This window comes from Chelonoidis abingdonii, chromosome 4, assembly GCF_003597395.2.
Source record: "Chelonoidis abingdonii isolate Lonesome George chromosome 4, CheloAbing_2.0, whole genome shotgun sequence".
In the NCBI taxonomy this organism is placed as follows: Eukaryota; Metazoa; Chordata; order Testudines; family Testudinidae; genus Chelonoidis; species Chelonoidis abingdonii.
The window spans coordinates 155,530,146-155,639,776 of NC_133772.1; the positions used below are offsets into that span (position 1 = coordinate 155,530,146).

General features: G+C 46.4%; 2 protein-coding genes and 1 long non-coding RNA gene across 4 annotated transcripts; 1 reads left to right on the forward strand and 2 right to left on the reverse strand.

Annotated features, from left to right (window-relative positions):
- The first annotated feature begins 26,631 nt into the window (after positions 1–26,631).
- PYGL (glycogen phosphorylase L) lies at positions 26,632–59,911 on the forward strand. 2 transcript variants are annotated; one of them, XM_032775546.2, is made up of 20 exons: positions 26,632–26,920; positions 29,988–30,089; positions 33,016–33,094; positions 34,401–34,504; positions 42,283–42,414; positions 44,182–44,293; positions 44,705–44,787; positions 46,200–46,343; positions 46,627–46,719; positions 49,079–49,225; positions 51,904–52,067; positions 52,599–52,713; positions 54,482–54,583; positions 54,670–54,817; positions 54,949–55,007; positions 55,425–55,566; positions 56,570–56,738; positions 57,028–57,162; positions 58,607–58,673; positions 59,524–59,911. In XM_032775546.2, the coding sequence occupies exons 1-20, from the start codon at positions 26,678–26,680 to the stop codon at positions 59,722–59,724; spliced, it is 2,541 nt and encodes an 846-aa protein (XP_032631437.1). In that variant the 5' UTR covers positions 26,632–26,677; the 3' UTR covers positions 59,725–59,911. The 2 variants fall into 2 exon arrangements, with proteins under 2 accessions (XP_032631437.1, XP_032631430.1); XM_032775539.2 differs by having other exon boundaries at positions 26,633–26,920; positions 56,531–56,738.
- Positions 59,912–60,895: 984 nt separating this feature from the next.
- On the reverse strand, positions 60,896–97,338 carry ABHD12B (abhydrolase domain containing 12B). The gene is made up of 13 exons (XM_032775556.2): positions 97,232–97,338; positions 89,332–89,453; positions 84,195–84,294; positions 83,158–83,277; positions 81,185–81,215; positions 80,774–80,819; positions 80,557–80,686; positions 78,723–78,763; positions 77,947–78,026; positions 74,912–74,994; positions 72,600–72,678; positions 63,968–64,092; positions 60,896–60,990 (listed from the first exon to the last, which is right to left on the reverse strand). The coding sequence occupies exons 1-13, from the start codon at positions 97,336–97,338 to the stop codon at positions 60,966–60,968; spliced, it is 1,089 nt and encodes a 362-aa protein (XP_032631447.1). The 3' UTR covers positions 60,896–60,965.
- Positions 97,339–108,278: 10,940 nt separating this feature from the next.
- On the reverse strand, positions 108,279–109,356 carry LOC116822143 (uncharacterized). The gene is made up of 2 exons (XR_004373081.2): positions 108,683–109,356; positions 108,279–108,491 (listed from the first exon to the last, which is right to left on the reverse strand). It is a non-coding gene; the product is annotated as an uncharacterized LOC116822143 (long non-coding RNA).
- Between the last annotated feature and the right edge of the window lie 275 nt (positions 109,357–109,631).

A 109,631-nucleotide genomic window follows, 5' to 3' on the forward strand; every position in this document is an offset into this window, starting at 1 on the left:
TTATGAGGCAAGCGGTGTTGTTTTTCCACGATTTCTGCCTGTGCACGTCGGCGGAAGCATTCAATGTATAGGTCCAGACTGTCATTTCGGCCCTCAGGAGGAGTCCATGTGGAGTTCTTCTTCTTGTGCTGTTGGTGGGTGGGTACCTGTGTATCGGTGCACTGTTCAGTGTTGTCCTGGAAGTATTCTTTGAGTCGCAGATGGCGAAAGTAGGCTTCCAGATCGCCACAGAACTGTATCATGTTGGTGGGGGTAGCAGGGCAGAAAGAGAGTCCCCGAGATAGGACAGACTTTTCTTCTGGGCTGAGCGTGTAGTTGGATAGATTGACAAAATTAGAGCTGAGTCACTTTACTATGAAGTCCAGAACATATTGGATACCGGCTTGACTGCAAAACTATGGACTGAGACTCGGATATATTCTAGAGTGGAAGTTCTCAATCGGGGGAGCATGGCCCCCAGGGGAGTCATGAATAGACACCTGTGGTGTTTAGCAACTAACAGCAGCAATTCATATATTTACACTCAGACTCTGTCCCAGTAGAGCGGTTGATTAGGGGGGGCGTCCTGTTCCACCCAAGCATTTGGGAATCCAAATGAAAACATGAAATACAAACCAGAGCTAGTGAGGCTCTAGCCTCCCTTTTCAATGCCCCCACACACTTTAAAGCCTTCACTTTAGCCAACACCATACAAGTGTGTTATAGACCCAGGGGCAAATCCTGCTCCCAGCAAACCCTATCAGTGCTGTGTCATTAACTCCAAGAGGAACAATACCTGAATGTGTAATACTGAAATGGAGGCCAATTCACAGGTTTAACAGTGGCTTAAATTGGAGGCTCCTATTTGCTACCTCACTGCTGGGTTGTCAGACTGGAATTACTGCAGAGTTAGCAAACAAAGTTCTACAGATGCTTGACTCAGAAGCAGTAATAACTGGCTAAAGAAACACCACATCTAGCTCTCCTGTCATGATGTGAAGGATCTGTGGTGTGTTGGGAGGGGGAAGAGGGCAGGAAATATAGGACAAAATTGCAGGTGTTGCTGCTGTTTTAAAAAAGGGGTTTAAGGACTCTTACACACTTATACACACACACAAATAGAAATGTTTCACACCACTACTAATTAAAATGTGTATCATGGACAGATTACTTTGCTATTAGAAAATGGTCCCCAGATCTACCTGATGGTATTTCCAGGAGCATTTGACCAAAAAACTACATACTTTATTAATGCGCATGAGAAACAGTGATTTCATGTTTTAAATAATTCATATTCTTCATATAAAGCCCTTTTTTCCCTGCACATCTGTACTCCCTGAGTACACATGAACAAAAGGAGGGAAATTAAATCACCATCTCTAAATTAACTTAAATTGCAATCAGGCAAGCGTCGTTCCATGTTTCTTATTCATTAGAAACACAGGCCCATCTCGCTGCAGCATGTTGAAAGTTCAAGTGGCAAATTACCCCACCTGCTGTTTTCAAGAGGTTTTTACTTTTCTCACACTGGCTTTTCACTGTACCCTTCCAAAACATGACGTTTGATACTAATTAAGCTAGGATTAATTAGTTGATGGATAGCACTTCAGATATGTAACACATTCTACCTGTACTAAGTATTATGTCACACAAGGGAATCGAACGTGCAGTTTTTTCAGCTGGTTCTTCCACTGCACTGACTTTTCTTGACTTCTTGGCTTTTCTATAGGAAGGAAAAAACTTGTCATTAACACAGGCAACTCAAAGGATTTGAGAAGGCAAGTAATAATTATCTAGCGTAGCGATGTATGACTGACCTCAGCAAAAGAAGACTTTACTTGGGAGCCTCACCAAACAGAAGCCATGTCCACCTGGAGAGGATTTGGTGAGCTCTAAACCCAGGAGTCAGTGTAGGCACAAGGGAGAGAGACCTGAGACCGAATCATGGAAGTGCTCACCTGCGCAGGACGTGATTCTGTTTGTGCCAACAGCTACAGCCCAGAACACTTCAGCAGGTGAGGGGATTGGTTTTGGCAGGAAACTGTGTCGGTTGCTGTGAGACTACTGGGTAGCCAGGTCTCCTGCTCAATTTGCATTACCTGTTCCTTGAGGGTCTATGAATGAATTCCGCACAAAATAAAGCCATGGGAAGAGTCTCGGTAAGAATGCAAAGCACTCAAAAGGCAAGAAATGCTGGTATGAAGAACTGTCAAAGTTGTAGATAGGGACTGTGCCAGTTCTGGAGTTAACTGTGCCCCTGCCGACTCCATGATCTTCTCCAGGACATCCTTTTGGTCACCCTAGCTGGAGTCCTGAGACCTAGAGAGCATGTCTGAAAAAATCAAGATGGGGGTGGGGGGCAATAGGGTCCTATGTACAACAAAGCCTCTAATGTCAGGACAGTCCCGATGAAGTTGGGACATCCGGTCAAGTCACCCTAAGTCCACCCATCACTTCTCTATGGGTGGAGATGGTGAGACTTTTTTCCTTAGCCAAAGAGTCTAGCATGAATCACTCCTGCCTGCTCACTGCCGGAGGGTGCCTTCTCCATGCCCACCAGCTGAAACACTCGCCCGCTGCTGACTGCTGGCGACACAGGTGCTGCCAGTGCAGGCTAGCTATTTACGTAGCCCATTTTGTTACAGTTGAGGGCCCAGTCCCTTATCTGGTCATCCACAATGCATGCCAATCTGCCTCCATGAAAGCAGTGCATCCCCAGTTCACCGGTTTCACCTCAGTTCAATACTCTCCTTAGCACAAGGCACTTGGGGCATGTCTACACTGCAATTAAAATCCTTGCTGACAGGCTCAGGTTAAGGGGCTGTTTAATTGTGGTGTAGACATTCTGGCTTGGGCTGGAGTCTGGGCTCAAGGACCCTGCAAGGTGGGAAGGTCCCAGAGCTCTGCAATTAAACAACCCCTGAGACCAAGCCCCACAAGCCCTGTTCAGCGGGCATGGGCCTGCTGCAGGTTTTCAACATACCCCAAGACAGGTTTATAGGAAAAACAAACTAAAGTTTATTTAACAGAGCTTGAGATCACTTCAGATGAAAGCAAGTTTAAGTGTGTGGCAACCTTAAGTTACAGGTAAAAGGAAACCATAAACTGTAATCTCAGCCTGTACTCATCAACGGGTTACTTTCCAGTATAACAAGTTTTTCTTATCCACTGGTTCATTCTAGCACTTGTTCAGGTCCGTGTTCTGGGATCCACCATTTATGCCTGAGGGCGAATGCCAAAAAATCCTGTGCTTAAAAATTCTCCACACAATATTTTAAAATTCTGCAAATTTTGTTTGTCAGATAAATGTGGAGGCTCCAGCATGGCACTGGGGACATGGGTCAGGGAAGGCTAAGCTTTCTCTGCTGCCTGCTCGCCACTGGACACCTGGGCCTTCATGGCCCAGTCTCTTCCCCTTCCCCGGGGCCCCCACTGTCTGCTGCTGCCTGCCTGCCACTGCTCACCTCATCCCTCCTTCTCGGGAGCTGGGAAGTGAGGTGGGAATGTGGCGAGGCAGTAGTGAGTGGGAGGGTGAGGCGGCTCCCTTGGCCATGCGCTGGGCTGGCTGGGCGCAGTGGGGAGGGTGTCTGGGCATGGCTGTCTGGGGGTGGGGGAGGGAGCGAGAGGCGTCTTGGCCTGGCACTCGGCCTGTCCCGGGGCGGTTTGGCGCAGCATGGCCAGCAGCTTGGCCTAACATCCTGGCTCTGGGGGGCCAGCAACTCGGCCTGGTGCTTGGAGGGGGGGTGGCAGGTGCTGGCAGCTCAGTCGCAGGGCAGCTCAGACTGGTGCTTGGCCTATCCGGGGAGCTGGTGGCTTGGCCTGTCATGGCTGGCTTGGGGGACCAGTGGCTCGGTGGGAACTGGCAGTTCAGTCCAGCATGGCTGGGACTGGACTGGTGCTCAAAGAGGGGGGTGGCTGGGGTGAACAGGCTGCGGGGCTCCTCCAGTCGTGGGGGGAGGAACCCCTCAGGGCTCTTCCTGTTCCGGCGGGAGGGAGGTTTGGGACTCCAGCATGCTGGGGGCAGGGCCTTGGGCAGAAGCAGGCTGGTCTCCCCAAAGTGGGGGTTCACCTGCTGCCCATGATTGGGGAGCACAGGCCACTGGCTCAGTGGTTTCCCCAGGAATTGAAATTAGGGGAGGTGTTCAAATTTACAGGGGGGGTGTCAGGATCAATGAGATAAATAAGAAAGATGAATAAAGTAAAGGTTTTGTTAGGATTATGCAAATTTAACATAAGAATAATGCAAGTTACACCAAAACACATAACAGGTCTAGATTTCTAAAAAAAAATAAATATTTAATTTAAATTGACTTTTGAAAAGTTAGCCATCCTGGGGTAGGAGGGCCGGCCTCTCACGGATCAGTAACGGGTTAAAAGATGGGAAACAAAGGGTAGGAATAAATTATCAGTTTTCAGAATGGAGAGAGATAAATAGTGGTATCCTTGAGGGGTCAGTACTGGGACCAGTTCTGTTCAACATATCCATCTGGAAAAATGGTGTATAACAGGGACGGTGGTCAAAATTTGCACTGATTACAGGAACTATTCAATGATCGTTAAGTCCAGGCAGACTGCGAAGAGCTCACACAGGGTATCTCACATAAAACTGGTGTGGACTGTGGCAACAAAATGGTCAAATGTAAAATTCAATTGTTGATAATAATGCAAAGTAATGCACTGGGAATAGCAATTCAACTATACATACAAAGTGATGCATCTGATTAGCTGTTAACTACTCATGAAAGAAGATCTTGGATGTCATTGTGTGGATAGTTCTCTGAGAACATCCACTCAATGTGCAGCAGCAGTCACAAAAGCATCCAAACACTGTTGGGAATCATTTTAAGAAAGGATAGATAATAAGACTCAGAAATTCATATTGCCTCTTATATAAATCCATGGTTACGCCCACATTCGTTGAAATAGTTGTGTGCAGATCTGGTTCACCCATCTAAAAAATTATTATGATTGGGAATTGGAAAAAGTTACAAAGATAGGAGCTAAATAATCAGGGTATGAAACAGGAGGAGAGATTTAAAATGACTGGGAATAGCTTACCATAAAAAGATGACTAATGGATATGATTAGGGTCTACAAATCTTGACTGGTGCGAAGAAAGTCGAACCTAATGAAATTTTATTTATCCTTTCACATAACACAAAACTGCAGTCACCCATATGAAATTATAGGCAGCAGGTTAAAAAAAACAAAAGGAAGATACGTCTTCCACAATATAAAGTCAACTCAGGGAACTCTTTGCCAGACTGATGCTTGTTGGGAAAGAATGAATAACTTTATATAACACGATTTAAAAGACTAGTATAAATTCTTGTGAGATAGTCCATTGTGGCTAGTAGCCAAGATGGGTGACAGATGCTAACACCTGCTCTGAGTGTCCCTTAGCTTGTTTTGCCAGAAGCTGGGATATGGAACAGGGATTGTCACTTATGACTTTACTGTTCTGTTCCATCCCTCTGGGACACCTGGCTTGACCACTGTCTGTTAAGGACAGGGTACTGGGCTATATGGACCATTGGTCTGATCCAAGTTATGACCTTCTTATGTAAAAATTAATAATAATTTAATAAAAATGTTTTAGTTACAGAACAAGCTCCCCAACATATATGACCTCCAAGATACGCTAACAATTGTGATGATAACAACCTTGGCAAATAATGCATTTTAAAAAATCTTGGCCTACTAGGAAACATTATTTTAAAGTTTTCCATTCCCCAGTCACAACATCTAGCATTCTTGGAGACAATAGTGACTAAAAATATAATCCAACATAAACAAAATGTTTATTTAACATGTGGTATTCTAGCCTCCCAGTCCCAGACCTAAACTTTAGCGTCCAAACAATCTGGTCCTGTTCCCAAACCTGGACTTTGCGTCCAAAAGTCTGGGGCGTTACCTGAAACTCCCCCAAAGCTCACTACCCGCTTGGGTATTGGTGCTGCCACCAGGTCTAGGATAGGTATTACTTTTAGGGGCCTGACCTCCCCTTTCCTCTCTCTGGGTCCCACCCTCCCTGTGGTGGGACCTCCAGATCCAATCCCTTTGGATGCTAAAAGCAGGGGGAAAAATCCCTTCTCCCCTCCTTCCCCGCCTTGGCACAGAAACCTGGTTTCTCTACTTCTCAAGCGATATAAGCGTTTCTCTACTCTCAGGACATATTGAGATGCAAAATTGCCACCATGCTTGGGCTTTGTCCTTCCCCCCGTGATCTGCTCTCGTTAGCGTAACAGGGAAAAAAACTTCAACCACAAGAGATACAGAGATGATTCTTTGTCTCTTGCCCCGTAGCCTGTCCTTCCCCTGAAAGCCAATAGTGAAAATAGCTCAAGCCTGGCTCCTTCCCTTTGCCTCCCTAGGCGAACAAGAACTTCACACGTTTTAAAGAAAAAGTTTTATTATAAAAATAGAAAGAAAATATAAAACAATAATCTTGCCATTTAAGAAACTCAATACAGGCTCTTCTTATAAGAAGATATGAAAAACAGTATCTTGATTAAAGATAGCCCCAATTAAACCAGGTCCAACAAATCATATCATACAGGTAAATACACCACAAAGATCATCATAGCCGAAATTACTTTGCGTTTCCCTAGGTACTTACAGATGTAGAAGAAACTTTTAAGATTAAGATGGAGTTAGGAGCCTGTATTACTCACAGCCGAGCAAACAACAAAAGACCCCTGGATATACAAATTCCCGCCCCTGACTTTAATACAATCCAGTTCTCTGATTGGTCCTCTAGGTTCAGAGTGTTTGTTACCCTTTCCTAGGTAAAAGAAAACTTAACCCTTACCTTAGACCTATCCATTTTATGACAAACATGCCCCTCAACTTTTTTCTCCCTCCACCCCGCTCCACCTCACCGGTGTTGTTCCTTTGGTCATGTGGAGATTCAGAGTTCAGAGCGTGCTTTCACATGAGTACATCTTCCCAGGTGGGGGACAAGAAGGCACCTTTTGCTTTTCTCGCCAGCTGCTCCTCTGTTCCGCTTTCTGGCCACTGTTCTGTTCTTGTGTTCACCGTTCACTCCACCGCTCTGTTGCCAATGGCCCTGAGCAGTCACCTTCTGCTGCCACCTGCCCCTGTGACCTCTGTGAGTTGGTCTCTTGAGGTTCCACCAGCCCTCAGTGATTTCAGCTGAGCTCTCAGTGTGGGAACCTCGCTCACTGCTAGTGCAGTCTGGGCTGTCTCTTTACACAAAAGCACTGTCCCCACAGGAACATTGTCCCCACAACAGGACTAAGCACTTAGACCTGATTGTCAGTGATTTCACCTGCAGTGGTCACTTAACAGAACAAAAGACTATCTATGGAGCCTAATCAGCTCTGTCATTAAACAGTGGAGAGGGACAGGTCCCCACCCTCTCTCTTGATGCCTTCAAATCATCACAGGCTAAGTACAGTTCTACTGCCCTTTACTCCCCACCCCCACATTCAAGTGGTTTGTAACCCAACCCCAGCCAAAATCTATCACTTGGACAACACAGATCTGTTTGCTGGATACCTAGGTAGATTAGGTGTGAATGTAAATATAATCTGGCCCTGAAGCCTTTCTGCACAGCCCCAGCTCATCACTAGCTGTCAGGGAGAGCTCATTTAGACTTTGCTTACAAATCATCATTTGAAATTATTAGGCTGGCCAACATCACTGAAATGAATACACTGACATCACAAAAAACAACAGCTGTATAAGGAAGCAAGGAAGCTAGTCTATGTTCATACTTTTCAAATCTATTATACTTTTTCAGATACACATATTTTATCATACACTGTATAAGCTTTTGAAGCGTGTATTAATGTTTCAGTTTAAATTCAGATTTCCAAACAGTCATTAAATTGGTATGTAAGGGGGAGTGTTGGGGAAATTCAGGGAGGGTGTAGGGAAATCACTGCACTGGCTGCACGGAGGTGGGAGATGACTCTGCAGTTTCCCCCCGGACATGGACTCCGCAATGAGGCTGCCCCTGACATGGCACAAGGACTGAGCCTGCCCCAGAAACACCCCCGGGCCCTCTCCTTCTGTGCCAGGTGCATCAGGTGTGGGTGGGCAGGCTCAAGTGTGGAGGAGCTTAGTGTGGGGGGATCCAAGTGTGCGTTGAGAGGGTTCTGTGTGGGGCAATCTGGGAGAGGGTGGCTCAGTGGGGGATCTGGGTGAATAAAGAAGTAGGGACCATAAACACAAAACAATGAAGAAGTAGAGATTTCACACCCACAGCTGTTGCTAAGTGGTTCCTTGCCAAACCGAATGCTGGCAGTTTTCTTTAAACATCTTAAGATCTTTCTTTAGCTGGTGATGGTGGGTACTAGTAGGACAGAATCTCCTTCTTAACAGCCTGATATTACATTGTTTTGATAGAATTTAGATGGAATGTGAGGATGTGACTTCCTGCTACTTGGCTCATGGCTGTTGCTCTCCTAATATGGCCTCAGACCTTACAGGGGCCCAGGGCAGAAAGCTGAACCACGAGCCCCAGCATGTGGAGCTGAAGCCCAAGGCTCAAAGCCCCACGGGGATCGGGCTTTCTGCCCGGGGCCACAGCAAGTCTAATGTCAGCCCTGCCAAAGCCTGGCCCCTACCACAGGGGGCTGAAACTGAAGCCTGAGCAACTTAGCCCCTTGTAGCATGAGGTTGTGTAGTAATTTTTTTTGCCACAAGGGGGTTGCAGTGCAATGAAGTTTGAGAACGGCTGCTCGGCTTTAACATGGGTGTGTGGGTTGGGAAGATTTGGCTCATTTTAAGATTTAAAACTATCTGCAATCATCCCTATCAGTCAAAGGCCGCCTCTTTAGAAATTTCTCTGTATCTCATTAGTTATTCTTGGAACCAGACATCCTCCCTACTTCATTCCTTCTAGGCATATCACTTATTATTGTCAAGGCTTTTCTCCTTCCTAGTCACAGACTTTTTTTATGGATGCAAGATCTGAAGGAACTCTCCCCTGACAGCAAGCAATGAGCTGGGGGGGAAAGGCTTCAGGACTGGACTGTATTTACATGAACACACGTACTCTCCCTTGCTATCTAGCACGCACAGCTCTGTTGCCTCTTAAGCTATGTCTACACTACAAACCTCACAGTGGCACAGCTGTACCAATAGAGTGGCGCTATTGTAACATCTCCCATGTAGCCGCTCTATGCCGACGGGCAAGAGCTCTCTCACAGCATAGTTAAACCACCCCCCACAAGTGGTGATAGCTTATCGTCGGGAGAGCATCTCCTGCCAACGTAGCGCTGCCCACACCGGCACTTTTGTTGGTGAAACTGGTGTTGATCCAGAGGATGTGTTTTTTCACATCCCTAAGCGCCAAAAGTTTTACCAACAAAAGTGCTAGTGTAGACAAAGCCTTAAAGTCATCCAAGAGTGGTGGTTAATTTTCCCAGCTACGGGGGCGGGGCTTGAGCCGGTTCTGTGTTATATTGTTAAGAGGGACCCCTGGATATTGAACTCAGCCCCTGTGGTGCCGACTCCATCTGGCAGAACAGTTACATTTACAACAACTATATATTTCCAAACTTAAGATAACTCTAATTCTTTAATTTCATATTTTTCTTCCAGGGGCCCTACAGGTCCCACAGGAATTTTGATTACTGCTGTACCTTTGTAATTGATGACTTAATACCTTTAACTTTAAATTATTCTGAGAATTATTTGAATAATATCTTTATTGTAACAAGATTAATTTAGCTTATCTTTACAGGTATCTAACACTTTAATTATTAAGGCAAACAGGTTCTTAGGTGTTGTCTAAATGACCACTTTTGGAAAAAAAACACCCTGACCAACATAAGTTTCACCAGCAAAAGTGCTGGTGTGGCCAGCCCTGTGTCGGAGGAGGGGCTCTCCTGTTCACAGGTGGGCTGGAACAATTTGTTTAGTGGAGGGGCTGAGAGCTGTTCAACCAAACTGTAAACCCTGCGTATGATGGAAACCACTTCATGCCAGGGGGTGCGGCAGTCAGGGCCAGCTCCAGGCACGAGCAAAGAAAGCAGGTGCCTGGGCGGCCAATAGAAAAGGGCGGTTCTCCATCCAGTATTGGGGCTGCATGTCCGGGGTCTGCGGCGGCAATTCGGCAGTGGATTCTTCAGTTTCACCCTCTCAATTTCGGTGGCAGCTCAATTGGGTTTTTCTATTTTCTATTTATTTTCCTGCTTGGGGCGGGGAAAAAATGCTGGAGCCAGTCCTGGCTGCAGTACCTCTAGTTCCAGCACCTATGCCTGCTGACATGGCTAACGCCACTCAAAGTGGGTGGAGGTGGTTTAATTCTGCTGGCAGGAAGCGATCTCCTGCTGACAGAGCGGCTCCACGGGAGACCTTAAAATGACGCAGCTGTAGTGGCACAGCTGCATTAGTGCAGTGGTTGACTATTCAATAGGCCCATGGGGCCCCAGCTAATTGGGGTGGGGGCTGAAAAAATGGGCGCCCCTGCAGAAATCTGCCATAGGGCAGCGGAAGCCCGGAGCCCTGGCAGAAGCCCCGGCTTTGACAGGGGAAGCTCCAGCATCCCAATCCTGGTCCCCAGCAGAATAACAGAGTCAGGGAAGCCCCAGCGCCTGGACCCCAGCAGCAGCCGTGGGGCGGGCAGGGGAATCCTCAGCCCCCGGACTGCAGCCCTCGGCAGAAGTGATGGGTGGATGGGGCAAGGGACTCCCCAGCACCTGGACCCCGGCTGTTGTCCAGGGACTGCAGGAGGTCTTGCTCCCTGCCATGGCCTCAGGGCTGGAGGAGCTCTTGCCCCCCACTGCGGCCCCTGTGGCCATGGCACAGGGACAGAGCTTCTCTGGTGTTGGGGCCACAGTGTGTAGTGGGGGGAAGGAGAGAAGCGGGGTGGTAGAATGGCATGGGACTGTGGGTGAAATGGGGGTAGGACCACAGTGGAAAGGAGTGGAATGGGGGCAGTGCTGTGGATGGAACAACGGTGGGGCCATGGGTGTAGGGGACAGAATGAGGTGGGGCTGTGGGCGGGGCCGCAGGTGGAAAGGGCCGGGCCATGGTTCCAGTGCTGGAGCCCACTCACTTGCTCTAGCCCAGGGACCCAGGAGATCTTAATCCGCCTTTGTTTAGTGGAATCTTTAAAAGCCAATTTAATTCCCTTTTAAGTTTCTGGCTTTGTTCATTTTCTCCGGTAAACAAAACATACAAATATCCAGTGGTTGGAGCAATTAACCACATCCTGCATGGTAGGAAGCCCAGTCTCTTGGGTAGAAATATAATATGTTTCAAAGCTTCAAGCCCATCCAACTGAGCCTCGGCCATTGTGAACATAGGCACAACAGCAACAGCAGCTGAGGGCATTCCCCACCTTACTCGCTGCAATTTAACCAAGCATCGAGTGCCCCACTGTGGTTTTCCTTCTACCTTAAGTGAAATACGTGGGTATGCCCAGGGGGCCTTCAGCAGTCTGCGGCTGGAACGGCACCAGAGGAATTTTGCATCTCTGTGCTTATAACAGAGAAAGTGCCCAAACGCTGTTTTCCTTTCCCATTTATGGCCCCTTGTGATCAGAACAGAGCCAGGGGAATTTTTTTGTCTCCAGACTGATAGCAGGGAGTATCCAATTTCTGGATTTCCTCCTGTTTTACATATGGGCATCAGCCATCTTAAGCTGAAACAACACTGAGGCATTCTATCTTCACTGTCTTTTCATGCCATCAGCCCTGTTTAGACCAGAACAACACTGAGGTATTTTACCCTCTCTGCTGTCTCACATTAGGGAGAGGCATTCAAAAAGAGGAAGTGCCTGTACTTCCTTTTCGCTGCACTGCAGTTCTGCAAATTATTTTCTAATTATTTCACAGGCTGAGGAGACAAACCAGTTTTTTTTGCCTGGAAAATCTTCCTCATCCGTGGTCAAAGTTGTGACCTTTGAAAACATGGCAATCCCTACTGCATGTCTCACCAATTCTGTTCACGATGCCACTTGTAGCCTTTGATTAATTTAGAGTGCAAAATTCACAGGTCACTAATAACCGGTTATTTTACTCAGATGGCTATATACGTTTATTACAGAGATAAGATTGATAAATCACAAACAACATGAAGACTTTTTTAGTACTTAAATACATGCAATCATAGAAAAGCAAAATAAGTTAAGCAAAACAATCCCCTGCATTGTGCATAAAAGGAACCTTCTGGAGACAATTAGACGATATTCTATGATTCCAGCCTTAGGCCTGATCCTGCAGGGAGTTATACCTGAAGCATTCACTTATTTCAGTATCAGAGGGGCAGAGGATGGAAAGAAGAGTAAGTGGAGAAGTGAGATGTAATGATCCAGGCTTCCACTAGCCTGTCACCTGGATATGCCCACTAGAGTTTGGATTTACATCTTAATTTATACACCTATTCCCGCACATGTCCAGTGATGATACTAAGGTTGCCTCTTAGTCCCGTGTCTATGTGTTGCTGTCCAGAGCTGGGGTTCCAACTGTTGACATAAGCTATTTGTGTCAATACATTTCCCAATATCTTCCTTACATTAATATGGTTAATCTGATGGTTACGTGTACCAAAAATCCCCTAAGAATCAGTTATTTCAAGCTTGAGTTTGTTCTTTTGCGGTTTTTTTATTTGTCACAAGATATGTATTGCAAAGAGCCCCTAGAACCCAGGTCAAACACTCATGCTAACTTACAACAACTGCCAGGCCTATTTTAAAAAGTGTTTTAGAGCATCAGAGGGGTAGCCGTGTTAGTCTGGATCTGTAAAAGCAGCAAAGAATCCTGTGGTACCTTACAGACTAACAGACGTTTTGGAGCATGAGCTTTTGTGGGCGAATACCCACTTCGTCGCATGCATGCGTGGGTATTCACCCATGAAAGCTCATGCTCCAAAATGTCTGTTAGTCTATAAGGTGCCACAAGATTCTTTGCTGCTTTTAGAGCATGTTTCTCCCTATTTTTGCATAATAGTGTTTCCTTAAGCAGCTTGGCTTATTGTAACATAGGTATGACAATACAGAAAGGAATTTCAAGATCAGTCAGGGATCAAAGGCATCCAGGATGGCAGCACAGGCACTCTTCTCCGGTGCTCCGTGAGTGCCCTTTCCCTCTGCAATTCTCACACCCCACTGTGTTACACTTTGTGAGGCTCCAGCCTGCATCTAGTGCAGACAGTAAGCACAGGCCATCTCCATTGCTGCCTATTGTTCTCCTGTTGCTTGGGTCAGCTCTCAGGCTCCCACTCCTCTGGTGGCAGCAGGTTTCACTCCCAACAGTCTCGGAACACACTAGCCTATGTGTTACTTCACTCTAAAATTGTTTCCCATATGTACAAACATCTCACAGTAAGCATGACGGGCAGCTAGTTCTTAGCTTTCGGCAGAGACCCCCCCATGACTCCCTTTGGTGGAACACGGAGAAGATGGCCAGACACAGGGGTAATATACCTGCCCTCCTGCTTCAGACTTTCCGACCTCTTCAGATCTAGCCTTGCAATTCACTGTCCAGCAATTCACTGCCCTGATCCCAGCAGGTTTGACTTGAGTCTAGGACCTGCCATTCTGGTACAGGCTAGGACAGGGTTACCAGTGGCCAGCCAGCTTTCACAGAGCACAGTAGACTCTAACCACCAAAGTCTATGGATATCCCATGTGACACATCTCCGTAGAATAGCCTGTGGAAGATCCATGCTTCCACAGTCTCATATATGTCACAGGGACTTAAACTAGAAAGTGTTAATTGATCTTAACAATAGGTGTTGCTGCTGCACTACCTATGATAAACCTGATGGGCTGTTGAGACAGCCTACCTGCCTGGGGCTTAAAGTACAGAGCTGGATGGGGTAAACTGGTAGCTGTTCAGGGCTCTTACTCAGTAAACTCCCCTGAAGTGCTGACTAACAAACTACAAAATCGAAGATCAATGCAGCAGGTGATTCCCAGCAGCGACAGTCACACTTGAACCTAAGCAACTCACCTACATTGCTTAAGAACATTTTTTTTTTTAAGTGACACATGATCACGAATTCAGAGCATCGCTAAATTGTGGCAGGCCAAGCCTGCTTCCTCCTGTTCAGATTTGGGTGCTATGTGCCCTGCTTCCAGTTTTCAGAACTAGGTCAAAAGGCAGCAGTCCCACCCAAAATAAACAAATCCAAGCTGATGTATAGCAAGAGAGAACCTGTACAAAAGTGCTTAATAATCAGAATGATCCTGTTTGTTAGAGGAGGAAGAATAAAGGAGAAATCCAGTGTCCTGGATTGCAGAGCACAGGTCAAATCAGGATTTTCACTAAGCAATAATTATGCTAGTAAACTATCTGTTTGAACGGAAGGAACCCACTTACCCATCACTATTTATGTAAGAAGAGAGGGTAAAGAACAAGAAACCCCCAACCAAATAACACCTAGCATTACCAAGAGCAAATTATTATGCATTTAAAGTATATTCATACCAGATTTTTAGGCCAGTGTGCTCCCAGGCCTCTGGATTTTAATTCTCACGCAAGCAACACAAACATCAGCTGCCAGGTTTTCAGTAGAGGGCCTTGATTTTGGGTTCCTCGGTCTTTGGGTGTCCAAGTTGAATCACTATGGGTTTCACTTTCAGAGAAGCTGGCCATATGCAGCTCCAACCGACGTCATCTGGAGTTCTGGGTGCCCAGCGCCTCTAAATATCAAGCCCCAGCTTCTCACGTTGGGCACCAAAATCAGTGGCCACTCATTTCTGAAACAGTTGGTCCAAATGAAGTCTTCTGCTCTGTGGCTAGTCAGATGCAGTATCATACTATCCTTGGGCAAACTCTCCTTGAGTTCAATGGATGCTTTGCCTCAGTGGGGAGGGACTGCAAGGATGGGGCACATAAGGGGAAATTCAATCCTGCCTCACAGCTTCTATGCACCCTCTCCCCACTATGTTGGGAAAACCCATTGATGTACCCCATGTGGGTCCTGCTGCAGGCAGGAGGAAAAGTAACCAAGCCGTTCTTATGCCCTGGTGATCAGAGCTGGTGCTAGGCATAAGCCGACTAGCTATTGCTTAGGGGCCCTGAGCAGCTCAAAGGGCCCCTCTATTAATTAGTGTGTTTTGGGGGGGAATATTCCTGCTTAGGGCCCCCAGTGGGCTAGCACCAGCACTGCTGGTGATCAGCCTTGACTCCAGGCACCAGCGCTCCAAGCACATGCCTGGGGTGGCAAGCCGCGGAGGACGGCCTGCTGGTCCCTACCAGGGCAGCAGTCAGGCAGCCTTCAGTGGCATGCCTGCGGGAGGTCCCCAGTCCCGCAGATTTGGTGGCAATTCGGCGGCGGGTATGCCAAAGCCGCGGGACCGGCAGACGTCCTGCAGGTAAGCTGTCAAAGGCTGCCTGATTGCTGTGTTTGGGGAGGCAAAAAAGCTAGACCTGCCCCTGCTGGTGATTCTGTGTCACTGCAGTGGCGCATCTTAGGTCAGCTGTCAGTGCTGCCCGAATATGGACCATGGCCATGCCAGGACAAGTTGGAAGCTCCCCAGTCTGGGAAATGCAAGGGAGGAATGAAGCTCATAGTCTGAGTTCACATCTCCTCTGTGTAATTAGTTATGTTTACTTTGTCCAAAACTGCAAGAATAGAAGAAGCTTTTCTCCTGATTTATCCAGCTTAGACTCAAGTGATTCTCAGCTTGGCTGGGTAGAAACCTGCCTCTGTTATACATCACCCCAAAAGCCCTATTTCATCAGAGCAAGTTCCTTTTGCTCTCTTCATAATGAAATGGGTTTTGGCAGTGGCAGGTATACTCCGTGTACAACATTTAATATTCGGAGGATCCATATTTTTAAGAGTGACTGGCAGGTTGCACTGGACACACTGCTAGACAGCGCTATGTAACTGCACTGGCTGTGCTAGCATCTGATTTATTAGTATTATCATTATTATAATTAATTGTTTATATTTTGGTAGTGCCCAGGAAACCGGTTCAGATGTCAGGGGCCCATTGTGAAAAGCACTGTACAAACACAGTGTGGACAGTTTATGTATTAGCAAAATTAAAAACTTAAATTTAAACAGGAAAGATTTCTTAGGTGAGTGCAATGACGGATATATGCCAGCCTATGTCAGGAGGACATGGTTAGAGATAGGGTGGTGGTAAAGGGTGAGAGGAGTCTGTGCTATACATCATGTTTTTAAAGTTTATAACGCAAGTTTAAATTTAATGTTAGAACATTTAAATTACATTTACAATTAATTTTAACATCTGAGCACATTATGGGATCAGAGTCCAGGACTAAACAAAACAGCTGTCACAGAAAGAGGCTATATTAGTTGCATTAATGTCTCTGAATGATGTTTATCCTTTCAAAAGGGAAAACTTACCAGGACTCAAGATATCTGTTCGACCTTCTTACTGCCAGTGAGACAATCGTTAAGCAAATCTAAGCCAATCACTAATGATTTAATTCATTGGATTGAAAAACCGAACGTTACTGTTCATAGATTTTGTCCTACAGCCGACAATATAGCAATTGTAATTATTGTTCAGAACAACAATAAATGCAATGTGCAAACCAACCATAAATGCAATGTCTCGCACCTTGAAATCATGTGAGTAAACTAGTAAGCAGCCATATCAAAGTATAATCACTGGTTAAATTCTCTCTCAATCTGCAGTCCAGTCTACAGGGGAGAGGAGTATCAGATTTCAGCTTCTTGGTTGGTAACTCTTTTCTTAGCTGGGGATAGTTTTAGAAATAATTCAATTGATTCACCTGGCTGTCAAGCTGTCCTGCAGTGACTGAGGACTGTGTGTGTACTAGCCTCAGGACAGATTGTTTAGAAGCATGGCACAAACCCCAAACTGGTTGTGAGTTCTATATTCAGAGCAGGTCTACACTTAAAACGCTGCATCAGAGCAGCTGCACCCCTGTAGCGCTTAAGTGAAGACGCTCCTACACCAACAGAAGAGTTTCTCCCATCAGCATAGTTAATCCACTTCCATGAGAGGCAGTGGCTGTGTTGACAGGAGAAGCTCTCCCATCAACATAGTGCCGTCTACACTGTTAGTTAGGGGAGTAGAACTAGCAAAGGTGTGGATTTCTCATACCCCTGAGTTATCCTGATATACGTCTGTAGTGTAGACCTGGCCTTTGTTTTCACCAACAATTTATTAAGTGTAACCTCCTCAGGTACTAAAACAGCCTAACTATGGAGTCACAGACAGTCCCCCTAGAGCAGAGCACCCATCTCATCACCCAGATAAACCTACCTTTGTGATAGATGGTCCCCTACACCAAAAGCACAATATTTAGGTTACTCCCAGTCCCAAAGGACCAGACACTTAGATGTCATGCCAAAGACAACACTTGTAGCGAATCCTATAATAAACTAGCTAAAGATTTATTAACTAGAAAAGGGAACTGGAGAGTTATTTACAAGGTGACAGCAGGTAAACATACACACACAAATGAATTTCAAAGCATAATAAAAGCTTCTAGAATAAGCAAGCTCTTAATTCAGGGCTGACCTAGGCTAAACACTGGGGATCTCTTATTTATGCCTACAAAACCTTGCCTTCAAGAGTCCAAGCAGCATAGAGATAGTGTTTCTTCTTGTTAGGGGTTTTTTATCTTATTCCCTCCTGGTGCTTCTCAGCTGATGGGAGAACTTAATTTGCAAGACTCATCTCCAAGGGGAAGGGAAGAACAATCAGCAGTTGTTTGTCCTCTTTTTTGTTCCATAATAGTTCATCTGGTGTTGATGGAATTTTTTTGTTGGGCAGACTTTCACACTTGTCAATGTCTTTCTCGTGTGTGGTGATTTACACAGTTACAGAGGATTACAATGCAAACACCTAAATATTACCTTGCAATTTGGGATACAGATATTATAAGATTAATGCATGCAGCACCTTACAAGTATTTCATAAAGTCTAAAACACAGTCTTCTAATTCTAAAAGAGATGAGTCAGACTGGTTCCAGCTAAGTATTTTTCCATGTTCATTTGAGACCTAGGGGCCTTGGCATGAGCTGGCACCTGGTCTGCCAACATCACACTGGCTAAGGATATTATTTATATATGTGCTCTGAGTTTGGCAACAAAAACTTGGAAAAACAACTCATGGTGTTTGAGTGTGGCTTTTGTTAAACAGGTTCTAACATGGGGGTAGGTAATCATTCCCCCAGAGTCTATAGGCAATTCTGTCCGCTCCTACATGGCTCTGGCCTAGATCTGAGGTTGAATCTGTTTGAGGTTGTGCAGGGATGGCACTGCAGGACAGCCAACGCTTCTGGGCCGCTAGCTGGCAGTCATGGAAGGACTGCTTGCAATACTATATAGACCCTGTGGAAATAGTTACCACAGGAAGTACTGTCTCAGCACAAGGCCAGACTGACAGCGTCCTTCATGGCCCCTGCTTGAAACCCAGGAGGTATTCCAGGAAGTGTCTGTGCAACAAGGCCGACTTCCCTGTCCACTGTAGTGATGGCTCTGCCTCTCAGCTCACTCTTGGAATCCTGACCCCGGCTCTGACATTAGGTGCTGACTCCAACTCTGACCACTAGGCATGACTGCCCAACCCCTAGTAGTGATAGAATCTGCCAGGTTTGGAGGATGACGCCTCTGCTTCTTCTGCAGTTGTCAAACCCCACCCATCCCCGATGGAATCCCAGAGGAGGACACTCCACAAGGGGAACGCCACACGTTTCCTCCCCACAGACCCATCCCTTTGTCTGCAGGAGGGTGCAAGCCCCACCACACTCATGTCCCTGTCAGATATAGACTTGGACATCCGTTTGTCTCAGACTTTATAAGCTTCTCTGGCTGTAACTGATCCATGCCCCTATTTATCTGTCTTCCTGAGTCTCCGGGGAAGTTTGAAACATGTCTTCATTCATACCTGGATTGTTTATTGAGGGTATATGCTGTGACTGTTATAGCTACTTGTTTCAGTGTGGGGGACAAGACAATCATGTATTTCAAAATTTTCAAAAAAGAAAGCAAATTGAGTAGTTCTTCCACTTAGGAAAACTTCATTCATGCATGGCCGATGGCCTCCTGTTCTTGTGAACAGACCTAAAATTATTAATTTTTTACATCATGGAAGGGGCTACTTATATAGATACTACTAAACGTTAAACCCAGCCTTTCCGGATCTGTTGCAGTGCTCCTGCAGAAAGGCACTGGCAGTTTACTGAGTATAGTGCAGGCCTCAGTCAGATTGCCAGCAGATCAGTGAGAGTGTGTACAAATTACACCAACTCAGACCAGTAAAATACAACAGATTGATCTCTTATAGTTAAAGCTGTCAAGCAGTTTTCAGTGGAACAGCTTTCCATCAGAAAATGCAGTGTAGTTGAAACTGAAACATTACATGGGAACGTGTCAATTTCAATGAAATTTTCAATGGGAAAAAGTTGAAACAAATTGTTTTCAACTTCCTTGGTTTGTTAATGTTGAGACGTTTTGTCTTGACTGTCATTTTAATTCAGCTTGTTTGGAATTTTACTATTTCTATGTAGTGTATGATGTGTAATATGGTCTGTTAAATTTTTTATATTATGTTTCAATGTTATTGAAATAAAACATTTTGATCATTCTGAATCTAAATTTTTCAGAATTCTCATTCCACAGGGCATTTTGAAATTTCAGCTTTTCATTCCAATTGGGTGTGTGGGTGGGTGAGCTGGTCAGAACAGAAATGTCAGTTTCTGACCAGCTCTGCCCATATCATTGCATTGTGGCCAGCCTCATGAGATATAATGGGGAAATGAAACACACAGAAATACCCCATTCTTCATGAGTGTCTTGGTTTCCAACTCCCAAGTCTCTACCAATGCCCGTTAGGTTGCCCTGCCCTCTTATAAGAACTTTTCCCAGCATGACTTTCAGTGGGCTGGTCCTTTACATTAGGCAGGGGCAAGCTGCTGTGAGTCTACAGTGGCCATTTTGTATCTTTGTTTACAAATCTTCCCCTCTTTCAGATGATCTGTTCATTTCTTTGCGAAATGCTCTCACAAATTGATTGTGAATCTAATTATACTTTAGAATTTAAAAATACCCAGAGGCTTGAGTACAATGGGTGCATGTTTATAAATACAGCAGGATCTTGCAGGAGTTGAGAATAAAATCCAGACTTCAAGCACTTAAAATAATAGGATCCATAGATTCATTGCCCTTTGAAATTTCTAAGTACTCAGTCTGCATTTTGGCAGGGAGAGGGAGTTTCAAGCAACCTGTGTAACCTCACTTTGGGCCTGTGTCCTTTCTTCAGCCATTATAGTTCTTAGAGCTCTTCAGTGCATGTTCCCTGTACACCTACAATTTTAATTCTGCTGCATCCATCCATAACGTCATCATAGGTGGACCTGATTCTATGAAATGCTTCGCTCCCTCAGTGGGTACTGCAATAAGAGCTCAGAGTGTTCGAATCTTTTAGCACAGGATTGGGTCCCCAGAACTGCTACTGTGGCCGCTTGTTTCACCAGTTTCTAGCCTTTCCTCCACTGATGTAATGGAAGCCTTCATCAGCAACCTGAGCGCGCAAGGATTCCAGGAAGACTAGGACGGATTTGTCTCTAAGCAGGCTGCTTGCTTAATTTTCTTAGCATCTTGGCAGTTGTAGCATGTGAGTGTGAATAGCATGGAGCAAATTAGATCTGTTTGGTCCTTCTTGGCGGTGTAGCTTCACTACTTTACGCAGCAGGAAAATCTACATACAGAGTCACTGATGTAATAAATTATAACCATCCACTCACCAGAATGAGATTCCACCTCCAGCCTATGGCTCCTTTAAAACCATTTTAAACATTCATGTACTTAATTTCAACTTCCTCATTCACCATATGTAAATAAAAGCCACTTCCTTTCTGACCAAAGTTAACATTGCAACTGATGGTCAGACCTTAGTGCATAATTACTTACTATGGGTTTAAGATATTGTTGCAAACTAAAGGGCACACTCTCCTTGACATCTAAATACCATTTATAATCAGTGAGGCTCTCTTCTGTCTGCAGTTAGCACCTACTGATGAACAAATAGTGCCTAAGCTTCCATTTACACAATAATCCTTTAATTTGCTCCTTGTTAAATTAGAAGGGTTAGACATGTCCATCTTTTTCCAACTCAGGCGTGTGCAGTTTTCACATTGTTCACTAAACACACAGAGAACACACCCTACTGGATTCCTATTTCCCTGGGTAAAAAAGATAGGGTATGAAGCAAACCTGGGCTAAACAACTGCTTAACTCATTGCCCACCCCACCTTTCTTAAAGTCCTTTTAATTTATATTGCAGAACTGAAAAAAAGGACCCGAGCTGCGTTTAGTAGTACGGTGTTTTATTAACTACTCTGAACAACACTAACTAATAGTGTAGGACATCAGAAGGCAAAAATGGTATTGGAGTATGACGTGGCTAACACAAACTAGAAATTTGGTTGGTATAACCAGTCATGTTTTCAGAATCGAATCACATAAACAGCAGAAAATAAGTTTCAGAGTGGCAGCCGTGTTAGTCTGTATCAGCAAAAAGAATGAGGGGTACTTGTGGCACCTTAGAGACTAACACATTTATTTAAGCATTTATTTTAATTATGCTTAAATAAATGTGTTAGTCTCTAAGGTGCCTCAAATAGAAAATAACACATTCTCAATTACGATCTTGGGGAGGGAACGTTTTTATAGATTTTTGACTCAGAATAGGGCTTCATTTGTGCCAGCTGGTTATCAGCTCCATTTCCAGTATTGCTAACACAACAAAGGAAAACAATCCAAAGCTAGATTACATGCCAAGGGGGTCATGTTAGGCAGAGCCTGGGGTTAATATTAATTGAGAAATAGGTTACAAAGGATTAATTACTATGGATCCACTAGGAAGGAGACCTTTGTGAATTGGCACATAAGTAAAATGACACTCCTAACTACCTGACAGACTGGATAGACTCTATATCTTACTTATCAGCCCTCAATCTCAAAGGAAATCCACACAGCACTTTCAAAAAAACAAGCCTGGGAGCTTAAATTCATTACTTTGCTAATCACCAAAAATCACGGACTGAACAGAGGCACTGGATGTATGGCTTCTCACAACAATCTAACCCACTGACCCCCTCTTTTTGTTCTGTGACTGCAGGGCTGTTAATGAGCCACTCTACCTTGAATGGTCCCTTACAATATGTGCTAAATACTAAACAAACTTGCATCGGACGAAGTGGGTATTCACTCACGAAAGCTCATGCTCCAAAACGTCTGTTAGTCTATAAGGTGCCACAGGATTCTTTGCTGCTTTTACTAAACAATCTGTTCCAACTTGCATTTTGCTGTGACACTGGGAGTTCCTTTCCCAGACCTAGAGAAGAGCTCTGTGTGGCTCAAAAGCTTGTATCTCTCACCAACCAAAGTTCAGTCCAACAAAAGATAGTGCCTTACCCACCTTGTCTCTGTAGAGACTGAGTGCAGGCCAAAAAGCTTGCACACTTGGTCTTCTTTCATGTCTATCTGCACCTAGAACTTGACTGGCAGTGTGAAACCATTAACCACTGTAGAACCAGTGTTCTATAAATCCTAGTTAACAACAATAACTTCTTCAGTTTTAAAGCTACTTTATATCAGTCTTGTTTGGAACTTGTTACAAAACAAAGTCACATAATTGTAACTGTGAGAAGCTTTAAAACACATACACAAGCATGTACACTTCCGTACTAATTGCGTGCTCAGTTTTAGAAAGTGGTCAATTAACTGATTTGGTCATCATCCAAGAGAAAGCCTGTGGGTGTTACTTATCACCAGATCTTTAATCAGCCTGTCCACTTTCAGCTCTGTGATCACTGACAGCAGATGACACTGCCAAACAGAAGTGGAACAAAGGACAGACAGGACTACCAATCTTGTCCCTTCCAGGTATCTTTGGCTTTCAGGAAGCAATGTACTGATGAACGCAGGCCATTTTATCCTGTTTCTGTTGGGCAGTACAACTTGATTCCTATTCTTGGAGGTGCTGGCATGGACCAATCAGATGGTGACTCATACTTCTTCTGAAGATTCAAAATGTCCAACCGCAAGGAGAGTCATCTTTTCTCAACATCCAATCAAGGAAGAACTAACATCAGCTTTTGAGTTCTTGCAACTGGGACTGGAATTTTCTAGTCTCTTTCTGCCGAACAACTTGTCACACCAGCTTGTGTCAGACAAGTTAGGCCATAAGTGTTGGCACCATCTTTATGCTACATACCTTGAACATAGGCTGGCTTGCTCCGGTCAGCAACTAACCTCCACAAGTCTCTTTCTATGGGCCCCTTTGTGGTGCATCTCTTGGCCAGTTTTGCAGTTATGCTTGCTCAAGTTGCAGTTTCTCCTTCTCTGTGAGCTGCTTAACTGGACAGTTTAAAGTTCATATGATTATCCAGAAGCTGGGAATGGGCAACAGAGAATGAATCGCTTGATGATTACCTGTTCTCTGTACCTCTGGGGCACCTGGCATTGGCCGCTGTCGGAAGACAGGATACTGGGCTGGATGTACCTTCGGCCTGACCCAGTATGGCCGTTCTTATGATTTATACAAAGTCCTTTCCATATTCTTTGATGCTTTTTAAACTTGTTTTACTAGTCCATTATACAATACAAAATCACTTCAAGACCTGTGGTTTTCCAGCAGGTCAAAACAGTTGTGTAAATCTTCCTTTTCGGTTCTCCTTGTTTTAACAACAAAGGTAGGACCTTGGTAAGTCTGGCTAATGGCTGAACTGAGTCCATGCATTACCAAACAATTACATGTCTGATTATTCCACTCTGTGGTCAAGTGTCCCTATAAATACACTATTAGGTTTCAATTTTTTTTATTTACTGCCTCTTTCAGCACCGGTGTATTTCATTAACTTGACAGCATATGCATGCTTGATTGCAAACATTAGCCTTCCTTCCGTCTTCACTTTATGACTTAAACTAAAAGAAATTAATATGAATGCAACCTCTTTCTTTCCTAATGAGATTCTCATCATGTAATTCCTATGTGTGTTGGGCTAAATTTCCAAATAACTCTCAGCTTGGCCCCTGATTAAACCTCTGGACTATAGGCACAAATCGCATGTGTGCGTTTGGACCATCAGTAAACATCTAACCACTCAACAAGTCAATATAAATACCATCCCCCCTGAGATTTATACACCTAAAGTTGGGGTCTGTCAAAGGGTGGGCTCTCCCTTACCAGCTGTGAGAAAGGTCCACAAATAAAACAAGGTTTGCCTACCATTTCCAAACTTTAGCAGAGTCCCAAATAAAAATCCTCCCTTTCCCGGTTATGACACACTCCCCCCTTTTCTTTCCTATTATTTTACTGTAGTGTAATAAGCCCAGCTGTATCTATTCCACAGTCACTTAATTTGTCCTGGTCATATTCTGGCCTATCCAGCAATGGAAAGCAGAGGTGCGGATTCTTGTTCTACCAAGGTGGCACTTCCTAGAATCCAGACTGGTAACATGTAATACCCCATCACAGAGCCCAAAAATGTAGATACCCCAAATCAGCCTGCTAAATCTGTGTGTGTCTGGGGAACAATGACCATGAAACTTCTTCCTGATGGACGCCATGGATACAGTTATTTTTCCAGTCATCTTACCAAGTGGGTTGCGTTACATTCTGATGAATATGGAGGAACTCTCGCTGGGCGAAAGAGTTTAGTCGCAATTAGCACATGTGACTGCAGTTAGCAGGTGACCATTAACACAGGCTTAGTTTTACTAGTGGTCTTCACATCTCTGAATTGCGTAGCCACTATGTTTTCATTCACATTTTCTATATACCATTTTTGTAGCTGTTCTTAAAGCATTTATTTCATGGAGGATGTAAAATCTATGTTCTTGGTATGGCACTTGAAACTGATAACTTACTTCACAACCTGCCATAGTTTTGACTGGTTGGGGGGGCAGAACGCAGTCTACTTTTCTCACTCCTGTTTCTTTGGTTTGGTTGGCTTTAGCAAGCTGAGCTATGATGGAGAGATAGGTCAGTGGTTTGAGCATTAGCCTGCTAACAGCAGGGGGCTGTGAGTTCAATCCTTGATGGGGCCATTTAGGAATCTGGGGGGAAAAATTGCCAGGGATAGCACTTGGCCCTGCTAGTGAAGGCAGGGGACTAGACTCAATGACCTTTGAAGGTCCCTTCCAGTTCTATAAGATAGGTATATCTCCATATATTAACACACAAAATGGAGAGTCAGTAAAACATACCTGTCAGTTAACAGAGAAGTAGTATTTCATTCTTTAACAAGAGACTCGCCTGCAAGCAAAGATGGAGATAGACAACATATACTTGGAAGCAAGATAAGGTCTAATTTCCAGGGTGGGGTACTTGTAGTGTTTTCACTTGACTTCAAAGGGAGTTAAACACACAGACCAATTATAGGAAAAGCAGGCCAGGCAGAACAAGGAGAGGGTGTGGACAAAATACTCCTAAGGAGTGTTGATGTTTCTTTCCCTAAATTCTAGCTCTGAGCAAGGATTTGATTTTTAAAATTTCAGTACATGGAGATAAATTCCTTCTAAGGCTCTGAGAGACAGGGTGGGTGAGCCAATCTCTTTCATTGGCACAGCCCTTCTATTGGTGAGAGAGGAACTTTCCAGCTACACAGAACTCCTCTCCAGAACTGCACCCCCTCTGTTCCTTCCTCTCCTAATTGGCTGCGCTGGCAAGGAGCCCAGGTCAGCACTAACGCAGCCTACAGCTCTTGTTTCTGAAGAAGCACTCGGCTCCTCTGCAACGTAGGGCTGGTTCACTTTCCTGGGCTCCAGGGAGGCTGTGCACGGAACTGTTTGCGAAGAGCTCCTTGAGGGGAGGGCCTCACCAAGCTGCAAGTTTGTTACTGTTCCAGGGAGCAAAAGTCCACAGCGGAAGCCGCTGCAGCGGAGTTTGTCACAACCCCGATTCTGCCTGTCTCTTCAAATCCGCCCCACCAAAAAAGCCGCAGATCAGGCTCAAGGGGGGAAGGGATAAGTCCTTGCAAACAGGCCTCCGCAGCCCTCCCCCCTTTGCAGCCCCGGGGTCCTTCAGCAAACAAACACCGGAGCCCGGCATGCATCCGTGCAGGCTGGGGCGGGTTTCTCGGCTGTCGCGCCCGTCCCAGGGGCTGCAGCCGGGGGGAGGCTGTTTGCACAGAGCAGTGCCAGCTGCCCGCCCCCACCCCGGGAGGAACCCGCCAGCCCCGGCCGCGAGTGGCTGCTGCCCACGCCGCTCCCAGCGCGGCAGCCAACCGCGGGCTATAAATACCGGCGGGCGGGCGGGCCGGGCGCCGCCGCTCCCCGAGTCCCGGCAGACGCGCGAGCAGCCGCCCCGAGACCGGGTGAGTGGCCGCTCGCCCCTCGCTGAGTGTCCCCCCGGGGGGCGCCCTGTGCTGCGGGGACCCGCCCTCGGCGCCCCGTGGGGAAAAGGGGGCCCCTCCCTGTGCCCAAGCGCGCCCCACAGCCCCCACCCCATTCATGGAGGGGGCCACCCCCTAACCACCCTGCGTGCACCCCCTGGAGGGGGCTGGGGGGTCCCCACACACCAGCCCTGTTTGTGTGACCCTTTTCTATCCCCGGGTGCTTCCCCCCCATTTGTGGGGAGGTCCCCTCCCTGGATCCCTTGTGGGCTGGCAAGGGGTCCTGCCTCCAAGGTAGCCAGCCCCTGTGGGGTGGGCGAGAGGTGCCCTGGGCCCCCTTCCTTGCTGGCTGAGTGTACCCCAGGGAGGGGAGCAGCTGGGGCTGAGCGTGTGTCCTGCCCCCTGCATCCCCAGGTCCGCGGAGATGTCGCGCCCACTGACCGACCAGGAGAAGAGGAAGCAGATCAGCATCCGCGGCATCGTGGGGGTGGAGAATGTGGCCGAGCTGAAGAAGGGCTTCAACCGGCACCTGCACTTCACCCTGGTCAAGGACCGCAATGTGGCCACCCCCCGCGACTACTATTTCGCCCTGGCGCACACCGTGCGCGATCACCTGGTGGGCAGGTGGATCCGCACCCAGCAGTACTACTATGAGAAGGACCCCAAGGTGAGCCGGGGAAGCACAACATCGGGGGGGTGCCCTGGGTCTGCTGACGAGTAGGTCCCCAAGGTTCAGGGAACCCAGTCCAGGATTACCGGGGTACACAGGCCCCAGATATGCACTGGGGAGGGCCCCTCAGTAGGTGGGTAGCTAAGGGCCTGGAGGAACATACTGGTGTGCAAAGTACCCAGGGCACAGTGGGGAGGGGGAAGGCACTGTGAGTTTGGGACTGCTTCCCTGGGCAGGTCCCCAAGCAGGGACGTGGCTGTATAAACCCCTCAAGTTATGGGAAGGATGGGTGGCTTCTGACTCAAGACCAGGAGTGCTGGAACAGCTTGTCTAGTGAGGGTGCTGAGAGCCATCGAATGAAACTGCAAAACCAGTGTCTGATGGAAACCACTTCAAGCCAGGGGTGCCTGTGTTTATGCTCAAAACCCTCCAAGGTTCAGGAGTGGGGAGGCTACTTCATGTCTGGCACAAAGGCAGCCCTGACTAGGTGCTGGAGATGGGGAGGAGACTTTACTGTCCTATCTTAAACCACTTGTGAGCAAATCTTGCTAAATCTCTCCTTGCTCTTGCTTTGCATTCAGCTGGAACCAGAGGTTTTTAGGGAGAGACATGATTTGCTTCCTCATTTGTTCCTGGTTCCAGGAGCTGGATTTAGACAAACTAGGCCACTTTAAATTGTTTTGCTAGTTGAACAAAACTTGGCTGCAAACACCAGTATCCAACGCTTGGAAAGAAAGTGTTTGCTGTGTTGCACCGCAGCGCTTCTTCCTGTGTGTTCCCACCCCCTTTTGTATTGTCCAATGAGTCTGGTCTACCAACAAATATCTTGAAACCCTTTTAGGGTAAATTAGTTTAAGGGATCAAAAAGGCCAGAGTCAGCCTCTAGCTGACAATTTTACTCAAAATAAAAGCAAAACTAATTGGCAGTGACAGAACTTCAAAGCTGTACATGCTTTAGTATTAAAATTTAAAACTGAGTGTTTTAGGAATACTTTACATGAACCATTGCACAAGTGTAAGGATCCTTTTTTTATGACTGTTGTGAAAGTGCCTTGTTAGCCATGGTTCACAATTGTTTATATATAAACTCATGTTCTTATATTGCTCTGAACTTCAACTGAAGAAGACTGTCAAGCCAGAGTACTTTTTTCTTATTCCCTGGCTAGATTTCTTAACTCTGATCCTTATAATGTGGCAATAAGAAACCAAAAAGTGAGAACACGTGTAACCAGAATTTAAAAGGTAATAGACAACTGTCATATCTCAAGAGACTTGTGTAGTGCTTCCTGTGGTCCACAGCATTGCACATACAGGTGGCATTTTTTTCTAGGAAAACCCAGGCCCTGTAATTCAAAATGTTTTAGAGTAGATGAGGCTTTTAGCAGCATACATGTACTTCATGGAGACCCAGGGACTTCAGGTTCTTGTGGGAACCAGGAACATTGTTGGATCAGATGTAGTGGAGGAGGATGAGAACTCGCGTATCACATGACCAAGTGTGACATGTCCATCCTCTGAGCCCTCGGGCTCCTCTGAGAAGGAAGGGACTGAAGTAAAAAGATCAAGCAGTCTCAAGTGAATTGACGTAACATTCCTCTGGGATCATTGCTTGTCCTCTTTGATTTATACTGAACACAGATCTGTGCTTGCTAGTGGATTAAACAGTAATCCAGTTTGGGACATTATTTGAAAGCCCCTCCCAATTTATCCAGTGTGATTACGTATCACAAGGCTGACCCCACCTTTGCTCAGCCAATGATAATTTCTCATATGTCTGCTTTTGCGACGCGCACCTTTGCGCTCTTTCTCACACCCTGCCTTACATGTGGAAGGAACCTCCTTGTCAAAATTCACAAAGCTGCCACCTTCTCCTCTTCTTAATCCCTCCTTAAACTCGACCTCTGCTGTGATGCGCACAGATCACTAGCAGGCATTGGCTCGAGTGGCATGTAGCTGTGACTGCGGTGACCATTTATGGAAATATACTTGTCTTTACTGTTACCTTGCCTCCCACCTGTTGCATATTGTTACAGTCCGAGATTGTGAGCTTTCTGGGGCAGGGGGACAAGTCTTTGTTTGAGTCATTTGTGCAGCACCTAGTACTGTAGAGCCATGATCCTGGACTAGAGCCTCTTACACTACTGAAAGAAAAATAACGAGCCTCGGAGGAAACTAAATTTCAGGGAACAAAGACTTGTATTATTTAGAATATTTGCATCAAGGGAGACTTATATCTAGATGGTTTTGTTCAGGAAGCAGGGGTCACTTTTAAAAGTACTCTGAGCATTGGAGTCTGGTCACTTTGGCGTTTTTAAAGCCTGGTTTAATTTGAAAGGGCTGCTTAATTTACGTTTTAACTCGGTTTCATAGACATAGGGCCACATGCTGCCCTTGACCTGAACATGCATACCTCCCATTGATACAATGAAACTGTCGGTCTTGGAGGAGTTCTGATACCTTTGTTCAAACAAAACTAAACCTCTTCCACCCTGGACCTACCAGGCCCCTCTCCTCTCCCTGTGTGAGCATTAATTGTTTAAAAATAGCAGTGAGGCCATAGAACACAGGGTTGGAAGTAGTTAGGCCTTTCCACCATGTTGTTGCATGGCATGCTTTATATAACTATTTTTTTTTCCAGCATCCATCCTAGTTCCAGCCTTTCCTTTGGTTCCACGTACAGCATATTAGCAAAAGGCCTGAAGCAGTCTGTCTGCAGACTCAGGAAGAGAGATCTGCATGGGCTTATCTCTACAATCCTAAAGGCTGAAAATGGCTTTTTTTAAAGTGAAATCAGTGGGTTAGGATCCCTCAGCCCCTGCCCAAAGTGGCTTAAGAATTTTTAAAGCCATGCTTATTTTAAATCAAGGCATCAGTGAATAATCAGGATTTTCTATTCAAGGTGTAACCCTAACAAAGACTTAAGAGTCCTCCTGATAATATAAGCTAGTTTTATTACTTTTGGATTTAGAAGATGTCAAAATAATGTTTCCAGATCTTGAACACTTTTGGGGAGACTGTTTCTACATGTTTCAGTAAGATTTGCTTTCATTTTTCTTTGTTTCAGAGAGTTTACTATCTCTCTCTAGAATTTTATATGGGCCGTACCTTACAGAACACCATGATAAATCTTGGATTGCAGAATGCTTGTGATGAGGCAATTTATCAGGTAAGTGTGTTTATAGTGTGGTTTAACTGACTAATATTTAGTCACTTGGGTTTGTTTGTTTGTTTTTTGTTTGCAGGGGATGGAGAATATTGTAGACCAAGAATTCAATTGACAGACACAGTTTTAAATGGCCAAAGTAAAGGTCTTGGAAGAATGTTAACTGACTGGGTGTTCAGTGGGTTGGCTACATAAGGAAATGTCTTTGCTTTTGGCACCATCGGTTGACAGAATGTTACTGCATTTACGAAATTTCAGCATCAGAATAAACCTTGGGGTAAAATTTAACTTCTCCTTTTAACAGGAACAGAAATGTTACTTGTCACTGCTGTCTGAGGCTTGCGGGCTGGTCTCAGAGTAGGTGGTGTATAACAGTTACTTCTTGGCTAACAAGAGTTTGTATGTAAACTGTTATAATAATAATCGGAGATATACCTGTCTCATAGAACTGGAAGGGACCCTGAAAGGTCATAGAGTCCAGCCTGCTGCCTTCACTAGCAGGACCAAGTACTGATTTTGCCCCAGATCCCTAAGTGGCCTCCTCAAGGATTGAACTCACAACCCTGGGTTTAGCAGGCCAATGCTCAAACCACTGAGCTATTGCTCCCCCTCTCTAAATCCAGAGTGACTCATGATTGTTTAGTAAAATGGAGACATGCTGTACATTGATTTATTACTACCAGAGCTTCAAACCTTAACATTAAATTAGTCTGCGTTTTGAGCATAATATTCCAAGACTTTGGGCCAAGTTCCTCCCTGGTTTAAGGAAGCATAACTCCATCAGCTCCAGTGGACCAAGGTTACCTTTGGTCTGCAGTTAGCAGTGTTACTCCTACTTGTGGTTGTGATCCCATGTGATACAGAAAGTGATCTTAAAATCAGCCAATAAACCATCAGCCGATATTCTACCTGAAAATGTAGTACCCAGGTACAGCAGTGTGTGTAAAACATATGCTCTGATACCATGGACATGTAAATCCTAATACTAAAGAGATGGCAAATTGAAATCCACTTAATGTCACAACTTGCTGGAGTCTCAAAATTCTGTGGTCCTGATTCTCAGAGGTGCAGAGTTCTCTCAGTTCCAACTGAGGTCAGTGGAAATCTTGGGTTCTCAGCATATCTGAAAATCCAGGCCCTAAATCAGGTTATTAAACTTTGGGAAAACAGAAACTTGTCCATTAGATGGTTCTCTATAGAATCAATAGTGAAAAGTGGAATAAAACTAAAACATTTAGGATGGGCTTGAGATGACTAATGCAAACCGACTCGTGGCTTGGCTTTGCTCCACCATTCATCATTGTCCGACCGCTACTGTCCTTCCAAAGTTTTGAAAGTGGCTTTATTCCATTCTGCCCTTCACTGTCCTTGTACTCTTGTTAACAGTATGCTCTCTAGAGTGCGGGGCTTTTAAGCAGTTACACAGCAGGAGGGATATTCTTCAAACAACTGGCTCTCCTTTTGAAACATGTTTGTTTCTGAATTTTTCACTTATACTTCACTCTTTCACAATACAAAGAGAATAGCAGTAAGGTGAGGGACTTGTTTTCACAGAGGAATGTGTTAAAATGTATTTGAACAAAGAATCTAATGTTAATGTACCTCTGGAGTTACTGGAATGTACTGTTCTGGTTGATTGGAGAAGATATTTGTTTAAATGTGTTTTTGTTACATGGATGGTTCTATTCTGAGAAATTTTCAGCCTTGATACTTTATTATTGGTATGAACTGAGTAATAATTTTATAAAATATTCTTTAGGTTTTTTAATAATTAAAAATTAATAATTTAACTAGCAGTAGATGCTAGCTTAAATGGATTTTCTATAGTATCTAAAGAAGTCTCTTTGTAAAATATAATGCTGAAATATGACTCTAATCTAGTGTAAATGCGAGGTCTTTGCCCCATATATTGTTAAGCCCAGTTTCATGTGGCATAAACTCAGTTTTCATACAGAGTACAGAATTTTCAAAAATGTTCTATATGAAGGCACAGCAACTTACCTACCAAAAAATGCCTAGCAAACTTCTGTGTTAGAATCCAGTTCCAATGTCCTAAAACTTCTTCACAGTATGTACCATGAGTTGAGTGGTTACCTCGTTAGATATAAGCAATGCAGGATCAGAGTTGGTCTGTATTTGGATGAGAAACCTTTGCAAAAATTGTATAATAGTATAGTATGTGACACACACTGCCAGGTGTGAGGGGGCACTGTGCTTCTGGAGGCACTGTCTTTTGAATGAGATCTAGGGCCGATGTCTTGACTGCTGAAGATCATAAAAATTCTCTGGCAGTGTTTGGAAGAACAAGTGTGTTAGCCCTGATGCCCTGGCTGACAACCAATGAAGTATTGATGCTTTTCATGCTGTTAACCTCGTAGTTTCCGGTGGATAAGCTATTCATTTAACATCCTGAACTCTTGCGTAGCGTTCTTGTTATAAGTGGTTACCATCCTCCAAAAGGAGCTGTGTTTCACTGGTGGGCGAAATGTTTCTCTTCTGTATTGTGAAGTTTTGATGAGCACGTTGGTACCTTCAGATGAAAGGTGCTATATAAATTGGTGCAAGTGGGCTAGGGTTGAGGGGCTAACATTGCTATTGTCCACAGTGCCTGGGACAGGTAGGGCAGCAAAGGTGCTTTGGGGAAAATTCACTGTTGCAGCTGCAGAGATGAGTCTGGTTAAGCTTGGAATCCAATAAACAAGTTCCTTCTTGAGCACCTGCCTACCAGGATAGTAACAAGGGATGATGATGCAGTGCTGAATTAATTGTGCTCAGAGCTGCTTGTAAATGGGTTCTTTGCAGTAGCTCTGTTTGCATCTTCGCTCCTATGTTTCTCCTGCTCCCTTGTGGCAGAGTGGATGTTGTAAATGTTCATTCTGTCACTCAGTTCAAGAGCACCAGAGCTCATCTCTCTTCTGTATATATTTAGCTAGGGCTGGATATAGAAGAGCTGGAGGACATTGAAGAGGATGCTGGCCTTGGCAATGGAGGTCTTGGAAGACTGGCTGGTAAGTGAGCTTCCGGGATGTTATGATTTGAGAACTTGCCAAGCAGTCCAGTGCATATTGGGCATTCTTCCCATGAACGCTAGGAGCACTTGTCTTCCTGCATTGTGGTAGAACTTAGAGGCTCCAACCAGGGCCCTGGTGTGACAGGTGCTGGCACACACACAGTACAAGGACGATCATTGCCTCAAAGTGCTTGCAATTAGCAGTTGACGAGACACCACAAGCAAGGGGAGACAAGGTAACAACATAGTCATCCCAAGTAGCATAATAAGGAGCAGTCTCAGCACATAACTGCCTAATTATAAGTGTAAATTAAATGCTCATGCCGCCTTGTAGCATCAACATTGTGGACAGTGCTGGTGGTAAAGAAATGAGGTTAATATGCAGGGCACTAATTTGTCCCATCTAGGTGATCTCCCTGCCTTTCCCTCACACCCCTCCCCTAATAAAAATGATGATTTCCTTTCATTCACTAAGCTGTCAGCCAAATAGTTTAGATATGGTCTGTTTCGCTCTTGGACTCCACCTGGCACGTTCAGTCTGGCCTCTCCTTCACAGAAGCTCACTATTCCCCTCTTCAGCCAGGAGCTAATTGTAACTTGCAAAATGTTGACTCCAGAAAGTAAAGACGCTGGCTGAATAATAGGATAACAGACATGCAGATCTGTGACTTTGCTATATTTGAACCAGTGGCCCTGCAAATGCTGTCTGTAGCACAGGACCGTTTTGGAGGAAGGTGTGTGTTGGGGGAGGGAGGGACGGACTATGATACTCTTGGCTCGTATTGGTGCAGTGCTGCATATGGGTCGATGGAAAAGGAAGTAGGACTGACTTCCAGACCCTGGTGGTGGTCCCCAGTATCAGACCACCCTTGGGCTTCATTGTCTACTCCGAACACTCTCCAAGGCCAGCTGTATCTTGACTTCCATCTGCACCTGCTTTGAATCGGTGTTTCTTTAGTCCTCCAACTACTTGTTTCTGTAGCATGGGAGGTGGTACGGGTGGTGTGGTAGGCATGGAGTTGGAGCCATATGCATAATGGGGGAGGTGATATGTGGTGTTGCATGGTAGGCAGACAAGGAATTAAAGCAATGGGAAGATGTGGAATGGAACAGAGGTTGACTTTCTCTAAGCCAGGCTTCCATATGCATGCTGTGTAAATGTACCAGTGAACTTAGCGTGCAGTAGGGAGCTCTGTGGCTTTTATATTTGTGATGCTTTGTAAGCTTGTTGCTTTTGGGGGCTGATGAAACCATAATGGGAAATGTTGCTAAATATGTCCCTAAATTTTGTCTGTCCTTAACAGCCTGCTTCCTTGACTCAATGGCAACACTTGGGCTTGCTGCATATGGATATGGCATCAGATACGAATATGGAATCTTCAACCAGAAGATCCGAGATGGCTGGCAGGTACATAAGCAGAACTCTGCTGTTTCCCTCCCCTCTTTCTAGAAGAAAATAATGCATCCTTTAAACACCAACACTGGGGGCATGGGTTACTCGAGATGTTTTGTCCAGTTTATCATGTGTTGTCCAAGATCTCTTAAGTTAGATTAATTTATGCAGTGAAGCTGCATTTTGGGGAGCCAATACAAGATGCAGCCTTCTGTTAACTGGAGAAACATGCCCTGAAAGTCTGAAATGTGAATTTTTGGAGGGTGGGGAGGGGAGGTGGTGGTTCCTGTCCTCCAGGGAAAATGTAAATGCTCTTCTAAATCCCGCCCCCTGCAATTGGCTTTTTGATTAGTATGCCTCAAATCCTAAAACATGAGTTACTCTTGCTTGTAACATGGGGAAAGACAGGGTCATTCCTCCAGCAAAATACCCCCCCGCTCTCCCAAAAAAAGACAGAGAATCCTTTCTACCCACCCCTCTGCAGCCACCACATAATGTCTCAGTGGACCAAAACCAAAGTGTGCCTGTCCTTGTGTCTGTAGCTATTCAACCTGATGCATTGCCAGGCCACACTCCATGCTGTTACATTAGATGGCTAGTGTTCAGGATCTTAAGCCTTTTAGAAAAAAATGCTAAATCTGACACTTCTGCTATTGCAAAAACGTGTGCTTAATCTAGAATTAAGTTTCAGCTGTTTAAGAAGGTGAGTTTGCAGGATGTATTTAATGGTAGCCAGGGGACAGGCTGGGATGCTTGGAATTTCAGCATATCAAAATCAAATACACAACACACACACTTTTTCTGATTCATGTAACCAAATTGCTTCTCCAGTGATTTCAAAGTGCCTCCCCTTGCTTCTCCCGACAGTAGTACAATGTCGAAACCGTGGTGTCAATACAAATATTAGCTGCTCGCTGACTGAGGCGAACATACAATTTAATAGTAAAATAAACACCACCCGGGCTTCTGACTTTTTTTAATGCCTGAGTCATTCAGTCACTATTTAAAACCTAAATGACGCTACCATAGGTTCCAGCCTGTCCCACCAAACTGTGATGGAATTCAGAGAGCTTATGGCAGCTTTTAAATCTAGCTTTCTGGGGAGCATGGGTGTGGTATTATAGTAGTTTGTAGGGGCCCTGACTGAAATCAGGGCCTGTTGCATTGATTTAGATGGAATATTTGGGCCAGGGTCAAAGGTATTAACATAACTCAGTCATTATCCATCATTAACCAGCCTGAAACTAGGTTCAGAGTTTGGTATACAGGGACTTCAGCCTGCTTAGTACTATGGCAAACAAGCCATTAAAAATCCTTATAACCTTTTACTAAAGATAAATCACTTGAAATGTCAAGTATTAAATAAGACTTTCATTTTAACAACATCTCGTGTTTCCTTTAGCTAGAGAGCCTTTTTAAAAGAAAGAAACCCTTCCTACTTTTGATTGACAATGTCTTAGATAGTAATAAGTGTCCTTTTTGGTGAAGAAACAAAAGTTTGTTGAGATAGGCTGGAGCTGTCCTTGCTGTTTAAAGCCCAATCAGGTCTCCTGGATGATGAGACAAAACAAACACAAAAGGAGAGAGAAAAGAACAGCCAAACAGAAAATGCAGCTTCTGTCTCTGACATTGACTTTCACTTGCAATCTCCCTGCTGAAAAAATGCAGGCCCAGAAGACTTATCAGCCCCTCCAAGAATGGACAAACATGTTTATGGCATTGCTTTTAGTCGCCGCTCTGGTCACATGCTTACAGCTATTTTGTAAAATACTCTGGCTAAGCTAGACTCTTATTAAACAGAAGGCAAAAGGAGAGGGAGAGAGGAAATAAGTGAGGAAGGAAAAGGACACACTGAAGGGAAAAGAGGACAAAGTCTCACATCCCAGGTGGTGATTGGAATTTAGCCAGCAACAATGTCATCTGGGCCTTCTCTGTGGCCTGGTCTGATCAGGACATCGCTCAGAATTAGGACAAAGAAGGTCCAAGGTCCCAGGGGATGCTGTGGGTGTCAGCCATGATAAGGCTCGCTGCAGTGTTTGTTGGCAGACAGCTGCTGCTTTTACTGATTTTTTTCCCAATAGTCTTCTTTGTGATTTTTTCCCAATAGTCTTCTCTTTCCCGAAACAGAGTGGTGGTTGGAATACTACATCCTTTCTTCACTTTGTTCATCAATAGGCCTAATTTTGAATACACACCTAGTTTGGGGATTTTTTTTAACCTTGCCAGTTATAATTTTAACACAGTCCTTGAGTGGCATTAGTAAAAACCTTCCTAAATTACATCTGTTTTTTGTCTCCTTTTTGCATCCTCCTTTTAAACAATTTTATATCGGATCATTGTGACAATTTATGAATGTTCACTCCCTCTTAGCAGTTGAGCTTACAGTCAGGGTAAATTTGTAGGCCCAGTTATAACAGGCCTCATTGTAATAGGCACTGTATGGAGATACACCCAGGAGGGGACAGTCCTTTCCCTGAAGAGTTTGTCAGCCTTGTATATCTAAAGCTGCAAAGGGTGGCAGAAAGAAAGTACCATTCCTGTTTTACAGATGGGGAGCTGGAGCACAGAGAGATTAAATGACTTGCCCAAGGTCACAAGGAGTCCATGGCAGAGCCAGGACGTGAAGCCAGGTCTCCTGAGTCCTGTCCAGTATCTTAACCATATAACCCGCCTTCTCTCTGTTACGCAGAGTTGGCCCAAAAAGCATGAAACGCCTTAGCAAATGACAAATGCAATTCTACTTGAGCACCAGTATTGTAGGTTGGTAACATTGACTTGTTGGTGCTTGCAGAATACTAAGCTGTTTACAGCATATCTTGGCATAGCTGCGTTGCACGGAGAAACAATGGGCCCTTTGAGTTCACCCAAATGAATTGTCTGTTCAGCAGCAACTGGCCAGGCTGAGGTGTTCCTGCCTTGCCGCTCTGAAATTATACTCTGGGCTGACAAGACGCTTCCTTATTGAACTCTGCAGCATTTGAATAATAAACAACTCGTTTATTTTGCCCATATTTGAAACCTGTGTGCATACTGCAGTTATAGAGCAGTTAGATGCCAATGTGTAGCTGTAAGCTGTGGGGTTTGGTTAGGAGCTTGCGGTGGAGGAATGGCACCAAGGGAAGATGCTTAGCTGTGGCACTGCCGTGCAGGAGAAGCCATTTATAGTCCTGGGGAGAAATTGAGCCATAATATAAAAATGCATAAATCTCCTTGACCTCACTGAAAGCTGCACCCACCCTGCTGGGAATGAATTTGGTGTCTTGTGGTCACTGGGCAGTAGAATTGGAAGACTGATAACGGCAGTGCATCTCTCCCTGGGGCAGGGAAAGGTTACTTTTACATGGCTGAGGAGCAGCATTGGCCAACCCCCAACAGAAGGATTGTGATGACCCAGGGCCACAAAGGAGGGGAAGGAGAAGATCCTTGGGGCTCTGTCAGACAGAAGCCCCCCTTTCTTTCCCACAAAGGAGAAAGCTGAGGTGAGGAGAAGGGAAGATGCACTTGCAGGGACAAAATATCAGTGAGCACTGGCCTGAGTGGAAATGAAGTCAAGGAGGTTAGAAATGGAAAGACCTAGGCCAATCCCAACCCTCCCCCAAGAAAGGAGGTTCTTTCCTGGCTCCTGAGCTCAAAGGTGCCCATTCTTAGCAGGGGACAGCTTCAGTCCTTTGGGTTATGGGCCCAAGCTTCTGGCTCTTTGCAAATTGGGAAAGTTCTTTCTTTGTGACAGGCCTAGCTGTCCTCTGTCAGCTGCAGTGCTCCAGTCTTCCTGTTTCTTGTGTGTTAATAAGCTTTCACCTGGAGCTGTAATCTAAAACTCCTTTTATTAGCATAAATCTGTGGTATCCAGCTCTTCTAATGGCCCTGGAAAGTGTGTGTGTGTGTAAATATATATTTATTTTAAAGTCTAGTCAACATTTTATGTTTGGCATGGGCTCTTATCTGCCCTGCTCTTGATTTTACAGAATTCTATCTGACTCACGGAAAGGGAGCAGTGACTAATCGTATGAACAGCCAGCCTTCCTCAAGTGTGCAGTTTATAACGTCTTTCCTATTAAAGAGCTGCTAGTTAAACAGCAGGGCAATGACTTTTCTTCCTTGCTCTTTGATTGCTTTGTCTTAACGTGGCCCTGTCCTGTACTCCTATGACCTGTACATCATTGCTGTCTCCTCTACAGCTCTAATTCAGCAGCATTAAGGTGGTGTCTAATCTAGATTCTTCCATTTAGCAGTACTTCTTCATTGGGGTGCCAAGCTGCTTCATTAGCAGGTCTCCAGTATGAGGTTTAAATTCTGATTAAATCTGTTCCTTTCTCATCACACTCACAAGATCCAGATGAGTTAGTGAGCAAACAGGGAACCAATTACCTTGTAAACAGATCTGGTCTTAGACTATTATAATAATCTTTGTCTAGAAGAAAGCATATTAGAAGGAATGCTTCTCTGTCAATGGTCATCTGCCTCTCATGGAGCTCCAGTGCTCTTATAGCTCTCAGAATACTCTGATATATTTGGAGCTGTAAGGTCTTGCAGTGTGGTGGAAGACCCAGCTTTCAACATCTTTTTTTTTAAGCAAGTGAGTTGTTGAAATTGGGGAAATAATTAACTGAAGATCTTGCAAACCGATAACCAGGGTTCAATGTAGAGATTACAAAACAGAGATGCCCAGGCTAACCCGTGACTGTCAATGTGAGCAGTTACTGGGATGTTAAAAAATTTGAAATAAAGCCTTTTACTGGTTGATGTTGCATGAAATTAAAAGTGTAACCATGTAAAGATACCCTAAATGTTTCTTCTTATAGCCTGTTACTTTTATTTAAAGTGAACAGGAAGGGTCAGATTAGAGATGCCCGGTGTGGGTATAGTTTGCTTGAATTTTCACATGAAGATACCACAGTTGAAAGGAGAGAGCCACAGCTATACAGAGAGCAAAGCAGTCTGAGCGCAGAACTTCTTAGAGCAACTGAAAATGAGCTTAGAAACTGTAAATGGACACTTCAGTGTTAAGTCATTATCATAAAACCTCTGAGGCAAGGGGAGAGAACTCCCAAGCTAAGAGGGACACATTCTACTAGGTCTGGGAAAAAAAGTCATATCCCAAGAGATGATGCATGTCCAGCCAGAGGCACACCATATAGTACATGCTAAATGTCCGTATTTCATGCAACTGTTTCGTGCACCAAAACAATCAGGAAGTTGACTCTCATTACAGACAATCAAGAGCGATTGTTTCTGGGATCTATCGCTTGTGCTGACATAGAGCCTGCCTGGAGAGTGAAACTGAATATTCGAACTGACATCACGGTTATCTCAGAAGGGACTTGCAATCAACTTCAACCTCTCAGGCCTGGGCTACGCTAGCGGGGGGGTTCGAACTAAGATATGCAACTTCAGCTACACTATTTGTGTAGCTGAAGTCAAAGTATCTTCGTTCGACTTACCTGGCCGTCCTCACGGCAGCAAGTCGACTGCCGCGGCTCCCTCGTCGACTCTGCTTACTGCTCCTGCCGAGGTGGAGTACGGGCGTCAATTTGGGGATCGATTTATCGCATCTAAACGAGACATGATAAATCGATCCCCGATACATCGAACACTACCCACCGATCCGAGAGGTGGATTATTCCCATTGGTGTAGGGAGCATCTTCCCTGCAGCGCTCCAGCTGGAGCATCTTGGGTGTAGACGAGCCCTAAGAGAACTCTCTGCCCCATGTGTTAAGTGCTCCCTCTTATGCGTTAAGGAATCGTGTATGGGGTGTGTGTCTTTGCTGATCATTTAATCAGGCTATGTCTGCACTACAACCTATACCGAAAAAACTTACATCACTCAGGGGTGTGACTATTCCACCCCACCGAGCAACATAAATTACACCAGCATGTTGGCGAGAGAACCACTGGCAAAGAGCATCTTCACCGCACATGGTACAGCTATAACTGTAGACCTGGCCTTACAGAATGATTGCCAAACCCTGTATTATCCAGAAAGTGCTGCAGAAGGGAGAAGTAGACTGGAAAATAAGAATGCAATAGTTGCAGTGGGGGGAAGTGAAGCAAACCATCAGTGTTTACATAAGAGGATAAATCCAGAATCCCCTAGATGCCAGTCAGTGCATGGACAGAGCCTCCCTCAGATGTTTGTCTAAAGTTATCCCCCTTGTTGAAGATGAAGGGCAATAGGTCCCTGGATATCTGTTTGCTTCCTGCATCCTGTACCACTAAGTTTCTCTGACCTAGCACTGTCTGACCTTGTTACACTGCTAGAGATAAGGGTATGGAAGACGGGTAATAGCAAAAGCCACTCGTAAACAATTAGATTGTAGCTCTCATGTCTTACTGACCAAAACTGACACCTAATCAGGCTGAGGATAAGATTAAGGGGGAGGATGTCTCCTCCTTAGTCTTCTGCATGATGTGACAAAATGACCTGCCAGACCTTTTGCTCCAACCATGAGGTAAGAGAACATTTGCTCTTCTGCAGTGCAGCAGAGAAAGGTCTGATGACACTATTTGAAATGTGCAGTTGATATGACCACCATATACTGCAATACTTTATTGGATTGTAGTGTTTAAGGTAGTTGCTTGCAGCATAGATGCATTGCTGTTGCCCAGAGTTTGCTTAAATTAAGAGACAGAGGGTGTGGGGGTGGTAAAAGTCCTCCCGCATTAAAAAAAACATTTTTTGCCAAAATAAAATGTAAAAATAGTTGCTACTTCCCTTCCTCTTCTCTCATGTCTCAAGTTAGCAGAGGTACGAAGACAGTGTAGAGGCTAAACTGACCTAGCTGTCTTTCAGTTCTTTGAGTCCCAACTGCCATGTCCCTTTCACAGTGGCAGATGCCTCATTTCTATAAAAGATGAGTGAGTTCCAATTGTCCGCATATATTGAGTCTACTTACCCTTGATATTACGTGTTCAGCAGTAGGCCAGCGATATGCAGAGTTGCCTTCCAGTGTTAACACTGCAAAATAAACCACTTTTTTTGTTCCATTCTGAAGTAAATCAAATGCTGAGAGAAACACACAGCTCCAAGGAATAATCTGAAGCACAAATGTTTTTAACAATCTCTACCACCACCACCCCTCCCCAAATTTTCCTAGGACTGTGCTCAGTATTGATAAAACCAAACAAAAAAGCAGCCCTATTCTTTCCAGGGTTCAGTAACTGCTTTGCAATTCTCTATCCTCTTTAGGCCTCATCCCAGTATCTAAATCAGAAGCAAGAACTGAGGCATTTTTCCATGATAATCTTTGACCCATTACTGCCCTGAGTCCACTTATTAGATTTCTCTAACTTATTCATGTGCTTCCTGTTCACTTTTACATTAGTAGGCTGGCTTTCTCGAGTACATCTACACTGCAAAGAGAAACCTGCAGCACACAATCTGAGCCCAGGGCTTGTGTGATTCAGTCTGCGGAGCTAAAAACTGCAGCGGGTGCCTGGGCTCCAAGACTCCCCTCCACACACTGGCTTTGATTCCAGGCTCCAGCCTGAGCCCGAACATCTATGCTACTGTTTTTAGCCCTGCAGCCTGAGGCCCACATGCCAGAGTCAGTTGACCCAGGCTCTGAGACTCTCCACCATGCATTTTTCTTTGCAGCATAATCTACCCGAAGAGCCCTCCAACTCCATCCTAATACTTGGATGTACTCTCTCTATTCTGTGTCTTAAAAATATCACCTTTTCGATCCCAAATGTTTCCTTGTTGCGTTAATGCAAACAGTGGCATGTAACTTGTTTGCTTCATTTTGCGCAAGGTGCAGGTAAAAAAGGTTCTCTTCAACTATCCCCCTTCTAGGTGGAAGAAGCCGACGACTGGCTTAGACACGGCAACCCCTGGGAGAAAGCCCGTCCCGAGTACATGCTGCCTGTCCACTTTTATGGAAGAGTGGAACACACCAAGAGTGGACTGAAGTGGGTCGATACGCAGGTACTGATGTGAGCTGTGTCGTGCATAGGCACTTGTGAGCTGTTGAAGGAAATGCAACTCTTTTTTTATTTATTTTTTTTAATAAGCTAGAAACTTTGAGTATTTTATCCTGAAAGAAAACTTCCTGCAGTTCCAGTGCAGGAAAACTGATGCCTGTTGTTCCTTTGCTGTTGTTTAAGAGACACTGTGGCTTGCTAGAAGAGTGGTCTGCTTAGGAAGGATAAACTGGGATAAATCTGAGGTGGCGCCCACATCTCGGTGGCTTATTCCTTCCATAAACCCCAAGGATGCTCAATGTGACAGATCTGTGATTACACCTGAATTCTATTGCAGCTCTTCTTGGCCCTGCTTAACCTGGGATCCTCTTTTGTGTTAAATACAAAATCTGTGGAAACCGCCACAGAGCTTTGAATGTCCCACCTGCATTTAATGGCCAATTTAAAGTGGGGCAGTCATCTGGTGGCAGCCTGTCACTAGATGAAGAAGCTCTAGACATCTAGGGGGAGGTGGAGGTGGAGGTGGGGAAAGAGATTTCTTTAGAAACTGCTCTACATGAAACTTAAACTCTTATTACTTAATGTAATTAGTAGAAATGGAGGAAGTTAATAAGATTCAGCAGGTTGTAAAGTAGCATTCTTTTATTACTCTTATCATATTATCATAGCGTCCTTCAGCATATTTGTTCAGCTGTTTATGTCCACGGAAATGAACTGATGCTCTGTATTGTGGTCAGAAAAGAAGTCGGCAAGATGCAGCACATTCGTGCTGCTGACAGGAAATGAGCCATAATCATCTAAGAGGCCACAGCCGAGGGAAGGCTGGCCTTGCAAAGAAATTAACCAAACATTTTAAAGCACCTCCTAGCCCTGGCCTTGCAGTCTCGGCTCTTTCCAGTACTAGGAGTAGGAATGAAATCTTCACCTTCATCCCTGAGCACAAACAAACCTGGCAAAATATATAGTGAGCTAGTAATGGGCAAACCTCTGACCAGGCCTCCGTGCTGGTAACTGCTCAGCCTGTAGATAACATGAAGTGTCCTGTGCTGACAATGCAATCTGTCGGTGTGGGGTTCCCCAGACACCCCATCTTCAGATCGAAGTCTGAGCAACTTCTCTTTCCAGGCTGGAGGGGATGAGTGCAGATTAGCTTTTCCATAACACTAACACTCCCCCTCTTCTTCCTCCCAACCCACCCCGTGTCCTGAATTCTAGCACTTTCCAAAATATAGATGGCTTAGTTGGAGACCTAATTGCAAATTTAAGGAGCTGTCAGTATTTAACCTGGTTAGCCATAACTTGCTTTTCTAACTCTATTTATAACAGTTTTGTGCATTTCAAGCACGATATCTTTCTGGCAACCTTTTCAGGTTTAAGTTAGCAAGAGAATCCCAACAATGTTCTGAGCAACAGATAATTTGTATAATTAGCGGTGCCAAACGGACTATTAAGGGCCCGATCCAGAGCCCATTGAAGTCAGTGGAGAGACACTTGCTGATGCCGTTGGGCTTTGAATTCCATGTCATTTCAACATACGCTTTCCGTGGGCCTGATCTATTGCTCTTTGAAGTCAATGGGAATCCTTTTGTTGATGTCTGCTGGTTTTGGTCAGGCCCCATGCGTAGCCTTGACTGACGCATGTAAGGGTGTACTGTGTTTCTGGGAATAGTAGAAGTATCGCAGGCAGTCACACTTTAATTCCAGCCTCTCCTCTATAAAAGACCTCTAAATCTGGCTCACCACAGGTCATACTGTAACCCCTGTGTAATAGGTGGTCCTTGCCTTGCCCTACGATACTCCTGTGCCTGGATACATGAATAACACCGTCAACACCATGCGGCTGTGGTCTGCTCGGGCACCGAATGACTTCAACCTCCGAGACTGTGAGTAGCTCTTCTGTGAAGTATTCGCTTCTGTCCTGAATCTCCCCACCTCTGAGGCTGATCGCGTGCATTGAAGTGAGGTGGGAAGAGGAGGGGTGCTGCCAAGGAGAGTAGTGACATGACGTGGATAATGGAATGCTGCTGGGATAAGGACTGGAACTTGCTATTTAACCATTTATAAATGGAAGTTACTGGGGGGAGGTAGTCAGAGGAAGGATCCAGTTTGAATAGCCCAGTAACTGGGCCTGCGCCTGACTCACCTGTTTTGACAGTCAAGCTTATGTTGTTGCTTTATTATCCAGTTCCCCCATCTTTCTGTAATTCCTCTGACTGTTCTTAACTGTCCTGTGTGCAACCCATCAAGCCTCTTGTGCAAGGTGCACTTGCACTGACTCAAGCCTTCCCTTGTAGTTAACGTTGGAGATTACATTCAAGCCGTCTTGGACAGAAATTTGGCTGAGAACATATCACGTGTCCTCTATCCGAATGATAACGTAAGTCATCCGAAAACTGCTAAAGGTTTCACTGCTAGAGGCTGTTGCTCATTCCAGTTTGACTAATTAGCTGAAGAAAAACCTCTTCATGACCAGACAGGGAAACAGATTACTCCTGCTCTCAGTGCCAGACTACTGGAGCAGTGGGCATATTGGAAACATACCAACAAAAGAACAGTGTGTGTGTAAACAATGCCTCCGTGCACTGTGGGCAGTGAACATTGAGCAGTTTCAGTCAGTATCACTTCATGGTTTTCCTATGTTAGCCTGATACGATGTTGAGGTTCCAAACACTGCAGAGGAGTATTTTAAAATATTCATTGCAAAGGGGAGCAGGGGGGTTAAAAGTATCTAAGAAATCTAGAAGCACAAGTTCTACTGAAAGCTGTGACTTGTACTCCTAAATCACATGGGCACTCGACAATACCACCCGAAATTTTAGAGAGAGAAATGAAGTTATGCATGTTGTAAAAGGCTGTCTTTCATAAACCCTGAATTTTGTGACTAATTTGATCTGACAAGGCCCTTTAAAGAGAGAAATCAACAAATCTGGTTTAAGGAGTACTTCTTCAATCCAAAACCAGGCAGGCTGATGCTCCCGCTGAACTCACGCGTGGTCAAAAAATGGCATGAGGATAAATTCATTGTTCCTTTACTATTGGTGTGCATCCGGTCGCTTTTGTTTTGAAGCCTAATGTTAGATGCCTGAGTTTGAAAATGTTGGCCTAAGATATGTTTGGCTTCCTATGTGTTTCATTGCCAGAACTCCTTTTCACTGCCTCAACAAAGCAGAGAACTGGCTCTAGTAGGGATGGGATTTGACATGTCGTCCAAGCAAGGCATGCTGGTGCCCTGCTCATGTACGCCTAGGAGCGTGAAGAGTTACTTCCCACCTCAGTTCAGCACAAGGAGTCAGTAGTTAAAGGTTAAAACCAATCACAGGGATTATAATACTGAAAAGAATCCTGTACAAATGAATTTTCTTCTCATCCTTTTCTGCCTTTTCCCTTTGGCGATTTCACTCACTGAAGGCAGGCAAGGGAAAACAAACTGAACAGCTTTCTTTCTTTCTGGTCACGTTGTTTTTCATTCTCCTGCATTGGCACAAAGCCACGATGTTGGAGTGGCAAACGCTGCGGGGGAAATACCAAAACCAAAAAGTAATATCTTAAAACCAACCCAAAACAAAAATTACATTTTTTTTAGCAAATTACATAGGAAGAAGTCCATTTAAAACCAGTCAATTTGACTGGGTTGCATAGTACAAATGGTATTCAGCAAGATAGCACTGTGAGGTTAGAACAATCCAGATCAATTAAGCTCAACCAACTGAGAATTATGCCCTGTTTGTATTGCATCTGTCCCTTAAAGGTTCAGATTATGTAGCATTCCCTGTCTGTTCTTGCTTGTAGTTTTTTGAAGGCAAAGAGTTGCGACTGAAACAGGAGTACTTTGTTGTGGCTGCCACCCTCCAGGATGTCATCCGACGTTTCAAAGCATCCAAATTTGGAAGCACAGAAAGCATTCGAACTATATTTGAGTCTTTTCCAGATCAGGTAAACGTCACGGGATAATGGCCGAGTGAGATCTGTAATGATTGAGTTTCAAAGCATGCATTCCACTTCCTCATAAATGTTTTGGTGGTGAAGACCAAATGGTCTCTCAGGATCTGATATGGTATTTCCTAGACTAAGAACTTGCTTTCAAACCACTCAGCTTCAATGGAGGGAACAAATTCGTGGAAAGGTAGCACATTTGACGTGTCTTCAAGCAGCTAGCTAAGAGACAAAATGAAGGATTACACGTTTGGTTGCTTGAATTTTGTATTAATTTTTATAGGTAGCGATACAGCTGAATGACACTCATCCTGCACTGGCCATTCCTGAATTGATGAGGGTTTTTGTGGACATTGAAAAACTGCCATGGACTAAGGTTTGGAAAATCATCGCTGTGCTTTTTCTGTTTCCTGTGATAGAGAATACCAAATGTTGCAAGTGTAGCCTTGCTAAAGAGCAGCTGTCTAGATAATCCCTTAACTTTCTCATGGCGTATGATATAATATTGACAAGCTTCTTGGGTTTACCCCTATAATCAATAGTGTAGCTACAGGGGAGCGGGGCAGCCACTGCTCTCCCACTGAGCACAAGTGGCGCCTTTTCAATTTCTTGGCGCCTTTTTTAATTTTTACTCACTGGGCGGCGCTCCGGATTTTCGGCAGCACTTCAGCAGGTCCTTTACTTGCTCCATGTGTGTTCGGCGGCACTGAAGGACCCACTGCCGAAATGCTACCGAAGACCTGCAGAGCGAGTGAAGGACCCGCCGCCGAAGATCCGGAGCGCAGCCCCATCAGTAAAAGTGCCGCCGGGTGAGTAAAAGCCCTGCTTTTTTTGTGATTGCTCCCCCGGATTGTTCCACCTGGCTACACCACTGCCTATAATCTAGCTAAACTGTGATCAAGACCACAAAGTTGAAGAAAGCGATGGGTAACGGACCTTGTCATTACAGCTTTAGGGGCTTACGGAGGCCAATCTTGTAACTGCGTATATCAAGTTTATCTTTAACTTATACAACCTTTTGTAAGGTTTCTGCTATAAAAGAATGGATCTGTTCAGAAATCAAAAGAAATTACTACTGAAGAGGTAAATCTGCTCCATGCATAGTCCTACATTTTCAAGAGTCTGCTAACACTTTTGCATGTGTCAACATCAGATTTTTATATATACAATATAAAAAATATGCACAAATTGGGTTACATACACACAAGTGCATTCACAAATCCTCACTCTGTGCTTGCTCAGTGGGTGTGGCACACGCCAGTCAGCTGTTCACTGATATGTATGTATTCTTTATACATACTCTTCTGAACACTTCTTTTGTTACACATGTAAGCTAACTGACTACCAACCCTTTGGAAACTGAATCCTTTCCTGTGCAGCACAAAGCCTTCTATGCAAAGATGCTCATTCTATAATATGGTAACAGCCTGTTAAATAGAGACAGCTGATGACTATAGTACTATAGGCTTCTCTAAACAAAGGCTCACTGTTGTAATGATTTGTCTGGTATTTATGTGGCGAGGATTTGTAAACCTGCTAAAACTTCTTAGATAAAAATAAATAGTTAAAAGTAGCTATTGGGATACACTAATATTTTCATGCAGGATATGGAACAGCAGCTGTCTAGAACAACTTCCTCAATAATCTGCATCTTGCATCCGATGAAGTGGGTATTCACCCACGAAAGCTCATGCTCCAAAACGCCTGTTAGTCTGTAAGGTGCCACAGGACACTCTGCTGCTTTTACAGATCCAGACTAACATGGCTATCCCTCTGATCTTTAGAGCAGTAACTAAGCTAGGATTTATGGAACCAGTAACTAGCAGCCACAGACTGTAATGTTCTGTTTGACTAGGACAATCTGGAACCCTCTTATATAGGAGGTTTTTTAAGTTATAATTTTATTAAAGTTCACCATTCAATATCCGAATCCATGGGAGTTTGTTTTAAAAAGCCTGTTTCTTATCTGGATCTGCAAAATATGAGTCTCCCTGCTGGAACTGTGTAGGTGTATTGCAAGGAACTGAATTTCCCTTTGTTCCACAATGTTCTTGCTTGTCAAAAGGCCTATTTCATCATAGGTCATGAGAGACCATTGGAGGGTCCAGCACAGATTGACAAGTTGTTTATTGGCATTAGTCATCCAAGAGGCCCCAAAGGAGAACACAGCCCTGTTGTGCTAGGTGTTCTTCATTTACCTAGTAAGAGCTGACCATTTACATAGAGGAGACACAGGAGGGGGCATCATCCCCATTTTACAGATGGCGAATGCAGAAACAGGGCCTGTCTACACTCGAAATGCTACTGCTGCAGCTGCACTAGTGTAGAATTTGAGTAGGTACTACCCATGCCAATGGGAGGGGTTCTTCTGTTGCTGTATTTAATCCACCTCCCTGAGGGGTCTCTCTACATGGGGTCGGGGGGTTAGACCACTCAGAGGTGTGGATTTTTCACACCCCTGAGCGATGGAGTTAAACTGATTTAACGTTCTAGTGTAGGCCAGGTTGCAGAGATTGTTACTTTCCTGCTATGCTTCAGGGAGTCTGAAGCAGAGCCAGCCCCCAAGCACATACACCCCTACCTCCACCTAGTGAGAGGGAACGATACGTATCCCAGGGCTGGGCCTGAGTAAAGTTTTTTTTGTCACAGAGTGGGTAGCATGTGGGTATTGTACAGGTTTGAGGGGTCCTTGGCTTTACTCTTTTAACCATTATCCCCCCTCTATTAAACACCAGGCCTGGGATATCACCAAGCGGACCTTTGCCTACACAAACCACACGGTGCTCCCCGAAGCACTAGAGCGCTGGCCAGTCGATCTTGTGGAGAAGCTGCTGCCGAGACATCTGCAAATAATTTACGAAATAAACCAGAGGCATCTGGATGTAAGTAAATTGAAATGAAACTGACACTGGCTCTGAGTGCCAAACGCATCCCACTGTGGGAGGGAAAAGGAAGCATCCTGTATCTTGCTGGGCTATGCCAGGGCATGGCGGTTGTAATGGACTGGCTTCTCTCTGACATGGAATCTGGATCTGGGGCTGTGGGGATTTGTGCTTTATTTTTTTCAACAGAGGGTAGGGGAAAAAGGGGTCCTTGACATAAGGATTGGGCTAAACCACAGGCCAGCCTTTTCTGTGCTTGTTCTTTATCCCAATCTGGCTCTTGTTTGATCTGTCGATTTTTTTAACAAGTCCCTCTGAGGAACATCAGGTTATTTCCTCCTGAAATATTAAGCTCACTCTAGACAAGATGGAGTGTAAAATAAACAAGGGAGGGCTTCAGTCTCCTGGACATGAAGGCCTCTTTGCACTCTGGCAGCACAAAGGGGCCTTTAATATGAATGCAAATCCAAGCCAGGATGCACATTAACAAAATCTGTCTCTCTAGTCCTGCCCCCCCCACCCCTGGTGGAATGTTTGTTTTTGCATCGTGCTGTATCAGAGGCCCTATAAGAAAGCTCAGTGTGGGGGGAATCACAAACACTAAATTGGTTCCTAAAGGAAAAACTGGTGAATCAAACCACTTTGCCAGTGGGTAAAAGTGCTTTGCCCAGACACATGGAATATTTATTTGTGGGAGCAGGGGAGACCGGATAATGTGTTCGATTGACCAGAGGGGGCAGAGACAAGGACTTGCAGATGTCAATGATCCAAACTCTTCACAAGGCTTCAAATGCAGTAAATGATGGGGAGGAGAGAGGAACAAAACAGCTAGAATGGCAGTGTAACAGGGCGGATTCACCACCGCGGCACCTCCTGCTAGTTGGTTTGGGAATTAGCTCTTTCAGCGGCGTGCCTTCACTCGTGCTGTCTCGCCCTCTGTTACTTTCTCGGTCTCCACCGTCCTCACAGTCGGACCCATGTCACTCCCAGACTGCAGCATCTGCTTCTGGACACTGCCCTCCTGCTGTGCCCACTCCACTGGCTCGCCCCCTGCCCCCCCCCCTCTTTCTGGGAGACCAGCAGTTTCTGGTTCTACCACTTGCCTCAGTGGCTCACTGCAGTCCTCAGTCTAGCCCCTTCCTCCAAGGGCAAACTGCAGTCTGGCCTAGCCACACATCACTGGCAAGGGGGGGAGCGGGGGGGGAGAAAGGAAGGACCCAGGTCTGCCTGCTACTCTGGGCCCTGACCCAGGGACCGTCTAGCAGCAGCCACTTACTGCCACCCTCTAACTCTCCTCTTCTGCCTGCTTCCCTGGGCCATTTCCCCATCACCCCAGCACTTTCTCTGCTGCTTTGTGTCAGGGCCCCAGTCTGGCAGTCGTCAGAGCTCCCCCAGTCTCAGCTGACCCTGCCCAGCCCTGCTCTGGCTTAGGTGCTTCTCTAAGAGCCAGTTCTTGCTTTGTCCTCCGGGAGAGAGACTGGGCCGGCTGCAGGCACCAGCAGAGGAAGCACATGCCTGGGGCAGCACATGCTGAGGGGCGGCATTCTGGCCATTCTTGGGGTGGCACAGTCTGAGCGTGTTTTTGCTTAGGCAGTCTGGACAGCAGTCCAAGCAGCCGGTGGCTGCTTTTGTTGTTGTTGCTTGGGGAGAGACTGTACTCCTTGCTGCCCTGCAGCCTTCTTATAGGGCCCAGCCTGGCCCTGATAGGCTTCTTTCAATAAGTCCTTCCATGATTGGCTGGGGCTCTGCACAGCCTCTCTGGCTGCCCCACTACAGGCAGAATTCACTTATGCTGCCATCCTGGCTGCCTGGAACGTGGTGATGGTGTTATAACTCATGTAGAGGATGATAAAGTGCAGCCATTCCTAAACAAGACCTGTTAAACTGCTTCATCTGGGATGTGCAGCATGTGCTCCAGAGTGGATCGGCCCCCTAGAACTCATTATTGTTTTATTCTGGGACTTCTGCTGCTGTTGGCCCCATTGTCCATTTCTCGAAAGCCTCTTAGGCCTGGCCCACCCTCAGTGACACATGATTCACAGCCTCTGGCTGGCTGTAGCTAAACTTAGAGAGACAAGGTGGGCAAGGTAATAGATTTTATTGGACCAGCTTTTCCGAGTGAAGAGACAAGCTTTCGGGCTTCCACAGAACTCTTCATCAGGTCAAGTATACTTAATCCTGTTTTATACTGGCCCATGCAGGTGGCTGTTCTTATTTGTAGTCAGGGATGGCTGCTTTTTTTTTTTATTCTAATTATTTGGGGATTGATTGAGTTGTAGAGTGACTAAGCTTATTGATGCTCTAACGTATCCGTGATCTAGTTGCTGTGGATTTTTTTTCTTAAAAATCATTACAGCACATTTTTTAATTTGTCATCTGGACGACACTTGAGCAGAATGCAGCTGAACCCCAGATCTAAATTTTGGAAGACAGATTTATCCCCACATCAAAATTGAAGCTGTTCTTTATCAACCCAAATTTTACAAAGGTTTCAGATGCCCCAGAGTCCTTCATAGGATTGGGTTTTACCATGTAGCAGTCCTTGCACTGATCAGAACCCAGATGCTATTATACCAGAGGATGTGCTTTCCCTCTGCTGGCTAAGAGAGCAGCTGATCTGAATGCCCAATTATAGATACTGAATTTGACTGGTCTTTATCCCATCTCCAACCTCACAGAAAGTTGCAGCCCTGTTTCCTAATGATATTGACCGTCTGAGAAGAATGTCCCTGATCGAAGAAGGAGGAGTCAAGAGAATCAACATGGCCCATCTCTGCATCATTGGCTCGCATGCTGTTAATGGCGTAGCAAAGATCCACTCTGATATCGTGAAGACTCAGGTGTAAGTTAGAAAAACACTGCGGCTCGTGAATGAATTGCAAAGTACAGCAGTTCCTGACCCTGTTCAGTAAGACATCTGAAATCGTTACACTCAGGTTCACTAACTAAGATTGGAAATCGGGTTTGTCTGAGTCAGGATCAAATCAGCACAGTGCAGAGCAGGAGTGCAAAGCAATTGTGAATGATGCCAAGAGCAAGCCAGGATTAGCAATTGTTAGCTATTTGTGAATGCCTGTTAATGTAATAGAAATGGGCTGTAAAATTAGCCTTTTCCCCCTTTAATTCCTCACCATTGCAACTCCATCTAATGGTGCAGAAAGGGAGATTGACAGTAAGTGACTAGCTGAGGGCCCTGAGGTGAGTCGCCTGTTGTCAGAGCTGGGGGTAGAATTTGCATCTTCCACCTAATCCTGTGCTGTAAACGCTAGACAATGCTGTCTGTACGCATTGATACCCTCTCAGATAATGGCTTCACACTGAGCATGGAAGAATAGCCTCTCAGAATAAAACTGTTACCTTCTCCTTGTCCTAGATTCAAGGACTTTGCCGAGCTGGAACCAGAGAAGTTTCAGAATAAGACTAATGGGATCACCCCCAGGCGCTGGCTCTTGCTTTGTAACCCAGGACTGGCAGAGCTCATAGCAGAGGTAACTACAGTGCCTCTGTATGTATGTGTCCTGGAAGCATGTGGGAAAGAGGGCTTGGGCACATTGCAATGTGTTAAAATGGTAACCAGCTCTTTCTGCAAGTGAGACACCGTTTTGGGAATGCTCTCTGCATCCTCACTGAATGCGGCAGCTGGATGCCTCTGCATCAGTGAGGACTGCTCAGATGCACGTCTCTGGTGGGTGGGTGGGGGGTTTGATTTCGCCATGGGGACAGCACTAGATCCAAGAGCTGGAAACATGGGTGCCAACTTTCCTTCTGCCCTGAGGGTGCTCAACCCCCCCACCACCCTCACCCTGCCCCAATTCCACCCCCAGTCCCCGCCTCTTTACCACTTTTTCCCCCAAGCGTGCTGCGTCCCCACTCCTTCCTCCCCTCTCCCCAAAAGTCCTAAGCGCTGTCAAACAGCTGTTAGGCGGTAGGCAGGAAGCACTGGGAGCGGGAGGAGCGGGGACATGGTGTGCTCAGGGGAAGAGAAGGTGAGGAGGGAGTGGGGGCAGGGGGAGCTTGGCTGCCGGTGGAGGTGGAGCACCCACTAATTTTTCCCCGTGGGTGCTCCAGCCCCACAGCACCCATGGAGTCGGCGCCTATGGCTGAAAATACAGGAAAAAGGAGCAGCTCCCCTCCAGTTTCACATGCTAGTCACGTGGTCCAGCCTCAGACAGTGAAGCAGAGGTGGAGGGTCTCTTTGCAGAAAGAGTCACTGAGTGGCCCACGTTGTTAATCTCCATACCCTGATTCAGGGCTGGCATTTGGGGGAGAGAATTTGTATTGGAAACTGCTTTATTCATACTGTTTGCTCCTGGCCTGGAATATCTCTCAGCGTGCCTGGCTCCTGGCTGGGAAAACTGCCCAGACTGCTTTATGCCATCAAATGCCTGCTTGAAATATTGGTCCCCTATCTCATGAGAAGCTATCAGAGGCTTCCTGTGTTTCTCTTTCAGAGTATTCCTGCCCCTTCTCACCCTGCAAACACTCAGACTCTATTGTACTGAGGGGGGAGTTTGTTCACTAATGATGCAGCCAGAGTGAGCAGTGAAAGTGGGTTTTGTTTTTTAAAAAAATCCTTAAGGTTTATTTTTTCTTATTTAGGAGCTTTGGAGAATTGAAAACCACTTTGGGTTTCTTACTCTTTTTCTCTTTATAGGTGGTACAAGGACATGCACAGGACTTGTGCCCCAGTACACTTTCCCCAAAGTGGATAATGGCTGTGCCTTTCAAAATACTGCTACACATTGACAAACCCAGCATTCAGAAATGTCTGAGGCTCTGCATTTTAACTCCTAGTTTTGGAGGGACCTCTTAGGAGCAGGGACCTGTTGGATTAAACCCTAGTTAGGAGAGTCCAAAACCCCAAGCCACTCAAGCCCAGATCCTAGGCTCTTGACCCCATTGCTGGTGAAGCCAAGTTGGCAAATGTGTTTTGAAACTCTCCGCGGGAGAGGGATTTGAGGAAAGGTGGGGGATGACCTTGGACCTCTAGTTCCTTCAATTTATAATTGGCCAATCTTTTTCAAACCTTGTTTGTCATTTTAGTTTTCAACGTGTCGAGTTAAAATTTCTTGAACAAAAGTGCTGCCTGTAGAAAATACTGATTCCTCCAGAAGTTAGAAGACCACGTGTTCTGTATGTCTGTGTGGACTGAGCGAAATTTGCAGCACGTGTGTAAAAGGCAGTTCAGTAACTGTAGAGATGAATGTATTGAATGATTTTATTTTATTATTATTTAATTATTATTACTTATTACAGAAAATAGGAGAGGACTATGTGAAAGATCTAAGTCAGCTGATAAAGCTGCATAAGTTTGTTAATGACGATATCTTCATTCGGGAGGTTTCCAAAGTGAAACAGGTAAGGGATTATGGAATCTCTGTACGAGCCACGGGATGGTGTGAACTCGGTTGCGTGCAATAATGCCTTTTTTAACCGCTCCGCAGGAGAATAAAGTTAAGTTTGCCCAGTACTTGGAGAAGGAATACAAAGTGAAGATTAACCCTTCCTCCATGTTTGATGTGCATGTGAAGAGAATTCACGAGTACAAGCGTCAACTCATGAACTGCCTGCACATTATCACCATGTACAACCGTAAGTCACTCACCTGGTGTCTGTCTCCTTCAGAAAGACAATCTGACCCAGGCATGCGCTGATAGGTACTGAAAGACAGCAACACCTGGACTGAAAATGTTAGGTAATTTCGCATTTCCTTCCTCTTTTAGGCATAAAGAGAAATCCTATGAAGCCATTTGTGCCTAGGACAGTTATTATTGGAGGCAAAGTAAGTTAAACCCACTGGCCTTTGTTTAAGGGTAGTGGGGGTTTGACACTTTATGGGGAAGACTTTTTCAAAAGCACTTAAGGGATTTAGGAGCATAAAAGTTACACTGACTTTCAATGGAATTTTCGCTCTTGGAAAAATCTACCACTTGTGGTAGCGGCTGAAAGGATGCAGCCAAGTCAGAGCAAAGCACATACATAGAATAATGGACGGTCCCTGCCCAAGAGAGTTTACAGTCAAAATGACAAGATAACAAGAGGACATAAGAAACAAGCGGGCTCGGGTGTGGAGGGGAAAATGACAGGGTAACAAGAATAGGGTGTTCCAACAAACTAGCCGTGTGAGCACAATGGCAGTCAAAGAATGTGTACAGTTATCAACAGCCTTGCTGGTCTAAAGCCTGTGGCTCTCTTCTAGGCTGCTCCAGGATACCACATGGCTAAAATGATCATCAGACTCATAACAGCTGTGGGTCATGTGGTGAACAATGACCCTGTGGTTGGAAACAAGTTGAAAGTCATCTTTCTGGAGAACTACCGAGTGTCCCTGGCTGAAAAAGGTAACATCCTGTATAGAGCCGTGGTAGAGGCTGCACGTGCAGTATGGTTTGAAAGATGACGTAACTGCTATTACAATAAAGCTGCCATGTAGTTTTAGATCCGCCTATCTAATTGGGCGCAGAGTTAAGATTTTTCTTCCCTACCTAGAGCTTGTACGCTCTGCTGCTTATGTAGGACCCACAAGCTAAAGCATGGCTGGTAGGGTTAACAGCAGTTTCCTTTTCAGAGTGAAGGAGAGTGTGGGTCTGTTCTTCCACTTTATTACCTGGATTGACAAGCTCTAAACAAAACAAGGTCCTCTCATGGAATTTACAACTGTAGTTTGTCTCTCATAGCTGTGCCAACTTTGCAGGAGCTCTTGGAAGAGAGTTGAATCTTCTAGAGTTGGGTTACCTTGAAGATTACATTTCTGCACACATTGTGGTGGTAAAATAAACCAGAAATTCAAACAGCAAGAAAATCTCCTACACACGAACGCTGCCTAAGAACTGCAGAGGAGAATGGTCTCTGATGTAGAGTTCTCCAAGCAGTGTGATGACTTAGGGATGAAGCTACAGAATTCTAAAGCCCTGATCCTGCAAGAGAATCTATGCAGACCTCTGTGCGGATTCAGTGTTCCATCTACACAGAACCAGTTGTAGGATCAGGAGCCTAAGTTTGAAAACATGTATTCTGAAGAGTAGATATAAAAATTGTCCGTATTGATTAGGAAGGTTCAATAAGCTGTTATGTCCTGCCAATGTCTCTTTAAAGTCAGGTCCCAGTTTGCAGCAAACTTCTTGATCAGTGTAAATCCCTGGAACAAGGAGCCAACACAACACCAATCAGAGGATGCTAGTGGATGCTGCTCTTAAACTGGGCAGTGATGCCAAGGATGGATTCATGTTTAGACTTTCACTTGACTCAAATGGAATTAGGAATGAAGCCAGTAATTATGAACCTCTTAATGCATTTTATTGGCAGTGATTCCAGCAACCGACCTGTCTGAACAGATTTCCACAGCAGGCACTGAAGCATCAGGTACAGGAAACATGAAATTCATGCTGAATGGAGCCCTGACCATTGGGACCATGGATGGAGCAAACGTTGAAATGGCAGAGGAGGCTGGAGAAGAGAACTTGTTCATCTTTGGCATGAGGATCCAGGATGTTGAAGAGCTGGACAAGAAAGGGTGAGGTTCTTGTATAGCATTAGAGGCAGCATAGGCATGAGTTTACCTTGGCAAGGAACAAAGCCATTAGAAAGCAGTGCAACTTCTGAATACCACGTAGGTGGATGGAGCTCCCGTTAAGGGCTGTTGCCTCAAAAGGCCGACACTAGTAGAGGGCGCCAGAGCACTGGACTAGTGAATTAACTGCGGCAGTAGGTAAAATTAACTTTAGGATTCATCAGTGTTAAATTGTTAAAACTAATAAACATTTAAAATGGCGTGTTAAACATCTTTCCTCTCTGCACTTCAGGTACAATGCTCAGGAATACTATGACAAGCTTCCTGAATTGAAGCAGGCCATTGATCAGATCAAGAGTGGCTTTTTCTCTCCAAAGCAACCTGACCTTTTCAATGAAGTGACCAACATGCTGTTCCACCATGACAGGTAGGAAGCACCTCTGAAATATTAACTCTGGGGCAGGAGATGGCTTAGTGGTATCAGCATTCAGTTCAAAATACCTGACTTCCCTGGTATCAAGTAGAGACCCCAGCAGGGTCCATTTAGGTCTTCATCCTTCCAAGGATATGTACATAAGAATGGCCCTACTGGGGCAGAACAAAGGTCCATCTAGCCCAATATCCTGTCTTCCAACAGTGGCCAATGCCAGGTGCCCCAGAGGGAATGAACAGAACAGGTAATCATCAAGCAATCCATCCCCTGTTGCTCATTCCCAGCTTTTGGCAAACAGAGGTTAGGGACACCATTGCTACCCATCCTGGGTAATTGCCACTGCTGAACCTATCCTCCATGAATTTATCTAGTTTTTTTAACCCTGTTATAGTCCTGGTCTTCACAACATCCTCTGTCAAGAAGTTCCACAGGTTGACTTGTATGAAGAAATACTTCCTTTTATTTGTTTTAAACCTGCTGCCTATTAATTTCATTTGGTGACCCCCCACCCCCACCCCACAGTTCCTGTGTTATGAGTAGTAGTAAGAGATTTTTTCAGATGTGGCTTGAGGAGTTGAGATCCAGTCTCCTCCATGCAGTCCATGGCACTTATCTGTTTGCTGCAGTATCTTTAGCCAAAACTCTTTGGACCCCAGATTTGCAACGTACTGGCTGCCACTTATCTGCCTCACTGTCACGCTGTCCCTCAGAGGTGACTGTGTTTCAGAGTGCTATATTGATGGAAAAGCAGTTTTGGATCCTTTGGGGGTGAAAGGCTCTCTACAATTCTAATGTTTTAGAACGTGTTGGAATTGATTTTTTAGCAGTTTTTTATATTCCTATTGGGAACAAAAAACTGATGCATTTGGCCACATGCCTTTGTCACAAGTGTACACAGATGATGTTCCTCTGCTGTGAGGTTTCTTAATAGCCCTTTTGAATGGTACAGCCTGTATTTCTCCTAGAATATGTACAGTAAGCAGATGTCAGGCCAGGCCAGGCGGTGGGGTCTTTATCTCTTGGACTAAAAGCTGTCTGTGGCAGAGGATGCTGTACCTATTATGCGGGCAGCTACTTTGAAATTGTAGGCACTATGAGAATACATAATAAACGTTAATTTCCATGACATCTTACTTTCCTTGAATGTCTTTAGTGTACCATTGGCTTGGATAGTCTGTACTATCCCTCTTTGCACTGATAACGCGATACAGGCTAGGATGGGGGTTAGTTCTAGGTAAATAAATCAGACTTTCAAACCAGTCAGGAATACATGTTTTGTGAAGTATTTCCTTGTTTGTGTGTCAGTTGTCTGCTCTGAGCAGGGCAGACCAATGGACATTTTAGTTTTCTATTTAATATTAAGCAACTGTCACCCAGGTATTTAAAATGTCTGTAGGAGCAGGGTGAGTGACTTGCCCTTTTTTCTTTGCTCCAATAGGTTTAAAGTATTTGCAGATTATGAGGCGTATGTCAAATGCCAAGACAAAGTCAGCCAGCTGTATATGGTAAGAATGGGGCAGGGAATGATCCAGGGTGGGCTGGACTGTGATTGGATCCTTACTGCAAAGTAGCCTTTGGGGACTTATTCCCTACTGCAAGTTAGAACAGCTTGAAAGCTGCTCTTAACTTGTGCCAGAGCCTACTGGGTTATTCTGGTAAAGCTCCTGCAGTAACCCCCTGGATCTACTGGTTTGGGGGGGCAGGGAGAAGAGTCTACTGCATCTACCTGTAGTGACTTACCAGTTACTTGAATACAGCAGCAAATTTGAGTCACAGTTCTGAGAGACCAGAAAGATTCTTTAGAGCTGAACTGATGATAGTGACCTGACTTCTACCTGTCACCCCCTTTTCCTTCATTTGTGTGGCTGGGAGAGCAAGAAACTTGCCCTCTGCTGGAGGCTATAGCCTGCTTTTGGGGTGTGGGGGCTGCTCTGCAGACTGCTCACTGGGATCTCCATTAGCAAAAATATATTTGAGTCAGTTCAGAAATGGCTCTTCAAAAAGCTGGCCTTGTTCAGTCTGCACTAAAGCAGAGCAGCTGATCCTGAGCAGTGTGCAAAGCTGTGATATGTCCAATACTAAACAATGAAAGTGACCTTTAGGCATGTCTTCACTAGAAGAAGCTTGTGCTGTGCCAGCCACACCTCTCCAGGCTGCTGGCCTACACGTTTTTCTAAAATGGCCCTCACTCAAGCTTTAGACACTCTCCCTATAGCAATGCTGCTGTTCCCTTCAGGGCTGCTGTCCAACCATAGTCTTACATAGGAGTTTGCCTGTCCTTTCAGACACTCGGTAGAACAGATACTGTGCTAGGCCTTATCTGCATTCAAGTGCTGTGATCTGGTCTATCCCCAGAATGCGAAAGAGTGGACCAAAATGGTTATTAGAAACATAGCTGCCTCAGGAAAGTTCTCCAGTGACAGGACCATTAAGGAATATGCCCGAGACATCTGGAATGTGGAGCCTTCAGACATAAAGATTCCTCCACCTAATGAACCAAGGGATGTGGCAGATGACAAAAATCCCAATTGCACAACTCAACAGGTGAAGTTGTAGTTCTGAGAAGACTTCGCTGTGCAAGCTGTCTCTAGTACGGCTGTGGTGTAAGCATTGTTACATACATACCCATAACTGTTTAGTGGATATCCTTATTGTCTTTTCTAACACCTTGAATCACAGAAACCTGAATGTTAGAATACAACTGCTTGCTTTTGGTGCTGGAATAAAAGTGCCAATTGAAATATCCAGTGCCCTCACTGTGGTTTACTTTAGCCTGGATGAATCTACACAAGCAATCCCAGGTTCTGACTTTAGGCTTCTTTCTTGTACCTGTCAAGTCAAATGTTACATAAACTGTCACAAGGAAAGGGGGGAGGAACACAGACCTAAGGGCTGGTCAGCCAGCAGTAATACACTCCCTCAGGAGCAAGGGTAATTTAGTTTCAGTCTTAAGAAAAACTGACAGACCTCCCTTGCTGCACAGTAAGCCCATTACAAAGTGTAACTGCAACAGGCCCAGAACACTCCTTTTGAAACAGCCCTGACAGTTTAACTGTCAAGTCCTCACTCAGTCATCTTTTCCCATGACTGAGCATACACAGTTCTAACCTTTGATCACTTTTTGTTCTCCCATGGGTTCTAATTTCCTAAAGAACTGGACTTATCCTGCTCTCAGCACTCAAGGCCTCAGGAGTATTATCTCCCCACCTTAATTCAGCCCTCAAGAGCCTTTCCAGCCCTTCACTTCTGATTCTAAAATGTCATGGTTCATGGAGTTAGTTATTGTGGCCATGCCAACAGCTTAGTAACATCTTCCTATGAACACTGTTCAAATCATTACCCAGTAGTCATATGCCAGATATTAACAAACATCTTAGTAAGAACAAAGTGCTTGAAGCCCTCAGCATAGAATTGGACTTTAAGTGCTGACTAGTAACTTGACTACACAATGGGGAGTTTCACAGATGTGATGTCTGTTTAAAAACAAACCCACCATGGAGAGGTTTAGTTATCCCTTCAAAACCAGCTCAAAATTAAGAGCTGCACTAAATGTAAGAGCACTTTAGAAGGAAAACACAAAGCTTAAGGCAAACTATTGACTCTACCTGGGTACAGCTTGTGGGGGGTGTAAAGCTATAGTGCCAGTAGCTGGGTCTGGCTACACAAATGTACTCTAGTCCATTTGCTGATTAAAATCAAATTAAACTTTCTAATGTAGTTTTGTTGAGTCTCTGCAATGATGTGACTTCAGCTGTAAGTGTGCCCATGGTGATGAATGTACAGTGCAGTAGCTGGTATCACTTGCTGTTCTTCAGGAAGTCTCTGCAACAAAACAAGTGTAACATTAAACTATCCCAGTCTAATGGTTAAGGGTTTAATGCAGGGGTCTCCAATGCAGTGCCTATGGGGGCACCTAAATGCACCTGTCCTGGCCCATGGTCAAGCACCTACAGAAATGCTTCTGAAATTTGGTGGCAGTGCCTCTGGATGACATTGCTTATTGCCAACAAACAAACAGCATCAGAGGTGTCACTACTAAAATGCTGCTGAATTTCAGCAGATGCTTGACCACTGCCGTGGTCCTTTGGCTGGTGCTTGCCAGACACTGGTTTAATGCATCTTCCCCCTGAAAGTAGTAAGTTATAGACTAGACAAACTTGACCCAGGCTGTGCAGTTTATAGTTCACTGATCCTGTGGTATACTGATACAGAACTTATTCTGCAGGGCCTGGAAGGACAGTGATAGAGTACTTAGCCCAGCATTTGTAATCAAATTATTGAATGACCCTCAAAAGGAAGCAGCAACTTACACTTGCTAGTTTAAGGTGGTGTAGGCCGCACTGGAATCAATGCATCTGTAATACTAACCTGTGACATCAGGAGCCCTCAGCATAAAGTGATGCAAGGGCTAGTTAGAGCCCAGACCAGAGATCTCAGATGCAGGTTACAGGGGAGAAATAATGGTGGATTTTATTTATTGCATTTTCAGAATAGGTTTTCCAACTGAAGCTTTAAAACTGAATGTGAAATGACTACATTTACTTCATGTACACCCATGAACATGTACAGAACCCTCTCCTCCAATCGTGGTACAGCTCATGTGCCCAGCAACTGTCCAATCTGAGTTCAACTTAAACAGGGAGGGTTTTTTGTGCATGTGTTGCACTCTGTATAACATACTCCTGGGTGAATTCTACACATTGTCAACAATCATTCATTTTGGTAATTTTTCAAAATACCACTCAGCAAGTATGTCTAACAGTACAGACCAGTGCCCTCAGGAGTAGCACTTGACAAGCCAGTTCCTGTTTCTCTTCCCCTTCCACCTCAGAGCCTAGACAACTGCTGCAGAGGGAGAAACAGCACCTGATGCTGGGTCCCAGCCTGATCAGGAGTTGCAGGGCCCCTCCTTCCTTCAGGGCAGGCTGAGAACTACAGCTGCCACCTACACACCACCCCCCAAACCTTCTATAGTGATCTAAGTTGTATTTTTCAGGACCATAACTGCACTGTTATGGGGAAACTGGGTTTGCTCATTTCACATAATGTAAATAGGGGAGTTAAGTTCTAGGGAAATTCAGACAAGACATTAAAACTTGTACTGTATGTATATTAAGCTGTTAATTGTTTACACTGTACACAGCAGTGAATGTGTGTGAAGCAGAGGGGGGGGATATTTCCCAGGAAACACCTTGCTGCTAAATGAACTAGCACTCAGCTGAGCCCTCAAGGGTTAATATGCTGTTAATGTAGCCTCACACTTTACAAGGCAGAGGGAGGAAGCAATAGATGCAGGGCAGTAACTGCAAATACATCCCTGCAAAAAAACTGAATAGGATGAGCCCATACTCTCCAGCTAGAGCACACCACTCCCTCCTCCTGGGGGTACATGCATGGGAGAGAGAGAGAGACATGCATTGCCCTTAAGTACACTGACCTCACATCAAGTACATTGCCCTTTTAAGGGGATCAGACAGGAAGCAACAGCTTGAAGCAGGCTCTCCTCACCTCCAGCCCTGTCCCCTCTTCTGCTTTGTGGAGAGCAGGAGGACATTCTGATATCAGTACCCTTCTTCCCCCACAAGCTCCCAGGAGCAGCTCCATGGCACATGAACTGCTCTGGGAAGCAGTTAAGCCACATACCTTGGCTTTCAGGGAATTTTAAGGGGGCTGCCAGCCCCACTGGTTTTAATCCCCACAAGGAGGGGCCACTCTTCCAGAGAATCTTGCAAGCAGTGGACAGAGCAGGCAGCTGCTAAATGTTATCAGGGAGCATTACACAACTTTAAATGTTCCCTAACGGATCAGCAATGTGACAATATTAAGTGAGGAGTTACTGTATTTGCAAGATAGATTCTGCCAGGTCCAGCAACCCCTAGTGGTGGCCCAACTTAATTGCTGTGCAAATTCTACATCGTGCAATGATGCAGAGTTGCCCCATGACTAAAGTGCAATGTGCACAGACAGCTCATGTTAACAGTGACAAATGTACACAGCCAGCTGGTAGATCTGGAAGGGGGTATAGAATAAGAAAAGTCTGGGAACCTCTTGAATACAGTTTAGCTGACCAGTAGCACAGCTGTGTGTCACAAGTAAGAACATGATCACTGCTTACCCAGGGAAGCCAGAGGACTCTTCCCAGCAGAGTGACCAGGATCTACACAGAGGGTGAGGAAAAGCAACAGGCCCAGTGACTAGCATAAGCCTTTTCCCAGGGTAAGTTTTCCTATAGATTTGACAAGGGAGAGGCATCAGCATTATCCCCACTTGTAAAGGAAGACACGAAGGGTGAAAACTGTGCTAAGCAGCAGCCCACACCAGAGCCTGGAACAGGACACCGGACTCTTCCTGACCAGCCCCATGCTTCCCCCTTCAAGAACTGATGCTAAGGCTGGGAAGAGTGAGTTACGATGGCAGGCAGAGCTACTCAGTTACTACAGGCTCTTGCTTCCCAATAGTCACTCACTCAGATGTCCTAGTCTACAAGCACTGATGGAGACTAACTTCCTATTCAGCCATGGAGCTAATCACAGCCCTGTGCACTAGCCTATCCAGTTGTGGGGCTGAGGTCAAGGCCCTGGCCCATACACTACTTGGCTCCTCTGTTAAAGGGGCCAGTTGTGGTCTAAAGCTGCAAACCCCCTTCTACCTCCACAGCCTGACAGCAAATGGGACCTAGCTGGGTGCAGACCTGGGCAGGCTTTGAGCCCATGACCTGCAGTGAAGAGGGACACTTGCCCTTACCCACCCCACAGAACAAGTTATGATAGCTGAAGAGTCACCCACTGGCATTACTTACTTCACAATGGCTGGCAGTTCCGGGTCTAAACAGATGTTTTCATGGGCTAAGCCTAGCTTCTCCGGAAAGACAACAAACTTGACCTTGTCTTTGTTCTCATAGGAGTGGAGAGCAATCTCAAAGAGCTGGGGGGGGGGGGGGGAGAGAGAGAGAGAGAGAGAGAGACTGTCATTTAGGGTACAGTTAAGGGAATTCTAATGGCTTCTCTCTATAGGTAGTTTTCATGGCCTTCTTCACACACCAGTATGAGCACTTAACGTAATCCCTTAACTCCCTGTAACCTAGGCCAGTGCTGTTAACCCCACCTCACAGATGGGGCAGAAGGATGGGATCAGGCAAGTCATTTGCCCAAGGTCAGGCTGCGGTTGTCTTGGGAACCGAAGCTGAGTCACCTGCATAAATCCAGTGCTTTATCCACTAGACCTGCTTCTCTCCTTTAACCACCACCTAGCCCCCTGCTGATCCAGTTTCATGCACATAAGGGGTACACTCACTTCTCCCCCAAAGTAGCTAATATTAGGGGGGGAACAGCACTGAAGGTTCCAACAAGAGTTCTTTAGCATGCAGAAGCCTTGTTTTGGGCTACAAGCTTCAGATATTGTCACTGAGCTGTAATATCAGGGTGTTTCCTTTGATAAGAGCCCTATAATCCCTTTTCCATTGAACCAATCAATTCATACACTTCCATTTACTGCAGCCGTGGTTACGTAGCTCATTGAACATGGGGCATGCTGGCTTTTTGAACACTGCTGTTACATCAGGCTTAAGTGAATGAACTTGATTGCTTTAAACTAAGGCTGTCAAACAATTAAAATGGCAATCAAGATTAAAAGTAGCTGCTATTAATTGCACTGTTGAATAGAATATCAATTTTAAATTCAGCATAGAAGCACACCCCGGGGATGGGGGTTGCAGCATGAAGGGGCACAAATACCTTGCAACATCAGCTGCTACAATGCCATGTCAATGCTGCTTCTCGCTTTCATGCAACATTGTAAATAAGCAGCTGTTAGCATCTCCCATAAATGTAAACAAGCTTGTCTGTCTTGGCAGTTAGCTGAAGTAGTAGGACTGAGTAGACTTGTAGGCTCTAAAGTCTTGTGTTGATTTGAGTGCAGTTGTGTAAAAAGACACATGTAAGTTGCACTTTCACAATAAATTCCACTATAGCACTTGGTTGAGGTGAACTGAAATACTGTTTCTCACTATAAATATTTGTAATTAAAATATAAAATGAGCACTGTACACTTTGTATTCTGTTGCAACTGAAATCCATGTATTTGAAAATGTAGAAAAACATCAAGTTAGCAGTACAATTAAAACTGCAGTTAATCTAGTTAATCACTTGTGTTAACTGCAATGGCTAGCCCTAGTAGCATTACTCCCCCTGCCCCCCCCGCAAGCATAGTGCAATACCAGGTTCCTCTCTGCAAGATACTTCAAGAAAAATGTAACCACCTCCATGAATAGCACCTTCACCTTCCATGGGGGTGAATATCAAGGTTAAAGACCAACAAAGTAGATCTCAAGGTTCCTCTATAGCCATGAAATGAGTGAAAGGTCTTTCAGAACTCAGTAGAGACAAGAGAAAGGCCCAGATAGTTACTCACTTCTGAGGCAGCCTGGATGCCCTTCTCTACCTGGAGTCTGGTTAACAGTGTTCCAGCCCTGCATCATGACTTGAGCTTAGATCTGACACACACACACACTGAGGTAGGATTTCTCTGAACTAGCCTGCCTGCCTAAGGGGCCAGGTGGACACACAGCTGTTCAGGCCACAGCAGCTGTTTCCAGGTTGGAGTCAGCTGGATAATGCGAATGTTCAGTAGTTGAGGGACATGACAAGACTAGCCTCCAGGGTACCTGTCATGAGGGGAATTAAGAGATGTTGGAGGGGAAGAGGTGGCTATAGCAGAGTAGCATGATAGTGTGGGCTGTTAGCAGTATCCTGTAAGCTGCACAGCAGCCTGTTTAGCACTGCACAGGCACTCAGGGAACCCACCCACAGACCTGCTCCAGAAGGGGTGTCCCTCCCCAGCCACGGGGGCTCAGGGAGGGGCACCCTCCTTCAGCCCCAGAGTTACCAGAGCCAGAAGAAGTGCCTCTTCTTCTTCGAGTGCTTGCTCATATCCATTCCAGTAAGTGTACGCGCCGCGAGTGCACATTCGTCGGAGAACTTTTACCCTAGCAACTCCAGCGGGCCGGCAGGCCGCCCCCTAGAGTGGCGCCGCCATGGCGGGTGATATATACCCCTGCCGGCCCGCCCGCTCCTCAGTTCCTTCTTACCGGTGTCGGTCGTTTGGAACTGTGGAGCGCGGCATAGCTGACCTCCACGTCCCTAGCTTCTCTGTTCATTAATACAGTTACAGTTATTGTAGTTTATTTAGTATATATAGTTGTCGTTATAGTTATAGTATTGTGTAGTTATAGTTAGCGGGTTCGGGGCTCTAGCCCTCTCGCGCCGGCGCCGGGCGGATGCCTGGTTCGCCGGGATTCAAAGCGTGCTCGGCTTGTAAAAAGCCGATGCCCACCAGTGATCCCCACGACGCCTGCTTAAAGTGCCTGGGGAATCACACATCCCAGAGAAGTGCCGCATTTGCAAAGCCTTCCGGCCGCGTACTAAGAAGGAGCGAGACCAACGCCTCCGGACGCTCCTTATGGAAGCGGCACTTCACCCCCGCGCCGTCGCACCGAGCGCGCTCAGGCACCGGATCCCTCCGGCACCGCGAAAGCGCAGCGGCACCGCCCGTCTCCGGCACCGGCTCCTGGAAAGAGGTCCTCCTCGTCCTCTACCCGGCTAAGCAGCCCCGGAAGGAGCACCCGATGCCCGACGCCGGCCGCGCCAGGGGCTTCGTTGACTCCGGGCCGGGCAGGTCCGTCGAGTCCGATCCCTCTTAGCTCCCCGCCAAGATCTGGGGTTGAGCTCGTAGTCCCGTCTACGCCCGAGACATTCGTCGTCGCAAGGGACCTTATCGCCCTGACGGAGCCTGGGCTGCCCCAACCCCCGGCACCGCCGGTGCGGGTTGTACTTTCTAAGGGCAAGCCGACGCCGATGAGAGCACCGTCCCCGGATTCTCCGGTCCGGCACCGATCTCGCTCCCGCACCGCTCCAGGTCACGGCACCGATCCCGGTCCAGAGGGAGGTCTGCTTCGAGGCGCCGCTCGCAGTCCCGGCACCGCTCTCCCCGGCGGCACGTCGGTCGCACTCGCGGCGCCGATCATCTTCACGTCGGTCCCGGTACTCCCGCACCGTTCCGGCTCCAGCCATCGCTACCGCACCGTGACTCGAGAAGCCGGTCACGGCACCGAAGGTCCAGATCCCGGTCGACCTCCTGGCACCCGCGCTGGTGGCAGGTCCCGGTCCAGATCCCGGCACCGGCATGACTCACGCACCGCTCCCCGGCACCGAGGAGGCCGTCGCCGTCGAGGGCGCTGGATTCGCACTACTCGCGTTCCCCCCCCGTGGCCCTCTCGACAGGGTTCAGTCTCTTCCAGGACAGATAGCGTCTACCTGGACGTTGACAGGTCCGCCGCCCTCTTCCCTGAGGGTCACCAGGAACATGGCCCGCAGCAGTGGGGCTTCTGGACGCCCTGGGCATACCAACAAGCCCAGGGGTCTCAGCAATTTCCGCCGCGTCCGGCCGGTTCAGAGCGCAGGGCTCCAGAGGCTACGGTTTCTCGCCCACCGCCATCCCCTGCAGAGGAACGGTCTCCCTACCCGCCCGAGACCGAACCCCCGCAGGTGCCAGAGACAGCGGTCCACTCTGAACCGCCACCTGACCCACTTCTGCCAGGTGTCTCCTCGTCATCCTCGCCGGATGAAGCAGTGGCGGGACGACGACCACCGGTCCCCCCCCATTGGACCTTAGGGCTCACCAGGACCTCCTCAGACGCGTTGCGCAAAACATGAGCATCCAAGCCGAGGAGGTCTCCGAGGTTGCCGACCCGGTCGTCACGATACTCTCGGCGGATGCGCCCACTCGCGTCGCCCTGCCCTTCATAAAAACCATACAGGCGAACGCCACTACCATCTGGCAGTCTCCGGCCTCCATTCCCCCGCTGCTCGGGGTGTGGAGCGCAAGTATATGGTTCCCTCGAAGGGATATGAGTATCTATACGTCCATCCGCCCCATGTTCCCTCGTCGTACAATCTGTAAACGAGAGGGAGCGACATGGACAAGAAGCTCCGGCTCCGAAGTCTCGGGAGGCGCGGCGTATGGACCTGCTCGGCCGTAAGGTCTATTCCGCCGGAGCGTTTGCAGCTGCGGGTTTTCAACCAACAAGGCTTACTTCAGCCGCTACATATAATTACCTTGGAGGCAGCTGTTAAATATTTAGGGAGCTCTCCACAGACCTCGGCAAGAGTTCACGCCCTCCTGGAACGAAGGCAGAAGGGTCGCACGCACTGCACTGCAGGCGTTTAAGACGCCGCTGACTGCCCGCTCGACCATCGCCTCGGAGCACTATGCGCCGCATCTCCTTGGTACAGGTCTCTGTCTCCCTCCGGAACTTCCAGGGCACAATACAGGACCTTCCGTTCGAGGGCCAGGGCCTATTTTCTGAAAGAGACCCGCAGCCTGCGATAGTCTAGGACAACGGGTCATTATGCGTGCCCTTCGGATGCACACGCCTGTTACGCAGCGTCGTCCGTTCAGGACCGCACAACAGCGCAGCCCTTTCCGCAGCCCAACAAAGCAGGACTTTGCACAGGAGACGTAACGAAGCGTCAGGTGACGACATTCTGGCAACATGGGGCCAAACTCAAGGTCCTCCAAGCCATCCTCCGGTACGAAGCCGTCTCTTTTGGAGGAGCCCGGGCGCTGTACCATTTTTTCCTGGATCCATCCCCTCCCTTTTCCAACCGTCTCTCGTTCTTCCCCCCGGTGGCGCCAGTTACTACGGACCGTTGGGTCCTCGCACGCTGCGGCTTGAGTACCACCTGCAGTTTGCTTCGTGCCCGCCCTCCCGCCCTCCTTCCTCGTCCCTCTTCAGGGACCCCTCTCACGAGCAAATCTCCTGCAAGAGGTTGCACGCTCCTTGACAAGGGAGCCGTGGAGGGGTGCCGGAGGATGAGACGGGAAAGGGGTTCTACTCCCGTACTTCTGAATCCCCAAGCCAAGGGAGGTCTCCGACCCATCCTCGATCTCCGCGGACTCAACAGATACCTACTCAAATGAAGTTCGCATGGTTTCCTTGGGCCATTTTCCCTTCCTTGGTCCCGAGGACTGGACGTCGCCCTCGACATGCAGGTCGCCTATTTCCATATCTCCATCTTTCCGCCCCATCGCAGATTCCTCCGCTTCATTGTCGGCGGCAGGCACTATCAATTTCACCGATCCTTCCGTTCGGATCTTCCACGCCCCGGTGTTCACCAAGTGCATGGCCGTAGCGTCGCCTTCCTCCGTCGCAGTCGGGTGCACGTATTCCCTACCTCGACGACTGGCTTATTCCGGGGGCCTTTGCAGGATCGAGTCCAGGAACACGTCCGGGTGGTCAGCCACCTTTTCTCCCACCTCGGCTACGACTCAATGTGGAGAAGTCCACTCTATCCCCTACTCCGATGAACTCAGGCATAGAGTTCATCGAGCCTTTTGGACTCCACCATAGCCCGGGCGGTCTTCTCCAGCACGGTTCAGACGCTGTCACCATCATTCCGTGCGCTACAGTCGGCACCCTCTGACCTCCCTGCGCACTTGCCTGACGTGCGTTGGGGGACATGGCACCTGCACTTATCGTCACGGCGCACCCCACTCCGCCTTCGGCCCCTCAATCCTGGCTTCATCCCTCACTCTGTTCGCGAGCGACCTTGGACGAGGTTGGTCACGATTCACAAGGCGTCTCCTTTCTCTCCAATGGTGGCTAGATCAGTCGTCGTCTGTGCGGGGCTTCCATTTATCAAGCCCGCAGCCCCTCGCTGTCCCTGACGCAAGACGCGTCCGATTTGGGGATGGGGGCTCACCTGGACCTCCGGACCCAGGGACGCTGGTCTCCTTCCTGAGCTCGCCCTGCCATATCAACGTCCAGGGAGAGAGAGCTGCCGCGCTGGTCTGTTCTCGTTTTCGTCGTCAGATCGGGCCACTGTGTTAGTCTACGACAAACACGGACAGCAGTTTACTCCGTGAACAAGCAGTGACGAAATCTCCTCTCTCTCTCGGAGCAACGATATGTGGAATTTTGCATAGCCCACTCGTTCACCTTGATTGCCTTCCTACTTCCCGAGGTCCTCGCAATACCCGTGGCTGCGCTCAGCCGGTCCTCAGCTCCCACGATGGTCCTTCGCCCGGACGTCGCCCTTGCTCTCTTCTGGCAGTGGGGCATCCCGTGGACCTCTTGCAACGCCGCTAGGAACAGGAAGTGCCCGATTCTGCTCTTCCAGGGCCGCGAGCCGGGCTTTCGGATAGCGGGACGCCTTTCTAATTTTCTCTGTGAACAACGCACACTCTTCTATCTTCCCCCCGTTCACCGTTGGTTCACAGGTCCTTTCGAAGGTGCGCAGGGACAGGGGCCGCTTGTTTTGGATCGCTCCGGCGTGCCCGCCAGCATTGAGGTACTTTGTGCTGGCCTGTCGGTAGTCGACCCGGTTCCCCTGCTCTTCACCTGGACCTGACTCACAGGGACACGGCCCGCCTTTGTCACACCGACTCCAGTCGCTGCACCTCTCGGCGTGGCCCTGAGTGGTAACTGGTCGAATTACATTGCTTCTTCCCCAATGACAGGTCCTTGGAAGTAGAAAACCATCTCCACCAGGGTGACATACGTACCCAGTGGAAGCGTTATGTGCTTGGTGCGCGGAAAAACGCTTCATCCCACCGATGTCTCCATACCGGTCATTCTAGATACCTTTGGTCGCTCAGGAGCAGGTCTGGCAGTCTTCTCATCCGCGTTCACTTAGCGGCATCTCCATCTTTTCACCCAGGAAGTGAAAGACAGCCGGTCTTCCTCACACCCAGATGGGTTTCCAGATTCCTCAAAGGGCTGGAAACCCTTTACCGCAGTTCGCCCCCCAGCCCCCGTCCTGGATCTCAACCTGGTGATATCTCCGTCTCATGTCTCCCCCGTTAGCTGCTGGCTACGTGTTTCCGTCTTTACTTGGCTGCTGAAGGACGGCATTCCTGTGGCGATCACTTTGCTCGGCGCGTGTCGAGCTGCGGCGCCCTGTCGTTGTGGATCCCCCGTATACTTGTGTTCCATGGGCAGTGCAACTGAGGCCACACCCCGGCATTTCTCCCAAGGTCGTTTGCCCTTCATTGTCAACCAAGACATATTCTGCTGTCCTTCTTTCCAAAACCGGCACTGACTCAAAAGGAACCAGCAGTTACACTCCTTAGACATGCGCGAGCGCTCGCCTTTTTACATACAGCGAACCACCATTCCGTAAGTCCGCCCAATCTCTTTGATTGGCCGTCGCGGAACGAGTTAGAGGTTACCAGTTTCTCTCAGAGGATTTCCTCATGGTAACGTCCTGTATATGGACCTGTTACGACCTGCCCATCTTCCTCCGGCAAGGAACGGCGCACTCTACCAAGCCCAGGCTTCAATCGCAGCGTTCCTCGCACGAGTGCTTATCCAGGAGATCTGCAGGGCAGCGGACCTGGTCCCAGTGCAACCTTTGCTACCCTTCTGCCCTCGTCCAGCAGTCCAGGGATGAGCGCCTTTCGGCTCTGCTGTGTTGCGCACAGTGACCTCTGACTCCGACCCCACCGCCTAGGTCAAAGGCTTGGGAATCACCTACTGGAATGGGTATGAGCAAGCACTCAGAAGAAAACACGTACTCACCTTTGTAACTGTTGTTCTTCGAGATGTGTGCTCATATCCATTCCACACCCGCCCTCCTTCCCCACTGTCGGAGTCGCTGGCAAGAAGGAACTGAGGAGCGGGCGGGCCGGCAGGGGTATATATCACCCGCCATGGCAGCGCCACTCCAGCGGGCCGGCAGGCCGCCCCCTAGAGTTGCTAGGGTAAAAGTTCTCCGACGAACGTGCACGCACGGCGCGTACACCTACTGGAATGGATATGAGCAACACATCTCGAAGAACAACAGTTACAAAGGTGAGTAACCGTGTTTTCCTCCTCCCTGCCTAGCCCAGATGCTGCTGCAGTGAGAGCTGGGGGAGGGGGAGTCTTCTCTCCCCACTGTAGCCCCTGAGCACCCTCTGCCCCAGCCTTGAGCCCCCTCCCACACTCAAAACACTTATGTGGTGGGGCCAAGGGGTTTGGTTACATACACCAATATGAAGGTGATGTCTCATATTACTGCACATAACAAAATTCATTCTGCACATGGGTGGGAAAAATCAGAGGGAACCCTGCTTACACCCATAGGAGATACTGCTCTGTCACACTGAAAGGGCTGCTCTTCCTTCTCCCCCTCCCCGCCAAAAAAAATCCATCTGTGTTGTATAGAATTTTTATGCCCCGAGTTAAAAACAGCACATAGGACATCAGAGATTCTTCTCAGTGAGCAGCATACAAAGGAATCTATTCTACAATTGAGAAGTATAGGTGATGCCACTGCTGGTAACAGGGTCTGTTTGTAAAACAGAACAGTCCCAGACTTCCTATAGCCTCACCTTTCCCCAACATCCTAACAGCACAAAGACATAGAGTTGGCTTTAATCATGAGAAAAGTTACCTTTCTACCCAGGTGGACGGGCAAGATGGGGTCATCTTCTGAATGCAAAATCAAAAGGGGACTGGACAGCACTTTAACACTAAGGAAAAATAGAGTATGTTAAAGAAACACACAACTTCTGGTTATTTAACCTGGTGCTTACCAACAAGGGGCAGTGTTAGGATCCAAGTCTGTTAATAATATTGGTTTGAGGGGATCTCTCCCAGCCCAAAGTGCTGCACTGTTTAGCTGCAGTTTGGACCTTTAAGATTTAAGAGGAGAGTGCACTGAGTTTTTAAAGCAGAACATTATCTGCACAAAGTGTAGAAACATCTGAATTTCAGGACTCCGCAGCTACCAGAAATACTCTCCCCCCTATACACCCTTGACAAATGCTGAAGTCCTAGACACTATCCTCTTCGTAATCTCTTGGAATAATGTACTTTACGCTCAAATCACTGGTGATGCTGCTTGTAGTAAAAGTCAAAGTGATGCAGCCCTGCAGCGGTTTGGTAGAGAAGTGAGTTCCTTCCCCTCCTCAAGAAGGTGGAGGTCCAGGCACTGGATAGCTGAGCTCTGTGATGCATAGGGTGTTCCAGTCTTGGGATGGCCAGGTAACGCTTTGTAGCGTACTCATGACAGGGACTCCATGGTAGGAAGAAGGCCTTAATATAGTCGCTAGTTCTAGTGCAAAATATTTCTCAGTAGATCACTCCTTTGTCTCCACTTGACTACAGAAGCACGGCTGAAAACGTGTCTGGGCTAAAAAGTGGTTTATTCTGCTTGACCTGTCATGCTTGTAGCTTCCCTACTCACCCAAGAGTTTGGGTGAGTCTCTCTGAATATGCGAGGCTTTAGACAGTCCCACATGACATTCTGATAAGTAAGCTGCAGAAATGTGGGCTCACTCAAACTAAGTGACTATATAATTGGTTAAACCCAGAAAGAGTTGGAAGAAAGTCTCAAGTAGGGCTCCACAGGGATCTGTTCTGGGTCTGGTGTTATTTAACATCTCTATTAATGACCTGGAGGTAGGAATAGAGAGCAGACTGATCAAATTTGCAAGTGAGACAAAGCTGGGGTGGAGGGTGCAAGCACTTTGGAGAATAGAGCTAAAATTCAAAGATATCTTGATATACTAGAGAACTGAGCTATAGATGATTAAATGAAATTCAGAGATAAATGTAAGGTGCTATGCTTGTGGAAGAAAAAACCAAATGAACAAATATAGAAGGGGGTAAGTGGCTTGGCAGCAGCACTGCTGAGAAGGATCTGGGAGGTGTGGTGGATCACAACCTCAACAGGAGTAAAAAACACAATGCTGTTGCAAAAAAAAAAAAAGTGATTTAGGTTACATTAACAGCAGCATAGCATGCACATCACAGGTGATAGTACTGCTCTACTAGGCACAGGTTAGGCCTCAGCTGGAGCACTGTGTCCAATTTTGGTCACTGCTGTATAGAAAGGATGTGAAGAAACTGGAAAGGATCCAGAGGCAAGTGACAAAGATGATCAAAGGGATGGAATACAAGCCCTGTGAGCAAAGGCTGAAGGAACTGAGTATGTTTAGTTTGGAAAAGAGGAGATTGGGGGCGGGGTAATGATAGCAGTCTTCAGATACTTGAAAGGCTNAAAAAAAAAAAAAAAAAAAAAAAAAAAAAAAGGAGGATGGAGAAAGGTTGTTCTCTTGCCACAGAGGGCAGTCAGGAGGCAATGGGTTCCAACAGCAGCACAGCAGATTTAGATTCAATCTCAGGAGAAGCTTCCTGTCAGAACAGTAGGACAATGGAACAGACGCCTCGGGAAGTCATGGGAGCTCTTTCACGGAGGTTTTCAGAAAGAGGCTGGAGCCATCTGTCTGGGATGGTTTAGACCAGTGGTTTTCAACCTGTGGTCCATGGACCCCTGAGTCCGCAGACTATGTCTAAGATTTCCAACGGGGTCCGCACCCTCATTTGAAATTTTTTAGGGGTCCATAAATGAAAAAAGGTTGAGAGAAACCTAGATGAGGGACAATGGGACTGAATTTATCTAAACAGTGAAATCTGCAGTCATTTTGTAGGTGACTAAAGCATGTTTTTGGCAGCAGAAGTCTCTCAGAAAGCTAGTTACTGATACTAGCTAATTTCCATGGGAAAAAGACAGTGTGATATGAAAATCTAGCTTCCAAGAGGCTGAGTTTCTCAGTGCAGGCTGTCTCAGTGATTCCTCCGCTGTACAGAAGATGGTTTGTATTGGAACCAGGAACAGGACTTTGTTCATAGTTGCTAGCCAGTCCAGCAAGATGACATTCATGCTTCAAGCATAACAATAGGTCCAGAAACATTACTCACTTCTCATCATTACGGAAAAACATGTCACCCAACGCCAATGAGTCAAGGATTAAGTACTCAAATCCTGGGAATTGACGGTAGATCTGTTAAAGAAAGAGGGAGAGTTCAGTGCAATACGCCACCTTTCATCTCACTTTTCATCCACTGCAAGAAAATCCCATTCCATCTGCTTCCACCAAGAGAAGCAAGACAAATGAGGGAATCTCAACACAAACTGCACCAGCAAAGCCATAGCTGTGTGTAAACAAACCTTGCGAGCAGGCAGTTGTGCCAAGGAAAAAACCCAACAAACCTGGCTTTTGGCTGCAGCAGCAGACTGGGATAATGAGCATACCAGATCAGGTGTGGGGGGAGGTAGGGGGAATATAGGGGAGCCAGTAGCTACATGAGCTGTAGCTTGGTGTCAGACAGAGCCCGTTTGGGTCAGGAAGCAACAAGTTTTTCCAAGTGGACAAGTGAATTGTATCAGAAGAAAATGTGCCTGTGTTAGAGCCTTTTAGTGTCTGTTTCTGCTTAACCCTTGGCTCTCACTGAGCATGGGGCTGAATACTGCACTCAAGGGCAGAGGGCTCCCATCCACACCACACTGCAGACCAGTTCCCCTGCCTGCATTTGTATGGAGTGGTGTCAGATGGAGACCACTCCAGATTCTGCTCCTTGGCTTTTCAAACCAGGCCCCTCTCAGCCTCCTTCCCACAGTGCTAGGATGGGAGTGGGAGTCCCTCTTTACATTTTCACATGATGCACAGTCAACCTGTGGAACTCCTTGCCAGAGGATGTTGTGAAGGGCAAGACTATAACAGGGTTCAAAAGAACTAGATAAGTTCCTGGAGGATAGGTTCATCAATGGCTATTAGCCAGGATGGGCAGGGATGGTGTCCCTAGCCTGTTTGCCAGAAGCTGGGAACAGGTGACAGGGGATGAATCACTTGATGATTCCCTGTTCTGTTCATTCCCTCTGCAGCACCTGGCACTTGCAACTGTCATCAGACAGGACACTGGGCTAGATGGACCTTTGGTCTCACCGCATATGGCAGTTCTTATGTTCTAAGATTAGGGTCCCTGTTGTACCTCTTAACTGTCCCTAGTTTTGCAGGACATTCAGTTTGTCCCCCTGCACACTCCCACCCAAGGGATGGGTCCATACTTCCCATTCCTACAGCTTTTTCATTACAGTAAAACTGAACACGAACAAAAAACTCACCAAGTCTGAGCACTGCCAAGGTCAAGTATTTACCCTGCCATTGCTTTGCATCGCTGACCAGCATTTGACAAGTGCCATTTCTTCACAGTTCTGTCAACACACAGGAGCGGCACCAGGGTTTTTGGCGCCCTAAGCAGGGGTCCTTCTGCACCCCCAGTCGTTGGCAGCAGTTCTGCAGCAGGGGGTTCTTCCGCACCCCCGGTCTTTGGGGCACTTTGGCAGCGGGTCCCAGAGCGAGCGAAGGACTCCCCCGCCGCAGAATTGCCGACGACGACCCAGGGCGCGGATGGACCTCCTGCTGCCGACTTGCTGCCAAGGGCTTCAAAATGCTGCCCTCCCAAATCCTGGCGCCCTAGGCGACCACCTAGGTCACCTAAATGGAAGTGCCGGCCCTGCCAACAAGGGCTTCCCCCTCCTTACCACAACTGAGACAGTTGCTGGTTTTGAAGCCCCCTCTCCAGAAACAGAACATCCCCGTTCCAAGTGACACCTAAACCAGGAGCCCAGGCATGGTGTATCCTGGTGCTGTAGATCTCGACTAAATGACATTTCACATTTACCCCTCTCAAATCCACACACTAATTAATAGAAAATGAGGAGATCCTAGCAGGACCCTGTTGTGCCAGGTGCTGTACAAACAGAACAATTAAGGCTAAGAAATAGTCCAGGATTAGCAAAAATCCCATCCAGAGCTGAGTTCCAGGGCAGCATGCAGAGGTTTGACACATTTCAGAGCACTTCCCAAAGTTAGGAACGCGCAATTGCCATGTTACAGGCAAGCACAGATTATGTGATTTGCCTATAGTTATGCAGCGCGGCAGTGGGACCAGAACCCAGATCAGCTTGTGCCCGTTCCACTAAGACAAGGTCAGGAAAGGCACAATTTCCATCTACAGAATGTGTCAAGTGGCCTGATCATTCTAAGGTCTCCCACCTTCACGAGCGTTATCACCAGCTTTGATTCACTCCCCCTCCCTTACCTACTCTGCATGGAGAACATTTACAAGACAACTGTTAGTGAGAACCCTCATTTGTGTCTTTCTGATCCCGAAAGAACACCAAGGGCCTGGAGATGAGGTTACTGTGCCATGTGTACCATGAGTGAGGCTGGCTCGCATTCTGGGGTGAGCTTGCAACCCAGGAAGGGGAGGAATTCCTTAGAGACTGACCCACCTCTGCACTCTAATCCCAGGCTGCCCCGGTAACTAGAGAGAACACCAAATAACTTAAAACAGCTCTGGGAGCTGGTCTCAGTTACAGCAGCTTCCCCAGCACTGCCTACAATCTCTGCAGTGCTCTGGGTTGCAGTCCTACCCTGACATGCTCTGCTCACCATGCACCCTAGGCCAGGGCTTGCAAGGCAGCCTTATGGGCTTCCTTCCACAGTCACTGCATCATGTGAACGCCCTCCCCCACAGCCTCTTTACACCACACGAGGCATTTTACCCAGTGTGGGGCCAGAGCAAGGCAAGGATCACACCCTTGTTGATTTGCAGGCGAAAAGATACTGTGTTTGGAGGCTGTGGAATATGGTATTGTCTCCCATAGGGCAGCAGCTTTAGTGCCCACATGAGTTAGTGTCCCGAGATGGATTTCATCCCAGAGATAGCCTATTAGCGAAGGACCTTCCCAGACAAGACTGCCATTGTGTTTCCCAGTGCTGAACGCTGGTTGATAGCCAAGAGCTACACCAGGTGTCAGACATCTAAAGAATGCTCCCTTCCCAGTCCCGCGAGGGAGATGTAGCCAGGCTACTTAGAAAAATCTCACTGGCAACATGCACTTGCTTGCCACGTGCAGCTGTGCAAGTATGCAGAGTCTGTGGCCTTACCCTGGTAATGGGAATATGAGCTGCTGCATCCCGAATGTTGGTGTAGGCTGCTTCCAGAACAATCAAGTCCACCTGGATGCCTTGGAAAGAGTAAGGAGTGTGAAGTGATCAGTTAGGCTACGGACCATTCAATGTCCTTCACACTGCCTCCATGCCTCCCACCCCACCCGAAAACCACGCACAAGTTAGCAAATCCAGTATATGAAAGCCAGGTGTTCTCATGTACTGAGCATCTGTATTACCACCCATCTGCTCCCACACACAGCAAAACGAGGAGATTACAAACAGTCCCTTGTTCTGTCACTATTCAGAGACTGTGCCTAATCCTGAAACAGGGGTTGTTGGTGTCTTTCCTGTGACTAAAATGAGCTCAGGATCAGGCTCAACCTGGATACTTTGAAACTTAAAGAGGCTGGACAACAACTTCAAGTTACTGCAATTTCTAGGTCTGCCCTGCTTGGCACTTGGACAGTGCTAAGGAAGCAGAGAACAGCTGCCAACTCCCCTCCCATGGAGGGGAGTTTCCAATAGATGCAGAGCCAGCTCCCTGGTCCATTCACCCACCCTGCACCCCCAGGAAATGCCAGAAGCACAATGCACTCCTGCACTCTCCGGCTGACAGCCCTTTGGAGCTGAACCTAGCCAGTGTGGTGTAGACAAGCCCTTAGATTGCTCTAAGGTTGGCTGTGGTCACAGCGAGCTGTGACTGACTCTCGCACCTCTCAGGTCCACCCAGCTGATGGGCTAGCCCCTGGTTATAAACATTTGAGAAATACCTTTTTCTTCAAGCAATTTTCTTGCAACGTTTGTTGCTACTCTGTAAGAAAGGAGACAGAGGAGTCGGTGCATTCTAAAAGGAGATGTATCGATTAAGGCCAGAACTGACCATTGGGTTCATCTCACTTGACCTCCCATGTAACACAGCCCAGTGGACTCCCCTGAATCAATTCCTGCTTCAAGTTCAACAGTGGTGGTTGAAATGGGATTTCTTTCAGAAAGAGATCCACTCTTGACTTAAGTATTTCCAGGGATGGAGAATCCATCACAACGCTTGGTAAGTTGTTCCAATGGTTAATTTCCCTCATTGTTAAGAATTTGCTCCTTATTTCTAGTCTAAGTTTCTCTAGCTTAATCTTCCAGTCATTGGATTTTGTTCCATCTTTCTCTGATGGACTGGAGAGCCCTCTATCAGATTTCTGTTCCCCATGTAGATACTTTTAGATTAAATCAAGACAGCCCTTTAACCTTTCCTTCGTTAAGTTAAATAAATTGAGCTCCTTGAGCCTGTTGCTATCAAGCGGGCTTTCCCAATCCTGTAATCATTCTTGTGGCTCTTCTCTGAACCCTCTCCAATTTGTCCCAACATCCTTCTTGAATTGTTGACCCCAGAGCTGAACACTATATTCCAGCAGTGGTCACACGAGTGCCAGATACAGAAGTAAAATAACCTTTGCTCCTATGCAAGACTCCCCTGTTTATACATTAGCCTTTTTGGCCACTGCATTGTACTGGGAGCTCACGTTCAGCTTCCATATCCACCATTACCCCCACAAGCCTTCCTGAGTCCCTGCTTTCCAGGATAGAGTCCCCCAGCCTATAATTATGGCCTACATTCTTTGTTCCCAGATGGTAGGACTTCACATATGTTACAGCACAACCAAGTTTGCTTATGGCTGCCCAGTTTATAAGGTGACTGAGATCGCTCTTTATCAGTGACCTATACTCTTTAGTATTTACCAATCCCCCCCAATGTTTCGGTAACCAGTAAGCTTAACCAGTAAGCTTTATCAGTAATTTTGTTTTCTTTCAGGTCATTGGTTCTTGGCTCTATTTTGATCAATCTCTACAGACCCCTACTTAAAAAAAAACCCACTACTCAAAGATAAATTCTCCATTTGCAATTACAATGAGATGTACCAGCTAGCCAGTTTAATCCATTTCATATGTGCCACGTTGATTTTATGTGTTTCTAGTTTCTTAAACAAGATGTCATATGGTACCAAATCAACTGCCTCACAAAAAAGTCTACGTATCACAGCATCATTACCTTTGTCAATGACAGTTGCAAGAAACAGTTTGCAGAAATCTATTTGCCCTAACCCCATGTTGATTGGTATTAAAGAATTAAAAGAAGGTAAAATAATTATTAACTTTATCCCATATGAGCCATCCCATACATTTTGGCCAGGACTGATGTCAAGCTGACAGGCCTAGAGTTACCCAGATCATCCTGTCTACTCCTTAATGTTGGCACAACTTGAGCATTCTTCCAGTCCTCTGGACCAGGACATTACATCTCTTCCAGGCAGTCTATGGAGTTCAGTGACTTAGAAGTCACTGAAGAAGTGTGAGTACAATGACATTTTCCTACTATAAACAAGGCCTAATGGGAGAAATAGAGGATTGGACAGGATTTTCCTTTATTTAAAAAAGTTTTAGCAGTAGCTCAGATCAGAGGGGAGAGAGATCTGCATTACATGTTTGCAATTAAAACCCACTCTGGTATTTTAGGTTATACAGCAACTACCCATTTGTTCAGCAGCACAAGGGATGCTTCACTACAATCCCTAGACTCTACATCCTTTGGCAGGTCTCCAGTACCACACTTACCCACTACCCAAGGAGTGTCCCCAGAAGAGCACTGTGCTATTTCCACTCCGGGCTTTTACCCAGTCATAGAGGCACATGGCGTCTGTAGTAAATCCCGTCTCACTTGGATAGCCACTAGAGTCCCCATACCCTGGGAGGCAGCAGATTAGTGGTTATAACATGAATAACAAAATTTTAAATAGTGAGACAGCTTTGTTTTTTGTTTTGTTAAGTTTACCTCTGTAGTCAAGAGCCAGTATATGGAAGCCTGCACCACTCATCACCTGTTTAAGAAATCAAGCAACATTACACTTAAAATGGCAGACTAGAGAAACCAATGTATTTATTGTACAAAACTCAGAGCTACCATAGGGTGCCAGAAGAACCATTTGACAATGGCACATCCCCAATCTATGGAAAAAAAGGATTGGTACCAGCTAGACTCCTAGCCATCACTCCGACGTGTGCACTTGGCTTGCTTGTGTTAAAAAAAAGCAACCAAGCAGGATTTGGCGATACCAATCTTTGTTGGCGAGGTACACTACCCTGGGAAGTGAGATAAGCAGTGTTAGGGATACCATCTGAGCAAGTACACCCCACACACTGGGCTGTGGGAGTCTCAATACCCACTCGTATCGGTCTGACCTACCTTCATCAAGGAAACTCGGTGCCCTGAAGCCCTGTAAGAGAGTTTAAAAAAAAAGCTTTAACAAGGATTCATTGATTGTAAGATCAAGTCCTGTTTACCGGGGGCACCTGGATTATAGGCAAAAGGAGGGAATGAAGCTTCTTTAAAGACAACAGGAAGCTGAAGTGCTCATCAGCGTTTTTAAAATGGATTAGTCTGTGCACTGTGGCCCTACATTAGAGGAAAGTTAAATCTGAGCACGACTTAGGAGCCAACAGTTTGCAGCTGGCCACTTTCACAGATCAGTTGGCCTATTCTTTCATTGAATCAGCCCCAGGAAATTTTATTCACCTGCAATTAGATCCAAAATGGGTGTCCTGGCCTCTAGAGTATGATATGAACAACCTTAACACACACGAGTTTAGAACGAACTTAACATTTCTCCAATATTTCAAGAGCAAGTTATTTTATAGCACAATTTTTTCATATTGATTAGTGGTCAAGTTTATGGTTGGGGGATGGGGGGGTTGAAACAGCCACTACAAGATTTGGGAGTAAAGACAAAAACTTTACCAAGCAACAAGAAGTTAATGAACCACCTAATATATTAGCACCCAAGGTGCTATAAAAATTGATCACTAAAGACTTGAAGTGAGAGCCAGCGAGATGGAAGCCCAGCACTCTATTTCAGTGAACGTGCACCAACTCTGGAGAGCACAGATATATGGCCAAAGTCCACAGTTGCTGAAATGCCAAAAAGAAACAAAAAGGAGGCTCTGGCTATTTAATGTTGTTTAAAACGGGTCTGCCTCAAGGGAGAGGCAATTTAGATCAATAACTTGTTTTCAGACTCAGCCAAATAAAGAGCATCGTTTAAAAGAAATCCAGTAGAGTCTGCACTTTACAGCCATTCCAAGGGGATTGGAGGACAGCTCCTCAAGGCTGGCTATGATGGGGCTCACACAACATTTCGGCAGTATTTCAGGGAATGACGGAAATACACAGGTGGGCCAAATCCTGACCTGACTCTCTCCATGAGATCAGTAGGTTCTCCAGGTCCAGTCAGGGCAGGAGTTGGTCGAGAAGGAGGCTTCAGGCGCAGGGGGAGGCATGAGAGGAGAAGGCACAAGGCAGACATAGGGGAAGGACAAAATGAGCAACTTGGACTGAGCAAAGGGGCGGGGCAAGGGATGGGGGAATGAAAGGAGACAGGAGCAGGAAGAAGTTAAGTTGCAGCAGGCCGTGAAGGCGAGAATGAGGAATCTGACAGGTATGGAAGGACCAGGGAGTCAAGTGAAGGGATTTTAGGAAAGGCTGGACTTTGTCATAGCATCAGGCCAGGCAAAGGATCACCACAGTAGTATTTTGGAAGGCTTGGCAGGAAGGCCAGAAGGAAAGGTGAGCAGGAGTCAAGGCAAGAGAATCGAGGCCTGGAATAGAGTTTTGCAATGGAAACAGGAGAGGCCATGCAGACAGAACTGGCAGGCATGAGGGAGTGTTGTGAGGACTAGATGCAGAGGTGAGTTAAAGAGGGAGGATGGAGGAGTTGTCCACAATAATGGAGAAAGGACAGGCAGACACTTCAGTCTGACATGCTGAATTGACAGAGTTCTCTTTATAGGAGACAGTTAACTGTTCTTAAACTTTTCTATGGTGGAAGCCGCACAGTGCTAGGTATTCTACAAGCAGCTCCTGCCCAAAGAGCCTACAACCGAGAAGCACAAGAAGTGGTTGAGACTGAGTGGATACCAGACAGTATTACAAGCCACATCATAAAGCCACCAGAAAGTCAGGAACAAGTCTGCTGTCTCTATAAGAAAGGTCACAAGAGTGAAAGCAGTGTGTGTTGGCACAGGGGGGACTTCCAGAGTTTACAGCCAAACTATTCCTGCCTTCAGCTGACAGCAGCAGCAGATGTCACTGTCACAAGCAACACAATATGCCCAACATAATGTAGAACCACCTACAAATTTAGTATTATTCATGTTAGTCACCTGTTACCTCCATTGCCATGGAGGTAAATTATAATGGGATTCTCGTCTGCAAGAGTTTCTTCATACCAGCTGTGGTCCTTCCCTTGAGCTTCTATCCCCCTGCTACCAGGCAAAACATGCCTAGAAGAACCAAGAGTAAGTAATTAACAAGCCTGCTCAAGTGCATCTGGATATTCCATTGCTGATCAAAGGAGACACGCTACTGTTTCATGAATCAGACACTGGGAAGATGAATAAGTGTATTTAGTTAATGGTCTTCAAAAGCCAGGCAAGCACAGCTTCTTGTTAGGTAGAGTCCTGCCATTTCTCTGCCCACTTCTCTACAAAGAATACCCTTCGCAAAGGAAAAACAATCATTAGACCAAACACTATTTTTAATTCAGCAGAATATAATGCAGCATCATTTCTTGGTTTTAAAAAAATAGCTTCATATAATCACAGTCCAGTAGCCAGGAACAGCTACACTGCAACAGATACTGCCAGATGTGTCCAATGTACAGGAATAATGGGGAAATACTGAATATCCAATGGTGGAACCAAGGCACACAGCGCTCCGCAGCACACCGTTGCTAGCTGACCCAGCTTGACATTCAAGGCAGATTTTCACTACCATGCCCATGTGCACATGGACTTTGTACCTGCGCTGCTGCACCTCGGCATACATGGGCAGGTGGCTAAATATCAGGCTATGTGTGCATACACAGATCTGGTCAATGAAGAGTCAAGCCCTTTGCATCCAGATACAGATGCTGTTTTTATTGTTCACTCCTACAAAGCACGTTCTGGAGACATGCAAGCTCTTACTTTGCTTTGTCGCTCAAGCGTACAGCTTTATGCAGAACGTAAAAATAAAGTTTTAGCTGGAGAATCTAGAAAGCTTAAGTTGTGACAGATTTTTACATTGCATGCCACATGGTATCCAGGGGTTAACAGAATTTGAGATTTGGAATTCTTAGACTTCACCTGGGTATATTATGGTTCAAACACTTTCCCTCTGCTAGTCCATGAGAATCCGAGTGATCTGGTTGTTTACTCACCAGATGCCGATGGTGACCTCTGGTTCGGTTGTGAGATAGAAGTTTATAGTATGGTTCAGCAGCAATTCGGGTTTCCCAAAGTCCACAAAGGGAAATGCCACTGAAAGAGACCAGTCACAAAATACTAAGTGGCAATTTCTCCCCCTACAGTGCAGTAATCATCCTATTGATAGCTAGTCAGTATAAGTTCATGTCCATAGTCACAAACTCAGCAGAGTCTCAGATTCCTAGGAAGATGTTTCATGTTATTGTGAGAACACCCAGTTCCCAGCCTATCATGGGTGGAATCTTCTGCACCCAACTAACTCCTCTCACTGATGTCAAAGGGCTTTTCACCTTTGGCTTCAATGGGAGCCTAGGCAGACCAGCGTCAAGCAGTTCTGAAATCTTTCCCCCTTCAAGTGTATATTATACACAGCACTTCCACAGAGAAGTGATTGTACATATTTATACTACCTCTGCAGGCCTCAGGAGTTCATCTAGTATTCTAATCCAACCCCCTACGCAAAGCAGGGCCAACCCCAAGTAAATCATCCCACCCAGGGCTTTGTCAAGCTGGGCCTTATAAACCTCTAAGGAAGGAGATTCCACCACCTCCCTAGGGAACCCATTCCAATGCTTCACCACCCTCCTAGTGAAATAGTGTTTCCTAATATCCAACCTAGACCTCCCCAACTGCAACTTGAGACCATTGCTCCTTGTTCTGTCATCTGCCAGCATTGAGAACAGCTCAGCTCCATTCTCTTTGGAACCCCCTTTCAGGTAGTTGAAGGCTGCTATCAAATCCCCCGTCGCTCTTCTCTTCTGCAGAATAAGCAAGGCCAGTTCCCTGAGTCTCTTCATAAGTCGTGTGCCCCAGCCCCGTAATTGTTTTTTGTTGCCCTCTGCTGGACTCTCTCCAATTTGTCCACATCTTTTCTGTAGTGAGGGGCCCAAAACTGGACACAGTACTCCAGATGCGGTCTCACCACTGCCAAATAGAGGGAAATAGTCACTTCCCTTGATTTCCTGGCAATGTTCCTACTAATGCAGCCAATATGCTGTTAGCCACCTTGGCAACAAGGGCACACTGCTGACTCTTATCCAGCTTCTCATCCACTGTAATCTCTGGGTCCCTTTCTGCAGAACTGCTGCTTAGCCAGTTGGCCCCCAGCCTGTAGCAGTGCCTGGGATTCTTCTGTCCCAAGAGCAGGAATCTGAACTTGCCCTTGTTGAAGCTTAGATTTCCTTTGGCCCAATCTTCCAATTTGTCTAGGTCACATTGGACCCTCTCTCTACCCTCCAGCTCATCTAACTCTAGCAGCTTAGTTGCACCCTCAGGAAGTTTGCGGATAACACCCATCCCATCATCCAGATCATTAATGAAGACGTTGAACAAAACCAGCCCCAGGACAGACCCCTGGGGCACTCTGCTTGATACCAGCTGCCAACTAGATGTCAAGCCATTGATCACTACCCATTGAGCCTGATCTAGCCAGCTTTCTATCTATCTTTAGACCATTCTTTAACTTGTTGGCAAGAATACTGTGGGAGACCATATCAAAAGCTTTGCTAAAGTCAAGCTATATCACATCCACCCCTTTCCCCATATCCACAGAGCCAGTTCTCATCATAGAAGGCAATCAGGTTGGTCAGGCATGACTTGCCCTTGGTGAATCCATGTTAACCGTTCTTGATCACCTTCTTCTTCTCCAAGTGCTTCAAAATGGATTCCATGAGAACCTGCTCCATGATTTTTCTAGGGACTGAGGTTAGGCTGACTGATCTGTAGTTCCCCGGATTCTCCTTCACTTTTCCCACCCTCCCCCCTGCCCCGAAGATCAGCACTATATTTGCCTTTTTCCAATCATCTGGGACCTCCCCCGATCACCAGGAGTTTTCAAAAACAGCCAATGGCTCTGCAAATCACATCAGCCAAACTTCCTCAGCATCCTTGGATGCATTAGATCTGGCCCCATGGACCTGTGCACATCTAGCTTTTCTAAGTAGTCCTTAACTTGTTCTTTCACCACTGAGGGCTGCTCACTTCCTCCCCATATTGTGCTGCCCAGTGCAGCACTCTGGGAGCTAACCTTGTCTGTGAAGACTGAGGCAAAAACAAAAAAGAAAAAAAGCACTGAGTACTTCACCTTTTTCTACATCTGTCACTAGGTTCCCTCCCTTGTTCATTAATGGCCCCCTTCACTTTCCCTGACCACCTTCTTGTTGCTAACATACCCACAGAAACCCTTCTTCTTACCCTTCACACCCCTTGCTAGCTGCAACTCCAATAGTTTTTTGGCCTTCCTGATTACACCCCTGCATGCTCGAGCAATATTGTTATACTCCTCCCCAGCGATCTGTCCAGGTTTCCACTTCTTGTAAGCTTCCTTTTTGTGTTTAAGCACAAAGATTTCTCTGTTAAGTCAAGCTGGTCGTCTGCAATATTTGCTATTCTTTCTGCACATTGGGATGGTTTATTCCTGGGCCCTCAATAAGGCTTCTTTAAAATACAGCCAGCTCACCTGGACTCCTTTCCCCCTCATATTAGCCTCCCAGGGGATCCTGCCCATCAGTTCCCTGAGGGAGTCAGTCTGCTTTTCTGAAGTCCAGGCAGGACTGGCACTAGTATTTTCAACGCCCTAGGCGCGCTGCCATTTCACCGCCCTAGGCGCGCTGGTCCCGTGGCTCCAGTGGAGCTGCTGCAGTCGTGCCTGTGGGAGATCCACTGGAGCAGCGGACCATCCGCAGAAATGCCTGCGGCAGCTCCACTGGAGCCGCAGGACCAGGGGACCCTCTGCAGGCACGACTGCGGCAGGTCAACCGGAGCCATCTGCCACCCCCCCTGCAAAATGCCACCCCCCAATAATCCTGGCGCCCTAGGCGATTGCCTAGGCCACCTAAATGGAAACGCCGGCCCTGAGTCCAGGGTCTGTATTCTGCTGCTCTCCTTTCTTCCTTTTGTCAGGCTCCTGAACTCAAACATCTTATGGGCACTGCTGCCCAGTGACTAATTTCTACTTCCACCCACTTCTACTTCTCCTACCAATTCTTCCCTGTTTCTGAGCAGCAGTTCAAGAGGAGCATGGCCCCTAGCTCATTCTTCCAGCACTTGCACCAGGAAGTTGTTCCAAACACTCTCCAAAAACTTCCTGGATTGCATAACATAAGTTTCCTGCACTCTCTACATATAACAGCCTCAGCATCCCTGGCAAAGGCAGAGCTTGCTCAGTAAGGTATCTTGGAACAGGCTGCACAAACTTAAACTCAAGTTGACAGCAATCAGGAGTATTTTCAAATCCTTTATTTTGGAAAAAGCCTGAGAGTAAAAGTAGGCCCTAAAAATATGCCTGCAAAGTCTGAGGCACTGGGAACACAACTTCTCCCTTGTCCCTCCATTAGCTACTTAAGTGAATTCGAAGGCACTCCAAGCTCCTTAAGCCTGGCCTTGTGATTGAGGCAATGACTGACTATGGGAGTACACACTTACTCATGCGGGGAATTCTGCACCACTGCACATGCGCAGAATTCATGTCACCTGCAGATTTTTTTTCCTCCACAGAAAATACTTTCTGCTGGCAAGCCGCTGCAGTTATGCCTTTTGGCCACCAGGGGTTGCTGTGGGACCAGGACAGCAGATGGCTCATTGTAGCAGCCAATGGAGAGGAGAAGAGGCTGCATTCCTTACAGTGCCCTGCCTTAGGGTGACCAGACAGCAAGGGTGATAAATCGGGACAGGGGTGGGGGTGCAATAGGAGCCTGTATAAGAAAAAGGCCTAAAAATAAGAACTGTCCCTATTAAAAAAAACACCGAGACATCACCTGGCCCCCCCAGACAGGGTCAGGTGACCAGGTGAAGATACACAAGGTGGGACAGAATGGGGCACATAGGGCTGCGGGGGGGGGGGGGGAATGTTCCTGACTGAATGGGAGAGGCTAGGGTTCAGCTGGAGTCTGCATGGGGGAGGCTCCCCAACAAGCCTTCCCCCCCGCCCCCCACCTCAAAAAAAAAATAAAATAAATAAATCTAGTTCCATAGTTCTCCCATTCATACCCAACCACCTTCCAGGTTCCTTCCCAGCAATTACTTCCCTCTCGTTCAGCTCCTCTGTTACCCCCAATTCCCCCAAGCCTTTGCACAACTTCTGAGGGATGCAAGAAACATTTCTGTCTTGTAGTTTAAAGGAATGACAAACTTCTGTATTAAGATTCCTAGTAAGGAATCTATTTGTCAGAAACATTCCCTGAATCTTTGTCGTCTGTATTGTTACAGACAAGCTTGCTGACTGGTATTTTGAAATAAGTGACCAAAATAATTGAAACTGGCCTGATTATATTGTTTCGGAGGGATAACTGTGTTGGTCTGTATCAGTAAAAACAGTGAGGAGTCCTTGTGGCACCTTAGAGATTAAAACACATTTAGTTGGGCATAAGCCTTCGTGGGATATAACCCACTTCATCAGATGCATGGAGTGCAAAATACAGTAAGCAAACAAATATATAGTACATGAAAAGATGGGACTTGTCTTACTAAGTGGGAGGGTCAGTGCTAATGAAGCCAATTCAATTAAGGTGGATGTGGCCCATTCTAAGCAGTTGACAAGAAGGGGTGAGTATCAGAGGAAAAATTTTGTAGTGTTAATTCAGAGTGGATGTGGATTATATTGTTATTTTGACACAAAATATGCAGAATTAAAAAAAAGTGTGCAGAATTTAAATGTTTTGGTGCAGAATTCCCCCAGGAGTAACAAACGTAATGCCATCAGGAAGGTCAGGCCAATGAGGGATCTCTCATTGTCCCCTGCCTTCATCTGAAGCTGCTATTCTTACTCACCAACCCCAATGCATTTCTCATCCCACCAACCCAGCTGCACTGCAGAAAGGTAGTCAATCTGCCCTTCTCACCACCACCCCGCTTCAGGTTTACAATAAGGTTTTTATTTCACATCCCAGAAATCTCTTGAAATTAGCCAGAATCCCCCAAACAGTTACTTTCAGTCTTAGCCCTTGATACATGTTCATGCATAGCTGATACTAGAAAAGCAAACATGTACACTTTTGCTCACAAGCTGCCCCTTTTGCTCTTTGATAATCAATAGAGAAAAATGCAATGAGTGCCACATCATTTCTTATCCACACAAGTGGGAGGAATACTTACTAATGTTGAGAAAGACAAACTTGGCCAACAGCGCAGGAAAGAGACGTACAAGGAACGGTACAGAAACATAAATAATTAAGAGATGCAGAATTAGGGTTTTGAATAACCAGGATGCCCTCCTCCTGTAAGACAAATAAGTGCCATTAATATACATTACTTTAAGAAAACATTTAGAGTTAGTTTAGGAGTCTTTATGTAGGATATGGAGGGGGGTGGGGTTGGGTCAAGTCTCTAGCTTACGGACACAATTAAAAAAGGGACCTAGAGTTTTGCAGGGGTGGGTTTTCTTCCACAGCAGTGGGGAAGTTAAGGTTCTTGCAAAAGCTATTTTAAAAGAAGTCACTTCCCTGTCAGACACTAGAAGCCTAAGCCCACCAACTGCTTGATTTGCAGCAGTACTGCTCAGCAGTGCCGCTGCCTGCAGAGATTCAAGTTAATCATCTTTTGTATTCTATGCGAAGTCTGAGAAATGATCCTCAGGTACTTCAAGAGGAGCACGAACAAGCTGGAGCACTTCTTCAGCGTAGAGAAGGCAGCATGTGCCCAGAGATTTCCGTATTCTCATCAACAGCCTGTTCAATCTTCTAAAGCCTTCATGAGGCAAAACGGGCAGTTAGCCAAGTCCAGATTAGTACACCGGTGGGTAGCTTCAGGAGTGGACTGATGTAAATCGGGGATGCCACTGGCAAGTGATCAAAGCAGACACTGACTTTCAGCATGGTCCACAGTTTGCAAGGGGTGTCCACAGTCACACTGTGTTGTCATCTCACCTTTTGGAAGAGGAGACAGCAGCTGCAACTCATTCTAAAATGGTTCAGTGCAGATGACTGTCTCCAGGGTACACTGAAGCATGGAAGTTCCTTTGTGGGGTTGCCACTCAGGTATTTGGGACATGAGCATTATCCCAGCATTCTTTCCACTGGGCCTCAGGATTGAATGAGGGCACTTTTAGAACTTTAGCTGGATCCCAAAAAAGCCAGTGAGAATTCAGGCATGCCTTCGGCAGGTTCTGGAAGTCTTTGCAAATTGGTAAGCTCAGGTTGGCCAAGGTTCAGTTGTATGTATCTCTCCCTGGATTGGGCAGGGGAAAGAAGAGTATGTGCACTAGAGCGTGCATTCATTAAACAGTTGTTGATTTTAATGTTCCCATTAGGATTCTAATCATGACACTAAACTGCAAGTCCAGAGATTTGGTACATGAGCTTCCCACCCAGACTGGTAAACAATATTCAGAGGCTGAGCATACCAGGGATAGAATCACCTTTCAAAGTGTGTGCACATCAGTGCCCCATGCTGTGCCTAAGAGTTTTCAGACCAAGCTAGTCCTCACTTTTTTTAAACACATCTTTTCCAGTGGCGCTTCAGAAGTCAAGTTTCTAAACCTCGATATTAAGTAACCTCCACTGCACACGCTACTCAGTTTTTAAGCCTTATTTCTTTCCAGGAGGCAAGATGCAATAAGTATTTGCTGTCTGAGATAGTTGGGCAGACCTAAGTTTTTCCACCTCACCATGCGGCGAGAGGACAAAATGTTAATTAAATGCTACTTGATTCATTCAGGCTCATGCATATCCTTCACAAGCTCAGAGTATTTTGATATACTACAAATGTGCACACAGAGTTCAAACCTTTAATGGCTAAAAAAATAAAGAGAATCCTACAAAGTGTGGAAATATGGATGAATGGCTAAGGAGGGTTCTAAAGAATATAGGTCTTCTACTTAGAGGGAAAGAGCTAAAAAATAATGAAATCAAGAAGGCTGAGGTGTTTAATAGCTACTTTGCTCAGTCTTCACTAAAAATGCTAATGGAGACCAAATATTCAACACAATACTACAAGGGGGAAAGGAAGACAAGCCAACTTAGGGAAAAGACATGATAGAGAATCTCTTACACAAGTTAAATGTATTCAAGTCAGCACAGCCTGATATTCATCTAAGGAAGGGGTGGGCAAACTTTTTGGCTCGAGGGCCATATCTGGGTATGGAAATTGTATGGGGGGCACCATGAATGCTCATGAAACTGGTGGTTGGAGTGCAGGAGGGGGTGTGGGCTTTGGGGGTGGGGCCAGAAAAGAGGCTCCAGGCTGGGGCAGTGTGGGTGTGTACACACACACACTCCAGCAAGGGGTGCAGGCTCTGGGGTGGGGCTGAGGATGATGGATTGGGGGTGCAGAAGGGTGCTCCAGGCTGGGACTGAGGGGTTTGGAGAGCAAGAGGGGGATCAGGACTGGGGCAGGGTTGCAGGCTCCAGGCAGCACTTACCTCAAGCAGCTCCCAGCAGCAGCATGTCCCAACTCTGTCTCCTACATGGTTCCCAGCCAATGGGAGCCGTAGGGAGGGGGGTGCTTGGGGCAGGGGCAGCATGCAGACTCCTGGCTGCCCCTACCTGTAGGAGCTGTAGAGGAGACATGCTGCTGCTTCCAGGAGCCACGAAATGCACAGAGTGGGGCAAGCCCCTAACACCATGCCCCATCTGGAGCACCAGATTGGGGCAAGCCCTGGATCTCGCTCCCTGACAGGAGCTTGAGGGACAGATTAACACATCTGAAGGGCCAGATGCAGCCCCCAGGCTGTAGTTTGCCCAGCCCTGATCCAAGGGTACTTAAGGAACTAGCTGAAGCAATCTTGGAACTGCTAGCAATTACCTTTGAGAACTCATGAAGGATAGGCAAGGCCCCAGAGGGCTGGAGAAGGGCAAAGGTAGTACCCTTCTTTACAAAGAGGAACAAAGCAGACCCAGGGAATTATAGACCAATTTTGATACCTGGAAAGGTACTAGTACAAACTGATCCGTTTGAAAGCACCTAGAGGACAATAAGGAGTGAGGCTGTATGATCAAAGGAGGAGGCAGCAATCTTTCAGCAGCGGTGTACTGAGTCTTCATCTAGATATTCGAATTTAAGGCTTTGCGTGCCAGTAATACATTAACTTTTCTAGGTTGTCTCTAAAAGTCTAATATATAACCAAACTACTGTTATAAGTAAACAAGGTTTTCAAAATGTTTCAGAAGATTTAAAATTAAATTAAAATGCAGATCCGATTAGTTTAGTGTGATCCTTGCCCTTGCTTTTCCTTGCTGAGTTTTCCAGTGTCTGGTGGCATGTATTTGGATACTTTAAGCTGCACACAGGCTTCCGAATGATCAGTTGATAACTCGCTGGCAGGAGGTCAGCGGCTGGAACCCCAGATCACAGCTGAGGTGAGTGGAGCTGGCGGCTGGTAGAGCTGAGCAGGGCCGGAAGCCTGGACCCTGTCTGGCAGAGGGCCTGCGCTGGAACTCCAACTGGAAGCAAGGTGAGTGGGGCTGCGGTGGGGACCCCAGCTGGAAAGGGCCAGCAGCTGGAATCCCAGAGCAGCAGCAGGCTGAGCGGGTCAACCCACTCAGCTCTGGGGTTTCAGAGGTGGGCTGAGCGTCTGTTAGACCCCAGCTGGCAGGAGCTGAAACTCCAGAGCGGGGGCTCTGCCCACTGCCAGCCTGGGGTTCCTTCACCCAGGCCAGCAACGGGAGCTGAGTGGGACCTCCAGCAGGACCCCAGCTGGCAAGGGACCAGGAACCCCAGAGCAGTGGTGGACTGAGCGGCTCAGCCTTCCCATGTGCCATCAAAAAATTGGCTCGCGTGCCACCTTTGGCACACGTGCCATAGGTTGCCAACCCCTGATATAGACATCTTGTATCATCTTTGAATCTAAAGATATGAATATTGACTATGTACCAGTACTTCAAAGGTGTCCGTCCAGGGGTAACATTGGCAATAGGTAGCAGTCACAACACACCAGTAGCCCAACAGTCAAGTGTTTTTCAGGCCTTGCAGAATAGGACAGTTTTGAGGAGGAATTTGATGGAGGTTAGGGAGGTAGCTTTGCTGATGTTCACAGGGAGCTCCTCCCATGTTTGAGGGGCAGCCAAGGAGAAACCAGCAGGGGACTTATTTGAAAGTTTAATGACTGGGCAGCACAGGCTAACAGGATGGGCTAATCAGAGGCAAGCACTAATAGCTCAATAGCAAATGACAGATGATAGGTAGGGTGAGGACCAATGGCAGAGAGCTGTGAAAGTAGAGAATAACCTTGTTTGATGAGCTAGAGAAGGAATGCACAGACTTAGTGATTTCCCCAAGTTGATGCATCCTCTCTATGCTGCAATTTCCCCCTGCCCCACCCCCATCTGTCAGATGGGGATAAACACAGCCTGTCTTGCATAGGCACTGACTCCAGGGGTGCTCTGAGGCTGGAGCACCCATGGGGAAAATAGTGAGGTGGAGCAGGGGTTGAGTACTCCCATGCAACTCAAAGATGGCAACTCTGCAGCAACACAGCGAGCTGGGGTCCCCCATTTGAAAAAGCACTCTTCTTTTGAAAGAATTTGAACATGCTGTGAGCAAACATGCATTCCTGCTCTAGCTGTTTGACTGCATTTGCAGAACGTCTGTGCATGCAACACCCAGATTTTGAAGAGAGCCTGGAAGCACCTATTAATTGCTTCAGCTTTAACAGTTAGGTTAGTGCAGCACAAAGCTACCTCTGAAATGTATTAATACCCAAAAGAGGATGAATACACCAAGAGCTACAAGAGATTTTCCAGAGTTACAGTCCCAGGTTGGGAGAGAAAGTTCACAGGGGAAATGAGGAGTCTTGCAAGCTAATGATGCTGGATCATGATGCAACTGTTGAGTCAGGTAAAAGGGCTTCCCACGCACATCCAGCCCCACATTAACAGGAATTACTCAAAACCTTCCCAGAAGATGCTGTTCCTATTGGATGTGGCGCTAGTCTTTGAGGGCACTGTCCAAACATGTTCAGACATCAGAAAGCAAGCTAGCTATTTGCCAAGGTGAGCCTAGCTAGATTGGCAGAGTATGAATGTCTCTCAGGCTACAGGAAGTTTTTAACTTCAAAACAGAGCTCTGTTAACACAGCTCCTATTGAAGAAAAGACACTAATGTGGAGTGTTATGGAAAGGGAGGAAGAGAGCTAGATGTTTGAGTAGAAAGGGCCAGTGTCTTCAGCTCACATAAGCTAGAGATGTTCAACTGGAGTCAATGGCTCAAAGAGTAGAAGACAGTTGAGGTAATAGGAGTACAAATTCACTGTACATCTAAAAAAACGGCAGATTTTCCAGAAAGCAAGACAGCCTAAGCTTGTGTCAGTGCATAAGAGGAGACACGGACGAAGAAAGTCAAGGAAGAAGGGATAGTGCTGGGAAAGTAATATGGCAGGAAAGATATCAGAAGTGGGGTAAATGCTGTGGATGGAGGAAGAATTTTTACAGAAGAAATTGAGACATCAATCACCCTAGAACAAGACAGAAGCTTTGAGCAAATGTTCTGACCAGCCTCGTGGTAGGCTGAATGACGCCAACAGTTATTGCTACCCTAATAATGACTTACACTTTCATTAATTGATCGTAATTAACATCATATTGGCTGATGCCTGGCTAGGGCCTAAACATACAAGTGCATCGATGACATTTTGGGTCACATTAGAGCCAAGTTCTTTCTATCCCATCCTTCACTTCATGCAGCCTCCCTGAGGTGCCAGAGCAGAATTCACCCAGGCACCAAGGAGTTTATCATCTAGAGTGGGAATGGCTCTCAGATAGGAATGGGGGAAAACTTGCTTAAGAAAGTAGCTGGATAGGAACTGAATTGTAATATATAGGTGATGCTTTTGTTTCAGCTTGTGAACGCTTTTCTTTTTATAGAAACAAGAAACACGTGCCACACATAGTTTAATAAAAAATGGAAATATTCAGCAGATCTGTACTGGGATAAAGGGCCTGCCAGGACCTCAGTACTTCAAGGGAGCCCATACACTACCACTATTTGTGTTGTATTTGGTGTGTGACTGGGCAAGGGGACTTCAGTCTCCTTTACTGTCAGTTTGTCACTTTTCACAAGCACTAGATACCAAGGAGGCAGGAAGTTACAAGCCACTACATTTGACCAAAGAAAAAATAGACTGAATTGCTTTGATTTAAGGTTTTATGATCCTAGACATTCATAGTTGTAGACTTTCAGATAAATGACTCAGAAGAAGGTACTTTCATACCCTGTGAATTTACACAGAATGCTGGATTGGATGGCCAGCTCTCCACATCTTGGTGCCACACAACCAAGGCAACTCTTGGCCTGAAAAGTCTGCAACATAATAGACTCCCAAGGCAATTCAATCTAGAAAGGGTAGAACCACAGGCAGGAAAATGACTAACTGAGGACTTGTTTACATTGAAATGGAAAGTGAGAATGTCTGTTTTAACAAGCCCTCTAGAAGAGAGAGCAGGAAAATCTAGGAAACTTCTCCCCTTTCCCTGGCTTATATTGACCCAGTCCCTGAAGAATAAACCATACTTTGTATGATTATTGATGCCAAGCACATCTTGGCAACGACTAATCAAAAATAATAAAGGTCAGCACAACATGCATCAGAAAAACAAGCAGAACACTGGATGCATCGGCAGCTCAGAACAGTTGTGAGAATTGCTCAACACAGACACCATGAAGTCATCTTAGATGAGACCGCTTGCATTACTGTGTCTAGATTTTGGATAAGAGTTTATCAACCTACTCTGATCTCTATAGAGATGAAACAATAATTAAAGGGAGGGTGGGAAGTGATTTATGCAGAAAGCTAAGAAAAATAGGATGGAATTTGTAGTAGATGGAAAAGAGCCAACAGAGCTCCGAATGGATGAATACTAAGGAGGGTTGTGAAAGCAGAAGCTAGTAGCTCTTCCACATCTGTTAACCCAAGGATGCAGAAGAAAGTGGTAATTTGAATTCCTTCTTTGGAGTTCCCAGTGGAAGTATCTAGCATAGTCTATGTTCAGAATTTAAGTAAACACCAGCAGCAATTGGTTATTATTTGGGGTCAGAAAACATGCTCTAGCCCTCCTTTCAGATGGGCAATGTTCCTCTGAGCAATCTGTAACCACTGTAACATATATATGTCTGTCACTTTTGCTTTAATAAGCAAAACTGAACTGGCAGTGGGTGTAATACACTGCTAGCTGAACTATTAAAGAGTGTAGGTACCTGTGCATAAAGCAACCCTCACATACGCCAGCAGATGCAGCTAGTCAGGGCCAGACTTAGGGAAAATAACACTCCTTATCCCCATGGGCACAGCACCTCTTCCATTGCCCCTGGGGTCTCCTTCTCCCTCCTGCACCCCCAATAGGGTGACTAGACAGCAAGTGTGAGAGATCAGGACAAGGGGTAATAGGCACCTATATCAGACAAAGCCCTGACTATCAGGGCTGTCCCTATAAAAATCAGGACATCTGGTCACCCCAGCCCCAACACTCACTTCCTACACCCATATGGGGAAGCTGACTTGGGCACAAGGAGCACCTGGCAAAGCTGCTGGCACCCCCCCAACACTGCTCCTACAGGCACCCAGGAGGCTGGGGAGCAGGGAGCAAGGCCAGGCTCCCTGCATCCAGGTCACTGTCCCCACCGAGGGGCCGGGTAAAGTGAGCCCAGCCACTCCCGATGCCTCACAACACAGCCCAGTGGGGACAGTGACCGAGATGCAGACAGAGCTTGGGGCAACTCTTCACTCCCCCCACCCCCTCGTGGGCCAATAAGCAGTAGCAGTGCATCACCACTCCCCACCCCCATTCCTTCACGGGGGGGGGGGGGAAGAAGCAGGGATCCCCCAGGCACCCCCAAGCAGCCCTCCCCTGCCAGCCGGGAGAGGTTCAGAGGCTACACACTTGGCATCACTTCACTTGGAGCACGGACGGGGGGGCGGGGGCGGGCAGGGGCCGAACAGGGCTGGAAGAAGAGGAGACCCCCCGGAGGTGCACATGGGTGGGGGGAGACACTCCCCACACGAGGCGCACGGCAGCAGGGGGGAGAAGAGGAGAGTCGGCCCCTCCCCCAGCGGAGCGGGACTTACCACCTGGGCCGCGGGGAGCCCGCAGGGGAATCTCCAGCCCGGGCCACGGGACCCTCCCCCGGGGGCCCAGGCGGCGGCGCGACCCCTCGCTGATTGCGGCGCTTCATCCTCGACTCGACACCGCCACCGCCACCGCCAGCCGCCTTATCTAAGGGGGGCGGGGCCAGGCGGGCTTGGACCCGCCCCCTCCGCGCCTTGTCCGCCGCACCTGCGGGGGGGCGGGGCCAGGCGGGCTCGGACCCGCCCCCTCCGCACCTTGTCCGCCGCACCTGCGCGGGCTGGGGGTGGAGGCTCAGTCACAAGAAGTGGCCCACCAGGGGCACCAGTGGGGGGGGAAGTGGGCCAGCACGGCGTACTGGTCAGAAGCTGGTACCACCCCATACCCAGCCAATGTTAAAGTGCTGCCATGGCAAATGACCCTCCTGAAAGCGCTGCCGCTAATGTCATTGCCCCTTGTGCCCTCCCCCGGCCGAGGGATGCTGATGGGGGGAGAAAAAGGGCAGCTGCCCCAGAGCCAATGATTTAAAGGGGTCTTAGGCTCCTGGTCGGAGGCCTAGGCCCCTTTAAATTGCTGCTGGAGCCCCAGGCAGTGTGCACTGGCTGAGGGAGGCTGACTGCCTTCCCTCCCGACACCTCCCCCGTGCAGGATAAACTCATGGGGCCTTGCCCTAGTAGACTGTTTTCAAAGTTAAATGGTCTATTCCAGGCTTGATGAACTGCAAAAAAGTGATAGAGAGTCATCTAGATTTTTCTACAGTTGTTTCAACTGTTGTGTTCAAGAGTCAGTAACAAAGAATACACATTAAAATTTTAAACCTAACCAATGTCCCTTAAGTGACTTGACACAAGATATGAGAACATGTTAGTATTAGAGCTGAGTGGTCTAATATTTATTTAATCTTCATATATATATATATATATATATATATATATATATATATGGGAATTAGATACAGAGGCCTATCAGCTAATTTCCAAGTTATTATCTGAAAAAATAGAATTTTCAGGTGCCTAAGTAGCCCCTAGAATCATGGTTAATGTTGCCCCCTCCCTCACCAAAATCTAAAATGGCACCCCTGTGGCCCACATGTCTGACCAAGAGCATTTTGTCAAAGTGTGTGAGTCAGCCAGTTACAGTGAAATGCAAAAGCAAAATTCATGCACACCAAGCTCCTACGCTAATTATACAACTGGGAAAGGAGCTGGGTCTCTAGCTACATTTGTGACACAATGTCTTACAACAGATTGGGTTATGAAATGGACATTTGGATCACTCCTTTTCAGGGTCACAACCAAAGATGGAGCAGAGGGTAGTGTAATCACAGCCAGCATATATAAATAGTTTGGTGACCAGCACTATTAAAAATCAAAATTAAGCTTGATTTTCATTGGAGTCACAAAATGAATAATACGGCACTGCCAGTCTAGATGTATGTGTGGGCTAAAGAGCACTCTGGAAACGTAGGGAAACTAAGGAGTATAACTTGGCTAGCAAACACTGTGGAATTATAATAACTTGGTGTAGCGTTTAATTAACTAGGATTCATATTACAGATACAATCTAGCACATTGAGCCAGATCCCTGTATACTGCCAAAATACATGCCCTAGGTAAAGACGCTAAGAGTACAGCTATGCAGCTACCAGGAGGAACAATTTACACTAGATATATTAAATGAAGAAAAATTATAAACTATTGGTACAAATTGAAAGGGTAATGGATATTTAGGTGAGAACTGAGTGGAGCAAACAAGGTGATCTTCTGGACTCAGCGCTGACAGGGACTGGTTTCTGCTGACCTCCTGCACCCAGTAGGCGGCGAACCAAGTTTGTAGTCCACCTTCTCCTGAGGGCTCCGTGGGCAAAGACGTTGTGAAGGAGAGCAGTATAACCTGTAAAACAGAATAATACGAGCCCTGCTCAGGGGCATTAGTCTGTTTATTAAGAACTTCGTTTGCTGAGCCAGTTATGATGAACTAGCTTGTCACCGGGGGCACTAGTAGCCACTAAGTAGGTGTTAGGGTACTTGCTGGCCCGGAGTATGATGGCTTTTATAGGTTCTCAATGGCCAGAGGCTTGGGGTTCTGTAAGCCAAACCAGTTGGCCGGTGTTAAACATGGGGGACCAAGGCGGCTTAGGTGTAGGTAAAATGTGAGGCCAGCGAGAGTAACTTTTGTTGAGTGCGATAAGTACCTGGGGTAAAAATGAGCTCCAGTTTTTAAAATCAGGGGTGGGGTTTGCTGTTCGCAACATAGTCTTAAGGACTGCGATTTTTCGCTCCACCACACCATTGCTTTGAGGATGATATTTAGTATGGATGTGAAGGGAAGCCCCCCATCCAAAAATGAGCTGTTCAATGCTTTTGCTGGTAAATGGTGGCCTACCATCTGCTTGGACTTCGGTTGGAGTGCCCCATGCAGCTGCTGTTTGCTTAAGAGCCACAGAGACAGAAGCAGCATTGGTTTTAGTAAGAGGGACACAAAAGGTTTGTCGAGACCCCAGATCGACAGTAACTAAGGCTTTTGGAAAACGACGAGCACCTGGCAGGGGTCCTATTAAGTCAATTTGCCACGTACTACCTGGGGCAAAGTGTTCTGCAGCGTATGCAAAGCGCTCATATCGGGGACGATTCATAGCTTTTACCTGCACACACTGCAAGCAGGACTGTACAATGAGCTCGCACTGACTACGGCTAACGTCAGGCTTTTGGTTAGAAAAGCCAGATAACAGGCCTTACAATTTTGTGGGTGGTAAGTGTCCCCATTCTTCGTGGAGCCAGCGCAACAGCGGGTCGGCCTGTAGGTCATGATCTGCCATATGAACTTGGGAGACCTCTCTCATTCTCTGATCAAGACTGGAATGCAAGGGGTTAGAGTCTGGTCAATGAGAGGGACAGTGCGTAACGAACCAAGAGTGAGAGAATTTACGAATTAGGGTAAAAATTTGGCCCCACATTTCAACAAAAGCTGAGGGAGAGGCTTGCTCAATTAAAATATCTAAATAAAATTGAGAATCGATACCTAAAACAACTTGCTTGTTGGCAGAGTGGGCATTAGCAACATGCTGGGCAGCCAAAAGAACGCCCTGCACTTTGCATTCTTGTGCAGAGCAGGAGGGGGGCAGTAACTGCACATTAAAGTGATTACATGTGGAACAAAGAACTCCCGCCCTAGGGGATGGTGAGGTGCCCCCGTCAGACACAACCCAGGGATCATATTTTACTTCAATGCATAACGGTTGGTGAGATGGGGGGGCTAAGATGTATCGGCCGGGAGTTAGGGTCCATGCCTGCCAAGCTACCTCAACCTGGAACATAGAAGCTGCCAGGTGGAGTAGTGCCATGAAACTCGGGTGGAGGGGTACTTGTAACCACGGGATTAAATGAACACGTGGTCCAGACAGGGACCTGGGATAGGGACTTGGGACCAGTGACGAGCACTGGACGCGCCAGTAGCATTTTTCCCACTAGACCATAGTTGTACTGGGGTCCAGACAGGCGATGGGCCAATTGTAAATGGCATTACCACGTGCAATACAAGTGAACCCTACATGTGTTTTGTAATAAACAGATTGATGTTGAGGGGTTCTTGGGAATTAAAACGGGCGAGGGGGGGGGTAGAGGCGAACCAGCCGCTAGCTCTCTAAGCTTTTTTGTGCTGGTGCATTCCATACTTCTGACAGCTTTAGAAGAGAGAGAGCTTTGTAGGATTTCTAGGTTAGAAATTAATTGCGCGGGATATATTGGCGTGATAATAAGGAGACCTAGTAGCTGCGGCTCTTTCTTGTCCAAGGTCTAATACTGGCTGGGCTTTGTGTGTGATTGTGGAGTGAATGGAGTCCCAAGAATGAGAATTGCTGGCTGGCCTGCAGGTGGCTCTTTGTTTTGTTAATTGCACCCCATCTGTTCTAATGATCTATTATTCTTTGGGTGGTACTTTGAACTGCTTGTGGATTGGGCCCACAAATGACAATGTCATCTACATAGGCTAACACGGACACATCCTGTAGGGTTTTACCTTTTGTAATGTGATATTGAGATGGGACGATGAAAGTGCAGGTGAGTTACAGAACCCCTGTGGGCAGACTTTCCATTATATTGGACCCCTTAAAAGCAAAGTTTAAGATTCCTTGTGTGTCCTGGAGTGGGATTTGATAAAACATGTCTTTTAAATCAAGAGTGCATGCCCACTGATTACTTGCATCGCTTAGTTGCCGCTGTATTTCTGGAATGGTGACAGAGCTGGAAAATGCGATAGGCTTTACACGCTGTTAGCTTGTCGATAATCAATGACAAGGCGATATTTAGAGGGTCCCGGGCTTGGAAATACCCCAACCGGACAGAAAGGTGGATGCAATAACCCTTTCTATCTTTTTCTCTTCTAGAAGCTGAGTGAGCAAAGCTTCAATAAGGGGAAGCCCTTCGGTTTTGTGGGATAGGGGAAAATTTCCATGGCTGGGAGTTAACTATTTCGGGGGTATAAGGGGGAATGATCGCCTATGGTTATAGGGAGGCTTCCAGAATTTGATTATGCAGTTTAAATTTTTAATATCTGAGACACCTAGCAGATTTTTTGATCCTAAAAGGCTTTTATTTTCTTCTATTTTCCATGGGAATTTTAACCCAAACCACGGTTTTTCTTGTACTGCATTGAGGCTTTGAACAACATAAAGGACCAGTAGGACAGTGGGGAACTTGGCTCAATAATGCTAACTTGAGCTCCAGTGTCTAATAAAAAGGAGGTGGGGGTGTCACCGTTAACTAACAGGGTGGCGTATGGGCGTTCATCGGTGGGATCTTTAATTTGGGCGGGCACATCCGCCTATTCGTTTTTTGACCTAACATAGTCCTCCCAATTTTTCCAGCCTAGCTGTTGGCTAATTTTGCTCTCTTGGTCTGACATTTTACGCAGGGCTTCTTGGGGATTCCTTTGTTAAGAAGGAAGCCAAATCGTGCCTTCAGCTTTAGTTCGCTCCGGATATTTGGGGATTAAACTGACTCTTTGGAGGGTTTTTTTGTGGCGAAATAAACTGGGAGGACAACAGGCGGGGTGGCGTAACAACTTAATTTACTAACCACTTCAAATAACGTTAAGATGGGTCTGCGAACGGCCCATGAATGGAGCATGGCACCGATGTCAGCTCCAGGGGCAGCTTCTAATGCTAAATCAACTGTTCTGCTGAGACAGGAATTTGGGTGGGATCATACATATAAAGGGTGTGGCCACCAATGCTGTTGAACAGTTAAATTAAGTGGATTTTGTAGTGATCCCACAGGGCTATGGAAGCTCCTGCGATTGCCCATATAAATCGTGTGGAGTAACTAAGGCTCCCGGGGGAATATATAATCCCTTAAAACTGCCTTGCATTGCTAAAATGGCAGCTGCCGGGGTGTAAGTGGCCAAAGCGATTATTTAATAAAGCATGACCCGGGAAGCCTCGTGCCCAATTGGCCGTTTTGGCTAAGATGCCGCCTCTCGGGTCCACCAATTCTGCTCCGTGTTCTAAGGCTAGCCGCCCGACCCAAACCATTGGTGCCTCATCGGTTTTTTCGTTGGTTTCCTTTAAAAACTCTTTAAGTTCGGCCTTAGTACGTGTTCGCAGTTCAGTAACCTGCGTGGTGTTGCCTGTTTGTGTCTATTTTAGTTTTAGTTATCGCAATAGGCAAAGCTCTGCTACTTTCAGATTCAGTAAACTCTGGGGCTGTTGGCAGAGCTGGACACAGAGGAGTTATAGGGGCTTCATATGGGGTGGCAAAATTTCGAGGGGACTTGGGGGGGTAGTGATGGCCTCTACCTTTTCCTCTTCTCCTATTATTATCTTTAGGAGAGCCTGGGGCTGCCTGTTTGGCTGCAAACATTGTGCCCCCGTGGAGGACAGAGCACAGATCGAGGGCCTTGCCATCATCTAAACAGGACGGTGGAAACTCCTCAGATTTATATTCATCAGGTCGCATTTTTTTGGTTTTCTTACTAAATTTAATTCTTTTATCATTTGGCATAATAATTTGTGTGCCGGATCATCAGGTATTACCCGAGGTGGGGGAATCAATTTGGAAACGGTACCTCCGGATTTTCTAACAATGCGGCTACATTCTCTCCAAAGCTGAGAGGGATCTGCAGCACCGAGGTTCTCCACAGCCTCCGTGCACTGAGGCTGCAGGGAACAATCGGCTGGCTGACACTAAAGCTCGGTGGCACGAAGAGGCATCCCGTATCTGCCAGGGTTAATGGTACAGTATAGCCTTTTAGAGTTTTTCCCGAGCCAAGGGAACAGATCCATTCCATTACTGGATTAGTCGAATTTGGCTAGTAAAAAGGTGAAACTGCAAATGTGTGAACTGTTCAGTTCCATTATCTGCCGGGTCTGCAGTCTGCCACGGGCATGGCCCAACTCCCCTGCATCTTCGTGACGCCATGTAAATTGCCACGTATTCGCAGGGGCGAAAGGAAATGCAGGCCTGTTATTTACCAGGCTGCACGTGGCAATGGACTTATAGGTAAGGGATGCAAGGAAGTATGGCCACGATGCAAACTGCAACACACACACAATTAAAATTAATCAATTTAAAGTTTTATTGGGGATAGTTACAAGGTAGGGGAGCAGCTATGATTAGCTAATAGAGTTTAATAAAACTTAAAACACACAATGACTAAAATATCTACTAACAATATATATAAACAAAGATGCAGCATTTAGTAGTAACTGATACTTACAAATACAAACCAACGCATAACAACCGGCAAACGTAGAAACTGTTTGAAACACGTGAGCTGAGAGAGAGGCTTCGAGGTGATCAGGCTCGGTTACGGGTGTACACAGGATACACAGGATTTGTTTTTCTTTCTCCTCTCCCTGCCTGCACATGGCAGGCCAGCCTAAAGTACCTACTATAACATCATAGAAGTGTCATAGGGGACGGGGTCCAAAACCTGTGTGTGTTCGTTTCTGATTGGCACAAGCAAAGTTTACACCAAGTAGGGGAGCAGGTGCCTAAAAGTCTGGCTTCACCCCCAAAGGGTGAGGAAATGCATATTGTTATAGAATGCGTTCAACACTGAATGACAAAAGAAGAGGCGAGGGCAATACCAATATGGGCAAGTTCTACAGGATGCAGATAGGAACTCATCTTAACAAGATACAATCTAGCACATTGAGCCAGATCCCTGTATGCTGCCAAAATACATGCCCTAGGTAAAGACGCTGAGGGTACAGCTATGCAGCTACTAGGAGATGTGATTGCAGCAGAGGCAGACATACCTGAAGTGAGCTAGATCACCTAGCTAGATCAGTGGTCCTCAACCTGTGGCCCGTGAGCCACTTGTTGCCCAATCAGCACAGAGCTGTGGCCCATGTAAAATCCTGGCTTTCATCTAGCTCAGTAGTTCACAACCTATTTACTACTGTGGGCCACATATGTGGGCTGTGGGCTGAATCCAATGCTACCTGTGTGGCCCTGATGATTTTCACTGTAATAAAACCAAACAGGCTACAATTCCAAAAGATTTTTAATAACACATGCAAGGAGGAGAGAATGTCTGGACTTCGCAATGGAGAAATAGTTTCAGTTTTTGATAGAAACCAAGGATTTGAGCTGATCTGACTAGATACCAGGGGAACTGAAGGAGCAATGCATTTTAGGTATCAAGTCAGACTGACCCAAGAGAGTAGAGGCTAATGGACAAATAAATTAAAAATCCCAATACCATGGGTGGTGGGTATCATAGGCCAGAGGAAGCTAAGCCTCTCCTAACCCAGGCCTTGTCCCCATCCACATTCTGCTCTGAGGCACGGCCCTCACTCCCCCGTCCCCTGAAGCTGGCAGGGGCTCAGCTTGGGCCGAGGCTTGGATGTCCAGCAGCCAGGGACAGCCCTGGGCAGCTCGGGCCAGAGGGCAGCTCAGGCTGGCTGGCAGTCCGGGGTGGCTCGGCCAGAGGTGGCTTGGGCCAGCCAGCAGCAGCTCAGACTGGCCTGGGGGTTGCGCTGGTTCTCGGGGCCAGGCAGAGGCCCAGGGGTAGGGGCAGCCAGTGTAGCTGGGATGGGCTGTCTGGCAGCCCAGGGTTCAGGGTAGCTGGAACAGGCGGGCCAGTGCTTGGGGTGTTTTGGCCAAGCCATAGTGGGGCTCGGGGTTCTGGCAGGCAAGTGGGGCGGAAGGGGTGCAGAAGGGGCAGGAGCAGGGCCTTGGGCAGAAGGGACAGAACCGGGGGCTAGTCTCCCCAAAGTGGGGGGTTCACATGCTGCTCATGCCCAATACTGAGGCCATACAATGATTCATGGGCCTGTTAACATCCCTATCTGTCAAAAGGGAATGCACTTGGAGGACAGTTCAGAATGGTACTGTGATGGCAGGAGAAAAGCTTTGAGTAGTTTAAAAGCTGCCACAGAAGTGCCTGTACTGAAATATTTTGGGATTCATAAAAAAGCCTAATACCTCAAACAATACAGCTTCACATGTGTTCAGAGCAGTCCTCCCGCAAGATGATCAGTTAGTGGCACTAGCTAAAATGCAGAACTATGCTCAGATTGCAAAAGAAAAGCTAATGTCGTCAGCTGTGAGCAGTGTCATAAGTATGTTTATGGGCAGAAGTCAATAGAGATGGATGGGAAAGAAACCATAAACTTTTTCAAGTCATATCACAGAAACCACAGTGCAAAGCACTTCTGGACTTTAGAAAGTGATCATAAAATAACAGAGGTATGATCAAGTGGAAATTCTTATCGTGCACATGCTTTCAAATACAAATAGTTTTGACTGGCTCTAGTTATAATACCAATCAGCATCTATGATTTGAGGATATAATACTGTTGTCCAGAAGTATCTAATACCTTCCATGTAAAATCAATAGTAATGGTATAGTAATAGCATGAGGTCAGAAATGGTAATCTGAATATGGAGAATTATAAAATCAGAGCCCATGAATCCTATTCTGGTCAGGTAAAGATACGATATCCAACTGTGAAACCTGCAATAAATACAGGAAACTGAATGTAAAAGCCACTGAAATCACTTGAGATTGTAAAAATCTACTTGACTTCAGTATAACACATGGTTACAGTTTTTGGAATTAGAGCAAATTAAATACACCAATGAAGATAAAAAGGTGACGAAGAGCAAATGTATCTTTTAATGGTAACTAATAAAGGCTGTGGATACGATTTTGTTAATACTTGTATGCACAGTTCACAGGATCATGGAACTGTAGGGCTGGAAGAGAGATTAGCTAGTCCAGTGCCCTGTGCCGAGGCAGAACCAGGTACACCTAGACCATCTGTCTTGTTTGGGGTGCAGTTCTGACTAGTAAGGGGTTCTGTCACCTCTTGTCCTGTAATCAAGTGCCTTAAAATGCTCTGCTGCTGTCGTTCCTGTCTGGACGCACCCAGCCAACATTCGAGCACGCACTGAGTGTTTGTGTATTAAGCAGCCCTGGTTCAGCAACTCGGACTCCAGCAGCCTGCTTGTTATACTCTGGTCTCCACCAGCCTTAGTTACTACTAGCCAAGAGACCCCAACACACCCCCAGTCCTGAATTTCCCCCAAACTGCCCTGGCATGTCCAGCCCTCTCCTGGAACACTCTGAGAAGTAAATGAGGTTCGTTTGCTCCTTTAGGGAGACGAAAGCACGTTACAGCTTATGGGCATAACTCGGATGAATACACCCTTCCCTTCAAGCACAGCACTGAGCTGGTTTGTTGAAAAAATAAAACAAGTGTATTAAAAAAAAGGACATAGGGTAAGAGATACCAGATAGAAGGAATACAGTGAGAAAGGACTACAAACAAACAAAAGTAAATATATACTTTCTAATGGCTAAGACCTAACTTATTGAGCTACAGTCTTTGGTGAGGAAACTACCTTGAACAATCTTCCAGTCCCAGGTGTTGTCAGATGTGTGTTGTCAGATGCTACCGGTGTGGAGCTCTGCTCTCTCCTTGTTGGTATCACTCAGCTGCGTGCGTGTGCTCGCCCCGTGTGCTGCCCCAGCACTGCAGATAGCTGATGCAGCAGACCTGACGAGAACCCCCCAATGATCACAGAGTCTAGTAAGGTGCAAGGCACGTCACCCAGGTTTATTGCCTTATGGACACAATTGCAGTTCCCCGTAGATTACTTAGTCTACCGGACATACTACGAGAAAGTGCCTCTTGACAATGGACTCGGCTCAGTCAGTGGCGGGACTTTCCACTGCCCCCTCGGCCGGACAAAGACATCGCACCCCAGGGATACATTCTTATACACAGGTACAAACAAGTTACACATCACTCCTGACGTATTGAGGTGCAACCCTCTACGCTAGCAAGGTACAACCCCTCTACGTAGTAAGGTGCCGCCTCTCACCTTGTACATGTTGGTTGGAACAAAACAACTCTATCCATCATATTCCCTTTTGGCCCCTGTCATTGGGATGGGTCAGCCTGTTCCTTGTTATCTTGTGTGGAATGTGCAAGTATGTGAATGTTCTGATCTCTAGTGTTCAGTACCTTTTAGGTACGTATCTTCTTGCAGCATCAGCCCTTTCCTTGCCAGCTTCTGTGAGCAGGGCCTGCCTCTGGCTCACAGCTTAACTTTGCTTTTTGTTAGCAAAGTCTTAACCATTACTTTAGTTCAGGCCTCAGGCCTCATACTGGGCCTTTATCAGGGCCTTCACTTACTACATTCCCCCACTTTTGTCTTCTTTTTATGGGGAGGATGTTTACCCATCGTCCCAGAAAAAGCATAATGCATGGACTAAAGATAACCCAGTGGGCTAAACACTGTTATGTGGTTACCTTATTTTACCATCCATACACTCATGCCCCATCTGTCTTTTAGTCTGCACATTCCCTTGTACGACTGATAGACACCAAGCATCACCATGTTTTTCCAGGCTGCTAGTGTACTCTGGCCCTTTTACTCTGGTGACACAGATAGAAACACACTGCCTATTAGGGCAATTCCAGTATCACCTGTCTCATCATTAGCAGTAGGCTGACGGTTTTGAAATACTGGGATAGGGATTGTGATAGTGTGTCCCACACTGCTATGTAGATGAGAAGTAAAACAGAAATTTGGAGTAGTGACACTACCACTGAGGCCTTTATATATAAACATATTGTAATTAGTTACTACACAGTACTGTCCATTCATGTTATAGGTTACCCTTGCTGCTGGTCGTCACCCTTGGGTAAGCTTTACTGGGCAGGAAACAGAAGTGGGTAACTTCTCTGTTCCATTGATTGATGTAGATTCAGTTGTCTCTTATGGATGCTGTCTTCCAGATAACCTACTGAACAGACTAACCAATTTATTAAATATTGCTGTGTCAGGATTAAATATTGGTACGCAGACACTGAACAAAATTGTTTTGAATAACATGTGCCTCAGTTAGGATGCAGTGTCACTGACCCAAATTATGACTGGTACTAAAACGAATTTGTTTACCCAATTTGTAGTTACTATGTAACTTAATTTCTTTACCAATTTGTTTTTTCCTTGCCTTCATGGTGTTTGCTGCCATTCGTTTGTTAATTTTCACCTGTGAGTTGGTTAAACAGTTTAGCAAGGTTATACACATTGTACATATTGTACAGCAATAATACAATGATAATAGAATAGTACAGCAAGAATACAGTTGTTTTTACACAGTAACCAAGTTGAAATTAAATGATAGTTTTTCTGGTCCAGCTAGAGGTTTTTATCTGATTGTTAACTTAATTGTCCATATATGGTAGATAGAGGTGTATTTGACCAGTTTCTTATTTATAAAGCACTTCATTTTTCTTTTCTTGATGCTTGGAGGTTTCTGCACTGTGTACTGATATTATTTGGTGTCTTCAGGGTGTAATATTTTCTGGCATCTTTCGTCTGTGGGACGCAACTTAAACAACTTTTGTTAATGAACATAGTAAAGTTTTTGTTTGTTTGTTTGTTTGTTTTCAGTATCCCAAACTTAATACACAGTTTTAACTTAGTTTGTTTACAATGTAATAAGAACAATGTAATAGAGACTGAGCCTTTTATAACACAAGCTATACTTTTGCAATTGTTGTCTAGACATTCATTTTCATTTGAGGTGCATTATTAATATTTCATACTAAATGTAATGCTTAACAGCTAAAATAAATGCTCACAATCTTCCGTGAGAAGCTGTATAGCTTTCCCTCGCTGAACACTTTGTTTTTGGTAACATAATTTTAACTAGCTTTTTAGAGTTAATTTGTTTGTAATACCAACTTCACTCTCATTAACTGTTTAGAAGCACAAACCTTAACAACCTTTGCTTCCCATTAACACAACAAAACAAAAGAAAAGCATATAAAATTAAACCAACTATAAAATTAAACCAAAATAAATTTTACATACAGATACATGCAAATACTTTGAGGGTATTTGAGGGTATACTTTCAAAATGCTTTGTTATGTTTGG

Excerpts from the sequence above, each read along its gene's own strand:
- PYGL (XM_032775539.2), top strand. The coding sequence starts at position 26,678 with ATGTCGCGCCCACTGACCGACCAGGAGAAGAGGAAGCAGATCAGCATC. Across the intron at positions 52,714-54,481 it reads TGGCAGAGCTCATAGCAGAG|AAAATAGGAGAGGACTATGT; the intron begins GTAACTACAGTG and ends TACTTATTACAG. Across the intron at positions 55,008-55,424 it reads CAGTTATTATTGGAGGCAAA|GCTGCTCCAGGATACCACAT; the intron begins GTAAGTTAAACC and ends GCTCTCTTCTAG.
- ABHD12B (XM_032775556.2), bottom strand. The coding sequence starts at position 97,338 with ATGAAGCGCCGCAATCAGCGAGGGGTCGCGCCGCCGCCTGGGCCCCCG. Across the intron at positions 83,278-84,194 it reads GAGGTCACCATCGGCATCTG|GCATGTTTTGCCTGGTAGCA; the intron begins GTGAGTAAACAA and ends TGGTTCTTCTAG. Across the intron at positions 64,093-72,599 it reads CCGTCCACCTGGGTAGAAAG|CTCTTTGAGATTGCTCTCCA; the intron begins GTAACTTTTCTC and ends CCCCCCCCCCAG.